Source organism: Schistocerca serialis, chromosome 1, assembly GCF_023864345.2.
Source record: "Schistocerca serialis cubense isolate TAMUIC-IGC-003099 chromosome 1, iqSchSeri2.2, whole genome shotgun sequence".
Classification (NCBI taxonomy): domain Eukaryota; kingdom Metazoa; phylum Arthropoda; class Insecta; order Orthoptera; family Acrididae; genus Schistocerca; species Schistocerca serialis.
The window spans coordinates 339,633,530-339,749,854 of NC_064638.1; the positions used below are offsets into that span (position 1 = coordinate 339,633,530).

At 42.1% G+C, this 116,325-nt stretch overlaps 1 protein-coding gene across 1 annotated transcript; it reads left to right on the forward strand.

Annotated features, from left to right (window-relative positions):
* Positions 1-35,745: 35,745 nt before the first annotated feature.
* LOC126457355 (uncharacterized) lies at positions 35,746-108,305 on the forward strand. The gene is made up of 4 exons (XM_050093589.1): positions 35,746-35,815; positions 80,749-81,027; positions 92,743-93,108; positions 107,938-108,305. The coding sequence occupies exons 2-3, from the start codon at positions 80,752-80,754 to the stop codon at positions 93,103-93,105; spliced, it is 639 nt and encodes a 212-aa protein (XP_049949546.1). The 5' UTR covers positions 35,746-35,815; positions 80,749-80,751; the 3' UTR covers positions 93,106-93,108; positions 107,938-108,305.
* The last annotated feature ends 8,020 nt before the right edge of the window (positions 108,306-116,325 follow it).

Genomic DNA, 116,325 nt, shown 5'->3' on the forward strand with positions numbered 1-116,325 from the left:
ACTTACTATTGATGAGATTTCGCAGATTAACAAAAAACCAGAATTTATAGTAATCTGTTTCAAAATGATTATTATCTATTTCGAATTCCGTTGTGGGGTTAAAAAAAGGCAGAGAGCGAAATGCGAGAGGTGACGAGCTCCAGTACAACACGACCGCCTGTTAGCTATGCTGCTTCTCGAGATGTAGTTGCAGACTTCAGGTCGGTGACTAATCTTTCGATCGTGTAAATCACGAAGGAACTTTTTTTCGTCCACGCAGACGGTAAACGTCAGGATTTGTGTAGAGCTGTGAGCTCGCAGTGCAAGACCTTCGCCAACATGACGTCCGGAAGAAGCCAGTCGTGGCGGACGTTGTCTACATGGTGCAAGATGACTGCATCAGTAAATTTACTAAAATAAGAGTGAGTGACACAGCCGAAAAGTATTTAAAAACTCTATGAGCATTGCGTTTTGAAACCCTACCTCATGCACAAGATGCTAAGATACCCACATCAACCTTTTTTCATATAACAGTCTTATTCGTCTCGATGGACGTCGGCTGTTCGCGGCGTTACCCTGACACCAACGTCTTACATTTTATTTCGAATGACAGCGTCATTTCAGCTGGTTACTTAACCAGCAGCCTCGTATTCGGCATCACCACTTAGGAGTGAGTACACTGTTATCTGTACTACGAATAGGATGACGCATTCTTACAACTCGACAGGCAGTTAAACATGTGTGAAAGGTGGCTGTAGAACACACAAGTTGCTGGAGTGGTAGCAGAAAGCCCATCTGAGGATAAAAAATGCAATTTATTTGCAAAACCACAGCACTGGACACGTGTACTGGAGACAACATGTATAAATTTCAATAATATAAATTTGTTACAACTGGCCCTTTCTTAAGGACTGTCTCTTCAAAAAATTTAACAATAAGATAAATGTACCGCTAATTTATAATATGGCAAAACTTTGGCTAGACACACAGCACACACACCTGAGCCAAAAGACACACAGTTTGCAAATACTGATGCTGTGAATAAACAGTCACCGACGTCTAACACAATGTTGCAGTTTTAGAGTTGCATTACAAGCTCGAAATTCTCACCATTCGTATACCTCGGCGGCCGAAGCTATTGCTAAGGCGTCAGCCAGAGTGTACGGTTCCCGGGGGCTGGGTGTTTGTGTTGTCCTCCTCATTTAATCATCACCATCTTCATTCGTGACAGTGGCTACGTTGGACTGTGTAAAAATTGGAATGTGTAAAACTGCGACTTTGTACGGGCGCTGATGATCGCGCATTTGAGCGTCCCGCAAACCAAACATCATCATCGCAGGGTACGGTTGTAGACGACGTATTGTCATGTACCAGTGCCGCTGTCCCATAGTCAGCAAAGCTCCTACCGCGGCCACTACTAAACCCAGTTCCGGAATAACAGATAAGCCGCTTCCGCCCGCCATCCGAACAGCCATCCAGACTAAACTGCGGATGGAGCCTGTCCCACTTCGCAGTGCTAATCATCAGTAACTTCGCAACCCGGCAACAGCGGCACACCCCTCTTGCAGATAGCAGCGGCACAGTCTCCACCAAGCGATTCTCCCGAACGTCTGCTTCCCATAAACAGCAGCTTTCTCCGTAAATAGCAAGTGTCCGCCAATCGCGAGCCATTAAAAGCAGCTTAGCTGGAAAGAGCGGTCGCCAGCGATGTTCTGTGGTCCCACGACTCCACCTCACCGCCTTAATGCGGAGCTGGGAGCCCAAGACTGAGATCTCTTCTCTTGGAGCTCGTGGGATTGTCAATTACGTCATCTCTATCTGCCTCAGGTGGGACCTAATCTTCTTCCCTGTCTTGACATCCTTTAGCAGAAAGTCCACCAGTGGAAGCCACTCAACAATTATATGGCCCAGAAAACGTGTGTAACTGCTTTGCCGTGACACCTTGACTTGCTTTGCTCTGCCCCTAAAAGTTCCTCAAGAAAACCTTATCTCCTTTCTTGAGATACGTAGCCTTCCGTTCCGTAACGTATCAGATTTTCTCCCGGAGATGCACAAGCCTGCTGTTGTTCCTCGCCACCTCCAGCATTTTTTTTTTAAATTCCTGCAGGTGTACATTCTTTGGCAACAAATAACACAAATTCGGTGATGGTGAATTTAGAGGAAAGGAAAACATCAACTTAGAAAATGGCTCTGTGCACTATGGGACTTAACATCTGAGGTGATCAGTCCCCTAGACTTAGAACTACTTAATCCTAACTAGCCTAAGGACATCACATACATCCATGCCCGAGGCAGGATTCGAACCGTAGCGGTCGCACGGTTCCGGACTGAAGCACCTGGAACCGCTCGTCCACAGCGGCCTGCCATCAATTTAGACTGCGTGGTTTTGTGAAATTCATGATGGTTGGTATTAAATGAGAAGGATAATTAAATTAGGGATCAGTCCCATCGCCTCTCAGACCCAGAATGATATGCAATGGGGGCGGCTTTCAAATTTCCATTAATTCTTTCTTCTTTCTGCAAAAGAGGGTGGTGGGTAATATGGTGTTGCATTTATTTATGTATGCCCCAGTTAGGGCAAAATTGCTTGAAGTCTTTGGATACGAAAGCAGGAGCGTTGTAATTACCTAGAGCTCATGGTGGGCCAAATCTTGCAAAGATTTCTCTGAAAATGTTCAATAGTCGTGGCAATGGTGGTATTTCTGTTAGAAATTAACCAGGTAATACTCGTGAATGCATCAGCCACTATCAGACAAAACCGGTTCGCACTTTGGTATGAAGTAATGGCCTCAAATAATCGATGGAAATGTTCTCTATGGTTTGGAACTCACCGTCTCTCTCTACAGCTTACCCCTATTTTTATCAGAATTTCGAACATCTTGCAACATTTTACATTGTAGAACGCTTTTTCTAGGTGGACAAATCCTATGAACGTGCTTTGATTTTTCTTTCGTGTTGCTTCCATTATCAACCGCAGTCTCAGAGTTGCCTCTCTGGCGCCTTCACCTTTCCTAAAGCCAAACTGATCGTTATCTAATACCTCCTCAATTTTCTCTCCCATTCTTCTGCATATTATTCTTGTCCACAATTTGGATGCATGAGCTGTTAAGCTGATTGTGCGACAATTTTCGCACTTGTCAGCGCTTGCATTCTTCGCAATTTGGTGGATGATATTTTTCCGAAAGTCAGACGGTGTACCACCAGACTCATACATTCTACACACAGCCTTGAATAGTAATTTTGTTGCTACTTCCTGTAATGATCTTAGAAGTTCTGATGGAATGTTATCGAGCTCTTCTGCCTTATTTGATCGTAAGTCCTCCTAAGATCTCTTAAATTCTGATTCTAATACTGGATCCCCTAACTCTTCTAAATCAACTCCTGTTTCTTCTTCTATCATTTCGGACAAATCTTTGTCTTCATAGAGGCCTTCAATGTGCTCTTTCCACCTATCCGCTTTCTCCTCTGCATTTAACAATAGACCTCCGGTTGCACTCTTAATGTTACCGTCCTTGCTTTTAATTTCACCGAATGTTGTTTTGACTTTCCTATATGCTGAGTCAGTCCTTCCGACTATCATTTCTTTTTCGATTTGTTCATATTTTTCGTGCAACCATTTATCCTTACCGTCCCTTCACCTCCTATTACACTCCTTGTATTTCTGTATTCCTGAGTTTCCTGGAACACTTTTGTGCTTCCTTCTTTCATCGATCACCTGTAGTATTTATTCTGTTACCCATGGTCTCTTTACAGTCACATTCTTTGTATCTATGTTTATCTTTCCAGCTTCTGTGACTGCCCTTTTTAGAGATGTCCATTCCTCATCAACTGTACTGTCTACTGGACTATTCTTTATTGCTGTGTCCCGTCGGGGAGGTCGTTTTCCTGGTGGAAGTCTTTCAAGTTGACGCCACTTCGGCGTCTTGCGTGTCGATAGGGATGAAATGATAATGATAAGGACAACACAACACCCAGTCATTGAGCGGTCCGTTAGGTGTGACATTCCGTCGCGCTGACCACTCAGCTACCAGGGTCGGACCTTATAGAACTTCAGATATATCTCGTCATTCCTTAGTACTCATTCCATATCCCACTTCTTTGTGTATCTCTTAAAATTCAGCCTACTCTTCATTACTAATACACTGTGATCTCAGTCTACAGGGTGTTACAAAAAGGTACGGCCAAACTTTCAGGAAACATTCCTCACACACAATCTTCAAATCACATTAATCATGGAATGGAAACACACACACCAACAGAACGTACCAGCGTGACTTCAAACACTTTGTGACAGGAAATGTTCAAAATGTCCTCCGTTAGCGAGGATACATGCATCCACCCTCCGTCGCATGGAATCCCTGATGCGCTGATGCAGCCCTGGAGAATGGCGTATTGTATCACAGCCGTCCACAATATGAGCACGAAGAGTCTCTACATTTGGTACCGGGGTTGCGTAGACAAGAGCTTTCAAATGCCCCCATAAATGAAAGTCAAGAGGGTTGAGGTCAGGAGAGCGTGGAGGCCATGGAATTGGTCCGCCTCTACCAATCCATCGCTCACCGAATCTGTTGTTCAGAAGCGTACGAACACTTCGACTGAATTGTGCAGGAGCTCCATCGTGCATGAACCACATGTTGTGTCGTACTTGTAAAGGCACACATACCCATGCCCGAGGCAGGATTCAACCTGCGACCGTAGCACTCACGCGGTTCCGAACTGAAGAGCCTAGAACCGCACGGCCACTGCGGCCGGCGCAAGACACGTAGCCCATTTTAACGAGATATTTATAAGTAAAAATCTGTAATGTTCCAATTACCTGGCTAACCACCCACTACCTCCTAGGAGGGGAATCCATATACATTAAATCAGCTTGTGCAACCATTTACGCTATAGTGAGAAAAATTGATAACTTAAAGACTGAAACGAATGATCTTTCTGCACATACAAACTGCGAAAAGTACTTTACCCAATGTCTGTAATTCCTCCCAAGTTACGTAATTACTTTCTACGCGTACTTATTAGATGTTTGCTACAGTGGCAATGATCACTTTTAAGAAATGTAGATATTTCCTGGAGAGCTGCTTAAATATCACGGCAAGTAAAGGTCTTGTCGTTCTTCCCCTGAATCTCCAGACACAAAATTTCTTCCACGTGGAGGAGGATTCACACAGTTCTGTCTGCAAGAAATCTATCGAATCTTTCGCACATGCGGGACGATATTTTGTAAGTACTATTCCTAAATGACAGTGCCACACCATGTGATAGGCTTTTAGGAAATCAGAAACTCAGACGTCAGACTGAACGTGGATATTTACTTCCGCACCATGAATTTTCAGTCAAGGGAAGTGATGCGAAATAGTAGACCGGCATCATCCACACAGAGATTTAGTTCTACGCATCTGTAATGAGGTTCTTAAAAGCTACAGCTGTTAGATGTGGGGTCATTTGTGCATGTAGATAACATAAAAAGCACCTTATCAAATTAAGTACTCTCTGCTTTATCTATTTGCTTCAATTGATTTTAGATAAAGTGATTTCTTATCTCTAAACGTTTTATTTTTGAGCACTTGAGACAGTCGAAAGCTCGGACCGTAGTTCGACCGTCTGCTATGAAACAGCACTCAGAGCTTATTCTCGCATATGAACCTTCTCCTGGCTGTATGACATACTAAAACTTCAGTGGCTCATCTGACAGTCTCACAATTTAGGTCTTGCTTCGCTTAAATAATCTTGGTGTCCACATGCTCTCAATGATATTGGTTAGCATTTTCGTCTATAAAAGTAGAGCTTCTGTTAAATGCGATACCATGATCAGGGTTTCACGTTCCGTCGACGACTATCATCAAATGATGGAGCACGAGCTCGTAATGAGAAAAGATAGTTATTTTTAAGAAGGAATATCCCAGCGTTTGCCTTAAACAAAAACTTAAGTCTGAACGGCTTTCAAAATGTTAGTAAGCCATAGCATATTTACACTGAAGAGCCAAAGAAACTGGTACACCTGCATAATAACATGCAGGGCCCACGCGAGCACCCATAAGTGCCCAAAAACCACGTGGCATTGACTCGAATAATGTCTGAAGTAGTGCTGGGAGGAACTGACACCTTGAATCCTTCAGCGTTGTCCATAAATCCGTAAGAGTACGAGGAGGTGGAGAGCTCTTCTGAACAGCACGTTGCAAGGCATCCCAGATGTGCTCTGTAATGTTCATGTCCGGGGAGTTTCACAGCCAGCGGAAGTGTTTAAACTCAGAAGAGTGTTCCTGTAGCCACTCTGTAGCACTTGTGGACATGTGGGGTGTCGTATTGTCCTGCTGGAATTGCCCATATCCGTCGGAATGCACATGGACATGAATGGATGCAGGTAATCAGACAGGTTGCTTACTCTTACCTAGACGTACCAGGGATCTCATATCACTCAGAATGCATACACCCCACAGCGTTATAGGGTCTCCATCATCTTGAATATTTCCCTGCAGACATACAGGGTCCATGGATTCATGAGGTTGTCTCCAACACACGTTCATGTCCGTACGTTCGATACAGTTTGAAACGAGACTCTCCCGAATAGGCATGTTTCCAGTCATCAAGAGTCCAATGCCGGTGTTGACGGTCCCAGGCAAGGAGTAAAGCTTTATGTCGTGTAGTCATCAAGGGTACCACGAGTGGTCTTTCCACTCCGAAAGTCCGTATCGATGGCGTTTCGTTGAATTGTTGGCACACTGACACTTGTTGATGGCCCAGCACTGAAATCTGCACCAATTCTGTCACGGTGAACGAATCTCTAGTCATCATTGGTTCCCTTCTTGCAGGATTTTTTCCCAGCCCCAGCGATGTCGGAGAGTGATGTTTTACCGTATTCCTGATATTCATGGCACACTCGTGAAGTGGTCGTACGGAAAAATCCCCACTTTATCGTCACCTCGAAGATCCTGTGCCCCATCGCTCGTGCGCCGACTATAATAGCACATTCAAACTTGATAACCTGCCACTGTAGCAGCGGTGACCGAGCTAATAACTGCACCAGACACTTGTCTTATACAGGCGTTGCCGACCGTAGCTCCGTATTCTGCCTGATTACATATCGCTGTATTTGAATATGCCTCCCTATACCATTTTATTTGGTTCTTCAGTATAGTCTTAGCCTCAGATTAGTTGTACTTACTGATTTTGGGTTGAAAGTTTTATCTGTTTGCGTTGGCAGTGGCCCTGACTTGCATTATGGTATAAAGTTGCTATAACGTGTTATGCTTACGACTTACGAATAATGTAAGACCGTTAATTACGAAAAAACACATAGCAGATTTATAATCCTACGGGAAATACCCACAGCTCTCCCTAGTCAATAGCCGGCCGCGGTGGCCGAGCGGTTCTAGTCGCTTCAGTCCGGAACCGCGCGACTGCTACGGTCGCAGGTTCGAATCCTGCCTCGGGCATGGATGTGTGTGATGTCCTTAGGTTAGTTAGGTTTAAGTAGTTCCAAGTTCTAGGGGCTGATGACCTCAGATGTTTAGTTCCATACAGCTCAGAGTCGTTTGAACCTAGTCAATAAAAATACTTACAATCAAGCATGACGAGCATGTGCAGCGCTCGTTACATTTACTTAATATTAAGAGAATGATGGATGAGTTTGGCCACTGTGCACAACGATAACAGCAGCCCGCTGAGAACAACAATCTTAGGTGTTCAGTTGGTTATATTTATTACTTGTGATTTCCCTAATCGTGGAAAAGTTGTAGTACAATTTAAAGGTTCTTGTAGTTTAATCAAGTTGCAGTACAAAAGACTTTTGTTTGCTCTAATTATTTGCCAATTGGCCACAATACGCTAGTAGGCCGGCCGGAGTGGCCGAGTGGTTCTAGGCGCTGCAGACTGGAATCGCGCGACCATTACGGTCACAGGTTCGAATCCTGCCTCGGGCATGGATGTGTGTGATGTCCTTAGGTTAGTTAGGTTTAACTAGTTCTAAGTTCTCGGGGACTGCTGACTTCAGCAGTTAAGTCCCATAGTGCTCAGAGCCATTTGAACCATTTGAACAATACGCTAGTAGTTGACAGGGAGCAGCGTTTTCTAAACATCTGGACTGAACTCATACAAAAAGACCAAGTTGAGGTACCAAATTGTGTGTAGGACTGCCCTCAGAAACCTCAACAAGTTGTCCTTGTCTGGGCAGCTCGTGAATTCAACAACAGTGAGACAAAACCACAAATTATAATAAAACGGACAACTCAAGTTATGTGCCAGAACAGCCCAGTGTACGGATTGTGCAGCTGCAGACTGCGAAACGTATATTTCACCAAATTCAGCAAAGTATGCACTCATCATCACCAGACGGCAGGTGGGACACCAACTGCACAACAGCTGGAACACGAATTCCACGAAACTTACTTTACTATCCTCAAATCATTCGGTTTTAAAGTTCTGTTTGTACAGGACGATTCATTACTCCCGCCAATGTGAAAGGCAAGAACACCGCTATTTTCATGGAAAAGAAAGGAAAAAAGGGAAACGCAGCAGAAACTTCCTACTCTCGGCATACAAAACTCACATTAACAAACACGAGGTTTCTATTGACTTAGAGCAGTCTCTCCTTGGTTGGTGAGTCTCTTCATGCCAAGGACGCTGGCGGGATGATTCAGTTCGACTGGATGACAAACATTATAGAGCGAAAGCAACCGTATTTCTCACACTGGTTAGCAGTGTCGAGGGGACTCGACCTTAGATGCTCGTGCAGAGAAGGCGAAACGTCATGCTCAATTATTCTCTGGGCTGGCATTGGGGGCACGGCATCTGCTGCCCTCTAGCTATGCCAGATATTGGTTCTGCCCACGAAAGCATAAAGCAGACTGCAGCTTCACTTCCACATAAACTGAAGTTTTGTGAGACTCACCTTTCCTAATGAGAGTCAATTACTGCCTTCTGCCGACAACAGGACCCCGAGACCACACTTGGAGGGGACCTCCCCAGTATGAAAAACCCTCAGCATTACCTATACGTGACAGTAAGGTCATTTCACCCTCTCATCCGTCTTTCAAACAGAAAATATTTCCAAAATTGCAGTAGTTCTTCATTGCACGTCTTACGCATCCCAGAAATTGACTAATTCAAACAACCACCAGACCTGAAAAGAAACTCATGTTATTCTTCCATCAGGAATAGACAATGGCAGTGCATTATGTTGCCTGATTCATTTATGACAGAAAATGTTAAATGAATGTGAGCATTATACCTCTATTAACAATTCTCGTGTGTGGAGCCCGATCCTGTCGACAGTCTGCTACGATATTTCGGCCCAGAAACTAAAGAAGAGCCCAGGTGCATTCACGGTATTTATGCCGAATTTAACGCATGCGAAATGTTTTGGTGTCTCTCGGCGCATGCGTCAGGTGGTGACATGCGCGAGACAGCCGAGTTGTGTGTGCTGCCTTCGTTAGTTGAAGTGAGAGATGATCTGATCATTAAGTGTCGAATGAAACCGTCGATTCCGCTGTGACTAGATAATTTTAATTTTAGGATTCCATTTTTTATCCAGTTAGTAGCCGTTCTCACGACTTGTAAGATTATTGGCAAGATGCATTTCCACCCATTCTTTGATTACTGAATCCTGAAAAGTGGAAATTGTAGCTAAAACTGTTGTTCCATTGTATTCCATTGATGTCCTATGGAAATAGTGTTCCGCTACAGCTGCTTTTAACGGTTGCCGAAGACAGGTGTCTCTTTCGGGTTCTGTACAAAGCTCCTGGAGAGTTCGTGTCGTCTGGCCTATAAAAAAGGGGCTGTTTACAAAATTACTTGTGAGTGTGGTGCTGCATGTAAAGACTAGACGACACGAATTTTCCCGGGGGTAGTACAGAACATAGTACAGAACACCAAATATGCACCCGCCTTTGGCAACCGTTAAAATCATCAGTAGCAGAACACCGTATTTCCATGGGACACTCAATGGAATACAATAGAACAACGATTACAGCTCGAGTTTACAGTTCTTCGGATTCAGTAATCAAAGTATCGACGGAAATTCGTCTTGCCAGTAATCTTATAATTCGTGACAACGGCTTGTAATGGATAAAAATTGGAATCCTAAAATTGAAATAATCCGGTCACCGCGGAATCCGAATCGACGGGTTCAGGGCAACACACACAAATTGACTGCTCCACGCATGTCACTACCTGACACAAGTGCTGAAAGATGGTAGAACGTTTCGCATGCGCGAGCTTCGTCATAAGTACCGTGAATGCACCTGGGCTCTTCAGTAGTTGTCTACTCACCTGAAGATGGACGGATGTCTCAGGGGCGGAATATCGTGGCAGACTGTCGACGGGATCCGGGTGCACACTAGAAAATTACTAGAAGAAGAAATACGCCGGAGATATTTCAGAAATTATATGATACCTCTAGTTTGTACACAGATATCTATCATGTTAGCGATATTTAAACATAATACCAGGAATGTACATTTTCTAAGAGTTAACCTGGGTTCACAGTGCAGGCTTGATGCTAGTCCTGATCTCTTATCAACATAATTGATCAATTTTTCATGTTACGCTATAATGATGTTGTCTAATATAGGCATGTCAGAATTTGCCGGTTTGAGGGCGCCATGTCACGGATTGCGCTCAGCCCTCCCCCCTCCTCGCCCCCACGGAGGTTCGAGTCCTCCCTCGGGCATAAGCGTGTGTGTTGTTCATAGTTAGTTTCAGTAGCGTGTAAGTCTAGGGACCGATGACCTCAGCAATTAGATCCCTTAGGAATTCACCCACAGCAAACGTTTGTTAATTTGTTTTTTACAGTTTCCAGTCGTACAGCATCTTAATCTGATCAAAAGGATAAAAAAATACAATAATGAAGTAGGTTTAAAATGAAATTTAGTGGTTATGGCCTAGTGGGTAAAAGTATGCTGCGTTTGTTATGTTTGTCCAATGAAAAAATAAATGAGTGTGAATAATAATGTATAGTTTTTTGTGGTTCCTAAGTTTTTAAAACCAAAGTAAGCATGAAGCATAAGCTGGTTACACATAAACTTATTCTCTAAGAAAATGTATTAACTGCGAATGCTCTTTTATGTGTGATGCAATCCAGTTGTTGTATACACCTGTGCTCCTCTGGAGGTATGGCCACTTCTCTAGCTTAGAGTTAGCTGAACCCTGGTGCTGTTGAACGTGAGCCCTCCGGCCTACTTGCTGATGGCCTCTCCTTGTGTCTGCCGACGGGCCATCTGCTTCTGAAACAGTTTTAAGATTCAGTCAGCAATTCTTGCCACTGTACACGACATTATCCCAGCACATGATAATCCTGACAGGAATTTCTTCCATGAGTGGATCTTAGAACGAATGTGAACGTATAGCTGTGGAAAATTTAATATAAAAGTATTTTAAGTGGGTTTTTATTTTTGGTTTGGTATCAAAAATCAAGACAAATGAAAACACAGTTTCCATACGAAAAGTTAGGTGCAAATCCTGACAACCTCGTTACTTATTACAAAAATCTAATTCGCTCCAAAATCTTAATTTTAACAACGGACTGGTGCCCTACCGTACGTCTGCCAGTGTTATGGTTTACGTGAGATGTGCTTAGCGGGTTCAGAGAGGGTGATGTAATCCAAATTAGATAACATGTTCCTCCAAAACTGACTGGAAAATGTACAAAGATGACAAAGAGGAAGACACAATTTCTAACATAAATATCGTCAAGAACACTCAGCACCCCACTGGAAAAATCTGTCATCTGACGTACCTTCAAAACATTTTGTAAGTGCCCAGGACATAATTCCCTGCCATCGGTAATCCAAAGACTCATAACATGTCTGCAGTGGTTCAAATGGTTCAAATGGCTCTGAGCACAATGGGACTTAACATCAGAGGTCATCAGTCCCCTAGAACTTAGAACTACTTAAACCTAACTAACCTAAGGGCATCACACACATTCATGCCCGAGGCAGGATTCTAACCTGCGACCGTAGCGGTCACGCGGTTCCAGACTGAAGCGCCTAGAACCACACAGCCACAACGGCCGGCGTCTGCAGTGCATTCTGTGACCCCATAGAACATGAAATCCATAAATCCTCCTTATGTTGCACACAAAAATCATCTCACATCACAATACTTCTGCCTACACCCGACCCATCTTCAATATAAGTGTCAAAAAGTAATGGTTTCCCAAAATAAAGACTTACCACATCACAGAGAAACTTGTTTTACACATTAAGTGGACAGAATGTCAAAGGAAAACGAGGTGAGGCACTGTAAAGACAAACGTAATTGAAAGGAACGATACATAACGTTTTGTTACCGAACACATACTTGATGCTTCTGAAAAGGATAAATAACACATATTACCAGGATTCTTTGACGATTCTCGCTGATTTTGGTTGCACTTAATTACTAAAACATTCGCAAAACAGGCATTACCTTCCCACAACATGGAGTTATCACGCCATGCAATCAAGAGAACGGCAAATATGGACATACAAACACCCACGTTAAATATATATATATATATATATATATATATATATATATATATATATATATATATATATATATGATTTGTGAATTGCTTGCAGCTGCAATGCCCTACTCATCATTCTGTCCCAGACAAATGTATACAAAGGTAGCAACCATAGCGTCATACAAAATACATAAAAACGTACTGCTAAACAGGAACAAGAACTTTTGGGTAAGGAGCACATAGTAACTAAATTAAATAATTAGCATACGCTGCACAACATAAACAAAAGCAACCTTACTACACAAATGTTTTCATATGCTAGAGGTCGTGTGTTTCATTTATCCTTCCAATGCGTAACATCTCCAAAATGTCCGCATTAGCAAAAACAAGATTTTTTTATTTGGCACGATCCAATGTACAAGAAGAATAACTTGTGGGATTTATTCTTCGTTTTGTGAGAGAAGTGATGGTTTCTCACCAGCACTTTCTGTCCTGAATAGAAGAAACGCTGCTTCTTATGCTTTGCATCCCTCCTATGTGATTGTAATGGTGATTTCCTGACGTTGTAAATTGCTTCCACAGTCTGCTGCCTATGCCTAACCCGCTGCTGTGGTGGAAAAGCAACCACTTTCTAGTTCTGTCCTCTGGTCCCTGATTTAATACAACCTTTGTTGAAACCATTTTAGTTGAATTGTGAGGAAACCGATTCATCACTGACTTGAAATCCTTTACATACTCTGAAACGCCATGCATTTTGTCGCAGTAGATCCGAAAAAGTTTACCGAACTCGCAGCTGGTTACCTATGCTGTATTTGTTTGCAGATGGTACTTGGCAGTATAAATTCCCTTTATCCTCCATCTCTGTAGCATTCCGTTCCTCGTCTTCATATGCAGATCTCCACATGGGGTATAAGTGGAAAATTTACTAAGTGGAAGAAGTGCTTGTCACCAAACTTCTGTCCATTGACAGACACTGACCCAGACCCCACATACGACTCCCTCACAATAGCTCTGTCCTGCCTCACTGACGGCATGCTACTAGGCTCCAAACTCTTAAAAATACGCCTGTTTATGACTGACACTCAGCTTACTTTCTACTAGGGGGATCAATAACTCTGCGACTCATGGTCGCCCAGTCTTCCTCATTAGCACCTCCAGATATCGTTCAAGCAAAGCACATTTGTCAGTGCCGAAACCTGTAGCTTCAAATTCAGCTTGCTCATCCAGAACCTGCATTCTCTGAGATATTGAGGTATTTGCTTCCTCTGCGGTCTGTATTATCTGAGAAAGTGAGGTGTTAGTTTCGTCCACTTTTATCAAATTTGACTCAGCGAGAGCCACGTTGTTTTGTACTGTTTCTGACATCGCTCCCAGCACTTCGACCACTGTTTTAAATCGGAAACCGATTATATTGTTCAGTGCCCTGATCTCTTTCTGTTTGCTTTGACTTTCTTATTTCTCTCATTTGCTCATTTCCTATCGGCTTCAGTTTTTTTCTCTGCTGCACATCTTTCTTATATACCAGGACTCTACATCTCTGTCTTGCATTTCTTTCCTGTCAGCTTCCGCTGTTTTCCTTTTGCTTAGGCTTTCTCTAGCGTCTGTTTGAACCAAAATGGAACATTCCCGATGATTCCAGAATTGAAGTTGATCTGTGTCACGGTCGACACTGTTTCCCATATCGTGCTAGTTTCATTCTCCTCAATTGTCGGTACAGTTTTCTGTGTTGCAGGTAACGCGGTAGCTGTGGATATCCCCTCGTCATGGAATTCCGACACGACTCCCTCTGATTCCATTGAACGCACCTGGTTAAAATCTCTTCCCGTCTCTCCAGAGCGCATTCGACTAGAACCATCCGTCTATGCAAGACATGAAGTCAAAACCTACCGCCACGCGGGATAGCTGGGCGGTCCAGGGCGCCTTGACACGATTCGTGCGGCTCCCTCCGTCGGAGGTTCGAGTCCTCGGGCATGGGTGTGTGTATTGTCCTTAGCGTAAGTCAGTTTAAGTTAGATTAAATAGTGCGTAAGCCCAAGGACCGATGACCTCAGCGGTTTGGTCCCATAATAACTTACCACAAATTTCCAAAAATTTAAAAGATTTCCAGTTTCAAAATCTACTCACAGTGAACTATCGCTAAACTCCTCTAAGCACAAAAATACCTTCACACATAATGCAAAAATCTTCACGTACAATGTAAATTTATTAAAAAAAAAAACGCACAAGTTGCAGGTACACACGAGGGTTGGAACATTAATAGTGGCAACTATTTAGTTACAGCTCGTGCAAAATAGATGCGTGTTTCAAAGTTTTACTGACCTTCAAAGTAGTCACCAGCATTGTGTACAGCTCGTTGCCAGCGACGTGGTAGTCGTAGGATACTCTCAGCAGTGCCAGTTGTGTTTACAACACTGGGCAACAATGAAAATGTTTCGGGCTTACACATAGTAAATTTACATGTATTTCCGTCTGCTGAATTCAAAAATCACCATAAAATTGGCAGATTAGCTCTTGTTTTGAAGATAAAGTGACATTTAATTTTTTAGAGTGAAGATTTTAAATTTGGGGGAATTTTTTTTTTTTGGGGGGGGGGGGGGGGGGAGTTGGCAGACCTGTCAAATAACAAAACATAAATGCTCTTCAGCTGTTTGTAAGTCATAAACATAGATACTGTTGCTATGACTGTTAATTACATGTAGTTTCTACTCAAATTAATGCAAAATTTCTGGTTCGCGAGTGCTTTTTTAGAGTAAAATTTGTAAAAATGCCACGAAAATGTGTAAATATGCTGAATAACTTTTGTTACAGTTGTGGTGAAATAACATTTTCCTCACAGAAACGCAATCTGACGCCTCTTGTAAAGACTGCCTATCAGTATTATTTCGGTATGGAAGTAGGGGACCAGGATAAGTCTTGGGCTCCACATATATGTTTCAACGCATGGCTGAAAAACAAGAATCGATCTATGGCTTTCGCTGTGCCTATAATTTAGCGGGAGCCTACAAACCATACAGATGACTGCTATTTCTGCCTGACTCCACCTATAAAGGCAGGATTGTCTACGAAGAAAAGAAGAACAGTTCAGTACCCGAATCTTCCATCTGCTATTGGACCCATTCCACATTCGGATAGTTTACCAGTTCCTACTCCACCCGAAAAATGTGTGTTTGAAGTAGAAAATGAAGACAATGTGGAACATGAAGAACCAAACAAGCCTTCCACATCCCATAACCCTGATTTTGAGGGAAAAGATGATAAACCGCACAGACTGAGTCAAGCGGAATTGAGTGATCTCATTAGAGACCTTGGCCTTTCAAAGGAGAATGCAGAAATTCTTCGGTCTCGACTACAGAAATGGAATCTTCTCCAAAGTGATGTTAGAATCTCACAGTACAGAAAACGTCATATGGAACTGCTTCCCTCTTTTTGAGAAGAAAAATAATCTTGTTGTTTGCTGCGACATTAATGACTTGGTGAAATCTTTGAATTTGAACCATGATTCAACTGAATGGAGGCTATTCATAGACTCCTTCAAGCTTAGTTTGAAAGCTGTGTTACTTCAAAACGGGAACCTTCTTTCATCTATTCCAGTTGGACATGCTGTTCACATGAAGGAGACATATGCAAATATAACACCTCTCTTGGACTCAATTAAATATCGTGAACACAAATGGAAAATCTGTGGTGAACTAAAAGTCATTGCCATACGCTTAGGAATGCATCTGGGTTACACAAAGCATTGCTGCTTCTTATGTATGTGGGGCAGTAGCGATAGGAAACTGCATTATATTAAAGAAGACTGGCCTGCAAGAAATCTTCACCCTAGCGAGAAAAATGTCGTTACCAAGCCTCTTGTGGACCCAAAAGACGTTCTTCTTCCACCCCTGCGTATCAAGCTGGGTTTGGTGAAAAACTTTGTCAAAGCTATGAACCGAGAAGGACGGGCCTTTAAGTATATGAGAGAGAAATTTTCGAAATTAAGTGATACAAAATTTAAGGAAGGCATTTTTGTCGGACCACAAATAAGAGAACTTGTAAAGGATCCTGCATTTGACCAAGTTTTGGATGGGAAAGGAAAGGAAGCTTGGGAAGCCTTCAATGGTGTTGTTCATGGATTTTTAGGCAACAAAAGAAATGACAACTACAAGCATTTAGTGCTCCTGCAAAAATAGCGTAGCCTTGGATGCAACATGTCCCTTAAGATCCATTTTCTCCACTCCCACCTAGACTTTTTCCCTCCTAGTTGTGGAGCTGTTAGTAATGAACATGGGTTGAGATTCCATCACGACATTTATGTTATGGGACAAAGATATCAGGGCCGTTGGAATGGAGTAATGATGGCGCATTACTGTTGGTCTTTGTGTAGGTATTCTGCTGAACTCCATTACAAGAGGCAAGCTAAAAGACGACGAAGTCAATAGGCCACCACATGATTCTCTTCAGACACGACCATCTGCGAAGTATTTTTCCAGCAATTTAGAACTCTTAGCATGTAATTAGCAGTTAAAAAAGTCAAATGCACTTTCATTGTTGTTAGTATGTAAGTAATTAAAATGTATCTTTTTCTCTCAATCCGTTAATATGTAATACTTCCACCTTGTGTATATCATAGAAACTAGAGCTAATAAAAATTTCTGACCTAGACAGGTCAGGCGTGCACTACACACCGGAAGCAGCTACTAGGGTAGCAGAGTACGTGTGGCGTGCACACGGGGGTTTTTTAGGTTAGAGGGACCCCCCCTTGGGCGAAACGATAAAATACCTGACGGCTTACCAGAGAGGACATTATCATCGTTGATAAAGAACGTCCGTCCTCAGAGACCAAAAACAGGAAAAGTTAACGTAATATTGGTAAACTGCAGGAGTATCCAGGGCAAGGTTCCTGAATTAGTATCTCTTATTGAAGGAAATAGTGCGCATATAGTATTAGGAACGGAAAGTTGGTTAAAACCGGAAGTGAACAGTAACGAAATCCTAGACACAGAATGGAATATATACCGCAAGGATAGGATAAACGCCAATGGTGGAGGAGTATTTATAGCAGTAAAGAATTCAATAATATCCAGTGAAGTTATTAGCGAATGCGAATGTGAAATAATCTGGGTTAAGTTAAGTATCAAAGGTGGGTCAGATATGATAGTCGGATGCTTCTATAGACCACCTGCATCAGCAACCGTAGTAGTTGAGCGCCTCAGAGAGAACCTGCAGAACGTCGTGAAGAAGTTTCGTGATCATACTATTGTAGTAGGGGGAGACTTCAATCTACCAGGTATAGAATGGGATAGTCACACAATCAGAACTGGAGCCAGGGACAGAGACTCTTGTGACATTATCCTGACTGCCTTGTCCGAGAATTACTTCGAGCAGATAGTTAGAGAACCAACTCGTGAAGCTAACGTTTTAGACCTCATAGCAACAAATAGACCGGAACTTTTCGACTCCGTGAATGTAGAAGAGGGTATCAGTGATCATAAGTCAGTGGTTGCATCAATGACTACAAGTGTAATAAGAAATGCCAAGAAAGGAAGGAAAATATATTTGCTTAACAAGAGTGATAGGGCACAAATCGCAGAATATCTGAGTGACCACCATCAAACGTTCATTTCTGAGGAAGAGGATGTGGAACAAAAATGGAAAAAATTCAGAAACATCGTCCAGTACGCCTTAGATAAGTTCGTACCGACTAAGGTCCAAAGCGAGGGGAAAGATCCACCGTGGTATAACAATCATGTACGAAAGGTACTACGGAAACAAAGAAAGCTTCATCATAGGTTTAAGAGTAGTCGAATCATAGCTGATAAGGAAAAGCTGAACGAAGCGAAAAAGAGCGTAAAGAGAGCAATGAGAGAAGCATTCAACGAATTCGAACATAAAACATTGGCAAACAATCTAAACAAGAACCCTAAAAAGTTTTGGTCATATGTAAAATCGGTAAGCGGATCTAAATCCCCTATTCAGTCACTCGTTGACCACGATGGCACCGAAACAGAGGACGACCGAAGAAAGGCAGAAATACTGAATTCAGTGTTCCGAAACTGTTTCACTGCGGAAAATCGTAACACGGTCCCTGACTTCAGCCGTCGCACGGACGCCAAAATGGAAAATATTGAAATAAACGATATCAGAATTGAAAAACAACTGCTATCACTTAGTAGCGGAAAAGCATCCGGACCAGACGAGATACCCTTAAGATTCTACAGTGATTATGCTAAAGAACTTGCCCCCTTTCTATCAGCAATTTATCGTAGATCGCTGGAAGAACGTAAAGTACCTAGCGACTGGAAGAAAGCGCAGGTCGTTCCCATTTTCAAGAAGGGTCATAAATCAGATGCGAATAATTATAGGCCTATTTCGCTTACGTCAATCTGTTGTAGAATAATGGAACATGTTTTGTGGTCTCGTATGAGACGTTCTTAGATAATACAAATCTCCTTCATCATAACCAACATGGATTCCGCAAACAGAGATCATGTGAAACTCAGCTCGCCCTATTTGCCCAAGAAATTCACAATGCCGTAGACACTGGCGAGCAGATTGATGCCGTATTCCTGGACTTCAGGAAGGCATTTGATACGGTTCCGCACTTACGTTTAGTGAAAAAAATACGAGCTTACGGAATATCGGACCAGGTTTGTGATTGGATTCAGGATTTCCTAGAAGAAAGAACACAACATGTCATTCTTAACGGTTCAAAATCTGCAGATGTAGAGGTAATTTCGGGAGTACCGCAGGGAAGCGTGATAGGACCTTTATTGTTTACAATATACATAAATGACTTAGTTGACAACATCGGTAGCTCCGTGAGGCTATTTGCAGATGACACGGTTGTCTACAAGAAAGTAGCAACATCAGAAGACTCGTACGTACTCCAGGAGGACCTGCAGAGGATTAATGCATGGTGCGACAGCTGGCAGCTTTCCCTAAACGTAGATAAATGTAATATAATGCGCATACATAGGGGCAGAAATCCATTCCAGTACGATTATGCCATAGGTGGTAAATCATTGGAAGCGGTAACGACCGTAAAATACTTAGGAGTTACTATCCGGAGCGATCTGAAGTGGAATGATCACATAAAACAAATAGTGGGAAAAGCAGGCGCCAGGTTGAGATTCATAGGAAGAATTCTAAGAAAATGTGACTCATCGACGAAAGAAGTAGCTTACAAAACGCTTGTTCGTCCGATTCTTGAGTATTGCTCATCAGTATGGGACCCTTACCAGGTTGGATTAATAGAAGAGATAGACATGATCCAGCGAAAAGCAGCGCGATTCGTCATGGGGACATTTAGTCAGCGCGAGAGCGTTACGGAGATGCTGAACAAGCTCCAGTGGCGGACACTTCAAGAAAGGCGTTACGCAATACGGAGAGGTTTATTATCGAAATTACGAGAGAGCACATTCCGGGAAGAGATGGGCAACATATTACTACCGCCCACATATATCTCGCGTAATGATCACAACCAAAAGATCCGAGAAATTAGAGCAAATACGGAGACTTACAAGCAGTCGTTCTTCCCACGCACAATTCGTGAATGGAACAGGGAAGGGGGGATCAGATAGTGGTACAATAAGTACCCTCCGCCACACACCGTAAGGTGGCTCGCGGAGTATAGATGTAGATGTAGATGTAGATTGTCATATTTGTTTTTCTCAACTCAACATTAGTAGGAATTGGCTCATGAAGTGCTCGAAACATTCAAAAATTATTTTTTTGCTGCCCAGTGCAGTTGGAGCGGCGCGGACTATTGCCCAACGAATTTGGATGTAAGTGTATCATCCGAAACAGTACGTCCTCCAACATCAATTGGGCTACAACCGACGGTATTCAATTATTCGGGCTGACAATAACCCGATTCGTCTCCTCTATTGTCTCGCACACGCAAATTTTAAGATAGCTGAAACCAAGAGTATATGCAAACGATCACCTAACAACTATAACATTACGAGTGATCATCCATCAGTCCAAATCAAACAGCTGATCTCTGATAACATATTCTCCAAAACAAACTGAGCAGTTGTGTCGTTCTACTGCCTGCTAATATAATGGCAGATAATGCACAGCGCGCAAACTTCATCGGCACAGTACACTATTTCATACGAGATCAACTGCAAAACAATAAAAGATGCACATATGTATAAACATTTACAAACTACATAAATAAAGAAACGTTGGCAATACACTTTTACTTCGTCAGTATTAGTAACAATTGTTGGCAATAATAAGGATTGTGTCGGAAATTAATGGGTTCGCAAAACTACTATGATAATGCAAAGAGATAAGTTAATGGACGAAACCAGCCTTTAACTCTTATTCTGATCGTTATTATTGAAAAGAAATGAAAATAGCATTTAAATATGACGGTTTACAGTTACATTAGATCAACAACCATTTACAGATGCTGTTTCTTCTGCATAATAGGATTTTACGTCACTGATTAGAACAACGTAGTTCGTGATGACTCTTAGCCAATATTCCTTCAAAACATTTTCCACTTAGCCAATGCTGTCGACCAGTCGTTAACGTCCGTGTCGTTAGTCCATTATCCTTGGGTAAGCCTTGCATTCCAATAATTAATGTCATCTTGCTGATGTCCTTGATTGTGGGTGGCTGTTGCGAATACGACAGGAAAGATCAATCAATCACCGCAGAATTATTTGCCATTTAACTGCCTGCACGCAACGACGAATGTTAAGACACTGTCCTTTCAATTAACGTGTGATGTAAATCCACGTTAGACAGGTTAACCACTGTTTTCGGATTTATGCTTTACTATTAGACACTTTTCACGGTATATCATCCGCACTACGAAACTATATAAAGTTAATTTTATAGTAAAAAAGTAGCCCGCGCTTTGTATTGAACAACCCGTGCCGTGCACAATTGTCTCCGTAATCACTTTAATTACGCGGCGATCAGAAAACCGACACTCAATGTTAAATTTCTTTCCGTCAACATACGACACTAAAATGTGTTACCATATTTTCTGTTTCATTTCGTAGTCTGTGGTGCACACTAAACAGTTTGTGCTCTCTAGGGTGGAAAACGGTACCTTTAAGGCGTGCACACAACTTACCGATCTGCACATCAAGGTTTTATGCTTAATGAGTCAAAACGCAGTTCTGGCTAATGCGAAACGCGACACGCAAGGTCACTAGTTCTTTAATGGTGTTACACATCGAAGTCCTAAATGTGGCTTTGTTCCAACACTGACATTTTTCGCCTTTCGCGAACACAATGTGTGGCAGTGAAAGAGTGGCATAACTGTGACCCCCGCTGTCTGTTCTCCTCACTGCAGACTTTTTGTTGGTGCCTTTCTCGGTCGACTTGTCGACATGGTTCCACACTGCTCATATATCTCGTTTCAGATAATACTTTCAGTCTCTCCGATTATGTCGATTTACAGTTTTTCACCAAAACACAGTTTCATATTTCTCTGCGCGTAAAAACCGATTTTATATAATATGTTGATGAATAAGAAAGTATACAACATCAGAATAAATGAAATTAGCAATCACATTCATGACAACTACATTACGCAAACAGAAGCATAAAGTGAGTAAAGAAATAAATTTACAAAACTTATTCTGAAATAATCTCCTCAGTTTATGTTGAAAATAACACAGAAAACAAGTGAAAGAAAGTATAGGAAAAAGGAAATATATCTAAATCGGTCTGTATTGTTTGTTATCTTCACAAAGGGAAACGAATTTAAGGACAGTATTATACCAAGAGAAGAGGAAATAGGCAAAGTGAGATGGGAGACATGATACTGCTAGAAGAATCCGACAGGGCACTGGTATGCCTAAGTGGAAAGAAGACCTCTGGAGTAGAAGAATATCCAGACAACATTTATGCAGTTGATGTACAAGATTCTACGGCAGGGAAATGCCCACAGGCTTCAAGAAAATAATAATTTCAATTCCAAGGAAGACTGATGATAACAGGTGTGAATAATTCAGAACCAGCTATTTAACAGGTCATGTTTGCAGACTATTGACACAAATTATTTGCAGAAGAATGACAAAACTTTTACAAACAAACCTCGAAGATGACCAGTTTGGGTTCGGAGGAACTGCAGGAATACGTGAGGCAATACTAATCCTACGTCTTGCTTTATAAGCGAGGTTGAGAAAAGGCAAAACTAAATTTGTAGATTAAGAGAAATGTTTTGACAGCATTGACTGGACTACACTTTTTTAAATACTAATACAGCGAGGGATCGTTATTGTCAACTTACAGAGAAACCGCCCGTCTCCGTAGCTGTGTGGTTAGCGCGGCTGACAGCCAAATGGAGGACCTGGATTAGATTCCCGGTACTGCCAGGGATCTTCCCTTGGAGGGAGTATTGTTACGATGTGCACTCAGCCTCATGAGGCCAACTGAGGGTCTACTCCACCGATTTGAAGCGGTCCTAAGGTTCAGAAACCCAACAACGACAGGCACGACTTGCTGATCACAAGCCGCTCCATACAGCACCCGATTACGCCATTGGCAGAGGATGACACAGTGGTCGGTTGGAACCGATTAGCCCGTCTAGGGCCTGAACGTAGAACGTTATCTTCGATACAGAAACCAAACTGCATTTATAAGAGTCGAAGGCCATCAAAGGGAAGCGAGTGAGACAGTGTTATAGTCTATTCCTAATGTTATTCGATCTAGAGCTGAACATGCAGTAAAGGAAATCTGGGATAAATTGGGAAAGAGTAAGTTCAGGAAGAATAAATAAAAACATTGAGGCTTGCCATTGACATTGAAATTCTGTCAGAGACGGCAAAAAGCCGGCCGGTGTGGCCGAGCGGTTCTAGGCGCTTCAGACTGGAACCGCGCGACCGCTACGGTCACAGGTTCGAATCCTGCCTCAGGCATGGATGTGTTTGATGCCCTTAGGTTAGTTAGGTTTAAGTAGTTCTAAGTTCTCGGGGACTGATGACCACAGATTTTAAGTCCCATAGTGCTTAGAGCCAGAGAGGGCAAAAGGACTTGGAAGAGCAGTCCAATGGAGTGGATAGTGTCTTGCAAAGAGATTATAAGATGAACGTCAACAAAAGTAATACAAAGTAAATAGAATGTACTCGAATTAAATCAGGTGATGCTGAGGGGCTGAAATCAGAACATGAGACTAAAAGTAAATGAGTTTAGCTATTCGAGTACGAAATAACAGTTGATGGTCGAGGTAGAGAAGATAGAAATGCTGATTGACACTAGAAAGAAAAACATTTACATGGGATAGAGTAATCTGGAAAGGTGTATCACATGGGTCTTCGGAATGATGACCACAACAACAAGATACGCTATGTGATCAAAAGAATCCGGACACCTGACTGAGCATGCCGTGGTGGCCGAGCGGTTCTAGGCGCTATAGTCTGGAACCGTGTGACCGCTACGGTCCCAAGTTCGAATCCTGCTTCGGGCATGGATGTGTGTGATGTCCTTAGGTTAGTTAGGTTTAAGTAGTTCCAAGTTCTAGGGGACTGATAACCTCAGAAGTTAAGTCCCATAGTGCTCAGAGCCATTTGAACCATTTTGAACACCTGACTGAAAATGACTTACAAGTTCGTGGAGCCCTCCATCGGTAATGCTTGAATTCAATATAGTGTTGGCTCACCCTTAGCCTTGATGACAGCTTCCACTCTCTTAGATATACGCTCAATCAGGTGCTGGTAGATTTCTTGGGGAATGGCAGCCCATTCTTCTCGGAGTGCTGAACTGAGGAGGGTATCAATGTCGGTCGGTAAGGCCTGGTACGAAGTCGGCGTTTCAAAACATCAAAAAGGTGTTCTATAGGATTCAGCTCAGGACTCTGTGCAGGCCAGTCCATTACAGGGTTGTTATTGTCGTGTAACCACTCCGCCACAGGCCGTGCATTATGAACAGGTGCTCGATCGTGTTGAAAGTTGCAATTGCCATCCCCGAATCGCTCTTCAACAATGGCAAGCAATAAGGTGCTTAAAACATCAGTGTAGGCCTATGTTGCGATAGTGCCACGCAAAAAACAAGGTGTGCAGGCCCCCTCCATGAAAAACGCGACCACACCATAACACCATCGCCTCCGATTTTTACTATTGGCACTACATACGCTGGCAGATAACGTTCAGCGACATTCGCCATACGCACACCCTGCCATCGGATCGTCAGATTATGTACCGTGGTTCGTTACTCCACACAACGTTTTTCCACTTTTCATAAGCCAATGTTAATGCTCCTTACACCAAGCGAGGCGTCGTTTGGCATTTGCTGGCGTGATGTGTGGCTTATGAGCAACTGCTAGACCATGAAATCCAAATTTTCTACCTCCCGCCTAACTGTCATAGTACTTGCAGTGGATCCTGATGCAGTTTGGAATTCCTGTGTGATGGTCTAGATATATGTCTCCCAATTACTCATTATGACCCTCTTCAACTGTCGGCGGTCTCTTACAGTCAACAGACGAGGTCGGCCCGTGCGCATTTGTGCTGTACGTGTCCTTTCACGTTTCCACTTCACTGCCACTTCTGAAACAATGGGCCTAGAGATGTTTAGGGGAGTGGAAATCCCGCGTACAGACGTATGACACAAGTGACACCCAATCACCTGACCACGTTCAAAGTCCGTGAGTTCGGCGGAGTGGCCCATTCTGCTCTCTCACGATTTCTAATGACTACTGAGGTCGCTGATATGGAGTACAATGCACCTAATGTGAAAAACCTATGTTTCTGGGGGTGTCCGGATACTTTTGATCACATAGTGTAGTCTACACACCATCGTTTTCAGTTGAGACAAGCTGGTCGCCTACAAATTGTAATTGGTACACTGTATTATCATTTATAGGATTTCTGTGTCTATACCTTCTTCTTCCAACGTAGTTGCCTTCTCCCAGATGTATTTTACACAATGCGAGCAAAATGTAATGTCCTTGACGTAATGTTTTACAACTTGAAATCCAGGTCATAAATAATTTCCAATTTCGATATTTGATATAGAATTTTTGTAATGGTTGAATTGCGTTTATTATGTTTGGATTTATTTCCGTTTGTTTTAAAGTCTTCCACGTCTTAGCCTAAGGTACACTACCATAAGATTCTTCCGTATCTACAAATACCAAACCTGAGAATGTGCCCGAACTCTCTTTCTTCTCAATTTCGTGTCGTAAACAAAAAATAATCAATTGGTGATCTACCTAACCAAATATCTGACTGTTCTTCCGCCTTCATTTCCTTGTATTCCTGTTCTACATTACGTGTATAATAATTATTCTATAAAGTCTACTAAGCTTCCCGGCAACCGTTACATCGGTATAATTGTAACAATCATCTTTTCTTCTTTCCTCACGTGTCATTGAAACACAACCTATTACCAAGGTATTTGGTACATCGCCCATGTTTTGATATTTCAGAAATAGTAGAAATACGCAATGTCATCTGTAGGGAAACTACAAATGAAAAATAAACTACTAATGTAAAGAACCATATTGAAGGTACATGGGGAATATATTTTGGCTGTTCAGTAAACCTTGAAGTACTACAGTCACCTCATCATAATTCTCTAAATTCCTGTCACGCAGAAGTCCCGTCTCTTCATACGAGGAAAGAAAAAGGAGTGAACGAACGTCAAGTCAGCAGAATACGAGCTTGAAAAAAAATTTAACAGCCTATAGGGGCAACATGTCGGACTACATTCAATGCTGCCCCGTTGCTTCGGAGCACCTTACCGCGACTCTACATTTCGACAACCTCCTCCAACCGCCTCGGGGAATAATAGTAGTATGCTCTGTGACGGATGATTTGACTCTCCTTTTGATATTCTTCTGGCAGTGTTTCACTTAGTCGTTATCTCCTACGGAACAACACAAAACTATACATTTTTCTTTCTTTAATTGGCATCACTTATCTTAAGATTGTATGTGCTAACATGTAAGGAGAAAGTGCAATGCAAATTGATTTTATTATCTTGAGTTGTAATATTATTCGCAGTGTACCTCTGTATATTGTCTATGTATGTCTGGAACCTTAGACCCAGTAGGAAAAAAAATAAAACGTCTGTGTAAAAGTTTTGCGAGTGAAGAGGAAACAGCCGACGAACGAGTTGTTTCAAGGTGGAACTGTTGTGTAAGACGGGAATATTGCAGGTGTGTTGCAATTTTGAGAAGTCTGTTAATTTGTGAAAAGTGTGACGACGAATTTGCGGGACTCTAAAGGGGTTGTTTGTATGTAAACGTAGGCTTCCGCGGCCGTTGTCACAGTCAATAAAATTCTTCTGGGTTTGACGCCTCATTGTCATCTATAAAATTCCGACGTTTCGGCGTCTGTTGCAAGGCGACTTCCTCAGGGTGTATTGCTAACTGCTCTTGTGCAAAATGTTTTAGTAAAGATTCCTGTAAGGTGTGAGAATTGACAATTGACCCTAAATAATTAAAAGTGTGAGGTCCTCCACATGAATGCTAAAAGGAATCCTTTAAAATTCGTTTACACGATAAGTCAGTCAAATCTAAAGGCCGTAAATTCAACTAAATAACTAGGAATTACAACGAATAACTTAAGGCAATAAATTCAACTAGATAACTAGGAATTACAGCGAATTACTTAAATTGAAAGAAATACATAGAAATTTTGTTTAGAGGGCAAACCAAAGACTGCGTTTGTGGCAGGACACTTAAGAAATGTAACAAATCTACTGTAGAGACTACCTACACTGTGCTTTTCCGCCCTCTTTTGGAATACTGCTTTGCGGTCTGGGATCCTTACCAGATAGGATCGACGGAGTACATCAAGAAAGTTCCAAGAAGAGCAGCAATACACCCTGAGGAGGCGCCTTGCAACAGACGCCGAAACGTCGGAATTTTACAGATGACAATGCGGCCTAAAACCCAGAATAATTTTATTGACTGTCTAAAGGGGTTATTCTGTTTCGTGTCCTCCATCATGGTGCGACGACCAACTGGAAAGTACATTGTGCGACTCTCAAGAAATTGGGGAAAAGACTTCAGCGTGTTCATTCTCTCCGTGACAATGCAAGTCTTCACATAAGCCTGCACACTTTACAGAGGCTTACAAAACCTCATTAGGCTGTTATTCCTCATCCACCCTACATCCTGAGTCTCGCACCTTCAGACGTGTTTGGCCCAATGAAGGACGCACTCCCGGAGAAGCAGTACATGGATTATGGGGATGTTATCGAAGCATCAAGACGTTGGCTCCGACGTAGACCACTAAGGTAAGTAAGGTCGTCACAATGAACGGAGATAATGGTGAAAAGTAGATTTTTCTAGTCAAAAGAGTGGTAAATAATATGGTGTGCTGTAATTGCGAATTATACCAACCTGTTTTCAGAAAAAATGTATTGCATTACTTATTGGACTCCTGTAGTATCTAAAAGCGGAAAGTGCGCTGGTGGTTTAGGCCAACGACTGTGTTCTCGTGTAGGAGCGTGGTAAAGAACAAAAAGTAGGAAGGGGAAACGGAAACTAGCGGGGTATCGATTTTATTAAAACGGAGCAGCCTTGAGCAGGAAGCGTGAAGTTTGTTAGCATCGTCACTGTGAAACCGGCGGTGACTGGGCAGTTTCGCAGCTGCGATTACAGCGGCTGGCGTTATCGCGGCACGAAGTGGGCCGCCGCGCGGGGTCGCGACCGATTACCACGGCGGGCAGGGCAGCTGGGCTGGCGGAATGGGGACAGCCGCGCAGATACGCCGACACTGACGGCAGTTGGCAGGTACACAGCACGCCGGGCGGTGGCAGTTTCTAGCTGCAAATTCCTCTGGAACAACTGCGGTGCTTCCTGCACTTGTTCTCCCTCCATGTGCTAAATGCTAGCTTACTTGTGCAACGACACGTTAAGAATTTCCGTGTCATAGGGATTTTATGATTTTGTTCAGCAGGTAGGGTACGTATTCTTTAAACCAAAATAAAAATCTATCGTCAGTTATACAAAAAATTTTTAGTTTGACTTTTCCAACATATTAATCTGTCATCTTCAGAAGCCTCAAAAGGGCGTCAGTCACATGTAAGCTGGTGTCAAATAAGGATCGGGCATAACGGTGATCTTCGTTAAAGAAACAATAAACAGTGTTACTTTGTATGTCCCGAAATGAAGGACGTTTTCATCTTCCGATCCTTATTTCACATCGGCGTACCTATATTTTAAGCTTGTATCGAGCTTCAGAAGATGACAGATGTTGGAACTGGTAAAGTGAAACTAAAATGTTTCATGCAACTAGTCTAAATATCATAAGAATACTGTACTTAAGAACACGAATCTCCTCCAGTTTACGAGAAGAAATGACAACTCTGGACTTAACATTGAGCTGCAAAGACAGAGCTCTGGCGAAGTTGACATTCATTAGACGCCGGCCGCTGTTTCCGAGCGGTTCTATGTGCTTCCGCCCAGAACCGTGCTGCTGCTACAGTCGCAGGTTCGAATCCTGCCTTGGGCATGGATGTGTGTGATGCATGAATGCAGAGTCTCGCGACGATAACACTGAATATAATGTTCTCGGGTTTCCAGTGACGTCACAGCCGGCAGCTATCGTACTGGAATAATGTAGATAGGTGCAAAATGACACACACGCTTGGAATGACATGGGGTTTCATTAGAACCAAAAACAAAAAAATACAAAAGTTCAAAAATGTCCGACAGATGGCGCTTCGTCTGATCAGAACAGCAATAATTACCATAACAAAGTAAGACAAAGCAAAGATGATGTTCTTTACAGGAAATGCTCAATATGTCCACCATCATTCCTCAACAATAGCTGTAGTCGAGGAATAATGTTGTGAACAGTACTGTAAAGCATGCCCGGAGTTATGGTGAGGCATTGGCGTCGGATGCTGTCTTTCAGCATCCCTAGAAATGTCGGTCGATCACGATACACTTGCGACTTCAGGTAACCCCAAAGCCAATAATCGCGCGGACTGAGGTCTGGGGAGCTCGGAGGCCAAGCATGACGAAAGTGGCGGCTGAGCACACGATCATCACCAGACGATGCTCACAAGGTATCTTTCTAGCAATATGGGGTGGAGCGTAATCCTGCATAAACACTGTACGTTCCGGCAGGTGTTTATTAGCCAGGCTGGGGATGATGCGATTCTGTAAAATACCGGCGTACCTCTCACCCGTCACTGTAGCAGCTACTAACGTTTTGCTGACCAGCGCCATCTGTCGACATTTTGCGAACTTTGTTTCTTTTCGGTTCTAATAAAACCCCATGTTATTCCAAGCATGTATGTCAATTTTTACCTCTCTATCTGCATTATTCCGTGGTTTATTAAGTTTTCAAATTTATACCGACTTTTTGATCACCCCGTATATAAGGGTGCACCAACAGTCCACTGGCAGTCATATCACTTGACAATGCCAAGGAGTGCTTGGCCGAAAGCTCGTGTAGTTTTAAGCAATTGACGCGGTTGAAACCCGAGAACATTTTATTGGGTGTGTTCTAAGTCTAGGGGACTGATGACCCCAGATGTTAAGTCCCACTGTGCTTAGAGCCATTTGAACATTCATTAGATAACCATGGCGTCACTATTCACCGACTTATGCTTCCTTTATCACCTTCACACATGTATCCTGCGCATGAAAGAAATGAGAACTCGTCAGAATAAAGAGCAGTGCCTAGAGCCTGGTCACTGTCTACTCTCTACAACGACGAAGAAAGCATCTAAAATCAGTGTTACCGATTATTAGACGGGGTATCGTTGATAATGTCTACTTGGCACTAGGATTTTTCACACGATCTAATAATGAGTGATTGTATCAGCCATCTCTCCTCCAGTAGCACCAATGATACAGCGATCAAGAACTATTTCGGTACAATTATTCGTATATGCTACCTAGGTTTCCTGTGTGAAAGTGTCACTGAAATTTTGCTATTACAGTAAGGACCTATGTAATAAAGACCACTAACGTGCTCTAATGATGTTATTAACGGACATCAGTGCTCTGAAATATTGATGGTGGAAATAAATTTTCACCATAGGTGTTTGGTCGATAAGAGAATGGGATGATTGCATTCCTTTTGTAGAACTTCAGAGAGATCATGTGATACCATGACAGCGATGCAGTTGTCGAGTGGGTACAGTGAGCACAAAGCTCCGATTCGCTATTCGAGGGAAATACGATTAGATGGCACCAGGTTTCGCAGCATTCCTCCCTTCTCATAGATGTCAGCAACACAGATTAAGAACAATTACCTACGATAAAAAAACTACACTTAAGATGTCTCGTACTCAAATTCCGAAGGAATGGTGCCTATACACGTGAAGAAAGAAGCATGTACGTTTACGTTGTTAACTTGTCCCATTGGATTTTGTAGCAGTTTAGCAAGTAGTTGGTGGCGGATTGTCCAGAGCACAGATCTCCAATTTTGAATGATCGATGACGTTGGCAAATCACTTCTTCTGTTCATCGACTGGTGTAGTGTTAACATCACTGAATAAAGTGTCTGCAAAGGTGTCGTTGACCATATCATGTGCGTGGTGTATGGTACCTGCGTCAATCGTGTTGCTGGATTGGTACTATACACACAATTACTGCTTTTTTTTCGCATTCGCATGCAAAGGAGATGTAGTGTAGAGCAAAGGAATGTTTGTTATAATCTCGCTCGAGGTCATATCTTTACACGAAACTAACATAACATAGAGTGATGGTACCAGTTTAAGAATGACTTGCATAATAAAAAATTTGGGAAACAGAAACCCAAACTGGAACCCCACAAAGTAACGATACTGCATCGACTGATCATGTCAGACACTATTGCTCGACGTCAGTACTGCAACTGGCTATTGCAGTCTCCGCACGATTGACAGGTTGGTTCTGAACCGTTATTTTTTACTTGATAATCATAGCTGCTTTTATCGGAATACTCAAATTCGCAGAGCTACTAGATCAAGTAAAATCTTCATCAGTTACATCAACAATCACTGCTTAGCGTGAAAACAGGCGTGTGGAATTACGGGAATACGAATTATTGGACCGATCTTTTTTCACTAAACCGTAACTTCCCGAAGATGTGTATAAAAATATACTGCAATATTTTTTCAAAGAACTAACTTCCAACGAAAAGTGTTACGCTTATATCGTGTAGGACAGTGCAAGAGTACATCTATAACTATTTACGAAGGCTTCAGTCCGGAACCAAGCGGGTGCTACGTTCGCAGGTTCGAATCCTGCCTCGGGCATGGATGTGTGTGATGTCCTTAGGTTAGTTAGGTTTAAGTAGTTTTAAATCAAAGGGACTGATGACCTCAGATGTTAAGTCCCATAGCGCTTAGAGCTATTTGAATCATTTACGAAGGCACTTTCTATTTTTCAAGAAGGGAGACGAAATGTGCATGTGCTTTGTTCACATTGCACCATTGTGGATAAAATAATGCACTTATAAGCACACAAGAGACTTTTACACACTACTGCAAACACCGTTCGACAGCAGCTTACCGAGCAAGGTGGCGCAGTGGGTAGTACACTGGACTCGCATTCGGGAGGACTACGGTTCAATCCAAAGTACTGCCATCCTGATTTAGGTTTTCCGTGACTTCCCTAAATCGCTCCAGGCAAATGCTGGGATGGTTCCTTTGAAAGGGCACGGCCGACTTCCTTCCCTAATCCGACGAGACCGATGACCTCGCTGTTTGGTCTCTTCCCCCAAACAATCCAATCCAATCAGCCTCTGAGGCTAACATGGAGGACATTGACATTCCCTATGTACCATAATAGGCCTCGAATCTCTCGTATTCACTGGGCCATTATGTATTTGACTCGAAGACACGTTCGCCAAGCTTTGTGTAGTTTTAATCCTTGAGTTCTCTTATATATAATAGTTCACAGTAACTAGTTCACAGTAACATACACATATTTATACATACGTAAGTGATTAGAAGATGGTAGTGTGATTTGATATAGTTGCCACTCAATAAATGTTCGTTATAGCATAATGCTGTTCTTAAATACATTATTCAAATACAACATCTCATGTTTATACGCCTTGTGCTGTCTCTTGGTGTGCTGTGTATTGTATTTTTTTAACATTGTCTTCATCACACTTTTAAACACTTTACTATTATCTTGTATTGTCTGTATGAACAAAATGGATAGTGTCTTCAAAAGTCTTTGTGAGGAACACAAAGACAAAAGTAAAACATAGTTAATGGAATGTAGTATAATTAGACACTAAGGAATCGGACTATGATATGAAACACGAAAAGCTGTGGTCGAAGTAAAGAGGGAAAAAGCACAAAATGTTAATAGCAGGTAATGCACTTATGGAAAAGACAAATTGTTAACATGCGATTTAAATTTAAGCGTTGCAATCGTCACGGGATGTGGAAGTCGGACTCAGAAGCTGGTTGCCGCTCTAAATGCTTACAGAGCCAGCGAGAATCTGCTTTTCAAGATTTCATATAAATAGTGATCGAATTTAAAAAGTTAAAATACAGACACAATCAACGTATGTGAAAGGTTCAAGACAATAACGTGAGCATAGTTGAGGCAGCCTAAGTCACCGCGCGCAAAAACCCAGATTACGACTGTCTATTATTTGACAATGAGGGCACCTAGTGATTTGCAACAAACTTGACATATAACTTCAACTTTTGGGACTTTTTTTGCTGACAAGATCCAAAAAAACCATAAATGGAAAAAAAGTGAATCGCTTACTACTTTTTCGCTCTTCGCGTAGTAAAACTGCCGCATCAGGTCTGAAGTTTTAACTTATTACTTGTTTACCGTTAGTTGTATTACAACACACTTTGCAAACGGTACACTCATATACGGGGGAAAGTACCTACAAAATTACGAGGGCGCACTAAAATTCTAATGCCTCCGATTTTTCTTATAAGAACACTCTTAAGCCTTTTTTAATAAAAAAGCGAAATTTATGAACATTCTGTACCTTTATTCTTCATGTTCACAGATCTATTTCTCAAAATAGTTACCATGGCGACGAATACGTCTCTCGCAACGGGAGACTAGTTTCTTGATGCCTTCATTGTAGAATGAGCCTGTTGAGGGAGTCACAACCTTGTTGAGGGAATCACAACTTCTGCTTCCACCGTTTCATGACTATCAAAGTGAAGCCCTCAGAGGTGTTCTTTAAGTTTTGGAAACAGATGAATATAGGATTGAGACAAGTCGTGACCGTATGGAGGATGATCGATGAAAGTGAATCCAAGAAATCGGATTGCTCAAAACGCAAAAGTTTTCACACATGTCCAATCTCCTCTGTTCCATGTGAGAAGAGAGGCTCGGCCACTTCCCTTTATTACGAGCACGCACAACCCAAAGTCGAAGATGAACGATGTCGATATAACCATCACCGTAAACAGCTTTCATTCATCTATTAACTTCAAATGGAGGTGTGTCTTCTGTGGTTAGAAACTCGATTACAGCATGTTGTTTCTGACTCACCGACATAATTACGTTGCGCAGCGCCATGTTAACACGCTACAATTAGGAACCCTCTTGTAGCAGAGGGTTCCAGCTGCGGCAGCGAAGCGGTAGAGCAGACCAAATACACAATATGATCAAAAGTATCCGGACACCCCCCAGAACATACGTTTTTCATATTAGGTGCATTGTGCTGCTACCTACTGCCAGGTACTCCATATCAGCGATCTCAGTAGTCATTAGACATCGTGAGAGAACCCTCCGCGGGACTCACGGACTTCGAACGTGGTCAGGTGATTGTGTGTCGTCTGTACGCGAGATTTACACACTCCTAAACATTCCCAGGTCCACTGTTTCCGATGTGATAGTGAAGTGGAAACGTGAAGGGACACATACAGCATAAAAGCGTACAGGCCGACCTCGTCGTGAAGAGGGGCGTTATGTGTAATACGCAGACATCTATCCACACCATCACACAGGAATTCCAAACTGCATCAGGATCCACTGCAAGTCCTTTGACAGTTAGGTGGGAGGTGAGAAAACTGGGATTTCGTGGTCGAGCGGCAGCCTGTAGGCCACAAATCACGTCGGTAAACGCCAAACGACACCTCGCTTGGTGTAAGGAATGTAAACAGCTGAAAAACGTTGTGTGGAGTGACGAATCACGGTACGCAATGTGACGATTCGATGGCAGGGTGTGGGTATGTCGAATGACCGGTGAACGTCATCTGCCAGCGTGTCTAGTGCCAACAGTAAAATTTGGAGCCGGTGGTGTTATGGTGTGGTCGTGTTTTTCATGGAGGGGGCTTGCACCACTTGTTGTTTAGCGTGGCACTATCGTAGCACAAGTCTACATGGATGTTATAAGCACCTTCTTGCTTCCCACTTTTGAAGAGCAAATCGGGGACAGCGACTGCATATTTCAACACGATCGAGCACCTGTTCTTATTGCACGGCCTGTGGCGGAGTGGTTACACGACAATAATATCCCTGTAATGGACTGCCCTGCACAAAGCGCTGACCTGAGTCCTAAATAACACCTTTGGGATGTTTTGGAACACGATTTCGTGCTAGGCCTCACCGACCGACATCAATGCCTCTCCTCAGTGCAGCACTCCGTGAAGAATGGGCTGCCATTCCCCAAGCAACGTTCCAGCACTTGACTGAACGTATTCCTGCGAGAGTGGAAGCTGTCATCAAGGCTAAGGATGGGCCAACACCATACTGAATCCCGGCATTAACGATGGAGGGCGCCACGAACATTTTCAGAGAGGATACTTTTGATCACATAGTGTATTTGCTGACGTATAATACCTTCATCGAGATTGAGAACAGAGTAAAAAATTGGGAGGTTTTAATTTTCATCGCGCTCTCGTGTATTATTCAGTGATACATAGTTTAGGAGATATCATAAACATTGACATGCATAGAAAACCATCTTTTGCCTAAAATGGAGCACAAATTGCCCAGGATTAGAGTTTAAAACTGCCGTAGGCTACCAAAAGAACTCTCTTAAACACTTACCGTCAAATATGTAACCCATCATTAATTGAAGAGTAGTCAGAAGTCTGAATCTGTTTTATACATTGAAGTTGGATTCTGGTGCTGTACTAAACAAGAGCAGCGTATGGCCGGCGGCGGACACACGGCACCTGGCATGAGGCCCTGCTGAGCCGGCGGCCTCGTGACAGTGTCTTAAGCACTTCGCTTCCTTACTGGAAGGGAAGTAAACAGCAGGACACAGAGATAGGATATCTTCAGGCAGTTACAAGCTCCGCTCCGCAATGGCGACTAGGTGAGTAAGATATAACAAGCGACAAGTACGTGTTACGAGACCTTGTTCAGTAGCATTTAGGCGACCGGATGGGAAGGGGTGTGGGAGGGGAAGGGGGAGGGGGCGGGAGGGGAAGGGGAACTTGGCGCGGCGCACGTGAGCCTAGCGGGAACCGGTGTAAGCAGCTCGGCGCTGCCCTACGCGGCGCGGCGCAGTGCTCTGTCCCGCGCGCAGCGATCAGCGTCCTTCTGACAAGGTAAGCGGCCGGCGCGGCTCCACAGCTGCACGCAGCTGCGCTCAGCTGCCGCCCGACAGTGAACTCGCTGCCCGGCGCTTTGTGACGTATGTGGCTCGCATTTCAAGCGGCGAACCGCCGTGACGGGCACGTCACCAGAGCATTGCGCAGTCGCTGCTGCGACACCACCGCGTCGACACATATCCAGTGCTCCGCGTCGCGAACTAACAAGCGTTAAGTTGTACCCGACGAACAGAGAGTGAGCTGCAACGTAACTTCTTCAAGATCAAAAATGTGAGCCGGACCGCGACTAATCTGTTCAAAAGGATTTCGAGCTTGCAGCCGGTCTTCGTAAACTTCATTGCACGATATTTCGGCTGGACAATTGCCAGCCATCTTCAGGTGAGCCGAACGAGGACTGACGAAGACGTTCTCCGCTCCAGCTTATATAGTGCGCTGATAGTACTGCTGCGCATGCGTTGCAATTGTGGAGACAGAAGGGCCACACCGCCCAGCGGCAGCGCCCTTGCTGGTGGAACTGCAGTACTCAGCTGCCGTCGTTATTGTCGCTGGCCGCAGCTATCGAAGTCCCCTGGCGTCTTCGTCGCGAGCAAATTTCGGAGGTGACGGGATTCCATGCGTTATTCAATTGGTAACCACTGTCACGGTTCATTAGATTTTCCGCAATGCGTATTTCAACTGATTCTTTGATAATGGAGTCCCAAAAAGTTGTTGCAGTGGCCAAAATCGAAGTTTTGTCGTACTCCATTGAATGTCCGTTAGAAATACAATATTCCGCAATTGCAGACTTACTGGGCTGCAGTAGGCGAGTGCAACGCTGATGCTCTGTACAAGGCTCTTCCACTGTACGCGTTGCCTGTCCTATATAGGCCATACCACATTGACATGGTATTTTGTAAATTCCCGTCTTCCGCAGTAACAAATCATCCTTCACCGATCCCATAAAATTCTAAATCTTAGAGGGCGGACGAAAAACCACTTTCACATTAAAATGATTAAGAATCCTTGCTATCTTGAAGGAGATATTTCCCGCAAAGGGAAGAAAAGCTAGGGGACTTGGCTGGCGCGTCCTCCTCTTTATCCACTTCCCCGTTCCTGGCTCTGAGGCTAACATGGAGGACATTGACATTCCCTACGTACCATAATAGGCCTCGAATCTCTCGTATTAACTGGGCCATTATGTATCTGACTCGAAGACACGTTCGCCAAGCTTGGTGTAGTTTTAATCCTTGAGTTCTCTTATATATAATAGTTCACAGTAACTAGTTCACATTAACATACACATATTTATACATACGTAAGTGATTAGAAGATGGTAGTGTGATTTAATATAGTTGCCACTCAATAATGTTCGTTATAGCATAATGCTGTTCTTAAATACGTTATACACTTACAACATCTCATGTTTATACGCCTTGTGCTGTGTGCTGTGTGCTGTGTATTGTATTTTTTTAACATTGTCTTCATCACACTTTTAACCACTTTACTGTTATCTTGTATTGTCTGTATGAACAAAATGGATAGTGTCTTCAAAAGTCTTTGTGAGGAACACAAAGACAGAAGTAAAACATAGTTAATGGAATGTAGTATAATTAGAGACTAAGGAATCGGACTATGATATGAAACACTAAAAGCTGTGGTCGAAGTAAAGAGGAAAAAAGCACAAAATGGTAATAGCAGGTAATGAACTTATGGAAAAGACAAATTCTTAACATGCGATTTAAATTTAAGCGTTGCAATCGTCACGGGATATGGAAGCCGCACTCAGAAGCTGGTTGCCGCTCTAAATGCTTACAGAACCAGCAAGAATCTGCTTTTCAAGATTTCATATAAATAGTGATCGAATTTAAAAAGTTAAAATACAGACACAATCAACGTATGTGAAAGGTTCAAGACAGTAACGTGAGCATAGTTGAGGCAGCCCAAGTCACCGCGCGCAAAAACCCAGATTACGACTGTCTATTAGTTGACAATGAGGGCACCTAGTGATTTGCAACAAACTTTACATATAACTTCAACTTTTGGGACTTTTTTTTTTGCTGGGCGGACGAAAAACCACTTTCACATTAAAATGATTAAGAATCCTTGCTATCTTGAAGGAGATATTTCCGACAAAGGGAAGAAAAGCTAGGGGACTTGGCTGGCGCGTCCTCCTTTTTATCCACTTCCCGGTTCCTGGCTCTAGTTGAGAAGGCCCTGTTAATTTGCCGGGTCGAGTACCCATTGTCTCTGAACACCGTCCTCAAATGTGCCAGTTTCTTAGGCATATTCTCTGCATCCAACACTGTGTGTGCCCTGTGTACAAGGGTTTTAAGTACACTCATGGCCTGGGATGGGTGATGGCAACTTGAAGAATGCAAGTACAAATCAGTGCGAGTGGGCTTGCGATAGACAGAATGTCCCACAGTGCCGTCACTCTTCCGTTTAACCAAAACATCCAGGAATGGAAGGCAGCCATCTTTCTCTAGTTCCATAGTAAATCGAATACTGTCATGGATGGAGTTAAGATGATGAAAAAACTCCATTAACTTTTCTTCTCCGTGGGGCCACACTGTGAAAGTGTCATCGACGTACCTCCAAAAAACAGTTGGTTTACAGACCGCTGAATCAAATGCTCTCTCCTCAAAATCCTCCATAAAGAGGTTAGCCACCAGAGGAGACAGAGGGCTGCCCATGGCGACACCTCAGACTGTTCAAAATATTCCTGGTTAAACATAAAATAAGTTGAGGAGAGAGTACAAAGCAGTAATGTCCTATTCAAATTGTTGACCAATTAGAATCAAGGAATCCGCAAGAGGTACTTTTGTGAAAAGGAAAACTACATCAATACTCACTAGAAGATCCGAACTACTTAAGTGGAGAGCCCCCAGTCTGTTAATAAAATCAGCAGAGTTCAGTATATGGTGTGAACATTTGCCAACAAATGGTCTCAACAAAGAAGCCAGATGTTTGGCTAAATCAAATGTGGGTGCGTCAATATTACTCACTATAGGCCGTAAAGGCAGACCTTCTTTATGCACTTTAGGAAGACCATACAGTCTCGGTGGTACGCTGTTAGAAAGATTCACAGCTCTACAGTGGAAAATCCAGTTTAAAAATAAAAATGGGGCTGCTACTTCATGCCGATTTTGTTTCTAACATGAAACTTTGTCTTTCAGGCGCAATGCTAATACCTGCCGAGCTATCCATGCCGACTCGTGACCTGCCCTTCGCTGTTTCAGTTCAGCCAGTGCCTTTTCCCGACAGGCAGGCAATGCATGCAGGGGAAACAATGTGAAGTTTGGAAACTGGGAGAGACAGGACCGTTCAAACATGACGCTGTGAGGGTGGATAGTGAGACGTGCCTGTATAGATAATCAATCTCCGTAAAACTCAAATACCGTCACACAATTTTAATCACCCAGGACGTTTCTGTATACAGTCCGCTGCACGGTGAAAACAAGTTCTGGAACCATTAAGCTGCCGCTATCCTATTCACCGCCATTTCACTCTACTAGGAATGGCAGTCGATCAAGATACAGGGGTTGGGCGAAAATACACTCCTGGAAATGGAAAAAAGAACACATTGACACCGATGTGTCAGACCCACCATACTTGCTCCGGACACTGCGAGAGGGCTGTACAAGCAATGATCACACACACGGCACAGCGGACACACCAGGAACCGCGGTGTTGGCCGTCGAATGGCGCTAGCTGCGCAGCATTTGTGCACCGCCGCTGTCAGTGTCAGCCAGTTTGCCGTGGCATACGGAGCTCCATCGCAGTCTTTAACACTGGTAGCATGCCGCGACAGCGTGGACGTGAACCGTATGTGCAGTTGACGGACTTTGAGCGAGGGCGTATAGTGGGCATGCGGGAGGCCGGGTGGACGTACCGCCGAATTGCTCAACACGTGGTGCGTGAGGTCTCCACAGAACATCGATGTTGTCGCCAGTGGTCGGCGGAAGGTGCACGTGCCCGTCGACCTGGGACCGGACCGCAGCGACGCATGGATGCACGCCAAGACCGTAGGATGCTACGCAGTGCCGTAGGGGACCGCACCGCCACTTCCCAGCAAATTAGGGACACTGTTGCTCCTGGGGTATCGGCGAGGACCATTCACAACCGTCTCCATGAAGCTGGGCTACGGTCCCGCACACCGTTAGGCCGTCTTCCGCTCACGCCCCAACATCGTGCAGCCCGCCTCCAATGGTGTCGCGACAGGCGTGAATGGAGGGACGAATGGAGACGTGTCGTCTTCAGCGATGAGAGTCGCTTCTGCCTTGGTGCCAATGATGGTCGTATGCGTGTTTGGCGCCGTGCAGGTGAGCGCCACAATCAGGACTGCATACGACCGAGGCACACAGGGCCAACACCCGGCATCATGGTGTGGGGAGCGATCTCCTACACTGGCCGTACACCACTGGTGACCGTCGAGGGGCACTGAATAGTGCACGGTACATCCAAACCGTCATCGAACCCATCGTTCTACCATTCCTAGACCGGCAAGGGAACTTGCTGTTCCAACAGGACAATGCACGTCCGCATGTATCCCGTGCCACCCAACGTGCTCTAGAAGGTGTAAGTCAACTACCCTGGCCAGCAAGATCTCCGGATCTGTCCCCCATTGAGCATGTTTGGGACTGGATGAAGCGTCGTCTCACACGATCTGCACGTCCAGCACGAATGCTGGTCCAACTGAGGCGCCAGGTGGAAATGGCATGGCAAGCCGTTCCACAGGACTACATCCAGCATCTCTACGATCGTCTCCATGGGAGAATAGCAGCCTTCATTGCTGCGAAAGGTGGATATACACTGTACTAGTGCCGACATTGTGCATGCTCTGTTGCCTATGTCTATGTGCCTGTGGTTCTGTCAGTGTGATCATGTGATGTATCTGACCCCAGGAATGTGTCAATAAAGTTTCCCCTTCCTGGGACAATGAATTCACGGTGTTCTTATTTCAATTTCCAGGAGTGTATATAAAATATGGAAATTCTTGCTTCAACATGGATGCATATGCTAGCTAAGCCTGTAGCTTACGCTGTTGTGTTTGACCGTGAGCGGGACCTTTGCAATGTCGACAATACTTTGCAAGCGTCAGTCGAGGTCAGTTCTGTGTGGTTGTGAGTGCATTGTGTCGCAGCTAGGCGAAGTCGACCGTGCATAAATTGTTAATGCCCGCACGGTGGGCACTTCCGTAATGAAGGCAGACGAATTGTTACGTGTTCCAAGACAGACCGTATAGTGGATTGATACCGCTTTCAGAGAACGCGCGAAAACAATAGCCCCTAAGACACAACGAAGATCAAGTGTGAGTTGAGTCATCATGAAGGATGGTCATAAGACGAAGAATAGATGGACAATAGCTGCAAAAGCCACTGCAGAAGGGAATGTCACACTCTCTAACTCTGTCTGCACCAAAACAACACGAAAGGACATCCATAAGCAGGGAACTGCATGGCAAGCTGGTATTCCAAAACCACTCATCAGTGATCCAGATGTCCGTAACAGATGGAGCCGAAGCCATAAAACCTGGACTATGGAAAAAGTCATTTCGTAAGATGAAGCTTCTTTCAGACTATTTCCAGCATCTGGCAGAGTTTACGCCCAAAGACTGAAAAATGGCAGAGGTTCGGTGATATGGGCAGTCATATCGTAGCATTCCATGGGTCCCGTAGCTGTTCTACAAGGTCACATTACTTCAGAGGATTATGTGACTATTTTGGCTGATCAGGTTCATCCCATTCTCAATGGTGGTGATGTGTTCCAACACGACAGGGACCCTATACACACAGCTCGTATCGTCCAGGTCTGGTTTCGTGAGCACGAAGATGAATTGTCACATCTACCCAGATATCAACATTATTACATTTTCTAGCGCACTTTGGATAGAAGGGCTTGTTTCACATCCATTATCGTTAGCTGAAACCACCACTATTTTGCAGGAACAATCGTACAAGACCCATTTATCCTCTCCGAGACGAGTAGAAGATATTTTTGATGCCAATGGTTTTCCTACACCGTATTAGTCATAGTAAAGTTTTCTGTTTTTGCTCTTTCCTTATTTTGATCCATACCGTCATTAGTGGAGAGGTTCTGCTGTGTTTGTGAAGAAGTACATCTAAGCTGCAAATTGGTCCATGAGTTATTCTTAAATAGCTCATACCGTAAGGACACTACACGTAAAAATCAATGGCCGTGTTTCGATTTCTAGGCCACCATATGTGCTGACATCTGTCAGAACGCTTTGTGTTAGTTACTGCTATTAGATACGCTTTTAGAATGACTAATGTCTCACAGAATGTGGCTGATACGTTATATAAGCGCATAACGCCACGCCGGTGAGCTCGCGTGGTTCACTATTGTGAACGGTGGAGCTGTTTTTCAGTGTCCCACGGTCTGTGGTTTTGGTCAGATGATGGGGTGGTCTTTACTTAATCCTTCTAGGGGTCAATTTACGCAAAATGAAGAAAACCGCAGCAGCTGTTGAACGAATATTATTTTATTGTTTATAACCGGTTTCGGAATAATATAATTCCATCTTGTGTCATACACTGTTAGATGGAAGCAATATGTTACAATTACGGATAAACAGTTATTCAAAAATGAAAATTTACAATAAACCGATGACTGTGCATTATTGACATAAAGCACAACATAACTACCGTTGTTTTCCACCCAGTGTCGTCTCTGGGACAAAAAATTCCGTGTTCCACTTTATAAAGGAGGGAACCTAAGAACTTATCAAAATGAAAACATGCCTTAGAAAACCCCTGTTTCTAGAATCACGAAACACCTACTGAATACTAAAAAAAAGGAAAAGGACCACACAATACGCGAAAGAGACTTACATAGGACGACGCAAACACCGCCTCCCTCGTTTGGCCGTACTGAAAGGAAAACAATGAACAGTTGGGGGAAGAAATGGTTCAACTGGCTCTGAGCACTATGGGACTTAATTTCTGAGGTCATCAGTCCCCTAGAACTTAGAACTACTTAAACCTAACTAACCTAAGGACATCACACACATCCATGCCCGAGGCAGGATTCGAACCTGCGACCATTGCGGTCGCGTGGTTCCAGACTATAGCGCCTAGAACCGCTCGGCTACGCCGGCCAGCAGTTGTGGGAACAGACTAGCGCGAGCGTTCTCCATATGTGTCGCAAACCAGGTTACTGCATACAGCTATAGAAGGTGGAAAGTTTAAGACCGCGAGCGGGAAATCAACATTAAAGACTGTGGATACTCTAAACGCTAGGGAGGAAGAAAACCCAAGCATCTAGATGTAAATCACAAAACTGTGTAACGAATACATTAACCAATTTTGTTGGAAAAGATCAGACCAGTTGACAAAATTAGAGTTAGAGAAGGAAATTCTCCAAAACAGACAAAAATTTTAAAAACGTAACTTGAGGGATAACCTAAAATATTTATGGTTCGGGTATATACGTTCGTTAATAGTTTGAGGTTGAGAGTGGAGGCTTCGTCGAATTTCTATCTCTTAAATTACATTAAATATCCGATTTTTACCTACAGTGTGCAAAACGTGGTGGTTACACAGCTTTGTCTTTTATATCTAGATGTACAGCAGCGTTTAGACCACACAAACTCTTTTATCGGGTTTACCCGATATGGCTTTAAACGTTACCCCTATCACAGCTACAGTACTTGCAACAACTTTGTTTGCGTCACGTGTGGCGGGCGCTCTCACCCGTCACTCCTCTCAGCAGTTTTCCTGTTAGACTGAATTTTCTCATGTCGAGAAAAGAGAAGGTGCGATCTGCTTTATCTGATAAAACACTTTCTATAGCCAAGATCGCAGTAATACTTCTTTATTTTCGACAACCAGATTCGACAGACTTTACTGTCATCGTCTGGTATGTAACGCAGTGCATGTACATGTAATATATCTCTTATCATGATTTATGACGTAATATTTGAGAAAAACAGTCTGTTTTTCATCGACATTACAAGAAAAAGGAAATTGTTCATTTACAAACCCTCAAAAATTTTCATTGCAAAAGTTGTTCATTGTGATTTGGAACCTCATGCTAAGTTGTCATATTAACGTAGCACATTATACAAAAGTTTGTCAGATATAAAAATAAAATATTTACGATCAAAAAGCACCTCGTGCACATGGCCATGTTCGTATATGCTGCTCCCACAGATGAGTGTTAAGTCTTAAAAATCACAATATACAGTAAATGCACACTAGCACATCTGTTTGCGTTAGCTTGAAATGTTTCATTCGTTGATGATACTTCTTAGACGGCGTATACGCTACAGCTGGATGGCAGAGTTACGAAGGTAACACGTGCACATCGTGTTACAGGCAAAAGGTGGCTCTTACGTCGATAACATAAGATCAGAGCGCTACAAACGAGTATACGTACTTGGCCATGTGCACCAGGTGCTTTTTGATTGCAGAGGTTTTATTTCTGATAAACTTGTATAATGTGTTACATTTTATCCACTAATATGCCAACTTGGTATGACGTTCCAACTTACAATGGAGGCGTTTTGAAACAGAAATTTTTGAAGGCATGTTGATGTAATTACGTCAGATCAAGAAAGAAGAAATGTTACAAGCACTATGTTACAGACCAGAAAATGACACAAAGTGTGTGGAAATCGTTTGTCAAAATAAGGAAGTAGCAATGTGATCTTGGCTGTAGCAAGTTTGTTACCAAGTAAGACCAGATGTGCAATGCGGTGTTTCCTGTCGGAATGTAAGAGTCTTTCATATATTGTCCTCATCCTCTTTTTAATATTTCGTAGTGTTTCTTTATGCTGCAGATAATGGTTTTCAACAGACTTTTTCGTGTTGCTAACATCTTGGATTCCATATTTTATAAAGTGCAAATTGAAGCTTTCGTTCCACGAACGACGTAGGGTAGAAGAAAACCTTAGTCCTCTTCGCTTTATGTTAATAATGCCCTGTCATCAATTTACTGCTACATTTTCATTTTTGAATGAATATTTATAACTGTATACAAAACAAAACAATTTCCCCCGTCCCTAACGTTGACTTCCGCATTTAACAACACAACCACGACAAAACTTACATTCCCATTTCTTTCGCATACGTGTACACGTCCGGCATGTTGTCGTACAAGTCGAGACAAACAAGTTGTGAGGCAGCCGCCAAGGTCTTCTCCAGTATCAGCGTAGCGAAATGCATCGAGCCAGAGGCACTAACGAGTTTCAATCTATTATTTCAAGGGTGATATGCGGATTTATTGAACGTGAAGTTAAATATGTCAAAAATATAAACGTCTTGAGCTACTTTACCTATTTTTTGAACACGATAGTTCACATAAATACAGTAAATAAAGCATACAGAACAAACAAGTGTTCCTTTGCACAGAATTTCTGTGTTGTGGCTTTGCGGACGTATTGAAGATCAGCAGAAAGCACAAAACATGGAAAACTTGACAGCTGATTACTTGTGAGTTCATAGAGAGTTTTCTTTCGGAGAAGAGTGAGACGGCCGGATACCGGTGCTTGAGGAGCAAATGCACATAACTTCTCCTTATCTCACAGTATTCGTCAAAGCTTATGAGAGCTTTCCCGATCAATTTCCAACAAATATGTTGATACAATAAGGTAATTAAGATAATACTTGTTGAAAATAAAATCAGGCGTACACCGCAAGGTTGGTTTTAACATGGCCTGGCTATCGTTTTAATCACGCCATACTGAAGGCGGATACACCCTCTTATTACTCCTACTTGTGAATGTCGCATCCATCCTGACATTGTACCGCTTCATCAGCAGTTTAACGTGGAATCCCAACTATGGTAAGAGCTATTTTCATATGGAGACCGTATTGATAGAGATTTCTTTTTCAAAAGTACCAGTCATTGGACCTTTTTTTAGTTTAATGCTGGTTTTCAGGTTCGATCAGGAGAGGATCTTACTGTGTCTGTGCATCTACACTACCCAACAGCGTCCTCAATAATTTTCGCAAATTTCTTTCTGACTACTGTTCTTTCCTGAGCCAGGGTCGTCATATCACCTATCAACACTCCCATTATTAATTTAAAGAATATCCAGACCTCATTACTAAGTTATGTTTTCTAGAACCTTTCAATTTCGAGATTATCTTTCCGTAGCTTATCGTCCTACTGTAGCATCGGTACAGAAAAGCATTCAGTTTCATCATCTACGGTTTTCCGACGGTCCATTTTTCTCTTCCGTAGAACACTGTCTTCAAGTCGCTTTTCTTCAGTTCTGTGCCTATGTTTTACACCAGTAGAACTCTAACGTTAAGGGGGTGGCTCTTGTCATGTGTGCATGTACCGTCATCGCTCTACGTCGTACTATTTTTTGTCATCTTGCAACTGAAAAGAAATATTTTTCACAACTTCTCCTGTCGTGTCAACTCTAGTTCTCTTTATCAATTAGCTTCTTTCTGTTTCCCCTCTGAAAATGTTTAGTAGCTTTAGTTATTACTAATCCTTACTCTGTTTTGTGTAAATTGCTCACTTCATCCAGCATTTCTTCTAACCCTTCCACTGAAGTAAGACTCTCATGAAGTTAGCTAACATAAGGACTCTAATAGACAAAATTTTTCACTAGGTCTATAAGTTCCACACATTATCTTGATTTTTGTCTATTACTCCTTCCGTTACTTAGCACAGACTGAGAGTTTCCTCTCCACTATCTTTACAATTTTTGAAACAGGTTAGAATTTATTATTTGAACTGTGAACCATACAGTCATTTCCCAGATTATCAAAAATCTAATCAAACGTTCTATCTCGACAAAGGTTAATGACCTTCATGTTGTCGCTCCTGACAGCTTGTGGGGGAAGCCTGCTGTTGATTGATGCGTTGAAGGTGAAATTTGATTGGTGAGGGTTAGTTAGGTGAAACTGAGTCAGTCTGGTTGGGATAATGGTTTACCTTGCTACAGCTCATCAAGTTTATGCTACGGCGGATGAGTAACCGAGCTAAAAGAAAATAGATCTAAGATACTAACACCAGATGTCCTTTCGAAAACCATCATGGAATAAACGATTTAATGTCCCGTTCCAACGTATTATTTGTAGAGAGGTTCCCGCCATCAGTTCCCTATTGTTTCGGCTGATGAGACGTCGTGAAGAGGTAGTTAGTACAGAAAACTGTCCACTGATTTCTTCACAACTTGCACACTGCTATCGTTCCTACCACTGACGAACCAAACCCAACGAGGGAAATTTCTTCCAGCATCTGGGCGAGATTGGTGACAGCTAATTGTATTAATAAATGCAATCAGTAAGTAAGTCTTTATAATATGACTTATACATTTCCAGGTATCTCTGAATGAAACGCGCGGGGGGATACAAAGTAATTTCTTAAATAGGTGAAATTCAGTCAAACTGGTTGGGGTAATGGTTTACAGAATTACTTCTCATCACGTACTGTGCACCTTCCTTTAAAGAAGAAGGGGCGCCAAATTAACAAAGATTAGCTAATTTTAATTGCAAATGATCAATACTTAGTACAACTGCTTCTCCTCGCTGACTGTAACCTCGCTTAAACAGAAGTAGCTGTAAAAAGAATTGAGATTATGTTTTTACAAAAAAATGGTTCAAATGGCTCTGAGCACTATGGGACTCAACTGCTGAGGTCATTAGTCCCCTAGAACTTAGAACTAGTTAAACCTAACTAACCTAAGGACATCACAAACATCCATGCCCGAGGCAGGATTCGAACCTGCGACCGTAGCGGTCTTGCGGTTCCAGACTGCAGCGCCTTTAACCGCACGGCCACTTCGGCCGGCTATGTTTTTACACCCAGTCGTCGACATCTGTACAGATAAAAGCACATCTTGGATGGAGAAGGATGGGAAAGCCTTTTCCGAAGAGCCATCTCGCCAATCGCATTAAGCAATATGTGGAAATCATCTGGATAACCGTCCTTCCGATAGAGTTCATTGTCTCACCTGCGTGCAGCCCCTTAGACATTCGTGAACTGTATGTTACAACCGCTATCATCCGCACAAATCATCCTACTCCTTAAATTTCCCACTGGATATAGTAGTTCTTCGCATACATTGATATGCGTCTCGTGGGACTGAGACTGAGGTACATCAGTCGTTGTACCTTTTGTTCCTCATTAGAGTGGAGCTACTTTGAGAATTGTATTTCAAGCAGTTTCTAGTGCTCGATACTTATTGTCACGTATGCGGTTGTTATAGTAAAAGAAACACAACCTTTTGCTTTTCGCTCTAAAATTTTTCCTTTCCTTTACAAAGAACTGAAAGACTCCGTTATGAAAGCACGCATTACGCAAGTAAAACATCATCATTATCGAATCTCAGTTTCATTGAGTCGTACTAAACATTGCTAGCTGTAACTAGCCCGTAACGGAAATGATAAAACGTTATGGGTGCTCTGAAATGCGTTACTTAAGAGCTCTATGGTCATTTGTTCAGTAGGTATGTTCCACAGTAGTGAAAATGAACAAGTAGTCATACATTTTAGAGCCCATATTTACTGGCCTTTCTTTACTCTTTTGGCACATACTACCTCCACCAAAAATACGGAAACCAAAGAGTACGCAGTAGAAGAGATTTATTTCACAATATCGAAGATGAACAAGTGCTCATAGCTCTTGAAGTACACTTTTTGGTGCCCGTGTGAATTATACATTTTTGTCTTGTTTTTGCACACACTTCCACCTCCGGAAGTTTCCTACCCTACACTCTTAGCAACGTTAGTACCGGTAAGTGTATTACACTGTTAGAGAAAGCAGAACGATTTTCGCCTATAACTTTCGATTCGTCCGTTTCGGGACCATGGTGTCTTACCTCAAACTGATTCATTTACCCTTCCCATCATCCGTGAAATTTTGTAACATCATAACATAATCGCTCCATATATCTTGCTTCCACGTTAACGAGGTGTTGTAGCATGTTCGTGCGCTTTTCGGGAGTGGAACGGTGGAGAAATGGCTTGAATGTGGTACGACGTACCCTCTGCCGGGATCCTTCATTGTGCAACTGGAGAGTAATCATGAAGATGTAAATGTATAGATGTATTCCCTTTTTGTTCATCGCAAGAAGTGAACATTTACTTCAGATTATATAACGTGACCACGATCATTTTAGTAGTGGACTATAATACTCTTGCAGAAAAAACCATAATTATTTTGTTTCTTGCTTCTTGTCTGTGATGAACACAGCGACAATTCTCAGTCATTCTCCAAGAATTTCACGTGTGCATCTCATAATGCATTCGTTAACTGAGTTGTGTGATACTGCACTACTGGCTCACGGCGAGCAAAATGATATCTGCTGTTTCACATTTTCCTAAGAATATAACGATGGAAATGGCGCTATAAAAGGTCGATGCCCCTCCCGCGTCAGATTCTTTGTTTTTCACAGTTATACTCCCTTTATCTATGTTTTGTACATTATGTATACCATTGTCTCCTCGTCTGCCTTAGGACGGCCTGTCTTAAATATTGCCACTGGCGTATCTCATACTGTCGTATGAACTCATAAAAGAATCTGCTGCACCACGCTATTGTTCTTCGAAGAGTTACTGCCAGCTGAAGACAAAGTAGCTCCTCATAGTACTACTAATCACGTCGCGGCTTAAAGTGAAGATTATTGACACATGTTGCCGAAGGGAACATACTGGACCGGAAACACTGGCCATGGCTTGAAAAATAACACACAGCGGCGATACTGCTGAACATCAGTAGCTTCCTACTTCCATTTGTCAAATGTCACGCGAAACGACAGTAGTCGTGTTTCTGAGATCTGTTTCTCATCTGTTCAGATGTTTACCGCCAACGAGAGCCGATTTTACTTCAAGGGTGCCTACTTGTTGCAAAACAGTAGTAACATTTGTCTACTGAGTAAGAAGTTTTTGTTATCGAGATAAGTATTGCAGGAAAAAACATATTTTTTTCTCACAAGAACATTACTACTACGACGCATTTGGTAGTTCCGATATTCCCATGCATGTGCGTTGCTTCTTCATGAACAAACGTTTTTTAAGCATTGAAGTACAATAGAAGTTCGCTAAGACGTTGCCCATTTCAAGGTGTCTGGTATTTTTATGTCTTTACGGTTACGCTCTTTTATGTTACAACAAGGGAGGATTTCGCTTAAAAAAAGCTTTATATAACATGTTTAAGTGAAAGAATTAAGTAAATTAGACTGTGCTATGTCGAATTACATTCTTATTACTGTATGACGAAATAAAAGAATGTGGGGAAATTAATATAAATTCTTAGTTAGACAATAGTACACATTTTCCTTCATTTCAATACGTCCTGAGATGTGTACTAGAACGTTGGGCAGATTCTTAATCATAGCATTCGAAACTGGTACTAAATATTTCACAACTTGACCTATTTCCTGAGAGATGCGATTGCTATCTTGTACTAACCGGGAGCACTGCTTTTGTATTATTTCATTTTCCTCGTCTCACAGAAAGCATTATACAGTAGACCCAGTAGTCGAAAACAGCTCTAAATAGGGGCAACAGTAGGATACTGAAGAAAAAAATAACAACCAAGGGCATCATAGACTCAGTGTCAGACAATATGTTTTAATGTCCATATTCCGTTGTGCTAAAACAAACGCTGTCGGGAGTAATATACAGGATGTTTCACAAAGATATTATCAGCCCCTGATAGCTGAGTGGTCAGCGCGACGGAATGTCATACCTAACGACCCGGGTGCGATTCCTAACAGGGTCGGAGATTTTCTCCGCTCAGGGGCTGGGTGTTGCGTTGTCTTTATCATCATCATTTCATCCCCATCGACACGCAAGTCGTAGAAGTGACGTCAACTCGAAAGACTTGCACCAGTCGAACGGTTGACCCGACGGGAGGCCCTAGCCACACGGCATTTATTACAAACATATTCAAATATTTTAATATGTTAATCTACAAGTAAAACTAAAGGAAAAAGTTCATGGTCAACATAGGTCCGCAAATTTTTAGGTATGGAGTTACGGCTAGTAAAATGTTCAGCCTGAAATTTAGGAAATTCGCTAATATGAAGCCATCGCAAAACTGTACGAGGTTAAAGTAAAGCACGATTTCCACTTATTTTGTTGTTATTGGTCTGGTGACTCTAATAAAACATGTCCCAGACGTGTATCTGCAGTAGTTTCCCAGAACATCCACAGAAGCAAAGATTATTATACAAGTAAATTTGTTTACTTTCCATTAAGGATGCAGAAACTTTTATGTAATTGTTGGTAACCTCTAGTGAGTTGTTTCAGTCCTTTCCTAACCTTGAAACGAGTTACTTTTCTGTATTTTTCAGTGAAAGAACATAATAACAACAGTGTTTTAAGTGAAACCACATAGTAACTGTTGTAGTTTGTAGATTATTTATGAAACAGGGATGCCATTCGAATTTACAACAGTGGAGTATTCCGATGTGGTGTTTATTTACTGCAAATGTGATGGTAACGCTGCGGCCGCAGTTAACGACTATAGCGTACGTTATCCAACGTGGAGGATTCCGAATGCACGAACCATTAGCGGAGTATTTCGAATGTTACGGGAGACAGATTCTCTACCTAGCGTATAATTAGTATGAGCCCTCGATACGTGAAGACGATGATGAGTATATCATGGCCGCTGTTCAACGTAGTCCGGGTACCAGTACACGACATACCTCTGAACGATTAGGCACTTCACAATCTAACGTATGGCGTACACTGAAGTACAATGATCAGTATCCTTACCATAAACAAAAACTGCATCATTTACATCTGGGAGATCCTGCCCTTCGCTTGGAGTTGTGGAACTGGTTAAATACTAATCGGCAGTTACAAATGCGTTTTATTTACTGATGAGGCACAGTTTACTCGAGATGGTATAAAAACTTTACGTAACGAGCACGTATGGACTGAAGCAAACTCACATGCAACAGCGTATGCAATTTCCTGCAGCGATTTAGCGTAAATGTGAGGTGTGTTACAATCAACTCACACTTTACTGGATTATTCATTTTCCGAGGACGTCTAACTGGTGAGATGTACTTACAATTGGTTCAAATTGCTTTGAGCGCTATGGGACTTAATTTTTGAGGTCATCAGCCCCCTAGAACTTAGAACTACTTAAACCTAACTAACCTAAGGACATTACACACATCCATGCCCGAGGCAGGATTCGAACCTGCGACGGTAGCAGTCGCGCGGTTCCGGACTGCGCGCCTAGAACCGCTAGACCACCGCGGCCGGCGCCCGGTTTAACGCCAATGGAATATTGTGTATGGGAATGGATAAAGGACATAGTTTATGAGGACAAAATCAATACACGTGAGGCATTACTTGCTCACATTATCAGTGCAATAGACGAAATTAAGAGCAACCCTGTGAAACTGAAACGAGCAGCGAAATATTTTCATACAAGTGCAGCTAAGTTCATTGAACCTGGTGGAGACATTTTTGAACATTTATTGTGAATGTATTGTCAAAGTGTATGTACACCGCACAATTTCCTTAACACTGAGCTTTGTTTTTCCCGTTTAACATGAATTCACGTATTGTATGGTATTAATAAAAGCAGATTATCTGACACATTCATACAGTTTCAGTTAACGTTAGCCGGCCGTTGTGATCGAACGGTTCTAGGCGCTTCAGTCCGGAATCGCACAACCACTACGGTCGCAGGTTCGAATTCTGCCTCGGGCATGGATGTGTGTGATGTCCGTAGGTTAGTTAGGTTTAAGTAGTTCCAAGTTCTAGGGGACTGATGACCTCAGTTGTTAAGTCTCATAGTACTTAGAGCCATTTTGAGTTAACGTTATTACCATCATTTTTCCAACATTAAATTCTTCACAACTTCTGTTGAAAATTTTGTGCAATTGTTTGGAATTAGAAAACAAATTGGCCCAAGTAGTTAATAAATTAGAAATTTTACAAAATTACATCTTTGCCTCCCTGGTTGTTCTGGAAAACTACGGCAGATACACGTCTCGGACATGTTTCGTTAGATTCACCAGATCAATAACAACAAAATAAATAGAAATCGTGCTTTTCTTTAACGTCGTACAGTTTTTGCGATGGCTTCATATTAGCGAAGTTGCTAAATTTCAGGTAAAATCTTTTATTAGGCGTAACTCCGTAACTAAATATTTGCAGACCTATGTCTATATGAACTTTTTTCTTTAGTTTTACTTGTAGAATACCATATTAAAATATTTGCATGTCTTCGTGAAACACCCTGTATAGCCGTGGAATAACATTTCGTTCATCGATTTGTAACACCTTCATAGAAACCTTTACTTTTACTGTAAAAGACTATTTGGTCCTGCAAGGCGTTTTCATGGTTCTCTGACGTAGAAGGGAGTTACTACCAGTGACTATAAATAATTTGTAAGCTTATACATATAACATCTAGTATACAGGATTTTGCATTACATTTATTAATGGTTCGAATGAGAACAAAGCATCAAACACAGTCATAGATGTTGGATCACAATTCGATAGTATGACAGAAGCCTCTGCCCTAGTCAGTCCGAACACTATCAAGACACTGTAATCAGCTATAATGACGAGAGCATGGGCCGACTTTCTCCTTATTTCCTGAAATTCTAGAAAAATTTTATGGAATTCCCCGTGGAAGTTATGAGACTTCAGCAATGGCAAGACAGGTAGCTGAGGAGAAGATTAGTGTTCAACATCCCTTCGACGACGAGGTCGTTACAAAAAGAACAACAGCTCGGATTAGGGAAGGATGGAGAAGGAAAGCGGCCGTGCTCTTTCGAAGGAACCATGCCGGAATTTGCCATAAGTGATTTAGGGAAATCAAGGAACACCTAAAACAGAATGGCCAGACGCGGGATTGAGACGTCGTGCTCCCAAATGCGAGTCCAGTGTGCTAACCACTGCGCTACCCTACTCGTTCAATACAGGTAGACTGTAATGCGTAACTATACAGAAAGGTAGCACTACGCCATTCGTCGAAACAAATCTCTGTGTTTTCGTTTACTTTTATTATTCTTGAACTGATTTACATAAAAGAAGGATCTGTGTATTAGGATTATGTATCATCTGAGATTTCTCATCAAATGACAGTAGCACATTAGGGGGTTATCCTCCTGCGCACAACGGAAGAACATCACAACTCATAATACAAACCCGTCAGGAGCTGTGCCTTCAACTTGAATGTTATTCAAGTGTGTCTGTTACGTAGCACCCTTATCAAACAGTCACTAATCACTCGTTAGCCCGTCAAGTGATTTTAAAATACTATACAAATAATACCTTAAGACCAAAGTCCAAAGTACATTGATTACTATATTTGTCCCGCTCTACATCTGCTTCTACCTGTACATGGATTCTCTGCAAATCACACTTAAGTGCCTGGCAGAGGGTTCTTAGAGCCAGCTTCACAATAATTCTCTATTATTCCGCTCTCGAGCAGCGCACGAAAATAACGAATGCCGATGTCTTTCCGTGCGAGTTTTTATTCCCTTATCTTATTATGATGATCGTTTCTCCCTATGTAGGTCAGCGTCAACAAAATATGTTCGTATTCGGAGGAGAAAGTTGGTGATGAGAAACTCCTTTGTTTTAATGATGTCCACCGCAAGTCCTGTACCATGTCCGTGAAACTTCTTCCCTTATTTCTCGATAATACAGAAAGCGCTGGTCTTCTTTGAACTTTCTCTGCGTATCCGGTAATCCTACCTGATAAGCATCCAACACATTCTGACAAATCGATCATACGTAGCAAATTGAGTAATTCAATGGTTCGAATACATACCAGCTAATGTTCATTTTCAGTGCTGTTTAGTAGCGTTCTGTTTTTAGGGCGTGTTAAATGAAAGCCTTACCTGTCTAATAAACGAAAATTCGTTCCGGCAACCTGTGACTCGGTAAGCTTATGTGCAGCAGTGTACATCTGCACAAGAACGGTCGCAGGGACAGTGTAAACGCGCCCGCCTCAATAGCAACTTTTTCTTATGACGAATAGCGTTTTATTATTTGTTTCGTGTGTAGTGAATCCGTGGAACAAGTGAAATCCGTTGCAGAATGGAGGTCGACTATGACGATGAATATCTGAAGTAGCTGCAAGGAAACAAAATATCTAGAAGGTCCCTAAATGGCTTGACGTCCGAGGTTATGGGTCTCTTTTTTTGTGGGTGAATTAGTAGCGATACAAAACCGCCAGGCGATTTTGAACGCCACTGCCGTAACTGTAAAAATTATTCACTATTCAACACATGACACTGTGCAGGATGTGCTTCAGTTTCATAAAGAATCTGCGAGTTAGACGGCCAGCAACTGACTTTTGTATTGATAATCGAACTTTTGATGCGATTGAAGAACTTTTGCTGTACTTTGAACAATAAGGAGATAGCTTGGTTGTAAGAACATTCTGCCACTACAGTTATGGAGTGATGGTATGCGTTTAATGATAATTTTGGGATCACTTCGTGTGCTTCTGCTTTTTTATTTGCACGTTACGTCAAGGCTGCGGTACATTTGCCTTCTGAGGCCAAAATTTTCCACATGACGCTGCATACCTTCAAAATACAGAACATGAAAGATGTAAATATGAGTATCTGAATGTGTTGTTGTTGTTGTGGTCTTCAGTCCTGAGACTGGTTTGATGCAGCTCTCCATGCTACTCTATCCTGCGCAAGCTTCTTCATCTCCCAGTACCTACCGCAACCTACATCCTTCTGAATCTGCATAGTGTATTGATCTCTTGGTCTCCCTCTACGATTTTTACCCTCCACACTGCCCTCCAATGCTAAATTTGTGATCCCTTGATGCCTCAAAACATGTCCTATCAACCGATCCCTTCTTCTAGTCAAGTTGTGCCACAAACTTCTCTTCTCCCCAATCCTATTCAATACCTCCTCATTAGTTATGTGATCTACCCACCTTATCTTCAGCATTCTTCTGTAGCACCACATTTCGAAAGCTTCTATTCTCTTCTTGTCCAAACTGGTTATCGTCCATGTTTCACTTCCATACATGGCTACACTCCATACAAATACTTTCAGAAACGACTTCCTGACACTTAAATCTATACTCGATGTTAACAAATTTCTCTTCTTCACAAACGATTTCCTTGCCATTGCCAGTCTACATTTTATATCCTCTCTACTTCGACCATCATCAGTTATTTTACTCCCTAAATAGCAAAACTCCTATACTACTTTAAGTGTCTCATTTCCTAATCTAATCCCCTCAGCATCACCCGATTTAATTTGACTACATTCCATTATCCTCGTTTTGCTTTTGTTGATGTTCATCTTACATCCTCCTTTCAAGACACTGTCCATTCCGTTCAACTGCTCTTCCAAGTCATTTGCTGTCTCTGACAGAACTACAATGTCATCGGCGAACCTCAAAGTTTTTACTTCTTCTCCATGAATTTTAATACCTACTCCGAATTTTTCTTTTGTTTCCTTTACTGCTTGCTCAATATACAGATTGAATAACATCGGGGAGAGGCTACAACCCTGTCTCACTCCTTTCCCAACCACTGCTTCCCTTTCATGGCCCTCGACTCTTATAACTGCCATCTGGTTTCTGTACAAATTGTAAATAGCCTTTCGCTCCTTGTATTTTACCCCTGCCACCTTCAGAATTTGAAAGAGAGTATTCCAGTTAACGTTGTCAAAAGCTTTCTCTAAGTCTACAATTGCTAGAAACGTAGGTTTGCCTTTTCTTAATCTTTCTTCTAAGATAAGTCGTAAGGTTAGTATTGCCTCATGTGTTCCAACATTTCTACGGAATCCAAACTGATCTTCCCCGAGGTCCGCTTCTACCAGTTTTTCCATTCGCCTGTAAAGAATTCGCGTTAGTATTTTGCAGCTGTGACTTATTAAACTGATAGTTCGGTAATTTTCACATCTGTCAACACCTGCTTTCTTTGGGATTGGAATTATTATATTCTTCTTGAAGTCTGAGGGTATTTCGCCTGTCTCATACATGTTGCTCACCAGATGGTAGAGTTTTGTCAGGACTGGCTCTCCCAAGGCCATCAGTAGTTCTAATGGAATGTTGTCTACTCCCGGGGCCTTGTTTCGACTCAGGTCTTTCAGTGCTCTGTCAAACTCTTCACGCAGTATCTTATCTCCCATTTCATCTTCATCTACATCCTCTTCCATTTCCATAATATTGTCCTCGAGTACATCACCCTTGTATAAACCCTCTATATACTCCTTCCACCTTTCTGCCTTCCCTTCTTTGCTTAGAACTGGGTTGCCATCTGAGCTCTTGATATTCATACAAGTGGTTCTCTTCTCTCCAAAGGTCTCTTTAATTTTCCTGTAGGCAGTATCTATCTTACCCCTAGTGAGACAAGCCTCTACATCCTTACATTTGTCCTCTAGCCATCCCTGCTTAGCCATTTTGCACTTCCTGTCGATCTCATTTTTGAGACGTTTGTATTCCTTTTTGCCTGCTTCATTTACTGCATTTTTATATTTTCTCCTTTCATCAATTAAATTCAATATTTCTTCTGTTACCCAAGGGTTTCTATTAGCCCTCGTCTTTTTACCTACTTGATCCTCTGCTGCCTTCACTACTTCATCCCTCATAGCTACCCATTCTTCTTCTACTGTATTTCTTTCCCCCATTACTGTCAATTGTTCCCTTATGCTCTCCCTGAAACTCTCTACAACCTCTGGTTCTTTCAGTTTATCCAGGTCCCATCTCCTTAAATTCCCACCTTTTTGCAGTTTCTTCAGTTTCAATCTGCAGTTCATAACCAATAGATTGTGGTCAGAATCCACATCTGCTCCTGGAAATGTCTTACAATTTAAAACCTGGTTCCTAAATCTCTGTCGTACCATTATATAATCTATCTGATACCTTTTAGTATCTCCAGGATTCTTCCAGGTATACAACCTTCTTTTATGATTCTTGAACCAAGTGTTAGCTACGATTAAATTATGCTCTGTGCAAAATTCTACAAGGCGGCTTCCTCTTTCATTTCTTCCCCCCAGTCCATATTCACCTACTATGTTTCCTTCTCTCCCTTTTCCTACTGACGAATTCCAGTCACCCATGACTATTAAATTTTCGTCTCCCTTCACTACCTGAATAATTTCTTTTATCTCGTCATACATTTCATCAATTTCTTCATCATCTGCAGAGCTAGTTGGCATATAAACTTGTACTACTGTAGTAGGCATGGGCTTTGTGTCTATCTTGGCCACAATAATGCGTTCACTATGCTGTTTGTAGTAGCTTACCCGCATTCCTATTTTCCTATTCATTATTAAACCTACTCCTGCATTACCCCTATTTGATTTTGTATTTATAACCCTGTAATCACCTGACCAAAAGTCTTGTTCCTTCTGCCACCGAACTTCACTAATTCCCACTATATCTAACTTTAACCTATCCATTTCCCTTTTTAAATTTTCTAACCTACCTGCCCGATTAAGGGATCTGACATTCCACGCTCCGATCCGTAGAATGCCAGTTTTCTTTCTCCTGATAACGACGTCCTCTTGAGTAGTCCCCGCCCGGAGATCCGAATGGGGGACTATTTTACCTCCGGAATATTTTACCCAAGAGGATGCCATCATCATTTAATCATACAGTAAAGCTGCATGTCCTCGGGAAAAATTACGGCTGTAGTTTCCCCTTGCTTTCAGCCGTTCGCAGTACCAGCACAGCAAGGCCGTTTTGGTTAATGTTACAAGGCCAGATCAGTCAATCATCCAGACTGTTGCCCCTGCAACTACTGAAAAGGCTGCTGCCCCTCTTCAGGAACCACATGTTTGTCTGGCCTCTCAACAGATACCCCTCCGTTGTGGTTGCACCTACGGTACGGCCATCTGTATCGCTGAGGCACGCAAGCCTCCCCACCAACGGCAAGGTCCATGGTTCATGGTTCATGTGTAGGAAATATAAATTTTCACACGGCACTTCCTACGTAGAAATCACTGTTTCTTCCAAAGGAGCGTGCAACTTCCGTAAGTCTTCCAAGTGAGAACAGCACCGTGCCCGTGACTGACAACTGGTGATAGTCATACGTGCTACAGTCAAAGAACGAGAACGATGGATAGCCATTCAACAAAGAATTTACATAAGTGCTATAGTATACCAGTGATCTCGTATCAGAAGTAGTCAGGAGTCATGGAAAACCATTCTATTGTACCTCAGAACAGCAGCTGATATGGTTTGGTTTGCAATCGAATCAAAGGCAATCGCAAGAACGTTTAAAGCATCTCAAAGTGATTTAAATCTCACTAGATAAGAAACGTGGAAATCACGTGGAGTTTGTGTAAACTTGACCTTAACGCAAAAAATATTTAATATGCAGTCAACTGAAGTAACCCGTATTTAACAATATATTTGTCCCAGACTGACATTAGTCACACCCACTACTACGACTTAAGCTTGCACCTCAATAACTTTCTGACGATACACACATCCACATTACACCTACACTCCACAAAACCATCATGCGGTGTTTCCCCGGAGGGTACTTCTGAACCCAATATCTTCTGCCCGCTACCCTATTCCGTTTACAAATAGTGCGTGACGAAAGACCTGTGTACGACCTGAAGTTTTTCTTATCTTGTCGCTGCGGCCATTTTTACGAGACGCATATCGCAAAAAAATGGTTCAAATGGCTCTCAGTACTATAGGACTCAACTGCTGTGGTCATAAGTCCCCTAGAACTTAGAACTACTTAAACCTAACTAACCTAAGGACAGCACACAACGCCCAGCCATCACGAGGCAGAGAAAATCCCTGACCCCGCCGGGAATCTAACCCGGGAACCCGGGCGTGGGAAGCGAGAACGCTACCGCACGACCACGAGATGCGGGCGCATATCGCAGAAAGTAATATGATATCCGACACTGAATATTCTCAGAATTTCTACAGTAAACATCTCAGTGATGCACAACGTCTCTCTTGTAGAGTCTGCCATTGGAGTTTATTGAGCACGTTGTTAAATCTATCACGTTGACTAAACGAACTTATAACGAAAGCGCTACTCTTCGTTGAACCTTCTTTCTTTTTTCGAGACACCCAGCTTGACTAGCACGAGTAGTACTCAAGAAACACACGAACAAGTACTTTGTAAGACACTTCTTTCGTCGACAAAGTCATTACCGTAATATTATCCCAATGAAATCCAGCGTGGGATCTATCTATTGTTTTCTTTATGACATCATTTCACTTTAGGTGTCTCCGGACGGCTGCTCCTAAGTATTTTACGGTATTTACTGGGCAGAGATGTTTATCGCCAGTAGCGTAATATAACAGTAGAGGATCTGTTGGCCTATACTTAGGCAACATATTACATTTATTGACAATCACGATAGAATGCTACTCTGTGCTCTAACCTTCGTAGCAGCTGCTTTAGATGGGAGTAATTCAAGTAAGTGATTCAAGGACTTGCTTCGCGGATATCTGCAAAGTTCAAATGGCTCTGAGCACTATGGGACTTAACTTCTTTGGTCATCAGACCCCTATAACTTAGAACTACTTAAACCTAACTAACCTAAGGACGTCACACGCATCCATGCCCGAGGCAGGATTCGAACCGGCGACCGTAGCGGTCGCGCGGTTACACATTGCAGAGCCTAGAACCGCATGGTCGGATATCTGCAGCCGTGACGTCTGCGTAGCTTCACACAGCTATTGGATAGTGCTTGGCGAACGACTCAGAGCGAACACAGTGGTCGACGTGGTTCCAAATACGCAAAACCGGGCTAAGACACCGGAGAATAATACGTTCTGGCAATGACAAAGGAATCTTCATCATGTTATTTTTGCCAAAGCAATTTGGCAAGGTCTACTTAGTCACTGGAAAATCCCATCCTACACAGGCCGCACGGGATTAGCCGAGCGGTCTAGGGCGCTGCAGTCATGGACTGTGCGGCTGGTCCCGGCGGAGGTTCGAGTCCTCCCTCGGGCATGGCTGTGTGTGTTTGTCATTAGGATAATTTAGATTAAGTAGTGTGTAAGCTTAGGGAGTGAGACGACCTTAGCAGTTAAGTCCCATAAGATTTCACACACATTTGGACATCCTACACAGAGATCCTTCCGTAAGGATGACCGTGATTTTCAGGGACTAATTCGAAGTCAGGTCGGTCAAGAGTGCCTTCCAGCCGTGTCACTGGTATCAGACAACGAAAACATTCTACAGACCATAAAGCTGTACATCGTCTTGACAGTCTTCCAGCGATGATCCATGGCAGACAAGCGAGCGTCTATCTGTACTAAAGCTGTGAATGTGCCTCATAGATGTTGTCTTCCTGTCACCAATCAACAGCAGGAAAATTCCGATGCTCCCGAATACATTCATTCATTTTCCGTCGGTGTAACACAATTGGAATAGGTGCAGATATGATCTCCGTACACAGGTGGCTTCACTTAACTGATGTCACAGATCCAAGTCTAGTTGGTCCTAGGTTTATCCGGACGACAGGTTGTTCCACAATGTCATGCAAGGCGGCTTTCATGCACTGTACTGGTCGATGTTCACTACAAATATCAATGGCGCGTGGAGATTGTCTTTCCTGTAAGAGTAGTTCACACAACTCTATCTACCTTGGAAATACCTTGAAAATACTAGCTACATAACCAGGAAACTGAAGATCAACCTATCAGTCATTTTCGCCGGCCGGTGTGACAGAGCGGTTCTAGGCGCTTCAGTCTGGAACCGCGCGACCGCTATGGTCGCAGGTTCGAATCCTGCCTCGGGCATTGGTGTGTGAGGTGTCCTTACGTTAGTTAGGTTTAAGTAGTTCTAAGTTCTAGGGGACTGATCACCTCAGATGTTAAGTAACATAGTGCTCAGAGCCATTTGAACCATTTTATCAGTCATTTTGCATACCTACTTCCCCACGTCACACACCATCGGCCATGAGCTATGCACTACGAATGACAGTGGGGTGGTAATTCCGAAAATGTGACGGACAATGTGTTTACAGCTGATTTAATGGAAACAGGACAACCTAATGGCTTATTTCGAAAATTACAGCTCTTTTAGATATGGTACTATTATAGGTGATAACCCCTTAACTTCCTCCAACCTACGAACTGAATTGACAGCCATTATAAAGGGGGGGACAACCTTCGAACTTGCTTGCCATCCATTATAAGTGGACCCACAATTCAACGTGTATCTGAACCACGTTAAAATTTCAGGTTTTCCTTCTATACGAATCATGATCAGAACTGTAAGAAAGGATATATGGCAGAAATAATTTCTAGCTGCGACCGAGATTTGATTCTGGGACATATGCATTTGCAATCTCGCGTTTACCTATTAAGTCGCTCAATGATGAAGGCACAGAAAACTAATTACATTGCGAAGATGTTTTAAAAAACATCATTAAACCATTAGCGTTAATAATATCAACACCTAATTTCTTCTTACTTCATAAGTAAAGGGTTCATTGTGCTCCAATTTTATCTTCGTCCACACAGACAAACGTAACTTAATACTTTGGGTGGTGTGCACTGAAACGTACATTATGTCAGTTCCGTATATTCTCCGTGTTATTTTAATGTAGTGATTGCTTTGTCAATGTATGACGTCATCACCGTAGGTAAGTAAGAACAGTCGTTGGGATATGCGGGAAATCGTTGCTACAGAAGCAGATTCATTTTTTAAAAAAAATTACGAGTGATAGATCTTATGCTCACTACGTTTTTTTCTGGGAGTGAGTTAGATGAAAACTGGGAGATATTACCAAACATTACCACCTTGGAATAGAAAGGTGCCCGAGAATAAGAAACTTCTGAACAATATGCTGGCGTTACACGCCGAAAAGTGTTGCCTAAAAGCCTTTTAAGATGATGCAGTCCGATGCGATCAGACGATAGCGTTATTTTGGGATACGATCGCTTTAATAACCGACTACCGATATTCAAATGAGGATCGAAGCACGCGGCACTTTGCATTCCATCCATAAAGAGAAAACAGTGGCGAAATGTTCCACCGCCCCATTCTGCTATTTCGAGGGTGCCCAATAAAAGCGACCGAAATGCGAAGACTGCTACAACCCGCGAAACAGCGGCCGGAACGGTTGCCCTAGGAATAAATGGCTCTAATTCTATGACCACGGGCCGGCGAGTGGTGCGCGCCGCGGGCCGTTAGCAGTCGGTTTTATGGGGTGGAACACGGCGTCTGCATTATGCAACAGCGCGCGGTCCCAGGGTCGAGCACCTGTGGCCAGGTGGCCACAGTCGCCGCCCTCCACTTGCTGCAGGAAGCAGCCGGGGAACACCGCCCACAGACGGAATGCAGACCTTCGGAAACAGCCTCCTCACCAGGCTGTCCAGGAGATCGGGGCGACGTGGCTGTGCTACTCTGTTAGCAGCGTGGTGTCTTGTTGAAGAATCCCAGGAATGAGCAACATGTGGCAAAGAATTTCGTTGACATGTTTCCGAAAAGCATTGATTTCCAAGGAGGAAACTGACTCGTTGCCTTGACTTGTACCATAGCCTTGCTCGAACGTATGAGAACTATACCACGCCGAATATGAACGTTTTGCATATCCAGTGCCTTAAGGAGGAAATGCATGTATAAGGGGAAATCTCACCATTAGTTTCTTTAGTTGCTGATAAATAATAATAAAAGGCCGTATTTTTGCGGCAGAGAACAGAAAAAATTGAATTCGGCTGGGGCAATTTATATTGAAGTGCCACAGGGTTCTGTTTTAGGTCCAGATATTCAGCTGTACACTGTCCCTCATATCTCTCCTCGTCCTTAACGCTTATGTCGGAACAACATGACAGAAACAGACGTTCCCATCGTAATAAAATCCTCTCTGTTCCACTGTATCGCTCAGTCACCTTCACCAAGTTCTTTACAGTAGCGGGAATCCGACTCTGGAATAACCTCCCTCGTTATGTTAGACAACTTAAAAAAATGTCCGGCTTCAAAAAACAGTTAATGACGTATCTAATTAAGCAACAGTAATGCCTTCCTCTGTACATGAATGCACTTTACCTCATTACTTCCCCCTTTCCCCCTCCCTAAATCTCCCTTCCCCAAAACTCGCTATACTAGTAAACATCTACTTTACACACCAAGATATTAATGTACATCTGCACAAATCTTCATTACTATTGCCATTTTTTCTCATGTTTATCATTATTATTTGATTTTTTTTTACTGTTATTATTATTGCTTTTATCATAATTTGTATGTATAGCACCTGTTGTAAAAATGCTGCCAGCATTTACTTTATTAGGTCTTAGTCATTACTTTTTATTCATGTTGTCACTAGAGTAATCTAATTTTCTTATTTAAACTATTGTCATGATGTAACTCTGATGTGTGAAATGTTGCATGTATGGAGCACTGGTCCGATGTAAGAGAGGGCCTGATGGCCCTCATCTGATCAGGTTAAATAAATAAATAAATAAAATAAAATAAAAATATATATAGGGTGACGGGGCAGGCCACCTGAGCACCTCAGCGTAGTTTCGTGATAATAGACGATCTTTCAAATAAAAGCTGATTATGATTTAAATAATGAAAAACTACACCAGTTACTAATTTTTTCACGCGTAGCACGACGCGTTTTGAGAATTTAGTCTCATTTTCCAGAGAATTTATCTATATGAATATTTTTAAAGATGTTTCCAGTGTGATTTTCCGCCTCTTGTGCTGCTGATGTCTTTCTGAGTTTATACTACAATCAGGAAATCGGACAAATTGAATCCTGGAGTGTTTTTATATATTAATTTTAGAAATGGTGTTTTTGTTTGTCTGCTTACAGATATTGTGCCTCCTCCAATGCACAGAGTGTCACCACTTCCAAATTATCACTTACACTGCTTGTACTCAAAACACGCTACAGTGATATTACGACTCTGTGGTTTCACAAATAGGTCGTACACAGTCAGAGGCGCTACAGTGATTTTGGATTACATTATATATACATAACTGTCAATTACAAAATTGATTTTAACCACTATTGACTTTTGAATTTTCGATCACATTTTTTAAATATGTGAGGAAATGTGCATATTTATGAAAATTACTATGCTTATTATAAGCCGGCCTGTGTGACCGAGCGGTTCTAGGCGCTTCTGCCTGGAACCGCGTGACTGCTACGGTCGCATGTTCGAATCCTGCCTCGACCATGGATGTGTGTGATGTCTTTAGGTTAGTTACGTTTAAATAGTTCTAAGTTCTAGGGTACTGATGACCTCACATGTTAAGTCCCATAGTGCTCAGAGCCATTTGAACCATTTTTGAGCTTATTATATGCAAGGGAAAAATTTGAAAAATCAACTGTTTCACTATCCAGTTTATCATTAAAAAAATTTTTCTACTAGATCTTTGTGGTGAATAAAAATTTCAAGCTCCTTCATTAAATACTTTTTGTGGTTTTTTGGAAGTGGTGGAGAATTGTATATTCCTGACTCTGAGAATTTATCTTTTTTTATTGTTTACGGTGTGGTCTCATTTCTGTTATAGTTTGTTGTTTGTGGAGAAACTTAGTTTCTCTTTATGTGACCTAGGTCTGTTCCTTGTACTTTGAGAGATGTTATCTATGTGAGGAATGCTCGCCATACACTTGGTTCTGTTGCTGATCGTTATGAAGTTGAGCTGCGGATGCCATTGGCCTCTGCGATTTGGTTAATGATGTCTAATTGTTTAGTTAGAAAATAAGAGCCATAATTCAGTAGTCAATAGTGCTAAAAATTAATTTTATAATTAACAGCTTTATGTAATGTAATCCAAGAACACTGTAACACTTCTGACTGTGCACAAACTCTTTGTGAAACTGTATCGTTTTTAATATATTTGCGAGTGGCGTGTTTTGATCACTGAAACAAACAATGGACATGATGGCTCGCGTGTATGTGACATTCTCTGTAATGGAGGAGGTACAAAAACACCCTAAGATTCTTTTCGTCCGATTTTCCGATTGCAGCATAACCTCAAAAAGACATCTGCAGAAAATCACACATGGAAACACACGCATGTAAACAAATATAACTGAAAATGATAATTAATTCTCGAAACAAGTTGTGCTAAGCATGAAAAAATAAGTAACTGGTGCAGTTTTTCTTTATCTAAACATGATGATACAGTTACAGATTTCCCTAAAACATCGAAAAATGAAAAAATAAATAACTGGTGCAGCTTTTCTTTATCTAAACACGATGACACAGTTACAGACTTTCCTAAAAATCGAATATGATGAGCGAAATTAAAATCTGATTGGCTTGAAGAGGGGCATCGTGTGGTGTTCATCGTTTTTCGTGGATGGAAAGGCAGAGGAGATACGATAGTCACTTTTGTGATATTAAATTGATTGTCATGTTATTTTCTTTACATTTTGATAATAGGTTTGAAGAAATGCACAATGCATTGGGCTGTACAGTAATTATTTGACATCGTATTGTGGTGTTGAGCTTTTGCAGGTGCATTTGCAGGCGCATGTAGTGAGACTGGGATGAAATAATCAGTAAGTAATGTAATGAACGTTGTTACAACTCGTGTTCAAAATGTTGACCTTTAGGAGACATACATGCGATTGGAATTGTAAAATACTACACGTCGAATTTCATCAGATCCGATAGCAGAACAAGCTCCTGTAATACGATCTTTCATATCTTCGCGAGCGGTTAGAATTTAATTACAAACTTGTTGTTTCAACCATCCGCGCAAGTAAAGGTTCACAGGCATTAAGTCTGGCAAACGTGCAAGCTAGTTTGTGTTTCCGGACCGACCAATCCAAAGTTATTCAAATCTGTCGTTCATAATCTCTGTAATTCTCCGTGCATAATGTGTAGGTCATCTATCGTGCTGGTACCACATGATTTGTCGTATGTAGAGTGGGATGTCTTCTAGTAATAGTGGCAGCACCTCTCTTAAGGAATCAAAATACCTCGCAGCATATAAGTTACCATCAGTAAAATAGGGACCAATAATTCGATTGTTTAGAAGAGTGCACCACACGTTGACTGATCAAAGTCTTCGTTTGTCTCTCTTCTCAGCCTTCGTGGAGTTTCAGAGGACTAATAATTGGTGTGTGCATGGGATGTAAATGATGATACATCTGTAAACAATATTTTGGTCAAGAACATGTTATCTGTCTGCAGTTTCCATTGCCCCATTCTAGAATTGTACCCCTCGAAGCAACTCACCGCCATGGACCTCCTGATAAAGTGATATGTCGTGTGGGTAAAATCTGCTGGAATGCAGTATTCACAAGACACTTCGTTGACTGATTACACCCTCTCTTTCGAACTGTCTTGTACTAACATGTGGATAGCGTTCTACAGCTGCTAAGATATCAGAGCACGTCGCTCGTCAATTGCTGATTTGTGCCACTTACTTTCTTTTATTACTGTGGACGTTACCTTTTTCCTGAAATGTTTATATTGTGTTTGCAAAGAGAGATTCACGACGATGCTGCACGATCAGTATATCTCTCAGCATACAATCCTACCGCTACTCTCACATGCTGGCGACATTTGCAATAACCATATTAAATTTCATTTGCTTAGAAGACTGTGAAGGTCTGATAACTTTATGAAGGCGTCGTAAGCTCGCTGCCACAGCAAATCGCAGACTAATGGTCTTCATGCGATAGATAAACAAAGTAATCCTGCAGTGAGTGGAATGTTGTTTACATTCGATGCTCTTCGTGCAATGAGTGTAATGTTTTTTCCATTTGATGTAATCTGTAAAGTAAACAATCACTTAATGTACCTGTTTTTTGTCGCTGATGCTCTATGATCAACGAACGCTCGTACATAACCAAACCCAACACAACATAACACAATGAACGTGTTTTCAAAATAATGTTAAAAGGCAAATAATATAAAATGCTAATATATTTAGAATTATTAAGTTTGACCAGCATATCTCCTACAAGCTATGACCTACGAAAAAATGAACTCCTCACTATCTTCCCCCTTAAGGCTAAACACATTTTGTTTGAAAGATTTTGTTGTATAAGTAAAAGTGTCAGAGTTATCAAAATGGCCTATATTAAGTGCCTCACCATGTGTATCACGCAGCCCGTTTCATCTTTGTATATCTATAGCAAACGACATCCACTGCAACCTGCTTACTGTAGTTAATACTAGATCTTCGCTACAATTTTTCTCCTCACAATTCATTCCACTCCCAAACTGAGTATACCTTGGCGCCTCACATTGTGTCCTTCACCCAATCCCTTCTCCTGGCTACCCACATAGTATTCCTAGAGTATTTCTCATTATTCGGTAATATCATTTTTCGAAAGCCTCTGTTATCTTATTATCTGGACTGTTTAAGTCCAGGGTTTAATTCCATACAAGAAAGCCTCACACAGATACTTTGAAATGGTTTTGGCTCCGTGTTGTGCCCAACTTTGAGATACAGAGGGAAATTCCTTTCAGACACCAAAAAGTGCAATGCTCGTTAGATATCGATCAAAAACATTAATGTTCCGAAGTATGGACACCTATTTGTCAACGGAAACACTTTTGTAGTAAGACAACAAATTAGATGAGCAAATGACTTGCTTTTTATTATTTAAGGCTACCTAATCAAGGTCAGTTGCGGGAAATTAGGTTTCAAAATGCAAAGCAAGTCTGCCTTCAAAAATATTGATTTATTGACTCAAAGTTCTACATGAAATACAAAGAAAACGAGTGATAACCTGTTATTAGTGAAACGAACATCAATTCTCGTAAAATTTACAGCAAAGTGTGGCTCACTAGAAGCTCAAAAGCACAATGAATGTACCGCTAACACTTTGGAGGTTACCTAAAGAGTGTGTCATCGGATTGTTTCGCGGCGGCATGACTGAATAAAATTTCCTCGGATTTCAAGCAGCGCAAATTCGAATAAAATTGTCGAGCTTTCGATGGCCATCGCCATCGTCTTCGGGATTAAATAGCACTGACTGCATGGGTTGGCGAGTATCTTACAGAGTTAACTGCTCCCTCTTGGATTGGGTTGGCATGGTTACCCACTCATATAGGCACGACAGCAGCCTCTGGCACCAACCAGAGAGGGCCGGAAAGACGCCTGCGCAGAGGTGAGTTAAGCAGCTCGAAGCAGTTCCGGCCCACCACGGGACCGAGTTACGTCAGGCAGCCGAATGGCCGGCGCCACGTTCGAAACTACCTGAAAAATACCTGAAAGACTGCTTGGGAAATGCGATAAGCTCCTAATCGGTAAAGCTCGCAACTATGAAGTAAGCGAATTCAAGATCCTTGAAACAATACAAGTAATGAGTACCAAGCTACGTAGGAGATTATGATTGTGGTTGTGATTGTGAGCTGCTTATAAAGCGAATAGTGCAAACACTAACTTGAAAATTCAGAAGTGTTCGTGGTCGAAACTGGATCAAATGTTTCTCTTTGCATGACCGGGCAATATGCCTCCACCACACGGAAAGAACTCTCCAAAACTTAGTCCCTCTGCTTTCCAGAATAAACACTAAATGGAGGGGAGGATTCCCGCCTTTTAAAACAACAACCGGTGAGAATTTCCACAAATTCATGAAAATTCAGGGGTACCCTGCCGAAATTTTTTCATCCATAGCTTATGGAACGTGACTTGACTTTGAAAAAGATTGTTACGGGCTGATAGAAGTCTCCCACTCATTGGTCGTGAACTTCATGCCACGTCACAGAAACGAACGAACTTCTTTGAGTGGACAACATCGTCTAGAATTAAAGATATTTAATTCTCTCGTGGTGCACAGCATAGCTGCGCAAGGGCGATCTAATGTCTGCCTACAGAAAGCTGGTTTTTGTCACGGTAAGTGATTCTCTAGAGATCGGCAGTGGCTTAGCACAGTCTGTAAAGGCGAACGTCGCATGTGCCGACAAAAGTAGAAGGCGGGCCTGGCTTCACTTGCGAAAACCACAATCCCTTGGGAAGTCAGCCGGCCGGAGTGGCCGAGCGGTTCTAGGCGCTACAGTCTGGAACCGCGCGACCGCTTCGGTCGCAGGTTCGAATCCTGTCTCGGGCATGGATGTGTGTGATGTCCTTAGGTTAGTTAGGTTTAAGTAGTTCTTAGTTCTAGGGGACTGATGACCTTAGAAGTTAAGTCCCATAGTGATCAGAGCCATTTGAACCCTTTGAACAGTAGCAGCTGCGCGGTTCCGGACTGAAAAGCCTAGATCGCTCGGCCACAACGGCCGGCCCATGCATGTTTCTCTACGATAAACTATACATACAAACTGTAAAGTGATAAAACTACTACCTTGCACACGAGAGAAACCATCGATTCTTTGTAACACAAACACTACATAGTTCTCCAGAGAGGTATGACGCTTGCTGCCTGCTGTTAACGAAGTTCAAGACCGATTACGGTTCGGAAATCGTCATATGTTCACAACAACCATATAAAATTATCGTCGACAGCCGAAAATGCATACGAATGAACTGACATATTAGGAGGAAATAAACAACACGATCAGTAGCCATCGAATATGTAACGTTCTTCATCCAGTTTACTACCACCCCTGTTAGTCTTACGATTGCACACAGGAGTCCGATGTTACGCTGTATCGCTCATGTGTGGGATAACATTGTCGTCAATCTCTATAATGTCTCCTCTCTTCACTATTAAGGTATTATTTAGCAAAAGTCTACTCTCCTCCTCCAGAGCACGCAACTTTATTGATTTTTCTCAGTACTCTTTTCATGGTATTGGCCTTCAATTTTATATATTCTGTTTCGGTAATTTTACTAGATTCCCATGATTTTACATATTTCATCGTATTTCCCTCAATTTTTACGTATCTCACATCAACTTTTCGTGGTTCTGCCAGGTTCTCCTCGAATTTTACCGATTTTACATCATCTTTCACATTTTTTCCACCGTTTTCCATATGTATATGGTCATATTGCTGACGTACCCATGTGCTGTTTGATTTCCTGCGAGAATATTTGTGCATCTTATACACCAACCTTCTAAAAAATCCTAAGACTTGTCCTCTGCCTGATGATCCGTTTGCTTGCATTTAGGATAGGACAAACATGAAAAGTATAGTAACAGTCATTTCGTACCTAAGTGAAACTGGAGATTCGATTGATGTCGAAGATGTGGCAGAGAAATGGGATTCTTCACACAAATCTTCATTCGTCTAGAGGAGGGTACCGTCATTATATATGAGTTGGAACTCCTCTTATGACTGTGGTTTGGGGATTTGAAGAGGCTTGCTGTTAACGATCACAGACAGATACTGCTCTAAGTCGCACACCGAATAATTTTATACGTCTGTTGTGAACGTATCATATTTTCTGAATCCTAATCGGCCTTGAACTTTGCAAACGGTAGGCGTCGTACCCCTCTGGAGACATATGCAGTGTTTCTGTTACAAAGAATCGATGTTTTCTTTGGTGTGCAAGGTAGTATTTTTATCACTTTAAAGTTTGTCACTATAGTTTATCGTAGAGAATCGCGCATGAACAAAGTTTGTCTTGTGCTGGGAATATATTTCGTACATTGTAATATTAACAGCGCTGCGTTCTGCCACACAACTCTAGCATTATAGCATATTTTAAGCACTGAACCATATAGCCTTAGGAATGCATGTGTTTAAGTTCCACGATCATTTCTTTCTTTTTGGTACTAACCCCGGATCCTAGAATTGATGGCACATTTGAGTTATGCAAAATGCATCAGACAATGTCCACCTGAGGTTTCATCACGCAAAAACCACTCGTTTCTTCTTGAAAGCCGTTTGTTATATCATCACAATACTCCTATACCTATGTCTAATATGTTCAAGATTTGGCAATGAATGATTGTACTGCACAGTAGTCTATCTACATACACAATATATTCGTCTTTTAGTCTTTTTCCCACCAATTTCCAGGTGGGGGAGGAAAGTGGAGGGCTGGGTGCTTTCCCACAAGAGGAGGGGGGTAATTAATTGATCAATTTAAGGCCTGAAAGTGTACCTGTATCATCGAGGGCGGGGGGCAGGAATAGTGGCTCCCTGAGGGTTCGGGAGAAGAAGAGGGAGGGGAAGGAATAGGGGGAGGATTCTCAGAAGGACAGATCATCCCCAGGGTTCATAATCCTCTCAGCAGAACAATGGGTTAGAGACCTGTCAGTCAAAGGAGAAAAATTGGTTTGCCACTGAATGTATACTTGCCTGTGATGTAGGCAACCCACACAAACAAAACTCGCTCGTGCTCTATTTGCCCCACTATTGCAGGTTTGAACCAGTATCCTCCCGATATTGTATACCGGCTATGTTTAAAATGATCAGTGCTAGGGTGACAGGATGTGGGAGTGGTAAGGCGCTGAGCATAAAGAAAATAACCATTTTACACACACACACTTATTTATGACAGAGGCCAAGTTTAACGTCAACAGAGATGAGCAATACTTGTTAAAGCGAAATTCAGTGGCAAAACCACAGGGGATTTCACGAATCCCAGCGGACACTTCACTCCACGCAGGAAATTGTGCTCAGGCGTTATTCCTGCATCAACTCTAGTAGCATATATGTGGAAATTTACTATATGCATCGGTGAAAGTAAGTCGTCATGTGCCTATGAACAGGCTTGCAAAGTCTAAACGAATTCGTGACCAGAGCTGCGTGGGAGGAGGCTGGAAATTCCTGGTGTTTCTGGCAAGGGTGGCAGTTGGTGAGAGTGTGCTGAATGTCTCTGTGAATATCTCGTCAGTACACATCCGTCTTGTCAAAACAACACCGTAACGGCCTTCATGCAGTAGATCTTGTATGTTTCGTCGCAGGACGTCTTTTGCTGTTTTCCGCCTGCAGGAGAAAAACTCTCCTAAAAACAAGGACTGCCCATCGGTAGTGCCAACATGTCGTAGCTTTTGGCTTGCTGATCAACTTTCTGTCAGCTGATCACTCATGTGTGATTAACGTACTTCACATTGTTTGGGGAGCTGGGAACTAACTTGCTGTTCGATTTAGCGTGAAACTACGATAAATGTAGTATTATTAAATCGGCCAAATGACACGAAAATTCTGAAGATGTCCTCGTCCAGACTAGGAATGTTGCTAAACTTCAGAGTCTTGCAGCCTCGTCAGAATCATCTGTGGTGACCAGAGTGAGTCCACACACGCAAATAAGATTTCCAGGTAATAATCAATACTTTATTACAAAAACACAGAAAACTAAACAATTTCTCAGGGAGCAATTCCGTGAAGTCCGAACACACAAAAGCTGTAATCATCCTGATGTGGTTCCACAACAGAAATAATAAATCTTAGCCATCACTAAGTCATAAGCGATAACTGACAACATTGAAATTATTCTATTCTAATTGGACATCCATCACTGATGAAAACTACTTGGTAATATCACAAAATCGAAGTCAACCGACGTGTATCATCCTAGGAACACAGTGCAAGCAAGAGCTCCAGCTGTGAGTGCTGGCGACTCATTGAGATCCTCCTTCGTTGGTGCTGAAGTTGTAATTGCTCGCTCTGTGACGAGATGACAACTTCAGTACAAGCTTGGCGGAGTGATACGTGGATAATGTTCCCACGGACATGTGGTCTCAGAGGCAAATAGTCCCACGCAGGTACCAGCGCATATAACAGTGCAAGTACCATGGGGGGGAGGGGGGGGGGGGGAGCTGGCACCGCACATTTCTGTGGAGTCCACCGGAATATAATTTTTGGTGTTGGTCAGCCGTTGTGTTGATACACAATATAGCCAGTGCTGTGTGACCCACAGGAGGGAAGGAGACCTGACCTACAGCAATTCGCCAGTTTCATCCATACCGAGGGTAGACAGAAGTGTAGGACACAGCATCGTCAATACTTGCACCACCATTCCCTAAATTACAACGTGGCCCGTAGACAACCAAGTAGGTTTCTTGATTATGATCCCACAGAAGTTCAGGAGAAAAACGGAACATTTTATTTTGAAGAGAAAGTATATACATCCGCTAACCTCGCCCCTTTGAAGCTTATAATGAAGAGGCCCACATGGTAATTAGGGTCCCTCCAGATAGGTAAAATATCAGAGTTTGATTATGGATGATTCATTACTGTTTGATTAATGAAATACTCAGCATTTCACATCTCCTTTATTATAATTTGTTACTTGCAGTGAGGTATGTAGTAAGAAGACTAATCTGCAAAGAATTAAAACAGGTATCATACCCAAAACGATGTACGAGGGCCATCGGTGATCTTATTTTTCGTTCCAGTCTGGTGCTTGAATCACAAGTATAAGTTCTATATTCTTGGTTGCCATATTGTTTGATCCAGTCTATCATGTGATCGGCTTACACATATTTCCTAACTGTAGGCAGAAACCCCAACAAACTACCAATCTGATTGTCCAGCGGCTGTTGTCACTGACTTCTTATAGTTTGTGCATCACCAACGAAGCTTTTAGTCACACAGAATACTATGCAATGACTTCCTGTAGTAACCTGTGTGCTCCTTTGAGCAATTGGTAGCGCACGTTATTTGGATGGAGACATGTATGTCTCCCAAGGGTTCTCAATAAAACTTGTTATCCGTCATAGTGCCACACTGACCTCACCAACATGTGACTGTAGCCCGGTGTTTGTTTTAGAGTAGCCGTTCGCCTGTACGACAGCGTATGTGGACCCGATCATCGAATTTCTGTAACCAGAAACGTGACTCGTCCAACTAAGCGGCATGTATCCTTTCAGCCATGGTCCAATTTTGATGATGTCATGCCCACTGTAATCGTAACTGACATGTCGCTGGGTCGTCATCTGTGGATACCCATGTTTAACCATTTGCGCTGAACGATGTGCTCCGAAACATTGTACACTGTCGTCATAGCTATCACAGCTTACTTCCATTTCCGATTCACAGACGGGGCTTGGTTCTGAATGCCGCGTTCTGTGACGAAGCGTGGACACCTTGTCGCTTCTTCTTGGTTTCACCGTCCTTCAACCGCTTTCCAAAGCTGCTCAAAACTACTCACGACAGTAGCACGATACCACTTGACCAAGCTGCGGTGGTTCCTTCACGTTTCCACATCACAGTCACATTACTAGCAACAGCTTCAGAAGGGTTTCAGTGTCCGCAATGGATTTGTCATTCAGGTAATTTCCAGTGAGTCCTCCGTCACTGCTCTCTCCATACCGACCTATTCTACTGATGCTTCTTCTCAACTGACATCATATACTCCCCACCTCCTTTCATACTACCAGGTCCGCCTCTCGTGACACGTAGTAGTTAATTCCGCATTAAATAGGAGTGCCTGGATACTTTTGGTCAGATTGATGTACTTTACTTACCGTGTCATACGTCTGCAACGCCTTCAAGTGGCGTTAAGTCTCGAGATGGGCAGTGATCATAATGTTTCGGCTCATCATTGCACGTAGTTTCTTACGGAGTTCTGCTCCACCGCAGACCATTCAATATAACGTTCAAATGGTTCAAATGGCTCTGAGCTCTATGGCACTTAACTTCTGAGGTCATCAGTCTCCTAGAACTTAGAACTACTTAAACCTAACTAACCTAAGGACATCACACACATCCATGCCCGAGGCAGGATTCGAACCTGCGACCGTAGCGGTCGTGCGGTTCCAGACTGTAGCGCCTAGAACCACTCGGCCACCCCGGTCGGCCAATATTACGTGATAAATGTTCACTAAAATATACACAGGTGTCCCAGAAATGTGACAAACCTCGAGGTGATATTGAGGAACAAATAGACGACAAGTATCGGTCACCAATACTGAATAGCAAGCAACATTGCGAGACACTCCCCGTACGGCCTGTCAGCGTTCAAAGCCAGTTCTGCTGCCTAAGGGATGGCCTAGTGGCAGGCGCCGGCCACTGTAAATTCGATGATCTGTAGTGTCGTTCGATGACATTTTCGGACACTGTTTCCTATCCTCGATTTGTTCCTCAAGACAGCCTCTACAGCCCATCGAAGTTTGTCGCATAACTTCTGGGACACCGTGTACACAAATTTAAACTTCTAATGCCATTAACACATCATTATTCTCTTACTCGTGGTTATGTTATACTCCTGAACACAAAAATAACACCTTTCATCAGATCCAATTCGAATACAGGAGCAAGTGATTTCAAAAGCACATTGTGATAAAGAAACATTGAATATTCAGTATTATTAATATGCATTTCAAATGACAAAATTTATTCTGAATTCTGATGTTGGAGTCCGCTAACGAGGATGAAAACAATTTCTTCATATATTCAAACATCAATAGTGAGTGAAATGTTTTCTAAGATATGAAAATAACTATGACTGTGTAGAGCCAGACAATTTAGATTCCAACAGAAGACCTAACTTATAGCTTTTTGGCCGACGATATCAACAATTCCTAAATGTCCCACATCATTCTGTTGTCCAAGTTTCTGCGTTAACCACATGTTCACTTGCACCGCTGCCTTCTTTGGCCCTCTGTGCCGTTGGTAGTTATAAGAGACAGTGAAATGAGGGCAAGGCAGATGAAAAGCAAGAAACTAAACTGTTATTTCAAAAGTAATCGCAATAACTGGTAATACATTTATCCCACTATAAGACAAGACGATCAATACCTTCATGGAAAAATCGTACGTGGTGATCCAAGGAACCGTGGTTACACCCAGGTGTACTCCACTCCGTCCGAAGCAAATTGACGGCTACCAATGTCTTTCTCCATGACTGCAAATATATGGAAATACATTGGGGGAGAACAGGACTCTATGGAGGATGTGTCTAAGGGCTTTCCAGCGAAACGTCTGCAGCGCAGTGGAAACAACGTAAACAGCCTTGGCTATACGTGGGCGGGCATTACCCTGTAACAGAATGGCACCATATGTCAACACTTCATGTGAACACTTTGTAGACGTTGAAGCACACCATCTAGTCCAAACGCTCAGGAATGTTGATGGACGTCATCATTCCGTTCTAGGATAATGCCCACCTATATGTTGCAACCGTTGTTTTGACTACATTGCAGACGTTTCGCTGCGAACCCCTTACACGTCCTCCATACAGTTTCGACCTCTCCTCACGTGATTTCCTTATTTTTGGAACCATGATGAAAGTCATTGGTGGCCGTCGTTTTTGCTTCGAAGAGTTGCATGTCTGGGTACAATCATGACTCCGTAGGCAACCGCTAACATTTTTCCTTGAAGACATCGATAGTTTTGTCTCGCAGCGGGATAAATACATTAACTGTTATGGTGACTGCACTTGAAATAATAAGTAGTTTAATCATGTTTCTCCTCTGTCTCGTTTCCATTTGACTGTTTCTTATATACTGAAGCGCCAAAGAAACTGGTATCGGTATACGTATTCAAATACAGAGATACGTAAACAGGCAGAATACGGTATTACGGTCGGCAACGCCTATATAACACAAAAAGTGTCTGACGCAATTGTTAGGTCGGTTACTGCTGCTACAGTGGCAGGTTATCAAGATTTAAGTGAGTTTGAACATGGTGTTACAGACGGTGCACGAGCGATGGCACATAGCATCTCCGAGGTAGCGATGAAGTGGGGATTTTCACGTGTAACCATTTCACGAATGTACCGTGAATGTCAGGATCCGGAAAACCATCAAATCTCCGACACCACTACGGCGGGAAAAAGATCCTTCAAGAACGGGACCAACGACGACTCAATAGAATCTTTCAACGTGACAGAAGTGTAACCCTTCCGCAAATTGCTGCAGATTTCAATGCAGCGAACAATTCAACGAAACATCACCGACATGGGCTTTCGGAGCCGAAGGCCCACCCGTGTACACTTGATTACTGTACGGCGCAAAGCTTTATGCCTCGCCTTGGCCCCCCAACACCGACATTGGACTGTTGATGACTAGAAACATATTGCCTGGTCGGACGAATCGAGTTTCAAATTATATCGAGCGCATGGACGTATATGGGTATGGAGACAACATCATGAATGCATGATCCTTGGATGTCAGCAAGGGACTGTTCAAGCTAGTGGAGGCTCTGTAATGGTGTGGGACGTGTGCAGCTGGATTGGTATGGGATTCTTGAACTTCTAGATACGACCTTTGACAGGCGGCACGTACGTAAGCATCCTGTCTGATCACCTGCATGCGTATATGTCCATTGCGCATCCCGACGAACTTCGACAATTACAGCAGGACAATGCGACAACCCTCACGTTCAAAATTGCTACAGAATGGCTCCAGAAACTCTCTTCTGAGTTTAAACACTTCCGCTGGCCACCAAACTCCCCAGACATGAACATTATTAAGCATATCTGGGATGCCTTGCAACGTGCTATTCGGAAGAGATCTCAACCCCCTCGTACTCTTACGGATTTATGGACAGCCCTGCAGGATTCATGGTGTCAGTTTTTTCCAGTACTACTTCAGTCATTAGTCGAGTCCATGCCACGTCGTGTTGCGGTACTTCTGCGTGCTCGCGGGGTCTCTACACAATATTAGGCAGGTGCACCAGTTTCTTTGGCTATTCAGGGTATGTGAATGATGTACCTGTATAGTTTACAGTATAGAATTTTATCCTGGATGAGTACAACAGGTACAATTTTGAACAGGGCATATAATTACTGAATGTTTCCATATCACTATTGTAGTCGTGATTCTTTATGCTCTTTTATTGGTTAAGACTATAACATAACCTCATATGGTGTACTTTATTGTACTGTGAGTGCTTGCTTGACATTTTATGTTTCTTTCAAATTCTGAAGGTGGCAGGGGTAAAATACAGGGAGCGAAAGGCTATTTACAATTTGTACAGAAACCAGATGGCAGTTATAAGAGTCGAGGGGCATGAAAGGGAAGCAGTGGTTGGGAAAGGAGTGAGACAGGGTTGTAGCCTCTCCCCGATGTTATTCAATCTGTATATTGAGCAAGCAGTAAAGGAAACAAAAGAAAAATTCGGAGTAGGTATTAACATTCATGGAGAAGAAGTAAAAACTTTGAGGTTCGCCGATGACATTGTAATTCTGTCAGAGACAGCAAAGGACTTGGAAGAGCAGTTGAACGGAATGGACAGTGTCTTGAAAGGAGGATATAAGATGAACATCAACAAAAGCAAAACGAGGATAATGGAATGTAGTCTAATTAAGTCGGGTGATGCTGAGGGAATTAGATTAGGAAATGAGGCACTTAAAGTAGTAAAGGAGTTTTGCTATTTGGGGAGTAAAATAACTGATGATGGTCGAAGTAGAGAGGATATAAAATGTAGACTGGCAATGGCAAGGAAATCGTTTCTGAAGAAGAGAAATTTGTTAACATCGAGTATAGATTTAAGTGTCAGGAAGTCGTTTCTGAAAGTATTTGTATGGAGCATAGCCATGTATGGAAGTGAAACATGGACGATAACCAGTTTGGACAAGAAGAGAATAGAAGCTTTCGAAATGTGGTGCTACAGAAGAATGCTGAAGATAAGGTGGGTAGATCACGTAACTAATGAGGAGGTATTGAATAGGATTGGGGAGAAGAGAAGTTTGTGGCACAACTTGACTAGAAGAAGGGATCGGTTGGTAGAACATGTTTTGAGGCATCAAGGGATCACAAATTTAGCATTGGAGGGCAGCGTGGAGGGTAAAAATCGTAGGGGGAGACCAAGAGATCAATACACTAAGCAGATTCAGAAGGATGTAGGTTGCAGTTGGTACTGGGAGATGAAGAAGCTTGCACAGGATAGAGTAGCATGGAGAGCTGCATCAATCCAGTCTCAGGACTGAAGACCACAACAATAACAACATGATCTAAACTGCTAGTTAGTGAAAGGTTTTGTTCAATCATCAACTTATTTTCGTCCGCGTCACTTCTTTGTTTACTGGCTGTGGGGCACCGTTCGCATACAATAATTTTCACTCTTACGTACATTTTATACATCTGTGTGACCTAGGCGATGGACATGCCACATAGGCAGACTAATTAGAACTTTGAATTTTTAAGTTTTATATTACTCAGCTATAATTTATTGTGGCATACGTGCCAACTAAGACCGTTTCATCGAAAGAGTTTGTCCGTTCCCCTGAGGTTCTGACGCTGAATCTGGCTGCGTAAGGCAGCATGGTACGTGCAGGAGGAGCGTTTGAGATTAGAGGAGCTCACTTGTTGACTTTGGCTACACTTGAAGAACGTCGATCAAAATTGCAAGCTCTGTCCTTCACTGGCACCATACTAGGTGTCCGCCCCCGGTAGCTGACTGGTCGCTGGGAGTTGTGGCGTACTCCTGTAATCCAAGCTACTGGGAGGCCGTTTTGCGGGAGAGAACTGTGAAAACACCCACAGTTTCGGTCATCTTGTGAGCTCCAAGGCGTCCGTGCTGCCTTCCTGTACATGGACACACATGTTTCGCGGGTTCAAGTTTCGCGGGTTCAAGTTTCGCGTTAGTCAATATTTTGCCGGCTCTCTGTAATAAAAAAACTGAGTTCACCGATCAACAACGAACCTAAACGGGTGTCTTACGACGTCCGCCTGAGCAGATACAACGAATGAAAGAGAACAAAATGAGATTAAAAAAAAATTGGTCAGCGTGACAGACTGTCAATCCTAAGGGCCCGGGTTCGATTCCCGGCTGGGTCGGAGATTTTTCTCTGCTCAGGTACTGGGAGTTGTGTTGTGCTAATCATCATCATTTCATCCCCATCGACACGCAAGCCGCCGAAGGGGCGTCAAATTGAAAGACTTGCACCAGGCGAGTGGTCTACGCGACGGGAGGCTCTCGTCACACGCCATTATTATTACTATAGTAGGTGGGGCGTATTTCCCACATAACTTCTTTGTTTGCAATGTCTCAACTGAATATTTAAAGGGACGACCTCTTTTTCCCACCAAGAACGGCTTAATATTGTAATGAACTTTATATTCTAATGAACGCTCCGTAAAATTGCCATTTCTTTTCTATCGTGTCCATGCACAATCTGGCCTTGCACGTAGATGCCATTTTCTCGATAAAATCGTAGTCATCGCACGCTGGCTGAGAGTAACACATAACAAGCACTATCTTATCAGGAGAGCAGTAGCTAATCAGTACGAGGTGAGCTGTATCGCTGGAACTGAAGCAGCATTGCTCACTACTGTTGTGACCGTTGAACTACGTGCGCATTACCATTCCGTGTACCCGCAGAGCATGGAGACGCCGGAGGGTTTTAGGATAGTGCGGGCGCAGCCATCGGACCGCGACCGCGTGGAGCGGCTGGCGAGAACCGCCTTCTACCCGGACGAACCGATGAACGTCGCTCTGGGCAACACCAGGGGACCGCCCACGGACCAGCTGCTGTTCCTCTCGGCGCTCGACGAACCTCACTCACTGATCGCCGAGGACGCCAGCACCGGAGAGGCCGTCGGCATGTGCATCAACGGCATCGTCTCGCCCGAAGTCCACGAGAAGAAGAAACAACTACAGGTGCGCCGCCCTAGTAAGAGCAAGATTGCGTCTGAATTATCGTACTACATGTTCCTCTAGTTATTTGCGTTTGTTCTTCACCACTTTTCATATTTTCTGTGAATATTTTCACCTCTGTACCACGTAGCTCAAATAATGTAATTACAATCGGACTTTCTCTGTAATGTTGTTTCCTTCTTAATTGCACTACTGGCCATTAAAATTGCTACACCACGAAGATCACGTGCTGCAGACGCGAAATTTAACCGACAGGAAGAATATGATGTGTTATGCAAATGATTAGCTTTTCAGAGCATTCACACAAGGTTGGCGCCAGTGGCGACACCTACAACGTGCTGACATAAGGAAACTTCCCAACCGATTTCTCATACACAAACAGCAATTGACCGGCGTTGCCTGGTGAAACGTTGTTGTGATGCCTCGTGTAAGGAGGAGAAGTGCGTACCATCACGTTTCCGACTTTGATAAAGGTCGGATTGTAGCCTATCGCGATTGGGGTTTATCGTATCTCGACATTGCTTCTCGCGTTGGTCGAGATCCAATGACTGTTAGCAGAATATGGAATCGGTGGGTTCAGGAGGGTAATACGGAACGCCGTGCTGGATCCCAACGGCCCACGTATCACTAGTAGTCGAGATGACAGGCGTCTTACCCGCATGGCTGTAACGGATCGTGCAGCCACGTCGCGATCCCTGAGTCAACAGATGGGGACGTTTGCAAGACAACAACCATCTGCACGAACAATTCGACGACGTTTGCAACAGCGTGGACTATCAGCTCTGAGACCATGGCTGCAGTTACCCTTGACGCTGCATCACAGACAGGAGTGCCTGCGATGGAGTACTCAACGACGAATCCGGGTGCACGAATGGCAAAACGTCATATTTTCGGATGAATCCAGGTTCGGTTTACAGCATTGGAAGCACGTATTCATCATCCCCATTCTGGCGTATCGCCCAGCGTGATGGTATGGGGTGCCATTGGTTACACGTCTCGGTCACCTCTTGTTCGCACTGACGGCACTTTGAACAGTGGACGTTACATTTCAGATGTGTTACGACCCTTGTCTCTACCCTTCATTCGATCCCTGCGAAACCCTACATTTCAGCAGGATAATGCACGACCGCATGTTGCAGGCCCTGTACGGGCCTTTCTGGATACAGAAAATGTTCGACTGCTGCCCTGGCCAGCCCATTCTTCGGATCTCTCACCAACTGAAAACGTCTGGTCAATGGTGGCCGAGCTCGTCACAATACGCCAGTCACTACTCTTGACGAACTGTGGTATCGTGTTGAAGCTGCATGGGCAGCTGTTCCTGTACACGCCATCCAAGCTCTGTTTGACTCAATGCCCAGGCGTATCAAGGACGTTATTACGGCCAGAGGTGGTTGTTCTTGGTACTGATTTCTCAGGATCTATGCACCCAAACTGCGTTAAAATGTAATCACAAGTCAGTTCTAGTATAATATATTTGTCCAATGAATACCCGTTTATCATCTGCATGTCTTCTTGGTGTAGCAATTTTAATGGCCAGTAGTGTATAATTCATTGTGAAAAGTAGAATTGTGAGCTCAGCAGAGATTGGTCTTCCTGCTGACGTTCTAAAACCTATGCATTCGCTGGTTACAGCTGAAAACGAGACGTGGAAGAGAAATCGCTTAACCACTGTCCGTCACCTAAAAGACTTGGCGGGAGTTTCCTCTTGCATTTGGACCTAGCTATCTGGAACGTGTGTGCATCACAAAACCCTTAACGACTTCTATACAAAAGGCCATATTTACATTTGTAATTAGATGATCTATCGGCCCCGTTAAGGCCGCCTGGCGGCCTTACAAAGCATCCTCGGAGTGCCAAACAATTTAAAAAATAAGGAAATAAATAAATAAACAAGAACTTCTGATGTAGTTCGTGGACTAGGGATAGCGTCTTTCACTGCTTATCAAACTATGATGGGTCCCAGGTTCTATCCTCGCAGATTCTATCCCAGCTACTACATAAATTTTGAGTAAATATCATCAGCAAGGTTGGCCTAAGATTTCCGCTACTAGAAGTCAAATTCGTCCTACGAACAGCCTCGTCAAAGAGAGCGGAGGAGTGGGCAGAGGTATGGGATATACTGGTGTCTTAAGTGTGGGAAATTGCCCCTAGAATTCGGAGGAATTCGCAATGATCAACGGCATGAGGATGCAGAAGGCCTTCTGCATTGGAAACCACTGAATTAAAGACACGCTATGTCTGTCCAAGAACATATGGCCTGTAATGGAAAAAAATTCATAGTGCTCCCTCCACTGATAAAATAAATTCTGGGTTAGTCACTCATACAAATCTGTGGAAGTGAATGCCTAAGGAGAGGCAACCGTAACAAAAAAAAATCTGAATAATCAACAAAAAAAATCTACAAATCGGAGCGTCGTATATCAAGAATATGGTAGTAAATCTAAAAATCTGACAACAGAAATTGTAAGCTTCATTTTATAGTAGACTCAGTGACCTGAAATGGACAGAAGACAAGGACTTCTGGTCAGACGAATAGAGGATAGTATAGACAGATCAAGCAATTCCATCAGATTACGGGATGGTGGTCTACGGGCATACAGGTAACGCCCGATATGTGTTCCAAAGAGTACACATTGGGCACATTTCCTGACCATCAATTTGAGGTCACTGTAATGCCCATCAAACAACTGCAGTACGATTCTGACCTTGAAACACCAACAGTTACCCTGTAGGAATATGTCATCGCCATAGCGGGAGACTTCAAGCGATGCAGTTGGTCCACAATAATGTTCACGCAGTTCATTGCTCTTATAATGCCTTCGAATACCACCGCAGGTCTCATGGAAAATCAACTAAATGTACCAGCATAATTCTGCCTCACCTGCATCTGTGGTCCTGTCAGTGTTTCAGGTAACCATTTGCCGGGATGACGCCCCAACCATCGACCTGTTTTTCCCTCTACAGTTCCCTCTAGTACCATGTAAGTGAGTCCCTGATGTCTGGACAGATGTCCTATCATCGCGTACCTTCTCCTTGCCAATTTACTTTTTGTACCTGGGATTTACAGTCATGTAGAACTTTATAAAAGACAGAGTATTTACGCCAGTGACCGTAACACTTTCTTTATTTGACGATTGTAACAGCGTCACGAATGTTTTAAATACTAATGACAACGACATATAAATGTGTCAGCTTATTTTAAATTGATATGGCCTAAAGCCACAAAAATCTGCACTTGATAATGTTCTAAGGCCGAAATTTCAATCGTTAAATAAAGAAAGTTTTAGTCACTGGCGTAAATATGATGTCTTTCATAAAGTTCTCCTTGTCAGTTTTTCCACATATTCCTTTCCTCATCGATTCTGCTTGGAAACTCCTTATTCCTTACCTTATCAATCCACTTAAGTTTCAAAATTTGTCTGTAGCACCACGTTTCAAATCCTTCGATTCTCTTTAGTTCTGGTTTTCCAACAGTCCATGTTTCTCATACATACTATGCTGTTCTCTAAACGTACATTCTCAGAAATTTGTTCCACAAATCAAGGCCTATGTTCGATACTAGTAGAATTTTCTTGGCCAGGAAAGCCCTATTTCCGGTGTTACTCTGCTTTTGATGTCCTACTTGCTCCGTTTGTTTCTTTTACTGGCTGGGTAGTAGAATTCCTTAACTTCATCTACTTATCTACTTCGTTACCACCAATCCTGATGTTAAGTTTCTCGCTGTTCTCGTTTTTGCTACTTCTTATGACTTTCTTCGATTTATTTTCAGTCAATATTCTTTACTCATTACAGCTTTCATTCCGTTCAGCAGATCCTGTAATTCTTCTTCACTTTCACTCAGGATAGCAATGTCATCTGCAAATCCTTTCACCTAGAATTTTGATTCCACTCCTAACCGTTTTTTATTTCCATCATCGCTTCTTTCGTGTACTGATTGAACAGTAGGGGCGAAAGACTAGATCCGTGTCTTACAACCTTTTGAATCCGAGGACTTCGTTCTTGGTCATCCACTCTTATTATTCCCTCTTGGCTCTTGTACATATTGTACATATATTTCCTGTCTCTCCCTATAGCTTACCTCTATTTTTCTCAGAGTTTCGAACATCTTAGACCATTCCACATTGTCGAACGCTTTTTACAGTTCGATAAATCCTATTAATATGTTTTTATTTCTGTTTATTCGTGCTTCCGTTGTCAACCGCAATGTCAGGAGTGCTTCTATGGTGTATGTACCTTTCCTAAAGCCAAACTGATCGTCATCTAACACGCTCTCAATCTTCTTTTTCATTCTTCTGTATATCATTCTCGTAAGCACCTTGATGCTTGAGCTGTTGATTGTGTGATATTTCTCGCACTTGTCAGCTCTTGCGCTCTTCGGAATTGTGTGGATGATATTTTTTCCGAAAGTCAGATGGTATGCCGCCAGACTCAGACATTTTACATACCAATGTGAATAGTTGTATTTTCGCTATAATGGCTGCCTATTCACCTCTCTTCCTCTTACATTCTTTCTTTACTGCGTCACATGCCCACAATTTACCCTGGAGGTATTCACCTTCTTGATGGGCAGTGGTCATCATCTGTTGGCTCATCAGTCTACGTAAACCGCATTGTGCTAGATCTAGACTTCCTGATTAGCATCATGCTTGTTTGTGCTGCCTTGGTAAAATTATTGGCACGCTTTCACTACGGATGGACACGACATTGTATTTGGTCCATACACCACCAGAATGTAAAGGCGAATCTATGTGCAAGTTAGACGTTTTACGTACAAGAATTGTGCTGTATGGCATACTTCAACTTTGGAATACGTTTCCAGTTGCCACATCATTTCACTCCCAAACAATTACCCACCTGTTAACCGTACCGATGGAGAGCTGTGTCTGCGGGACACCCGGAAGAATGGGCCACCCTTGTTGCTCAACCGTCTAAGCGGCACTGAATGAGTAACTCAGTGTCTGAATGGAGACAGTGAAGTTATACAGTAAACTTCAGGTAGTAACAGCGAATGAAGTGTTCAAAAACCACAAAAATAGGAGGTATACATGGAAAAGTGGTGGAAACACGTGAAGATACCAGCCGGATTACGTCATGGTGGGACAGGTATTTTGATATCAGATATGTATTGTAATCCAAACCCAGGATCAGATCTAGATCCTGATCCTAATTTATTATGATGTAGAGACGGATGAAGCTTAAGAGAATCGCCAGGCAGAATTTACGCTGACGAACGATGATATGCATTTGAAATTTCCTGAGGATTCGGGTAATGCGAAAACAATACCACAGTATGCAGTTCCATTGAAGAGGAATACACATATATCGAAACAGCTGCCACAGAAGCTGGACTGACAAATGTATGTCCAAGGAAGGTAACTGCGTAGAACCATTGGGTAATAGAAGAAATATTCCGACTGACCGACGAATGCAGGAGGTACAAAAATGCTAGGAAAAAGACAGGAATACTTGTATGCAACTTACGACTGAAACGAGCATAAAGTGAATGGAAGCTAAGACGAAATGGTTGCAGGAAGAACGTAAAGAAATCGAACAATAATGGTGATCGAAAAAGCAGATTCGGCACAGAGAAAAAGCGAAAGAAACTTTGGTAAAATTAAAGACAAAGCTATAAATATTAAGCAAAAAATGGTTCTGAGGTCATCAGTCCCCTAGACTTAGAACTACGCAAACCTAACTAACCTAAGGACATCACACACACCCATGTCCGAGGCAGGATTCGAACCTGCGACCGTAGCAGCCACGTGGTTCCGGGATGAAAAATATTAAGCTTGAAGGAGAAGTTCCGTTGCTAAACGTTCAGCATAGAACGGGTAGACGGCACGAATACTCTGAACGCATCTGTGAGGGGGAGAATATGTCTTATAACGTGATAATAGAAGAAATGGAAGTAAATTTGAAGACCTAGGAGAGTCAGTATTACAGCCAGAATTTGACAGAGCTTTAGAAGACACACTGTCAAATAAGGGTGAAGCCATAGACAACGATCCTCCGAAATTCCTAAAATCATATGGGGAGTGGCAGCCAAACGACTATCGAAGTTGGTGTGTAGAATCTATGAGACTGGAGACATATCATCAGACACGGAAAAACATCGACAACTCAGTTCCAAAGGCAGCAGTGGCAGACAAAAGTGAGTACTGCATAGTCATAGTAATGGTTTCTTGCATCGTACTTGTCTACAAGAACAATGTATAGAAGAATGGAGATTCTGTTACATGATGTTCAATTCGACAAAGAAGAATGGAGAAGAAAATCGAGATTCTGTTACATGATTCTCAGTTCCTCTTAATGACAGGTAACTGACCCAGAGACGCATTGCGCTTCATAATGGAAGCAAGACAAGAAAAATGAGGATACGTTCATTGAAAGCGTCGACCAAGAAAGAGAGTTCAGCAGTGTAAAATAGTGCCAGATGTTCAAAATTCTCAGAAAAAGTGATTGTATGCTACAGGAAAAGGCAGGTAATACATGATTTGTATAAGAATCAAGAAGGAACAATAAGACTGGAAAATAAAGAACGAAATGCTCTGATTAAAAGTTTTTGTCCACAACAGTTCAGTCTACCGAAGAAACAAAGACGGAAATAAAAGAAATTTTCAGGGATGGGATTAAAATCAAGCATGAAAGGATATCGATGATGAGATTCGCTGGTGACATTACTACACTCAAACTAAGCGAGAAAGAATTATTACAGGACGTACTGAATATACTGTTCGCAGAACATTGATACAGAATAAAGCGAAAATTGACGAAAGTAATGTAGAGTGGTAGAAATGAGGTTAATCGGAAACCTAATATCGAAATTGGGGACCTTGAAGTACACTGAAGTGCCAAGGAATACTGCACATCGGTCGGCAACGCCTATATAACACAAAAAGTGTGTGGCGCAGTTGTCAGATCGGTTACTGCTGCTACGATGGCACGTTATCAGGATTTAAGTTTCAACATAGTGTTGTAGTCAGCGCACGAGCGATGGGGCACAGCATCTCCGAGGTCGTGATGATAGTGTGGATATTCCCGTACAACCATTTCACGAGTGTACCGTGATCATCAGGATTCGGAAAAACATCAAATCTCCGACACTGCTGCGGCGGGAACTAGATCCTGCAAGATCGGGACCAACGCCATCTGGAGAGAATCTTTCAATGTGACGGAGGCGGAACCCTTCCGCAAATTGCTGCAGATTTCAGTTCTGAGCCATCAACAAGTGTCAGCGTGCGAACCATTCAACGAAACATCATCAATATCGGCTTTCGGATCCCAAGGCCCACTCGTGTACTCTTGATGACTGCACCACATAAAGCTTTACTCCTCGCCTGTACCCGCCCACACCGACATTGGACTGTTGATGACTGGAAACGTGTTGCCTGGTCTGACGAGTCTCGTTTGAAATTACATCGAGCGGATGGGCGTTTACGGGTATGGAGACAACTTCATGACTTCGTGGACCCTGCATGTCAACAGGGGAATGTTCAAGCTGTTGGAGGCTCTGTAATGGTGTGGAGCGTATGCAGTTGGAGTGATAGGGGACCGCTGATATGTCTAGATACGTCTGTGACACGTACATAAGAATCCTGTCTGATCACCTTCAACTCCTGTCTGATAACCTGCATCCATTCATGTCCATTGTGCGTTCTGATGGATTTGAGCAATACCAGCAGGACAACGCGACAGCCACACGTCCAGAATTGCCGCAGAGTGGCTCCAGGAACACTCTTCTGAGTTTAAACGCTTACGCTGGCCATCTAACTCCCTAGACATGAACATTATTGAGCATATCTGGGATGCCTTGCAACATGCTGTTTAGAAGAGATCTCCACCTCCTCGTACTCTTACGCATTTATGGACAGCCCTGCAGGATTCATGATATAAGTTCCCTCTAGCACTACCTCAGACATTAGTCGTGTCCACGCCACATCATGCTGCGGCACTTCTGCGTGCTCGCGGGGCCCTACACGATATTAGGCTGGTGTACCAGTTTCTTTGGCTCTTGTAACGTGTAATATGTAAAAACAAAATGCAACCAGTCGCCCATTGAGTGGTGGCAAATTGCCTTAAGCTCCGTCAAATGGCCGTTGGCGTGTACGGCATGATACGTCTGAAAGCAAATTACGAGGGAGCGTCATGGTCTGTGGAATGTGTTCCTGCCATTCCTTAGATGATATCGTGTTCTGTAAGACACAGTGGATCAATAAAAGTATGCATCCATCATTGTTGACCATGTCCACCCCTATATGCAGTTTGTTTCTCCTTTTCAAGATTTCATCTATCAGTTGGACAAAGGAATGTGTCACATGGTTTGTAGTCCACGTGCGTGTTTCTAATAGCACCAGAATGAGTTTAGCATTCTCCCCTGTCTACCACCCTCCCAGGATTTAAACCTAATCGAGAATCTGTGGGAAGACCTCAGTGGGTCTGTTCGCGCCACAGCTCCTCAGACCGGAAACCTAGCGCAGCTGGCCACTGTATTGGAGTCGACATGGGTCCCATTCCTGTTAATACCTTCCAGTGTCTCACTGACTCTTTTCATGCACGTCTCGCAGTGGACAGCGCCCCAAAAGGTGGTTATTCAGCATGTCGAAAGGTGATCACGTAATGTAACTGGATAGCATATGAAGAAACCAGTATGTCTCTGCCTGTGCACGCGCGTGTGTGTGTGTGTGTGTGTTTGTGTGTGTGTGTGTGTGTGTGTGTTTGTGTGTTTGTGTTTTTACAGTACAGAGAACTGATAGTTAAGAAGAAATTAAATATGTGCTAAGTGCAACATAAAACAAGAACCTGTGAAATAAATAAAAGCTACAACATATGGAATGTAAGTATAGGTAAATCAGTAGGAAGTCAACAGATTAGGTTTCTATCTCATTAATGGGTAACAGAAAGAAGATAAAGCCAAACACACACAAAGACACAAACACACGAAACACTCAAATGGTATACTCATTTTATTACAAATTCGGCAGCTTTGTTCGATTTTTTTCTTCTGCTTATTGTGTTCAACATTTGATTAACATGCATAAATATTGATACATAATAGGACAGCTAACTTCTTTTTTTCTTTTTGTAATATTGTCCATTACCTTCATAGTATTATAATGGTCTGCTCAACAGATCACACTGAAGGGCTATAGTATCAGAAGTTCATGTACAATGCAGTACATTGTTTTTCTCTTTGTGAGTGGGACGGGGAGGAAGGTGGACGCAAGCTTGAGAGATAAATATGTCGCACACGTTTTCAACAGTTATTTGATTTGTTTCTACTTGTAAATAACTGTATTTAGTGGGAGCTTGTACGTAGAATGTGCTAAATAAGACGCCAGGGTGTTACCAGTATGCAAAATTATGTGCTAACGTACAAAAAAGACAGAAATGCACAAATATCGAAATGAAGTAAAGAAGGAGTAGACTGTATCATCGCCAATGTTGGGCAAATTCGCTATTTTTCGAGGCATTTTCAAAGATACATGCAAGCCGTTCTGCAATGCCATAGTAGAGAAGTGTATTAGAACAGACTCGACAGTTCTATATGTAGTGGCATGGCAAGACAGCCAAGTCACAATGAGAGGAAGCCGAAAGGCACGCGTTAAAAGCTCACGCAGTCTGGCGTGAGGTCTGGAACAAGGTAAAGTAATTGTCCTATAAAGAAAAGAACGTAGTTCTTGGAATACTTAGCTTTAATCCACAATTGTAGAACATCGTTCTTGATGATACATGCTTCACATAATAAATATCAATTGAATACGGCGCCTTGCTAGGTCGTAGCAAATGACGTAGCTGAAGGCTATGCTAACTATCGTCTCGGCAAATGAGAGCGTATTTGTCAGTGAACCTTTCCTAGCAAAGTCGGCTGTACAACTGGGCCGAGTGCTAGTAAGTCTCTCTAGACCTGCCGTGTGGTGGCGCTCGGTCTGCAATCACTGACAGTGGCGACACGCGGGTCCGACGTATACTAATGGACCGCGGCCGATTTAAAGGCTACCACCTAGCAAGTGTGTTGTCTGGCGGTGACACCACACTATACAGTGCCATAGAAACCTAAAAATAATTGTGGCTGTCCCAGAAAGAAAATGTTAGATTAGATTCGATTATATCTGCTTTCATTCCAATTGATCCGTAGTGAGGAGGTCCTCCAGGATGTAGAACATGTCAGAATAACAACAATACATGAAAAATATTTACAACTAAAACAAATAAGCTAATTACCATTCCACAGGTCCCAAGTGGAATGATCGTCATTTTTTAATGTACACTATATGAAAGAGTCATTTTACAAATACTAATGCACTCAATTTAAAATAAAAAAGTTTTTTTATTTATTTATAAGGTAATAAACGTGTAATACAACTAATATAATACTTATTTACAATGAACACATTACTGCACTGAAATGGTGCAGAAGTTAGATTGTACTTACACACACACACACATATTTATAAGGAACACATAACTGCACTGACATTGTGCAGAAGTTATATTGTACTTATGTATATACACAAATCAGTTGGTTTTTCTGAGAAATTCATCAACGGAGCAGAAGTAATTGGCCACCAATAAATCCTTTAGGATTCTCTTAAACTGAATTTCATTGGTTGTTATGCTTTTTATGGCTGCTGGAAAGTTACTGAAAATGTGTGTTCCTGCATAATGCACACCTTTTTGTACAAGACTAAGTGAGTTTAAATCCTTGTTATTCTTATTTCTAGTATTGATTTCATGAATTGAGCGGTTGGTTTGAAAAAGTGATATATTTTTAATGACAAATTTCATTAAGAAATACATATATTGGGAAGCAGTAGTTAGTATCCCTAGTTCCCTAAACACGCTTCTGCAGGATGTTCTTGAGTTCGCACCACATATAACTCTTACTGCACGTTTTTGTGCCCGGAAAACTTTAGCTTGGCTTGATGAATTACCCCAAAACGTATTCCCATATGACATTATGGAATGAAAGTAAGCATATGTCTGACACTATTCGCATTGCAAATAGAGATTTGTTAAGTCGCTTCAGCAGTTCTGTGGTGTGCTCCTCCCAGTTGAATTTATTATCAAGCTGTAATCCCAAGAATTTAACACTGTCCACTTCTTCTATCTGCTTGTCATCGTATGTTAGGCATATACTCTTGGGACAACCCTTACAAGTTCTGAACTGCATGTAGTGTGTTTTTCAAAGTTTAGTGAGAAGGAATTGGCTAGGAACCAGTGATTAATCTCCACAAATATTTTATTAGCTGATCTTTCTAAGACTACAGTTGATTTGCTATTTATTGCAATGTATGTATCATCGGCAAACAAAACGAACTTGGCACCTGGTAATGGTACTGATGAAAGGTCATTGATTTACACAAGAAAAAGTAATGGCCCCAAAATGGAACCTTGTGGGACCCCACATGTAATTAGTCCCAGTTGTATGATGCCTGATAGCTTGATACATGTCCATTTCCTAATAACACCAGGTACATCTGACCTGAGTCACGTGGACAAGGAAAGAGCCTAGTTTATTTCAGGTGTCGAATAAAATCTACAGCACTAGTCATGTAATGACATTCAAAATTAATAGGGAGCATCACGGGCAAACCTTCACCTTCCAGTGGTTACGTGACCATGGTGACAACACAAAATCTGTTTTGCACAGCTCTGGATAACTCCAGACGTATTTCCACTCTGTGGCTGTACTGACAGGAGGGTGTGCCGGTGTTGCAGCCGCAGGACGAAGTGCTGCGCACGGTGCTGCGCGTGCTGCGCGCGGTGTGGGCCGAGGCGGACGTGTGGTCGCGGACGGCTGCTCGGTGCGCGCTAGAGGTGCGCATCCTGGCCGTGGCTAGTTCGGCGCGCGGCCGCGGCCTGGCTGCGGCGCTGTTGGCGGAGTCGCTGCGGATGGCCAAGGAGGAGTTGCGGCTGCCGCTGGCGCTCATCCTCTGTACCAGCGCATTCTCCGCCAAGCTGTCGCAGCAAGCGGGCATGCGGCTCGTCTACGAGAAGCCGTACTGTCAAACCGATATGCCGGCGCAGCCGCCACAGCCGCACGACAGGATCGCGATTTACATGCTGGACCTACAGGACTAGCAGGTAACTTGACATTGTTTACAGTGTATACCAGTGTGGTCAATAAGCAATGTAGCTAGTGGACTTTTTCACTCATCTACATCTACATTTATACTCCGCAAGCCACACAACGGTATGTGGCGGAGGACACTTTACGTGCCACTGTCATTACCTCCCTTTCCTGTTCCAGTCGCGTATGGTTCGCGGGAAGAACGACTGCCGGAAAGCCTCCGTGCGCGCTCAAATCTCTCTAATTTTATATTCGTGATTTCCTCGGGAGGTATAAGTAGGGGGAAGCAATATATTACATACCTCATCCAGAAACGCACCCTCTCGAAACCTGGACAGCAAGCAACACCGCGATGCAGAGCCCCTCTCTTGCAGAGTCTGCCACTTGAGTTTGCTAAACATCTCCGTATCGCTATTACGCTTACCAAATAACCCTGTGACAAAACGCGCCGCTCTTCCTTGGATCTTTTCTATCTCCTCAGTCAACCCGACCTGGTACAGAACCCACACTGATGAGCAATACTCAAGTATAGGTCGAACGAGTGTTTTGTAAACCACTTCCTTTCTTGATGGACTACATTTTCTAAGGACTCTCCCAATGAATCTCAACCTGGCACCCGCATTACCAACAGTTAACTGAATAGCTACGTACATTTATTCTATTGCGGGTGGACTGGCAGATGTTCAAGTATTTCATTAAAAAATTTAAGGTAGCAGGGAAATTTCCACCAATACGATAGTGACGCACATTTTCTTTATTATGAGCTTTGTGAGGTGGAAGCTCATCTAAGTTGTCGGTCGAGAATCTAATATGGGAATATATGATCACTCAGATTAAAGTTCTCTAAATTAGCACACATCACTTCACTCCCGCATGCAAATGTCAGCGTAGCTATCTTAAAAGAACTTCTTCTTTTGCTTGCGCCTTTGTCCCCCAGTTTTCGCAGGGTCGGCGTGGTTACAATCGGATTTGGCAAGGTTAGTTGGAAGGGGTGGCCGAATGTCCTTCCTGCCGGTACCACAGCTGTTTGCATCTACTTTTATTTATTTTTTTCTTGTTTTTTTTTTTTGTTTTATTTTTGTGGTCATCAGTCTACTGACTGGTTTGATGCGGCCCGCCACGAATTCCTTTCCTGTGCTAACCTCTTCATCTCAGAGTAGCACTTGCAACCTACGTCCTCAATTATTTGCTTGACGTATTCCAATCTCTGTCTTCCTCTACAGTTTTTGCCCTCTACAGCTCCCTCTCGTACCATGGAAGTCATCCCCTCATGTCTTAGCAGATGTCCTATCATCCTGTCCCTTCTCCTTATCAGTGTTTTCCACACATTCCTTTCCTCTCCGATTCTGCGTAGAACCTCCTCATTCCTTACCTTATCAGTCCACCTAATTTTCAACATTCGTCTATAGCACCACATCTCAAATGCTTCGATTCTCTTCTGTTCCGGTTTTCCCACAATCCATGTTTCACTACCATACAGTGCTGTACTTCAGACATACATCCTCAGAAATTTCTTCCTCAAATTAAGGCCGGTATCTGATATTAGTAGATTTCTCTTAGCCAGAAATGCCTTTTTTGCCATAGCGAGTCTGCTTTTGATGTCCTCCTTGCTCCGTCCGTCATTGGTTATTTTACTGCCTAGGTAGCAGAATTTTTTAACTTCATTGACTTCGTGACCATCAATCCCAATGTTAAGTTTCTCGCTGTTCTCATTTCTACTACTTCTCATTACCTTCGATTTATTCTCAGTCCATTCTGTTTAGTCAGTAGACTGTTCATTCCACTCAGCAGATCATGTAATTCTTCTTCACTTCCATTCACGATAGCAATGTCATCAGCGAATCGTATCATTGCTATCCTTTCACCTTGAATTTTAGTTTCACTCCTGAACCTTTCTTTTATTTCCATCATTTCTTCCTCGATGTACAGATTGAACAGTAGGGGCGAAAGGCTACAGTCATGTCTTACACCCTTCTTAATACGAGCACTTCGTTCTTGATCGTCCACTCTTATTATTCCCTCTTGGTTGTTGTACATATTCTCGTATATGACCCGTCTCTCCCTGTAGCTTACCCCCACTTTTTTCAGAATCTCGAAGAGCTTGCACAATTTTATATTGTCGAACGCTTTTTCCAGGTCGACAAATCCTATGAAAGTGTCTTGATTTTTCTTTAGCCTTGGTTCCATTATTAGCCGTAACGTCAGAATTGCCTCTCTCGTCCCTTTACTTTTCCTAAAGCCAAACTGATCGTCACCTAGCGCATTCTCAATTTTCTTTTCCATTCTTCTGTATATTATTCTTGTAAGCAGCTTCGATGCATGAGCTGTTAAGCTGATTGTGCGATAATTCTCGCACTTGTCAGCTCTTGCCGTCTTCGGAATTGTGTGGACGATGCTTTTCCGAAAGTCAGATGGTATATCGCCAGACTCATATATTCTACACACCAACGTGAATAGTCGTTTTGTTGCCACTTCCTCCAATGATTTTAGAAATTCTGATGGAATGTTATCTATCCCTTCTGCCTCCAAATTCTAATACTGGATCCCCTATTTCTTCTAAATCGACTCCTGTTTCTTCTTCTATCACATCAGACTAATCTTCACCCTCATAGAGGCTTTCAATGTATTCTTTCCACCTATCTGCTCTCTCCTCTGCATTTAACAGTGGAATTCCTGTTGCACTCTTAATGTTACCACCGTTGCTTTCAATGTCACCAAAGGTTGTTTTGACTTCCCTGTATGCTGAGTCTGTCCTTCCGACAATCATATCTTTTTCGATGTCTTCACATTTTTCCTGCAGCCATTTCGTCTTAGCTTCCCTGCACTTCCTATTTATTTCATTCCTCAGCGACTTGTATTTCTGTATTCCTGATTTTCCCGGAACATGTTTGTACTTCCTCCTTTCATCAATCAACTGAAGTATTTCTTCTGTTACCCATGGTTTCTTCGCAGCTACCTTCTTTGTACCTATGTTTTCCTTCCCAACTTCTGTGATGGCCTTTTTTAGAGATGTCCATTCCTCTTCAACTGTACTGCCTACTGCGCTATTCCTTATTGCTGTATCTATAGTGTTAGAGAACTTCAAACGTATCTCGACATTCCTTAGTACTTCCGTATCCCACTTCTTTGCGTATTGATTCTTCCTGACTAATGTCTTGAACTTCAGCCTACTCTTCATCACTACTATATTGTGATCTGAGTCTATATCTGCTCCTGGGTATGCCTTACAATCCAGTATCTGATTTCGGAATCTCTGTCTGACCATGATGTAATCTAATTGAAATCTTCCCGTATCTCCCGGCCTTTTCCAAGTATACCTCCTCCTCTTGTGATTCTTGAACAGGGTATTCGCTATTACTAGCTGAAACTTGTTACAGAACTCAATAAGTCTTTCTCTTCTTTCATTCCTTGTCCCAAGCCTGTCCTGTAACCTTTTCTTCTCCTCCTTCCCCTACAACTGCATTCCAGTCGCCCATGACTATTAGATTTTCGTCCCCCTTTACAAACTGCAATACCATTTCAATATCCTCATACACTTTCTCTATCTGTTCATCTTCAGCTTGCGACGTCGGCATGTATACCTGAACTATCGTTGTCGGTGTTGGTCTGCTGTCGATTCTGATTAGAACAACCCGGTCACTGAATTGTTCACAGTAACACACCCTCTGCCCTACCTTCCTATTCATAACGAAACCTACACCTGTTATACCATTTTCTGCTGCTGTTGATATTACCCGATACCCATCTGACAAGAAATCCTTGTCTTCCTTCCACTTCACTTCACTGACCCCTACTATATCTAGATTGAGCCTTTGCATTTCCCTTTTCAGATTTTCTAGTTTACCTACCACGTTCAAGCTTCTGACGCCCCGACTTGTAGAACGTTATCCTTTCATTGATTATTCAATCTTTTTCTCATGGTAACCTCCCCCTTGGCAGTCCCCTCCCGGAAATCCGAATGGGGGACTATTCCGGAATCTTTTGCCAATGAAGAGATCGTCATGACACTTCTTCAAATACAGGCCACATGTCCTGTGTATACACGTTACGTGTCTTTAATGCAGTGGTTTCCATTGCCTTCTGCATCCTCATGTCGTTGATCATTGCTGATTCTTCCGCCTTTAGGGGCAATTTCCCACCCCTAGGACAAGAGAGTGCCCTGAACCTCTATCCGCTCCTCCGCCCTCTTTGACAAGGCCATTGGCAGAATGAGGCTGACTTCTTACGCCGGAAGTCTTCGGCCGCCAATGCTGATTATTTATCAACATTTAGGCAGTGGCGGGGATCGAAACCGGGACCGAAGACGTTTTGATTATGAATCAAAGACGCTACCCCTAGACCACGGGTACCCATTGCATCTACTGTAAACCATGAAAGAGAGCGAACGTGTTGCAAATTCTGCGAGTCGTGTAACTGAGGCGTTACGTGGGAACCAGCCCGGTATTCAGCTAGGAGGATGTGGAAAACAGCCTAAGAGCCACATCCAGGCTGGCCAGCACACCGACTCTCGTCGCTAATCCGATGGGCGGAGTAGATCCGGGGCCGGTGCACCTACCTGAGTCCAGGAAGCAGCTCACTAGCGCTCTCGGCTAACCTGGCGGGTCCGTCTTAACAAACGAATCGTCGAATAATACTAGATATGTTATTAATGTGTCCAAATATCACATTACGTCAAATCCAAAATAGATCTTTCTGTATCATGTATTGCATACAGTCATAGCCAAAATTTACACGAATAGACAGTGTGTGGAGGGGGAAAAATCGTAGAGGGAGACCAAGAGATGAATACACTAAGCAGATTCAGAAGGATGTAGGTTGCAGTAAGTACTGGGAGATGAAGAAGCTTGCACAGGATAGAGTAGCATGGAGAGCTGCATCAAACCAGTCTCAGGACTGAAGACCACAACAACAACGACAGACAGTGTGTACAAAAATTCAGTGCCCAAGCTAACAGCGATAATGACAGAAACAAAAACAAGTACCTTTCGCAAAGCAATCACATGTTGCACCCATGGTCTAGGAGTAGCACATTCGATTCATAGTCAAAGCATATTTGGTGCCGGATTCGAATCCGACCGTTGCTTATATTTTGAATAATAATCAGTATTGACAGGGGAAGACTTCCGGCATAAGAAGTCAGCCTGCCAACGGGCTTGTCAAAGAGGGCGGAGGTGAGGACAGAGGTTCAGGGCACTCTCTTGTCCTAGGGGTGGTCAACTGCCCCTAAAGGTGGAAGAATCAGCAATGGTCAACGTCATGAGGATGCAGAAGGCAATGGAAACAACTCCATTAAAAACACGTAGCGTGTATCCACAGGACATGCAGCCTGTACTTGACGAAGGTCATGATGATCACCCCATTCGCAAAAAGATTCCGGGATAGTTCCCCATTCGAATATCCGGGAGGGAACTGCCAAGGAGGAGGTTACCATGAGAAAAAGATTGAATAATCAATGAAAGAATAACGTTTCACGAGTCGGGGCGTGTAATGTCAGATGCCTGAACGTGGTAGAGAAACTAGAATATCTGAAAATGGAAATACAAAAACTCAATCTAGATATAGTAGGGTGTCAGCGAAGTGGAAAGAAGAGATGAGTATTGGATAATATGAACAGCAGTAGAAATTGGTGTAATATCAGTAGGAATCGTTATGAATAGGAAGATAGGGCAGAAAGTGTGTTTCTGTGAACAGTTCAGTGACAGGGTCGTTCTTATCAGAATCGACAGCATACCAACATGAAAAACGATTGTTGAGGTATACATGCCGACGTCGCAAGCTGAAGATGAAGAGACAGAGAGGATATTGAAAGGGTAATACAGTATGTAAAGGGGGATGAAAATCCAGTAGTCATGGGGGACTGGAATGCAGACTAATTGAGTTCTCTAACAACTTTCAGCTAGTAATAGCGAATACCCTGTTCAAGAATCACAAGGGAGGAGGTATATTTGGAAAAGGCCGGGTGATGCGGGAAGATTTCAGATTACATTATCCTCAGACAGAGATTCCGAAATCAGATACTGGATTGTAAGGCGTACCCAGGAGCAGACATGGACTCAGATCACAATATAGTAGTGATGAAGAGTAGGCTGAAGTTAAAGACATTAGTCAGGAAGAATCAATACGCAAGGAAGTTGGATACGGGAGTACTAAGGAATGACGACATACGCTTGAAGTTCACTAAGGCTATAGGTACAGCAATAAGGAACATCTCAGTAGGCAGTTCAGTTGAAGAGGAATGGACATCTCTAAAAAGGGCCATCATAGAAGTTGGGAAGGAAAACATATGTACAAAGAAGGTAACTGCGAAGAAACAACGGGTAACAAAGAAATACTTCACTTGATTGATGAAAGGAGGAGGTACAATGCTCGGCGAAACTCAGGAATAGAGAAAACAAGTAGCTGAGGAATGAAATAAATAGAAAGCGCAGGGAAGCTAAGACGAAATGGCTGCAGGAAAAATATGAAGACATCGAAAAAGAAATTATTGTCAGAAGGACAGACTCAGCATACAGGAAAGTCAAAACAACCTTCAGTGACATTACAAGCAAAGGTGATAACGTTAAGAGTGCAGCGGGAATTCCACTGCTAAATGCAAAGGAGAGAGTGAATAAGTGGAAAGAATACACTGAAAACTTCAATGGGGGGGAAGATTTGTCTGATGTGTTAGAAGAAGAAACAGGAGTCGATTTAGAAGAGACAGGGATCCAGTAATAGAATCAGAATTCAAAACAGCTTTGGAGGACTTAAGGTCAAGTAAGGCAGAAGTGATGGATAACATTCCGCCAGAATTTCTAAAATAATTGGTGGAAGTGGCAACAAAACGACTATTCACTTTGGTGTGTATAATATTTGAGTCTGGCGACATATCATCTGACTTTCGGAAAAGCACTATTAACACAATTCCGAAGACAGCAATAGCTGCCGAGTGCGAGAATTATCGCATAATCAGCTCAACAGCTCACGCATCCAAGTTGCTTACACGAGTAATATACCCAAGAATGGAAAAGAAAATTGTGGATGCGCTAGATGACGATCAGTTTGGCTTTCGGAAAGGTAAAGGCACGAGAGAGGCAATTCTGACGCTGCGATTAATAATGGAAGCAAAGCTAAATAAAAATCAAGACACTTTCATACGATATATCGATCTAAAAACAGTGTTCGACAATGTAAAATGTTCGAAATTCTGAAAAAAGTAGGGGTAAGCTATATGTACAACAGCCAAGAGGGAATAATGAGAGTGGACGACCAAGAACGAAGTGCTCGTATTAATATGGGTGTAAGACAAGGACATAGCCTTTCGCCCCTACTGTTCAATCTGTACATCGAGGAAGAAATGATGGAAATAAAAGAAAGGTTCAGGAGTGAAACTAAAATTCAAGGTGAAAGGATAGCAACGATACGATTCGCTGATGACATTGCTATCGTGAATGAAAGTGAAGAAGAATTACATGATCTGCTGAGTGGAATGAACAGTCTACTGAGTAAACAGAATGGACTGAGAATAAATCGAAGGTAATGAGAAGTAGTAGAAATGAGAACAGCGAGAAACTTAACATCGGGATTGATGGTCACGAAGTAGATGAAGTTAAGGAATTCTGCTACGTAGGCAGTAAAATAACCAATGACGTACGGAGCAAGCAGGACATCAAAGGTAGACTAGCTAGGACAAGAAAGGCATTCCTTCCCAAGATAAGTCTACTAATACCAAATATCGGCCTTAATTTGAGGAAGAAATTTCTGAGAATGTACATATGGAGTACAGATTTGTATCGTATTGAAGCATGGATTGTGGGAAAACCGGAACAGAAGAAAATCGAAGCATTTGAGATGTGATGCTACAGACGAATGTTTAAAATTAGGTGGACTGATAAGGTAAGGAATGAGGAGGTTTAACGCAGAATCGGAGAGGAAAGGAATATGTGAAAAACACTGTTAAGGAGATGGGACAGAATGATAGGACATTTATTAAGACATGAGGGAATGACTTCGATGGTTCTAGAGGGAGCTGTAGAGGGTAAAAACTGTAAAGAAAGATAGAGATTGGAATACATACAGCAAATAACTGAGGACGTAGGTTGCAACTGCTGCTCTGAGATGAAGAGGTTGGCACCGGAAAGTAATTCGTGGTGGGCCGTTTCGTACCAATCAGAAGACTGATGACAAAAAAAAGCATTCTTAGAGTATTGAATAATCAGGAGGTTATTATGTGTGTTTGGCAATAATATGGTGATAAATGTCTTATTGTTCTGCTCACTATCAATTTACAATAAATGTTCAAATGAGTACCATTAACCTCAGTGCAGAGCTGTTATCCACACAGGAGAAAGTCTCATGTTCTCATGAAAATTCCTGGTGTGTTCTGGATTTGCGTGGCTGCTAAAAGCATTCTTGCAACAAATTCCACCTCCGAGTCAACGTAGAATACACCTTAGCTTTGATGTAGCCCCAGGGAAAGAAGTCTGATAGGGTGAGGTCCGAGAATTGGCTAGTCAATGTACAGGTCGTCCACATGTGCAGTGCTGCACACTGACAAAGTAGCTGTCATGTAAGCGCTAGTGCTACCTACTGTTTACTGGCTCAGTGTCCAACAGTATGACATCGCAGCATGCTCCATACTCAGACTAACATATGGTGTAACTGCATTAGACACATTGACTTTTATTTTCTCTATTTCTACATTACTTACCCATGCTCAGTGTTCACACAGTATCGGTTTCTTACACATGGTTGCTTTACAAAATATATTTGCTTGTTAGTTTGGGCACTGATTTTTTCAACACCCTGTTGACAACATACAGAGCACGCCTTTTACTGTTTATTAACAGATTTATGTCAACAAAAGAACAACATACATACATAGACAACTCATTAATTGAATAAAAATGTAAATAAGAAATCATCTCTTATAGGATGTGCTGAAAGATGCCAGGCAGCAGACAAGGATTCTGAAGGGTGGGGGTCGACTGTGGGATGCAGGGACAAAATGTACTGGAGATGTAGAAGAGACCAATGTGGTCTAGGTGTGGAGAATTTATGAGCTGGTTGTAACACATACTTTTGTACACCTTGTCAAATCAAATAAAATGTGTAGATAGGAGAGAAAAACTGTGCATAGACTGATGTATCTGCACATTTTGGAATACAGTTTTAAGATGGAGCCATTGATGGACACCTGTTGTCATTCAAGTCTGAACAATGTGCAATAATGTCTTCGTGTTTCAAGAAAGCATCTCAAATTGAAATTCCTATGAAACTGCCCTACCTGTTGGTCTACCAGTGTGGACTGTCCAAGAATCTCCAAAAAGTTATGTACCACTCACAACTAACTAACAAGACGTAATAACAGTGGCCGTAAAATATTCTGAGTGATGAAGAGTTGAGTATCAAACCTTGATGATGATGATAGGTTTCAGTTTAAAGGGATTGATGCTCTCCATTTCAACCAGTTTCTGAGTGAACATTGCTATGGAAACTGCATGTAATAAGCATTTGTACATGGATGCCTAGCAAAAGGCCATTGCTCACAGCACCACGTCTTCAACCAGAAAATGACAAAGACACTGAATTGTAGACATGATAAATGCTCAGATTATTCTTTGTTTTGCTTTTTCACAAATCAAATACAGCATGGAAAGTCCCATCGGCTCAATCAAGTTAGCATCAACATGAATCTGCATGTTTATTTCAACGCCAAGTGGTGGCTTTTCTTCTACATCTTTCTGATGAGCATGCTGTTGACAGCCACAACTTGTAAGATGAGAAAAGATGATGAAACGTACCAATCAACGTCTCAATTTGGTAGTTCTACAGGATATAATCATGAAAAAATTGCTCCAAGTGGACAATGCATCTCTGAAGACAAATGTGGACTGCCTTCATGAGTGAATTGAGGCTATTTTCAAAGTTACAACAGGTGTTGCTTTGTATTAGCGTGATGTATTACGCAGCTGAGGTGATTAAATTTATTGTCATTCCTTTTCTTGTCATTATAGAGGATATCCAATGCTGATTTGTGCGATGGAAACCAGATGAAAATAATGCTGCTTTTCCTATCGGCTACATACATATTTGGACCATAAACTCCATAAAACGCAATTTACTGGTGCAATCATGTAAGATAGAATACATAGAAAGTGATTCACTGCGTCTGGTAATTTACCTACATGCTAATTGTGTTAACTGTTGTTTGGTGTGTGTCTGTAAATTTACATTACGCTAATAGTGTTAATTGTTGTTTAGTATATAATGCAATGACTTAAAGCAAATATAGGTATAATATTATTTTTATTCCATACGCCAGTCTAATAGTTTTAACTACATTACCACATGGGTGCGAGTCGATCGCCGTAGACTAATTTCTGCTTGTCTAAATACTTTTCCCCAACGATTTATTCGCTAGCGCACTAACATAAAATTTCAAAAGAAATAACCTTTTTCAGCCATCAGTGCCCATCTTACTATCTACAGTGTGTATAAATGTTAAAAGAATTAATAATGAATACGTCGAAATTTTACAAGTATTGTTGCTGTTCCAGTTACAGTACCTGTGACAAAGATACTGAAACCAAAGCAGTGGAATGCACCTTGCACGTCTTCAGACGAATAAACCATGTCTGTTCAGTCGTCTGTAGACTATGTGTCTGTAGACAACTGTTCCAGTGGCTGCCGTAAGGTCCCAAGCAAGGCTACTTGCAGTACTCTGGGCCCTCTGTGGGCACTGATGGTGAGATATCGGTCTACTTGTGGTTTTGCACACTGTTAACGTCCCGTACTGTAGCACCTGGACACGTTTCCTGTTTGCTGGAATCGTTGCCATAATCATGAGATCACACTTTGTGTCACACGGAGGGTCCCTGCTACTACCTCTTGTGTTTGACCAACCACCAGTCGCCCTAATATTCTACCCCTCATAACGTCATCAATATGTGTTTTTTGGGCCCTTTTAGACACACAGTCACCATTATCACGTCCGAAAACGTCTGCACACTTACTCGCTGCACCGTACTCTGACATGCACCAACACACCTCTGCGTATGTGGACTGCTGCCAGCGCCACCGTGCGACGACCGCAGGTCAAATGCACGCCATGGTCATATCCCTGAGCTGATTTAAACCCGCAAACCACACACCAGAGCGTTGTTTGACCATGTATCAGCATTATCCTTAATTTATGAGCGTGAATGTAGATCGCAACACCAAGAAGTTGCGCACATAAACGAAAGTCGCTAGCCGTGTTTCTACATCTAAATAATGATATCTATTTTTATTTCGCATCAGTCGCACTGGTAGCGCCATCATGAGGATTCAAATCAGGTTTGCTTTAAATACACGTTGTAAAGGTAGCGAGCATTAGTTACCTTTGATACTGGACGTGGGGATGCCTTTAGTCCGGGATGCCTTTAAGGCGACAAGGCGTCATTATCAGCTCCTCAATGAGTGTTGACGAGGTAATGTACTAAGGCAAAAAGAAGCTCGATGTCCTTTCTTGGTAGAGATGCAGCCACTGTACATTATTTCTTGTAGTGGTGGTCACGAAAATGTACTGGGCTCTAGATGGCCACTTGGTATTACCGACAGAGAAGGCCATCGTATTCGGCACATGGGTCTGGCGCATCGTACTCCATCTGCAGCAGCCGTTTGATCAGCAGTTGGCACCACAGTGACTCATAGAACTGTTACAAAACGCTTACTTCAAGGACAGCTCCGATCCAGACGATTTGTAGCGTGTATTCCACCGACCCCAATCCACTGCCATTTTGGACTTCAGTGGTGTCAAGTGAGAGCTCATTGGAGAGCAGTGTGGAGATCGTTGTATTTTCTGACGAAAACTGGTTCTGCCTCGCTGCCAGTGATGGTCGTGTGTTGGTTAGGAGACTAGGGTGAAGGCCTGCAATCAATCTGTCTGCGTGCTAGACACACTGGACTTACACCTGGAGTTATGGTCTGGGGTACGATTTCGCATGACACCAGGAGCACCCTCGTGATTATCCCATGCACCCTGACTGCAAATTTGTACGTCAGTCTCGTGATTCGGCCTTTCGTACTACCATTCATGAACGGCATTCCAAAGGGCGTTTTCCAAGAGGATAACGCTCGCCTGTATTCACAAACGTGCTCTTGCCTTGACCCCCTTAATCATCAGATCTGCCTCCAATCAAGCATATATGGCACATCATCGGACGACAACTCCATCGACATCCACAAACAATATTAACCGTTCCTTTATTGATCGACCAAGTGTAACAGGCATAGACTCTATCTCGCAAACTGACATCCGGTACCTGCGCAACGTATTGCATCCACGTCAGCATGCTTGCATTCAGCATTCTGATGGTTACGCCGGTTACTAATGAACCACCATTTCACTTTTTCAGTGTCTTATCTCGCGCTTACATTAACCTGTGATCTTCGGACGTTAATCATTTAAAAATGTAACCTAGAGAAAAGTATTCCCAACATTTCATTACTCTACATTAATTCCCTTATTGTGCTGCGATTTTGTTCCGTCGGTGTCTACGAGAAGGTGCCTACAGGTCACCAGTGAAGACAAGGTCGAAACATCTAAAGTATGAGATAACTGCAAGTGACACAGTCCATAACAAGCAGACTTGAGAATAAAAACTTTTAGTGGTTGGGCTTGTTAAAAGAATAAATAGTGACAGGCGACATAAGAAGTTTGCTAATGTGAGCCCCGAGAAGAGCCCCTTTGTCGTACGAATTATACACTGATCGAATAATAGATGAAAAGAGGTTAACGGCTTTCGATTAGAATAACCGAGACTACTGGAAGGAGAAAACGACTAACCTCTATGGAAAAAAATTAAAGAAGAAGAAGGAGGAGATAATGAAGCTTATGTAGTAAAATAGAGACATATAAATTGCAGTAATAACAACATACTAAAAGATCAAGAGACCGTGAAGACAACGCATTGTCAGTGAGAATACTTCTAGGGTCATGTATATAAAGAACAGACAGCTGTTCAGCATATAAGGAAATGCTTACGTGCTTTTCGGCCTAAATATCTGCAGCAACAAATTGAAACAAATAAAAATGTAGAATGTGTAGTTTTAGTCAAAGTGATCACTTCATTAAAAGTCTGAAACCAGACAACGTAACTTATTTTCAGATCCTATGTATGTGTGATAAGAAGGTATATTCCATAGAATACTATTAATGTCTAACAATCAGTTGAATTTATTTCTAATAATATTGTGAGGACCATAATTACACATGATACAAAACTGAATAATGGATATCACTCCATGAACAAAATGGTTAGAAACTCATAGTAGATAGTGGCCAACAGCATGTTTTTCAATTCGATGCGAGGTGTAAAACATTTTATTTTATAACTGTAAAAACGTTCAGAGCCACAGGAACACTGAGTGAACATGATAAATATGATCTTCAATCGATGAACAGGGTGTGTACGAAAATAAGGAAACACGGCAGCTCTGCAGTCTCCTCAATACGCTGCAAGTGTCAGTCGTGGACAGAAGAGCATTTTGTGCAGTTGAGGGCGCATTACGTCAGAGTCAACTGCATTCGAACGTGGGCAAGTTATTGATCCTTGAATGGTGGGTGCTTCCGTAACCAGACGAACTGCTAATTTTTCAAGAGGCACCATATCGAAAATTTATACCACATACAGGAAAAACAGAAAAACTCCAGTGCCAAGTCACAACACGGGGTGAATCTGTGAGTTGACTGATGGTGCAAGACTGTCGTTGAAGAGGATTGTGAGGAAAAATAAGAGGACAGTAGCCTCAAAAGTCACTGCGGAACTGAATATCGCACTCGTGTATCCTGTCACCATCAAAACAGTACGGTGCTGGGAATTACAGTACTTGGTGGAAATTCTAGACCACACAACAGCTGTGCAAATGCTTGTAACGAGAAAACGTGTGGGCTTAGAAGAAAGTCATTTGGTCGGCTGAGTCTTGTTGCACACTGTTTCCAAATTTATGGCCGACGTTACGTCCCAAGAGTGAAACATGATGGGGTTTCGGTGGTGGTATGGGCAGCCATATTGTGGTATTTCATGGGCATCAAGGCTACTGTGCAAGATCACATTACTGCCAAGGATTATTTGACTATTTTGACTGATCAGGTGCCTCCCATGGTACAATCTCTGATCCACAGGGGACCAGTTCACACTCCTTCTATCGTCCAGGACTTGCTTGTAGAGCACGAGAGTGTACTGTCGCATCTCGCGTGGCTACCGCGGTCACGTGATCGCGTTGTTATCGTTCTTTGTGGTTTACTCTGAAGAGAAGAGTTAGTGATCGCTATACACCTACGTCATCGCTAACTCCACTTGTACTATTCTGCTGGAAGAATGGCATAAGATTCGATTCTGAGACGACTGGGTGATGTTTTAAATACAGTGGTTTCCCTGCATCATATTTAGCCATAGAAATGTGTTTGTGGTGTTTTCTCCACCCCCTGTATTATCGTGCCTACAGTGGTGCATATCTTCCTGTATATTTACACTGCAAAATTCAGAGCCAATTCACAGATTGTCCTATTAGCACATCTGGAAAACAGGAAATCTCACAATATTGGGTTCAACAGCTAATTCATCGAATGTGAGCTAGTTATTGACTGAAGGAGAACCTAATGACTTAAACGACTTATTAGAAATAAGCTACATTAACTTTCTTCATCTGTAGGGAAATGAAAACTAGTTAACTGAGAGACGTTCATTCAATGCATAAAATAACATTGTCAAACCAGTTCTCATGATTTGCAGCGCCGATTGTGGCTGTTTCTATTTGTTGTGTTGTAAGCAGTTGTTTTCATTCTTTCATTGACTAATTTAAGACTTTCTTTTCGGTTTCAGGTATTGCAAAATTGCCGTAACTACCCGAGTGTAGGCAGTGATGGACTAAGGTGATCTTCTCCAGCGACATTTGCAGGAACATGAAAAAAAAGCACAAAATGTATTTAGACGCTTTCTTGCTCTCACAACGATTTGTGAAACAAACATTTCCTCATAGCAGCAATGCATGTGTTAACTTAGTGAACGACAAGTTGTGTGTGATGAATTCAGTGAAGTGAACGCCGGTGGACTAATGCTGCAACAGATAATGAAGAAATAATATAGGTAGCAAAAGTGTAAAAAGAAAATCTTGCCTCATCTGTATTACCAAACTGTAACTCACTTGCTAATCATTATGAGCTAAGAAATAAAATGAAATGATATCATGATTTGTAGTGGCCAGTTAGAGGAAAAAATTGGCTTAATATTCACATAGCTTCCTCAGCTATCTACGCCAGAATTTCAGTATTGCCGTTCGTTGTCGTATTTATAGCTCTCTGTAAATCAAAATTTATGCTTGCAGAGGGATAACTTATTTCACAGAAATAATATTTTCTAGAGACACCTAAAGATGAATCTTGCTTCCTAGATATTTAGCAAACTCATCTTTAAAACTTACTCTGGTACTTTGCAGTGCGTAGTAATTTTAATAATCGTTTCTCCGGAGAAATCGCATGTTTGTGACTTTGACATTTGCTTTACTGATACAAATGCAGAAAATTCGTTTTTGCTGGACCATTATTGAGTTCCATTTGACCTAGTCGTCTTCTTTGGATGTATGAAGAGTGCTAAAAGCTGCATCCTCAAAAGTACATCAAACGTCCAAATGTTTCACAGCCACCCAATTTCTTCTCGAAAAGGAAATTCTGAGAAGATTCTCAGTTAAAATTATTGTTACACAAGCCATTGTGACCAAGAATGAAAGTCTGAAGTAATCTTTATCCACTTTTACTTCGTAGCAAACTGTGAATTCAGCTTTCTATTTTGTCACTTGAAATCTAAATACATTCTTTCCGGCTATTTTCAGTAAACAATAGGGCTTTCACCTATAATTCTGTCCTGTAAGGTGGTTGTGCCCCCAAATGGCCTACCTAATGTTAATTTATTTTGTAATTTTTGAAGATATTTTAAATGCTTTTAGTTCATTACAAATTAACTCAAGTCAACTGAACACACTAAGAATATTTCAAGTAATTAAAATGATTAGTTAAAGCATAATAACAGATTTTCGAAAAAGTCCATCTATTCATTTCTTTGGGAATGTCGTGTACTCCCAATAGTCTAACCAACTTCATATAGTAACACAGGTATAAAACACAAAACACCTATTACATATCATGGTTTACAAAATGTACTGGAAATAATATGCATATTTTGTCACCAACTGTTCTTTTTCTCCTAGCAAAGTAATGTTTTTATGGCTGTATTGATGCAAATTTATCTTAAGCAGCATCTTCTTAGCTCATACTGCTAAACTCGGATTATTTTTTTCTTTTCCTTATTTAATCTATCCATTTTCATTCGTGACTTTCCACAGCTGACTGAATGTTCAGTATTGACGTTCCATTTGTTTACAAAATCATATTTGCTATAAGACAATGTCTTATTCATTCCAGGTATCCCATTGGACATGTTGGTTATTTTCCGCTTTGGAAATGAGAGTAGCTCCAACATTATAATCACTCTCCTAATAAATTACGGTTCCGTCTAGTCACCCATGCTTAGTGGCAGCGTACGAACTCCTCTTCGATTTCTATTTGATACGCTTATAAAGTTCCATAACCGAATCATGTTGAAGTTTGTATTGGTTCTGATATCAGAGCTGATGCATTCAGAGGTCCTGAAGCGTCATGGTACTTCAGAAGGTGCAATTGATGTACATGCAGTCTCAAGAACAGCAGTAAGACCATACGGAAACAGTCGTTTTGCTTTAAACCCAGGCTTTATGTTGAAGCTTGTCATAGCTTTCCTCCAAACTTTGGTGAAGATTTTTACCGAAGTGTTGACTAGTTAGTGTTTTCTCACCATGATTGTGGTAGTAAATCATGACCTCGCGAAATCAGTAACGTTCAGAGGACCTACCAAACCGCTGCAGCTCTTGCGTTGTAGTCGATGGTATACAGGACAAAACAACTTCGTATTTCACAGTAGTTTCCACAGTGTCATAACCAAAGCGGTTTCCAGTTCATCAAAAAATTTGTTTTTACGATGCCCAAAATTATCTGACTTTAACATAAATTTGCATCATTTTTCATCTAAATTAATCTTTCACCAAAATAGCCTTTTCCAAAAATGCTACACCAACAGACAGATTTAATGTTTGAATAATGGTTTCCGAAAGCGATTTTACTAATCTTCTGAAATCTAAGTGGATTAAGACTTTGGGAGTTCCTTGTGAAGTTGCAATGTTAGGCTTCAGAAATTATTTTGCCTATTTGTGCCTTCTCGTCAGAAGAGTATTGAATGATTATGTTTTTTTGCAACATTTGTAAACAGGCCTTGTGATTTTAGCTTTTAGATGAAACCCCATTTTTTCTAACCATCCATATCTAGAACACCGTTCACCATTTTGCAGTTTAGTATGAATCAACTTTTGTCTCAATGTAACTTTTGTTTGGCAATCAGATTTAATATATTTAAAAACAGTCCTCGTGGTCCACGAAATTCCTTTTTATCTTCATAATGAGACATCAGATTCTTCGTGGTAACTTTTAATGCTTCCTTCCCCATTACTCTCGTTTCTTAGTAGATTCTGAGCTCCTGGATGAATTTTTTTAAAAAAAGCCTATAATGTATACACTCAATATGGCCTATCTGTCCATGATAGCTCCTCTTACATGGAAATAATTGTCCACAAAATGATACATTAATTTTTATAGAAATTTATTACATGCCTCAAAACTATTCATTGTAAGTATTACACACAGTACCGTACGTATAAAAGTATTTCGACAAATAACTAACAGAAGAATGTTTGTGGCAGAAAATTGCAACTCAAGAGCGAAGTTCGACATGTAAGCATTCAATGGCTTTTAGCAAATAGGTCACAACAAGTGCACGATTCAAAACATGCAAGTCTGGTCCCTTTCATCCCGCATACCAACCAACCAATCAAAACATGCAGAGATCGTCGTGGTAGCCGGCAGAAACAAACTGTGCTGCTATGTTTTGGATTCTTATCACAGTTCCACGCAGCAGCTATCAGACCATACTGACTCTTAGGCAGTGTACGGTAAAATTTCGTTAGTTCTTTTCTATCGGTATAAACCACTGCATACAATTCGCAACACATATTGAGATCCATTTATCTGTTGTTATCTTTCTGTGTTGTAGTGCAGATTAATGTTTAAATGACCTCAATGTGTGACATGTTTCAGATGATTCTATTGAATGGTTCCTTTTGTAACACATTTGATCCACTCCTTTCGTTTATACTAAGCTCCAATCAACGTATTATTTGCGTACAGAAGCTCCAGCAGGACCTCACACAGAAGCAGTTGCAGTGCTGCTTCTTTACCGGAGCTTCGACCTGAATAATAATAATGAATTTTGTGCATAGTTCATATAACCAGTTGGTATGTAAGACAGTTGGACTGGACATGTTATGTTTGACAGTGGCCTCTCCATTACGCAATTGTGAAACTGGTTATCTATAATGTTAGGCAAAGCCCACCCCCTCTTTGTAATTATAGTTTAACAGGCTAGCACTCTGGTCAGCGCCCTTATATTAAGGTTTGTTAACTGCCACCTTAACGATTCTGTACATTCGTCTACTAAATAAATAACTAATGTACAAGTCTGAACTGCTCCGCGCTAGCAACACCTTGCGTGCTATACTGCAGGCATGTCAGGTATCACTGCCCAGCCCTCTAACATTATCTTCACAGTCGCAGAATGTCTATTACAGCTGAGGACGTGGCATTTCAATTTTATATGTATATGACGAAGCTCGTAGGGCACATTATTGTAAGTGTTCCTTTTTTAGATATGCCGACTTAATATGATTAGCAGATTGTGTGCTCAAGTGTGTCACTGTTTCGTTTATGCTTTAATTGATTTCTGATATCTTGTTTTTTAATTGTGGTATATTTTGTACATTTAGTTGCCTCTGAATTTTGTAGGTTTGAGGACGGTCATTACGAACTGAGATTAGTTTATGCTCCTTAACTGGAATATAAAATCTATAAATAATATCGTCCTGGAGCAATGGGGAAATTTTGGTGTGACATCATAACTCATGAAGATCATATGTAACTATTAAGCAACGAAACAGTTACAGAAGTTCAGTGTTCAATCGAATTGCTCAGTTGCTGTTTCGCTGAAATCAGATTTAGTTAACTGCTGGTTCCACTGATTAATTCCACAATTTATTTTGACAACATTTACTACCGCCTCCTCAGACAGTAAACAAAAACCATGGAAGTTACCTTCCTGGAAATTACTTAATTCATAAATACGAAAAAGCAAACTAAGTATATTCTGCCACAACTGGAACACTACAGAAGTCGTTACTGTTCGTGAGTTAATATAAAGTTTGTTTCACATAACTAAAATCTCTGTAATTTGATCAATTCTGCCTCAGTGGTTTTTATATTCAGCGGAGCTCCTGACACCTGTTCAGTTTATAATAGCTCTGCTTGTGTACTGAATGTGTCTTAAATATTAGCAGAGACAATGGTGAGTTCCAAGTTGTAGAGCAGCTTTCCCTCCATGCATTTTATCCCTGGCTCGTTTCGGAATTTCTTCCAGACAATATTGCCTGTGTTACAGCACAGTAAAATTTGGGCAATCACGCGAAGTATTTGCACTATGGTATTATAAATTAATGAGAAAAATTCAATATGTAGATAAACTTTAATTGGAAAAGCGTGATACAGTATATAACCCACAATGAATCCAGTTTACAAAGCACAGTTAAAGAATAAGACGTTAGTCAGACAGAGCTGCAGAGGAAACTATAAGACTGGAATATGTAGTGTAGTTAGGGCATGATAAATAAAAACCATTCATGAGACGGATGAATATTGAAAAATATTTTATAGTTGAAACATTAATAACTGCTTACAATAAGTTACATATATTCTCTCCGCAGAAATCGTACAGACCTTTTACAACGCCTGAGCGCCCATCAAATAGCTCAAAATATGTTCACCTATGATTCAATAATCAAAATCTCTCTATTGCTAGAAGAATTCTCGTTAGTTTCTGTGTTCCTAGCCAGTACGATATTAGCTACAGTAACTACGTTCGCTGAAAAGACGTTGGTTTCGGAGTATGTATGAACAGCAGAGAAACCGCCGTAATGAATTAATATAAATACAGTACTGATGTACATGTTTGGTAAGTATTATGATATATAATACACAGACAAAGAGTAAAGATTAATCTGTTGACGGTTAGCAGGTGAATTCGTGAGTAGAACCCGGCTAAGTCTATGAACAGATGCTCCTGATAATGACGAATTAAAGTATTTTTTTCTCTTTGGCAGGTGTTTGAGATATATATACGAGTAGAAACCTTAAACAGTTTTTAAAGCGTTTCGCAAACGTCATAGGTTCACTGGATCAATAGTTCACTGGGTATCATATCCGACACCTTCACATCAACAGCGAACAACATGAAGTAGCTCGTCATAGTTAAGGAGCGTTTCCATACCAGAATATAGGGACTTGCCCACGTTTAGTCTGTCTTAGTGACAGCGATAATCTTAACGATATAAATTATAAGAATAAATAACGAACGCGCTGTCGAATGACGCCTCTGTATTAATGAATATCTGGTTATATTATTCACGTCAAAACATTAGGAATTAAAGAAACAGCAGTGTCTGATCGAAGTATACCTTTGTTTGTGAACTTCAAGAAATTATAAAAATTATTTTCACAGAGACCACACATCACCAACCTGACATGAGATGAACGCTTCAATATACAGTGCAAGAATAAAGCATGTAAAAAGATGAAAATGAGTGAACCTGCTACGTCTTGCTAAAAAAGCTCTTCTCATCATGATAGCGAATAGACAGGTTTTGAATACGTCCCTTATTAATGGTACCAAGGTCGGTATTTACAGGAGACGAGATTCATTCAGCGACAATGTCAGGTGAATATGGATCAATGGCAGCAGTCCTGAAGTTTTCTTACAGTTTATAGATGACCATCATCGTGCACGAATATAGCTTTACAAATACAAATGCGAAGAGTGTCGCTTTCGGCTCCCTAGCTTGAACAGTCACTGAGACATGAGCAGTTCAGAGCTATGAGGATTCGAAATGTGAATCATTGTCTGCCCACACCATGCATTCGCCCAGTATTTCAATGAGAAATAGATCAGAGCAGTGAGAGTTCTCAGTGTCAATCAGTGACTGCCTCGACAATATATGCGTATGGTTTTTCAATTAGTAATGGATTTCAAAGATGATCGTCGCCTCCCAAGTGCATTCGTACATTACTGTTGTTAAAACTACAGTGAAATCTACTACGGCAGAAAATGTATTGCCAGTACCTTGACAAGCTCGTTACAGCCTGAAGCTCATGTACGCCAATAGTGTTCTCCCTAGTGAAAATCCACATGCAATCCGCGATGCTGCTGACGCAGAAATAAGACAACCACTCATTCAATACTCGAAGTGAAGCTGTATAGTCCATTTTCATGGGGACGTGTCTTTCAATTTTGTCTCAAGTTTCATAATCCCTGTTGTATTTGACAGTTAACCCAGTTCCTTACAACCACGCTCTCCCTAACACAACTTTATGACTTGGACAATTTGCAGTTCTACAACGTTAGATATGCAACCGTTCGGCAGTGGCAGAAGAATAAATTCACTATCTAGTTGATATACTTTCCAACATTTAAAAAGTGTTCATCCGTATGGAGCAAGGCAATTTCGAACCCAACAAAAATCTTTTATTTATGAACGTCCAATATTTTTTTGTTGTAACCTGTATTTAACTATTCTAGTGTGTAATTTTCTTCGCTAACTCGTATTCCCCGATAACCATCTTTTGTACCCGACTTTCCACGGCTGCCTTTCAAGTTGCCTCCGTTATGGCACAATTTTCCCATATATCATCTCAATTATTGCCTCAATTGGTTTTGATGATATCCGAAGTGATTATTCGTGTTAATCTCACTTCAGTCACAACGCAAAAGCCTTGTTGTTGCATTTCCTATAATAACTAATATTTCTCAACTGTACCAATCACTGACAGCCTACTGGATAATAATTACATCTTCCTGTATTCATTTTACGTCAATGAAGTGCGTTACACATTTCTTTCTCTTTCTCCTATGTCATGATCGCTAGGCATTTTTAATAACGTACAAACGGTTTCAATGAAACATTTGTGTTAAAAACAGTTAACAAACGAAATGCACTCTTGCATCCTAATCAATGAACGGATATTTGTGGTCAGAATGAAGATACCAAGTGGTTGTCTGTCGATAACTGGAGTATATACCCCGTAAAAGGGACAGGACGATTACTCTGAAGACTTCCATGATATGTTGCAAAGAACTCTATGTAAGATAAACAAAAATGATTATCTGATAATAGCAGGAGATTGAAATTCAAGGTTGTGTAACACCCTCATGAAAAATGTTATTCGTTCTGAAGGGAAAACTGTAATAAATAATAGTGGATATAGATTGAAGCCATTCTCATTAAATGATTGCCTAAGAATAACAAACACATTCTTCTTGCGTAAACAGATAAAAATATCTACCTGGTCATCGAGAGAGTCTGCCACAATTACAGAATATGTAACTGCAAATAAGAAGACTTGGTCCTCTAATGCAAGACACAAGGACCTTCAGAGGTCAGATGTCTCTCCAGATCATTTGTTGCTAATCTCGAAAATAAAACTACTTTGAAGATGGATGATATCTGCCAAACACAAAGAACAAAATGCTGATGCAACATTTGAAGTATATTTACATCAAGAAGACAGTATCCAGTTACTACATCAGAAAAGGTTTGATGAATACATAAGGTTAAGTACGAGTATAAAAGCCAATTACGTCAACGAGGAATGGAATAGCATAAAGTAAGCACTAATTAAAGCAGCAACAGAAGCACTTGGCACACAAAAGAAATTTTTTCTTTTTTCTAAATGGACTGGCAATACTGGGATGATAAAATGCCTAGTTTAATTGAAAATAAGGGGCGTGCTACTTGAAAATGTTGAATTCACCAGGCTATCGGGATCTAAGACCAGATTATCAAATTAAATCAGCTGCAGTCAAAGTTAAAAACCTTAGTTGGGAAAAACGTATTACAAATACTGAATATGATTTAAGACAAGAGAAAGCGTACAAGTTAATGAAACATTTAAAAACGTAAGGATAATCTGCAAATAAACATAATATCTTAATATAATTGGGTGGTACAATGCTATAAAACATTCTGGA

What these genes read in the sequence shown, in the direction of transcription:
- LOC126457355 (XM_050093589.1), top strand. Translation starts at nt 80,752, where the DNA reads ATGGAGACGCCGGAGGGTTTTAGGATAGTGCGGGCGCAGCCATCGGAC. An exon ending in AGAAGAAGAAACAACTACAG is followed by an intron (nt 81,028 to 92,742) that starts GTGCGCCGCCCT and finishes CCGGTGTTGCAG; the next exon opens with CCGCAGGACGAAGTGCTGCG.